Source organism: Rutidosis leptorrhynchoides, chromosome 3 (genome assembly GCF_046630445.1).
Source record: "Rutidosis leptorrhynchoides isolate AG116_Rl617_1_P2 chromosome 3, CSIRO_AGI_Rlap_v1, whole genome shotgun sequence".
NCBI lineage: Eukaryota > Viridiplantae > Streptophyta > Magnoliopsida > Asterales > Asteraceae > Rutidosis > Rutidosis leptorrhynchoides.
The window spans coordinates 98259239-98403417 of NC_092335.1; the positions used below are offsets into that span (position 1 = coordinate 98259239).

At 34.2% G+C, this 144179-nt stretch overlaps 2 protein-coding genes, 1 non-coding gene and 1 pseudogene across 3 annotated transcripts; 2 read left to right on the forward strand and 2 right to left on the reverse strand.

Moving 5' to 3' along the window:
• Positions 1 to 34699: 34699 nt before the first annotated feature.
• Positions 34700 to 37816, forward strand: LOC139896550 (folate transporter 1, chloroplastic-like). The gene is made up of 11 exons (XM_071879199.1): positions 34700 to 34854; positions 34947 to 35023; positions 35733 to 35809; positions 35924 to 36014; positions 36129 to 36222; positions 36356 to 36429; positions 36721 to 36828; positions 36990 to 37061; positions 37164 to 37184; positions 37298 to 37365; positions 37474 to 37816. Exons 1-11 carry the CDS (start codon positions 34722 to 34724, stop codon positions 37604 to 37606), a joined length of 948 nt encoding a protein of 315 aa, XP_071735300.1. The 5' UTR covers positions 34700 to 34721; the 3' UTR covers positions 37607 to 37816.
• On the reverse strand, positions 37771 to 39299 carry LOC139896551 (probable ubiquitin-conjugating enzyme E2 16). Its single transcript, XM_071879200.1, has 6 exons — positions 39247 to 39299; positions 38877 to 38980; positions 38457 to 38559; positions 38310 to 38373; positions 38125 to 38213; positions 37771 to 38014 (listed from the first exon to the last, which is right to left on the reverse strand). The coding sequence occupies exons 1-6, from the start codon at positions 39274 to 39276 to the stop codon at positions 37919 to 37921; spliced, it is 486 nt and encodes a 161-aa protein (XP_071735301.1). The 5' UTR covers positions 39277 to 39299; the 3' UTR covers positions 37771 to 37918.
• Positions 39300 to 43450: 4151 nt separating this feature from the next.
• On the forward strand, positions 43451 to 101923 carry LOC139900230 (purple acid phosphatase 5-like; annotated as a pseudogene).
• A 19450-nt stretch (positions 101924 to 121373) lies between these two features.
• On the reverse strand, positions 121374 to 121480 carry LOC139903517 (small nucleolar RNA R71). The gene has a single exon (XR_011778331.1). It is a non-coding gene; the product is annotated as a small nucleolar RNA R71 (small nucleolar RNA).
• Between the last annotated feature and the right edge of the window lie 22699 nt (positions 121481 to 144179).

Consider the following 144179-nt stretch of genomic DNA (forward strand, 5'->3'; position numbering starts at 1 on the left):
TTCATCTATGCTCAAATAGTGCACCATGTAAGCTCTTTATATGTTAATTATAAGAGTTCAGTTGCTCTTTTCTCTCTGAAGATGGTTTTATTTTTGGAAGTTATAGTTTTTCTATATCAAAATAATTGAAACGGATTGCTGGATGTTGCTGCTCGAGTTATGCTCTAGATTTGAACAATATGATCATAGTTTCTTGCCTGAAGAGTTGAGACTCAAATGATCTTCTGAACCTTGTTTTTACTGTTATTCTGAATCAGTATGTTTGAGTATGTAGAGTTTTAGAAGGACTAAATTGTATGCAGTTTTAAATAAAATCCGAGGTGCGCTGTAGCATAGCACTTTAATTTATGTTTTTGTGCAATATTTAGTTTGTTCACTTAAGTTCTAAAACAAACCTAACAAGGCAATGACAACCCGAAACCAGCCTTAACTAAAACAAGCCCGCTACAATTAACTAACCGAGCAAAGAAAACACAACAGAGCAATCAATGAGGGGATTATGGCCAATTTACACTTTATTCAAAGCTATGGGACAAAATACACTTTTTACGTGAAAATTGTAAAATTGTGAATGTGAATATACACCATAAGTTCAAACAAACCTATGTTCGTACCTAGTGAACGGGTCGAAAAAACTTCACTACCCGATAAATGTCGAACTACGCTCCCGTGCACCAGGTTCGAACACGACCTTGTTTGAACTTAAGTGTTGTTCGAACTCAACTTAACAATACACGAAATTCGAACGAGAACAGGTTCAAACATGTTCAAACTGCTTATTTTAACAGTGTTTTTTCGCACAGGTACGAATCTTCGAACATGCTCGAACACGTATGTTTTTGAACTCTGTGTATTTAAGATTTGAGTTCGAAAATCAACATTAGGTTCGAACCTTAAAATTTTTTCCAAAGTTTTCATTGATCCTAACATTAGGTTCGAACCAAGTCCTGTTTGAACCTTGTTCGAATGTAACGACCCGTCAAAATCGCTATTGACGCGGCACGTTAATCATTGATTCCATAGTGAGGTTTTGACCTCTATATGATACGTTTTGATAAACTATTGCATTCATTAAAATAAGTGACTTTCTAAACATAGAAAGTTATAAACATGTGGGCGAGTGCTTAGGTATAAGCAAAACCCCAAAATACATAAGTCTTTAATTTACAGGTTGACATCATAGTCCAATTATTTATTACACAACGCAGTTTTATTTTGAATGCAATAAACTTTGTACAAAGCATGAGAGACTCCATGCAGGCAACAAGCACATCACAGCGGAAGCAGTCTAAGGACCTGAGAATAAAACATGCTAAAAAGTCAACACGAATGTTGGTGAGTTATAGGTTTAATTGCTCGAGTCATAAACATATATAAAGATAGACCACAAGATTTCATCAAAAGTTTATCAATAGATTCTACGTAACAGAGCACCCTGGTAATTAAACTTAACGCTATAGTGATAATTACCCCATTCGTTTTAATACACGCAAACCAACATGTCTTAAACTCAAATAACATACGTCCGTTAAAAGGCTAGCGCTCTAGCTCGGACGAGGATGTCAAGCCCTATGGATCCATATACAATTATTCGCGCCCACCAGTCCATATCCTATGTACTGGCAGCTACTAGTTACCAAAGCTAAGGGATTTTCGGTTTAACTCAGTGTAGAATTTAGTATGTACTTGTGTCTTATTGCGTTTAAGATAAATTGCATGTATTCTCAGCCCAAAAATATTTAAAGTATTTAAAAAGGGAGACTATAAACTCGCGGTTCAATATTGAGACTCAATATTGTAGGCAAATTGCGTAGACATAATGATGGTAGACGACTGTATGGTTGGCCTTGGATTCAAGAACAATACCCAATATTTCCTTATTTTAAAACGGTTTGAAACCCGAATTAAAAACACCCTCGTATATAGCTTATTATTATTAAACTTAAATTTAAAATTATAATTATAATATAAATATAAATTTTGAGAGAAGAAAAAAAATTAAGTAAATACTTCGTCGAGTAAACTGCCTTTTATAGGCATGTTTCCTGATTTTGGTCCCCATGCGATCACATGGGTTTTCAGTGCTTTTGCCATGCGATCGCATGGCGTTTTGTTTGCTAGTTCGTCGACATAATATTTACTGTAGCAAATAGTGTTTTTGGTCCCCATGCGATCGCATGGGTTTTCAGTGCTTTTGCCATGCGATCGCATGGCTAGGCTGAACAGCTCATTTCTGCTTGTTTTCTAGTTCGTCGACATCAAATAGTGTTTACTGTAGCAAATAGTGTACTGTAGCAAATAGTGTTTTACTGTAGCACTGTAGCAAAATACGGTTTCATTGTAGCAAATAGTGTTTTACTGTAGCAAATAGTGTTTTACTGTAGCAAAGTCGTTTTTACAGTAGCAATTAGTGTTTTACTTGTACATCTTATAATATATATATATATATATATATATATATATATATATATATATATATATATATATATATATATATATATATATATATATGTATGTATGTATGTATATTTACATAATATTAAATCATATAGAGAATTGGTTTAAATAAGTCGAAATTTTCCGGGTCATGTGACAACCCGGAAATTTTTGACCAAATTTAAACTTTATCTTTAAATGATTTAACGTTTTCGACACGATAAGCAAAGTCTATGAAGTTGAATCTCAAAATTTTAGAACTGTTTCATTACATTTGACTGCTCTCGACGATTCATGAACAATTATATATATGTATATATATATATACAAGTAAAATGACTTTGCTACAGTAAACACTATATGCTACAGTAAACACTATTTGCTACAGTAAACACTATTTGATGTCGATGAACTAGCAAACAAAAACAGGATAAGGCGGCCATGCGATCGCATGGCAAAAACACTGAAAACTCATGCGATCGCATGAGGTACTGTAGCAGGTCACATACTATAAAAGCTCGATTCATTCCTCCGTATCATTATTATTATTATTATTATTATTATTATTATTATTATTATTATTATTATTATTATTATTATTATTATTATTATTATTATTATTATTATTATTATTATTATTATTATTATTATTATTATAATAATAAACTTAAAAGTTTTAAAACTTACAAAAAATTAGTGGGAAGCCTAGAGACAATCTGGGCCCCCACACCTCTAGCAATAGCAAAACCTATCCTAGTAAAAATATGAGCAGCAGCACCGGCACCAATATCTTGCGCCATCGAACTCTTCTGAACCCGCTTTAGCAAAGAAACAGCCTCCTTCTCTAATTCCCCAAGGGAATAAAATGAGAAAGGAATGAAACCATAACCAATCGCCAGACAACTAGATTCGTACTTGACCCGCTTCCGACGAGCCGCATTAATCACAGCACGTCCAGGGACAAAGTCAGAAAGCCCAGACTGTGTCAAAGGAGAAGACCCTGTCAAGTCAACACAAACATCGCAACCACAATCCCAGGAATAAAGTAACACATCTGCAGGTCTGAGGGCCCTGTCGTTCCCTCCAGACAACCCAATGTCAACCTCCTTTCTCGCTGAAATCCCAGATCGATAACAAACATCAACAAGGGAATCCCGGACAATATTATGTCGATGTTTAATACCCACCATACCAGCACATAAAACCGCGTGATCCCCGAAAATATCCCCAGTAAAAACCCTTGAACAGGCAGAGCATGCCGTCGAGATAGAGAACAATGGAACACCTAACCGGTAGCACAACACACATCGGTAAGTCTTTGCGTTCATTGTCTGACCCAACCCCAAAATAGGGACTGCCCTTAGCCAAGCAGAGGTGTGATCACTCTGCTGTGATTTCCATAAGGCCGATTGTCGGGGAGATAACGAAAAAGTGGATTCTGCAGAAGCGGTAACCTTTGTGAAATAAACATCTGCCAATTTCTTCATGAGTATTGGGGCAGCGACCTCACTCGGATTACCTAAAATATCAAACCCAACCGTTTTATTAAACAGACCCAATGCATCTTCAAAAGCACGACCAAGACCAACAATACCCGCATGACGTAGGAGCTTGGTCTGCAATCCAGCAGACTGTAATCGAGAAGCCAGAAAAGCATAATGACGAACATCTCCCGCAGAATAAACACCAAGCCCTCCAAATGCAAATGGCAAGGTGGCAAGCCGCCACTGCCAATCACCAAACCCAGTCCCTGAAGCAGTAACAATACGCTCCAAGGAAGATCGAAGGGCTCCATCGAAAGCGCGTTGAGCCGCCTCAAATATACTAGGAGGACAAGTACGCAAGGAAAAGTAGAGTTTAGAAACTCCCGTACATGCCCTAAGCAACAACAACTCACACTGAGGATCATCAAGCTTAGCAACCTTATCCATAAGCGCAATGGACTTGGTCACCCTTTGCATCACCAGTTCACTACTAAAACCAGGATCGGAACTTGCGGGGGCCCCAAGCAACTTAACAACATTAAAAGGCCGAGCAATATTAGGAGGAAAGACACCTACTTGCCTGCTGCGAGGGTCCTCCGTAGGCCAGAAAATTTCTGTTTTTTCAACGTTGAGATGCAGCCCAAAACGAGGCCCATCCTCCATAATCAAATGCAAAACCTTCCCCACCACCAAAGTGTCCCCAATAATAGTACCATCATCCAAATACCACGCCTGAAGACAAACTTCAAAATTATCTCTGATTTTAGAAACCAAGAGTTGTAGGACCAAAGCAAAAAGCAGCGGACCAAGGGGATCACCCTATTGCACCCCCTGAGAAGACCATAATGTGTGGTTCCCATAATACAATCTGGCTGGATTAGAGTAGCAAAATTCAACCCACCGAGAAATGCTCGGACAAAGGCGGCTATTATTATTATTATTATTATTATTATTATTATTAAGATTAATATTATTATTATTAATCTTATTATAATATTATTATTAGTAGTATATATACCTAAAATACTACGACGAGGTCATGAGCGTGTCACCTTCAAAATGGGTTTTTGAGCGGGATAGAGCTAAGGAAATTATGGGTTATTGCCAAGGAGGTTATAGGTAATGTTCGAGGGTATATTTGTGAATCAAATCTAGTGTTTATCATCTCTGTTGCGTCTACGTACTTTCCTACAATATTGAATCTCAATATTGATACGTAAGCACTCATATTTTATCTTTTATACATTAATTATGTATCCATGTCTAGTGCTCGAGTATATATATTTATGCATGCTTGTATGCTAAATTTTGTCGTTAAACAGTTATGATGAATCATGAAGTAAATACATATATTACTGATAAAAGGTATATGATATGCATGTTTTTGGAAAGCTGGCGAAAAATCAATAACTTTTCATTTAGAAATCGCGTAATTTCGGTGAACGAATTAAAAGATATGATCAACTGAATTATGATTGACATTGATTGAAATTGCTTTTGAAACTTGTTTGTAAGAATGATAAATTGGATTTTTGAATATTACCAGCCAAGTAAATGAATCCATATATAAGGCACGTCTCGTTTTGTTGAATTATTGTCAAAATTGACTTTTTGAAACGACTTTGGATAACTTTTGTATGTCGATCTCGAGCATTAGGATTGTTATACACTATGACCTGACCTAGCTTGATAGACATTTATTGACCAACATATGTTCTCTAGGTTGAGATCTACGGTTATTTGGTAATCCGAGTTTCGATCACATTTTGGTGAACGACTTTATATGCTGCTAAAATGAGTTTCATATGATCCCTTTTACTCAATATATTTTTGGGCTGAGAATACATGCGACTGTTTATAAATACTGAAAATACTAGATTTATATGCGTGAGTTTCATTTGCTCCCTTTCTAATTGCTTTTGCAATCTATATTTTTGGGCTGAGAATACATGCACTTTATTTTAAACGAAATGGATACAAGTACATACTAAATTCTACACTGAGTTTGAACCGAAAATCCCTTAGTTTTGGTAACTGTTAACTGCCAGTTATAAGAACTGGTGGGCGCGAGTAGTAGTATATGGATCCATAGGGCTTGATATCCTCGTCCGAGCTAGAGCACTAGCCTTTTAATGGACGTATGTATGACGATCGCTCTAAATCCATATGGACGAACACGTCATTCATTGATTTCATTGCGAGGTATTTGACCTCTATATGATATGTTTTGTAAACATTGCATTCTTTTCAAAAGGTACACAATAAATGAATATCAATTCCTAAGGTTTTCAACGTTTGATGATTTCTACATATAGACAATGACCATAAATAATAGTTTACCATAATGCATCCGTTGACAATGAAGTCAAAATAAGATACACGGTGATGATTTTGTGAATGCAAAGTTTTCTTGAATAAAGCATGTATGACTCCATGCACATAGCTTGTATCACATATAAGCAAACAGCGGAAGACTTCTAGAAACCTGAGAATAAACATGCTTAAAAGTGTCAACACAAAGGTTGGTGAGTTCATAGTTTTAATGTATCGTATAATCTGTATATAAAGGTGGATCACAAGATTTCAGTTGTTTCATCCAGAAACGTTTATCAAAATATTCTACAAGATTGAGCACCCTGGTAACTAAACTTAACGAATATATAATTTATACCCTTTGTATAATCATCTTAATAATACACGCAAACCAACGTGTACGCTTCTCAAATAGCATACGTCCGTTAAAAGGCTAGTGCTCTAGCTCGGACGGGGATATCAAGCCCTATGGATCCATATACTACTACTCGCGCCCACCAGTTCTTATAACCGACAGTTACTAGTTACCAAAGCTAAGGGATTTTCGGTTCAAACTCAGTATAGAATTTAGTATGTACTTGTATCCATTGCGTTTAAAATAAAGTGCATGTATTCTCAGCCCAAAAAATATAGATTGTAAAAGCAATTAAAAAGGGAGCAATGAAACTCACCTTAGCAGCATATAAAGTTGTTCACCAAAATGTGACCGAAACTCGGATTACCAATTAATCGTAGATCTCAACCTAGAGAACATATGTTGGTCAATAAATGTCTATCAAGCTAGGTCAAATCATAGTGTATCACAATCCTAATGCTCGAGATCGACATATAATAGTTATCCAAAGTCGTTTCAAAAAGTCAATTTTGACAATAGTTCAACAAAACGAGACGTGCCTTATATAAGGATTCATTTACTCGGTTGGTAATATTTAAAAGTTCACTTTATCAATCTCGTAAACAAGTTGTTTAAATCTTAATTGCAGATTCAAAAGCAATTTCAATTAATGTCAATCATAATTCAGTTGATCATATCTTTTAATCCGTTCATCGAAACTATTCGATATCTAAATGAAAAGTTATTGATTTTTCGCTAGCTTTCCAAAAACATGTATATCATATACCTTTTACCAGTAATATATGTATTTAATTAGTGATTCATTATAAACTATTTAATGACGAAATTTAGCATACAAGCATATATAAATATATATACTCGAGCACTAGACATGGATACATAATTAATATATAAAAGATAAGATATGAGTGCTTACGTATCAGTATTGAGATTCAATATTGTAGGAAAGTACGTAGATGTAACGGAGATGATAAACACTAGGTTTGATTCACAAATATACCCCCGAACATTACCCATAACCTCCTTGGCAATAACCCATAATTTCCTTAGCTCTATCCCGCTTGAAAACCATTTTGAAAGTGACACGCTCATAACCTCGTCGTAGTATTTTATGTATAATACTAATTAATAATATTAATAATAATAAGATTAATAATAATATTAATCTTAATAATAATAATAATAATAATAATAATAATAATAATAATAATAATAATAATAATAATAATAATAATAATAATAATAATAATAATAATAATAAATAAAATAATAATAATAATAATAAATAAAATAAATACGGAGTAATATATGATTAGAGAAACTGAGCTAAAAGTTGAGCAATTTATAGAACCTTTTCTGAAAAAGTACCCCATGCGATCGCATGGGATTTGTGCTTCAAGGCCATGCGATCGCATGGCCCTCTGATCCAGCTCACAAACTTTTAACTTTTTGTTTGTCGACATAATTTTATATAATATATTTAATTTATATAATTAATTATATATTATATTAAATTCACATGCATAGTTGACTTGTAATTTTTGTTCCGATAAGTCGTACGTCATCACTTGACTTATGTCCCGGTTCTGGTTTTTCAAATGTCCTTTCGTACGCTGAGAAAACTTGCATTTTACGTTTCGTGACACGTACCATTGTCAAAATATAGCCTTAAATTATCCCTAAACTATACCACTCAAAGTATATCTTAAACTTTCGAGTATTTTGGTCATTTACTTCTATAAATCATCGTCTCACTATTTGTTAATATGTGTATATATATATATATATATATATATATAATAATAATAATTTGTTTTTATGACCAAGTAAATATTATATTTTATCGTATTGTTAAATATATATTTTCAATTTTAATAAACACATTTTAAAATACATATCACAAGTTATCATATATCTAATTCCAACTGTTAATATTCCTTATTATTGTATGTGTCCAAATTACATTATTTAAACAAACACTTTACCATTTATTCCGAATACCGTTAAGAATGAATGATTTCCCAAATCAACGTGGACCTCACAACAGAGACCCGTAATAATATCATAATCCTTAAGGGACTCATTAAATATCTTTTAATTCAATCGTTTGGCATAATCTTTTAATTCCGTAGTTGAATATATCAATCAGCTAATCAAACCAATAAGTTTAATGCACAGTATCATTTACTTAACATTTTGTTATGTTTTCAAGTTATAGCATATGTACCTATTTACATATAATTGTTCGCGAATCTTTGAGAACAATCGAAGGGTAATTGAATAATTCAAAATTTTGAGATTCAACTTCATAGACTTTGCTCATCGTGTCGGAAACGTTAAATCATTTAAAGATAAAGTTTAAATTTGGTCAAAAATTTCCGGGTTGTCACAGTACCTACCCGTTAAAGAAATTTCGTCCCGAAATTTGAGTGAGGTCGTCATGGCTAATAATAAAAATGTTTTCATGACGAATATGAGTTGGTAAATAGAATTTTTATCACCATTGAATAATACGGATACAACAATCCGATTACTCGAAGCGTATGAGAGAAGTTATCGTAGTAGAGTGAAATGGAGAATAGAGATTCGTCTTATCTCTTGATGTATTAACGATTGATTTCCAGAATTTAAGGAATAGAAAATCTTCATAATTTAAATAAGATTTGATTCTTCGGAATTTAAGGAAATTAGGATTTCCTTTGATTAAATGCGTAATCTGCCTCGATTGCTATGTCTGATATTTTGCTATAAATTGACCTCTTCCGTTTCATTTATTTTCACCATTCCTATAATCTTCTTTCTTAATTCATACTTACAAAAGATTTGTGAAAATGCTTCATCCAGTTCTGATTCTTGATATTTTCTTGGCTATCATATCATTCATTCTTCTTTTTCATCTGCCACCAGAGGAGGTTATTTTCTTCTACTATTACCTTGGGGTTATATTGTTTTTCATTCTCCCGTGTCTTTATATTGCTATACGCATTGATATACACGGTTTGTAATTTCGGGGTTGTTTTCGGGCTTTATATTTTCCATTATATTTCAGAGCTTCATGCTTTCGTTTTCTCTTCCTGATTTTAAGTCAAGCGAATAATGGTCCAAAATTCGTAGGTATGGATTTTGAAATGAACATAGTTAATATTCTAAGAAAGAAATGGTAATGGCACAATCTGACTTGTCAAATTACCAGAATATTCGAAAAAGACCGAATCATCAAGAAAAATATTTTCTTGATATGTTTAGAGGTTAAATAGAATGAAAGAGTTATGTAACATGGTTCATGATGAGGGTATGATCTGTGAACCTTTATCACGTTCCATTAGGAACTCAGCATGACTTACTGTAATATAATCACGTTGATCAAGTGTCATTATATTATACTAACTCATGCTTCAATTCCCAACACTACTTCAAAAACATTCATTTTTCGAAATTTTCAGAAATTAGAAATTAAAATAGTTTCTTTTATGATGTAACACAGATAGCGTGAAGAGATAAATGATTTCAGATAAGAATAGTTATGAAAATATCTTCAGAAATATTGAGGATATTTATAATGGAAGATACGATGATATCTTAGAATTTCTAATATCAGAGGATGATGCGGAAAATCTGTCTGTGAAGGTTTAGAATAAGAAGTAAGGTTCTTACTAATGGTTTCAGCAGACACTGAATCATTTGGATTCTTTGAAGGTAGATTTCGTCCTTGTGATTTGTCCACAGCCTCTTTCATGGTCTGCTCAATCTGTTTTCCAGTTCCAAATCTTCTCTTTTTCTCAGCTTTACCACCTTACCATTCTTTATCATCAAACTTTTGACTGTTAAGGTCGTTTACAGTTTTTACTGCTTCATCAGCATTGTTCCAATTTCAGAGAACTAGTTCATAGTTTGGGATGTTTTTTCAGAAACTTCACATTCGAAGTATGTAAGTCTAGAAGATAATGTTATCTATATATAACTGTTGTAGTAGAAAATGCTGCGAGATTCAAAATACTGATTGCTAATTCCCGGTGGTTGGTATGGAAATTATTGTTACAAGATATGGATGAGTACATGATAGGGTTTCAATGAGTATAAGGATTTTTCGAAAGGTCAAGGATTAATAAAGTTGTTTGGTAAATTTACTGCTAATGCGGTGGAACATGAAAGGTTCCCCAGTAACAAAACGTATATATCAAGGTTACAATAAGGCTTAATCTGAAAAGTTGAAGTTGACTGGTTGAAAGTGTGATAAAACTGGATACTTTGAAAAGAAATTGCAAGATTATTTTCGGTAATAACAATGCTAAAGTATCTTTCACTGTTTTGAAGTCAAAGTATAGCTTTGAAAGATGTAGAGATCTAAGAATGATGTTACTTGTTAAATCTTGACTTGGATTCAGCTCTGTCAATATCAGAATATGTAATTGAATTTGTATGGAAATGATTGTATATTGCTGTGAGCATAGTTAATAATTTTTGAATCAAAGTTGAAGAATGTACAGTATAACATATTAATTGTGAACTTATATATTTCCCGGGTATTACCTACTCGTTAAAGATTTCACAACTAATACTTTGTACAAAAGAATTTTTATTACCGTCTTTATGAAAATATATGTATGTATATTTTCTTCAGATGTAACACAGATTTAATGAGTTAATATCATATTAAGCTCATTTAATTTTTGGCTGGATTAGAAATGAATAATCTCTAAAACATTAAAGATTTCATAATCTTCGTGGAGTATTTTACTAATGTAATCAATACTTCATTATTCATTCTTATTGATATTCCTTGGTGAAGGGTGTGGTGCTCATGGAATTTTTGTGAACCTTACAAGGCACAAATGATGTTTTCTGGAAAGTTTCGAGTACATTGAAAATGAAAATGTAAAATCAATTATGTAATTGAATAATACACTTGGTTTATTATGAAATAGAATTCATTAAGTTGGAACAAAGACTGTAGTTAACAATGGTTAAGTTGTTAAGGAAGGATGTACATCATTGCATATTAGTAATATGAACTAACCGAGTAGTACCTACCAGTTAAGATTCACACGTAATAGCTTAGTACGAAAAAATTTATTTTGATTTCAAAATTCATATATATAAAATATACATAAAATTTCTTCGGGGAAAAATGAGTTAATACTTCATCGGTTATTGTTGCTGGTATTTCTTGGTAACTATGGTGCGTATGACGTTGATGCTCGTGGAACAGATTGTGAAGTTGAGGTTTGCGATGCGGATGTTGTTGGTGGTGGTAATGGTACTGTTGGTGTTGTTGTCGGTGGTACTGTTGATGCCGGTGATGCTGCTGGTACTTGTAACCTTTGCACCATATTCTCCAAAGCCACTACCCGAGCGTGAAGCTCGTTGACTTCTTCTACTACACCGGGATGATTGGCGGTTCGGACGAGCGGATGAATAAGATCCAGAATTTGAGATAGTATATTATCGTGACGAGATACTCTGGAAATGAGAGAGAAAATGGTGTCTCGAACAGGTTCGCCGGTAAGTGCTTCAGGTTCTTCGCCAAGAGGGCAATGTGGTGGATGGAAGGGATCACCTTCTTCTTGTCTCCAATGATTAAGTAGACTACGAACCCATCCCCAATTCATCCAGAATAGATGAAGGCTAATTGGTTGATCCATTCCGGTTACACTGTCTTCGGAATTCAGGTGAATATCCATATCGGAATAGCTGTCGTAGTTTAAGGAATTTGAACTAGATACGGGATCCATCTTGTATAATTAGGGAGATGATTTTTGATATGAATTAGATTATAGAATTTAGTTTGGTATTCTTCAATACATATTTTACATTTGTATATATAATACCAAATTCCATAAATCACGGAGAAATTTTCGAAAAATGTCAGGAAAAGTTTACAGTAACAGATACGCTAAGATATGAATTTTTGTCTATACACTATTTATGCAATAAATGCAGGAAAACGTGTCTAGACTTAAGAATGATAAGCAGGTGATTTCCGACAAGAAATGATAAGTAAAACTTTTAACATGCAGACATGGTCGAATTCCAGACTTACTAATGCATCCTAACAACTATCAGTTAGACACACTCATGCAAGACCTGGTTCACTAGGACCAACGCTCTGATACCAACTGTGACGATCGCTCTAAATCCATATGGACGAACACGTCATTCATTGATTTCATTGCGAGGTATTTGACCTCTATATGATACGTTTTGTAAACATTGCATTCTTTTCAAAAGGTACACAATAAATGAATATCAATTCCTAAGGTTTTCAACGTTTGATGATTTCTACATATAGACAATCACCATAAATAATAGTTTACCATAATGCATCCATTGACAATGAAGTCAAAATAAGATACACGGTGATGATTTTGTGAATGCAAAGTTTTCTTGAATAAAGCATGTATGACTCCATGCACATAGCTTGTATCACATATAAGCAAACAGCGGAAGACTTCTAGAAACCTGAGAATAAACATACTTAAAAGTGTCAACACAAAGGTTGGTGAGTTCATAGTTTTAATGTATCGTATAATCTGTATATAAAGGTGGATCACAAGATTTCAGTTGTTTCATCCAGAAACGTTTATCAAAATATTCTACAAGATTGAGCACCCTGGTAACTAAACTTAACGAATATATAATTTATACCCTTTGTATAATCATCTTAATAATACACGCAAACCAACGTGTACGCTTCTCAAATAGCATACGTCCGTTAAAAGGCTAGTGCTCTAGCTCGGACGGGGATATCAAGCCCTATGGATCCATATACTACTACTCGCGCCCACCAGTTCTTATAACCGACAGTTACTAGTTACCAAAGCTAAGGGATTTTTGGTTCAAACTCAGTATAGAATTTAGTATGTACTTGTATCCATTGCGTTTAAAATAAAGTCCATGTATTCTCAGCCCAAAAAATATAGATTGCAAAAGCAATTAAAAAGGGAGCAATGAAACTCACCTTAGCAGCATATAAAGTTGTTCACCAAAATGTGACCGAAACTCGGATTACCAATTAATCGTAGATCTCAACCTAGAGAACATATGTTGGTCAATAAATGTCTATCAAGCTAGGTCAAATCATAGTGTATCACAATCCTAATGCTCGAGATCGACATATAATAGTTATCCAAAGTCGTTTCAAAAAGTCAATTTTGACAATAGTTCAACAAAACGAGACGTGCCTTATATAAGGATTCATTTACTCGGTTGGTAATATTTAAAAGTTCACTTTATCAATCTCGTAAACAAGTTGTTTAAATCTTAATTGCAGATTCAAAAGCAATTTCAATTAATGTCAATCATAATTCAGTTGATCATATCTTTTAATCCGTTCATCGAAACTATTCGATATCTAAATGAAAAGTTATTGATTTTTCGCCAGCTTTCCAAAAACATGTATATCATATACCTTTTACCAGTAATATATGTATTTAATTAGTGATTCATTAAAAACTATTTAATGACGAAATTTAGCATACAAGCATATATAAATATATATACTCGAGCACTAGACATGGATACATAATTAATATATAAAAGATAAGATATGAGTGCTTACGTATCAGTATTGAGATTCAATATTGTAGGAAAGTACGTAGACGTAACGAAGATGATAAACACTAGGTTTGATTCACAAATATACCCCCGAACATTACCCATAACCTCCTTGGCAATAACCCATAATTTCCTTAGCTCTATCCCGCTTGAAAACCATTTTGAAAGTGACACGCTCATAACCTCGTCGTAGTATTTTATGTATAATACTAATTAATAATATTAATAATAATAAGATTAATAATAATATTAATCTTAATAATAATAATAATAATAATAATAATAATAATAATAATAATAATAATAATAATAATAATAATAATAATAATAATAATAATAATAATAATAATAATAATAAATAAAATAATAATAATAATAAATAAAATAAATACGGAGTAATATATGATTAGAGAAACTGAGCCAAAAGTTGAGCAATTTATAGAACCTTTTTTGAAAAAGTACCCCATGCGATCGCATGTGAAATGTCCCGTTCTTATTGATTAAAAACGTTCCATATTAATTGATTTCGTTGCGAGGTTTTGACCTCTATATGAGACGTTTTTCAAAGACTGCATTCATTTTTAAACAAACCATAACCTTTATTTCATCAATAAAGGTTTAAAAAGCTTTACGTAGATTATCAAATAATGATAATCTAATATATCCTGTTTACACACGACCATTACATAATGGTTTACAATACAAATATGTTACAACAAAATAAGTTTCTTGAATGCAGTTTTTACACAATATCATACAAGCATGGACTCCAAATCTTGTCCTTATTTAAGTATGCGACAGCGGAAGCTCTTAATAATCACCTGAGAATAAACATGCTTAAAACGTCAACAAAAATGTTGGTGAGTTATAGGTTTAACCTATATATATCAAATCGTAACAATAGACCACAAGATTTCATATTTCAATACACATCCCATACATAGAGATAAAAATCATTCATATGGTGAACACCTGGTAACCGACAATAACAAGATGCATATATAAGAATATCCCCATCATTCCGGGACACCCTTCGGATATGATATAAATTTCGAAGTACTAAAGCATCCGGTACTTTGGATGGGGTTTGTTAGGCCCAATAGATCTATCTTTAGGATTCGCGTCAATTAGGGTGTCTGTTCCCTAATTCTTAGATTACCAGACTTAATAAAAAGGGGCATATTCGATTTCGATAATTCAACCATAGAATGTAGTTTCACGTACTTGTGTCTATTTTGTAAATCATTTATAAAACCTGCATGTATTCTCATCCCAAAAATATTAGATTTTAAAAGTGGGACTATAACTCACTTTCACAGATTTTTACTTCGTCGGGAAGTAAGACTTGGCCACTGGTTGATTCACGAACCTATAATAATATATACATATATATCAAAGTATGTTCAAAATATATTTACAACACTTTTAATATATTTTGATGTTTTAAGTTTATTAAGTCAGCTGTCCTCGTTAGTAACCTACAACTAGTTGTCCACAGTTAGATGTACAGAAATAAATCGATAAATATTATCTTGAATCAATCCACGACCCAGTGTATACGTATCTCAGTATTGATCACAACTCAAACTATATATATTTTGGAATCAACCTCAACCCTGTATAGCTAACTCCAACATTCACATATAGAGTGTCTATGGTTGTTCCGAAATATATATAGATGTGTCGACATGATAGGTCGAAACATTGTATACGTGTCTATGGTATCTCAAGATTACATAATATATAATACAAGTTGATTAAGTTATGGTTGGAATAGATTTTTTTACCAATTTTCACGTAGCTAAAATGAGAAAAATTATCCAATCTTGTTTTACCCATAACTTCTTCATTTTAAATCCGTTTTGAGTGAATCAAATTGCTATGGTTTCATATTGAACTCTATTTTATGAATCTAAACAAAAAAAGTATAGGTTTCTAGTCGGAAAAATAAGTTACAAGTCGTTTTTGTAAAGGTAGTCATTTCAGTCGAAAGAACGACGTCTAGATGACCATTTTAGAAAACATACTTCCACTTTGAGTTTAACCATAATTTTTGGATATAGTTTCATGTTCATAATAAAAATCATTTTCTCAGAATAACAACTTTTAAATCAAAGTTTATCATAGTTTTTAATTAACTAACCCAAAACAGCCCGCGGTGTTACTACGACGGCGTAAATCCGGTTTTACGGTGTTTTTCGTGTTTCCAGGTTTTAAATCATTAAGTTAGCATATCATATAGATATAGAACATGTGTTTAGTTGATTTTAAAAGTCAAGTTAGAAGGATTAACTTTTGTTTGCGAACAAGTTTAGAATTAACTAAACTATGTTCTAGTGATTACAAGTTTAAACCTTCGAATAAGATAGCTTTATATGTATGAATAGAATGATGTTATGAACATCATTACTACCTTAAGTTCCTTGGATGAACCTACTGGAAAAGAGAAAAATGGATCTAGCTTCAATGGATCCTTGGATGGCTCAAAGTTCTTGAAGCAAAATCATGACACGAAAACAAGTTCAAGTAAGATCATCACTTGAAATAAGATTGTTATAGTTATAGAAATTGAACCAAAGTTTGAATATGATTATTACCTTGTATTAGAATGATAACCTACTGTAAGAAACAAAGATTTCTTGAGGTTGGATGATCACCTTACAAGATTGGAAGTGAGCTAGCAAACTTGAAAGTATTCTTGATTTTATGAAACTAGAACTTTTGGAATTTATGAAGAACACTTAGAACTTGAAGATAGAACTTGAGAGAGTTCAATTAGATGAAGAAAATTGAAGAATGAAAGTGTTTGTAGGTGTTTTTGGTCGTTGGTGTATGGATTAGATATAAAGGATATGTAATTTTGTTTTCATGTAAATAAGTCATGAATGATTACTCATATTTTTGTAATCTTATGAGATATTTCATGCTAGTTGCCAAATGATGGTTCCCACATGTGTTAGGTGACTCACATGGGCTGCTAAGAGCTGATCATTGGAGTGTATATACCAATATTACATACATCTAAAAGCTGTGTATTGTACGAGTACGAATACGGGTGCATACGAGTAGAATTGTTGATGAAACTGAACGAGAATGTAATTGTAAGCATTTTTGTTAAGTAGAAGTATTTTGATAAGTGTATTGAAGTCTTTCAAAAGTGTATAAATACATATTAAAACACTACATGTATATACATTTTAACTGAGTCGTTAAGTCATCGTTAGTCGTTACATGTAAGTGTTGTTTTGAAACCTTTAGGTTAACGATCTTGTTAAATGTTGTTAACCCAATGTTTATAATAACAAAAGAGATTTTAAATTATTATATTATCATGATATTATGATGTACGAATATCTCTTAATATGATATATATACATTAAATGTCGTTACAACGATAAACGTTACATATATGTCTCGTTTCAAAATCATTAAGTTAGTAGTCTTGTTTTTACATATGTAGTTCATTTTTAATATAATTAATGATATGTTTACTTATCATAATATCATGTTAACTATATATATAACCATATATATGTCATCATATAGTTTTTTTACAAGTTTTAACGTTCGTGAATCACCGGTCAACTTGGGTGGTCAATTGTCTATATGAAACCTATTTCAATTAATCAAGTCTTAACAAGTTTGATTGCTTAACATGTTGGAAACATTTAATCATGTAAACATCAATCTCAATTAATATATATAAACATGGAAAAGTTCGGGTCACTACAGTACCTACCCGTTAAATAAATTTCGTCCCGAAATTTTAAGCTGTTGAAGGTGTTGACGAATCTTCTGGAAATAGATGCGGGTATTTCTTCTTCATCTGATCTTCACGCTCCCAGGTGAACTCGGGTCCTCTACGAGCATTCCATCGAACCTTAACAATTGGTATCTTGTTTTGCTTAAGTCTTTTAACCTCACGATCCATTATTTCGACGGGTTCTTCGATGAATTGGAGTTTTTCATTGATTTGGATTTCATCTAACGGAATAGTGAGATCTTCTTTAGCAAAACATTTCTTCAAATTCGAGACGTGGAAAGTGTTATGTACAGCCGCGAGTTGTTGAGGTAACTCAAGTCGGTAAGCTACTGGTCCGACACGATCAATAATCTTGAATGGTCCAATATACCTTGGATTTAATTTCCCTCGTTTACCAAATCGAACAACGCCTTTCCAAGGTGAAACTTTAAGCATGACCATCTCTCCAATTTCAAATTCTATATCTTTTCTTTTAATGTCAGCGTAGCTCTTTTGTCGACTTTGGGCGGTTTTCAACCGTTGTTGAATTTGGATTATCTTCTCGGTAGTTTCTTGTATAATCTCCGGACCCGTAATCTGTCTATCCCCCACCTCACTCCAACAAATCGGAGACCTGCACTTTCTACCATAAAGTGCTTCAAACGGCGCCATCTCAATGCTTGAATGGTAGCTGTTGTTGTAGGAAAATTCTGCTAACGGTAGATGTCGATCCCAACTGTTTCCGAAATCAATAACACATGCTCGTAGCATGTCTTCAAGCGTTTGTATCGTCCTTTCGCTCTGCCCATCAGTTTGTGGATGATAGGCAGTACTCATGTCTAGACGAGTTCCTAATGCTTGCTGTAATGTCTGCCAGAATCTTGAAATAAATCTGCCATCCCTATCAGAGATAATAGAGATTGGTATTCCATGTCTGGAGACGACTTCCTTCAAATACAGTCGTGCTAACTTCTCCATCTTGTCATCTTCTCTTATTGGTAGGAAGTGTGCTGATTTGGTGAGACGATCAACTATTACCCAAATAGTATCAAAACCACTTGCAGTCCTTGGCAATTTAGTGATGAAATCCATGGTAATGTTTTCCCATTTCCATTCCGGGATTTCGGGTTGTTGAAGTAGACCTGATGGTTTCTGATGCTCAGCTTTGACCTTAGAACACGTCAAACATTCTCCTACGTATTTAGCAACATCGGCTTTCATACCCGGCCACCAAAAATGTTTCTTGAGATCCTTGTACATCTTCCCCGTTCCAGGATGTATTGAGTATCTGGTTTTATGAGCTTCTCTAAGTACCATTTCTCTCATATCTCCAAATTTTGGTACCCAAATCCTTTCAGCCCTATACCGGGTTCCGTCTTCCCGAATATTAAGATGTTTCTCCGATCCTTTGGGTATTTCATCCTTTAAATTTCCCTCTTTTAAAACTCCTTGTTGCGCCTCCTTTATTTGAGTAGTAATGTTATTATGAATCATTATATTCATAGATTTTACTCGAATGGGTTCTCTATCCTTCCTGCTCAAGGCATCGGCTACCACATTTGCCTTCCCCGGGTGGTAACGAATCTCAAAATCGTAATCATTCAATAATTCAATCCACCTACGCTGCCTCATATTCAGTTGTTTCTGATTAAATATGTGTTGAAGACTTTTGTGGTCGGTATATATAATACTTTTGACCCCATATAAGTAGTGCCTCCAAGTCTTTAATGCAAAAACAACCGCGCCTAATTCCAAATCATGCGTCGTATAATTTTGTTCGTGAATCTTCAATTGTCTAGACGCATAAGCAATCACCTTCGTTCGCTGCATTAATACACAACCGAGACCTTGCTTTGATGCGTCACAATAAATCACAAAATCATCATTCCCTTCAGGCAATGACAATATAGGTGCCGTAGTTAGCTTTTTCTTCAATAACTGAAACGCTTTCTCTTGTTCATCATTCCATTCAAATTTCTTCCCTTTATACGTTAATGCAGTCAAGGGTTTTGCTATTCTGGAAAAGTCTTGGATGAACCTTCTGTAGTAACCAGCTAGTCCTAAAAACTGGCGTATGTGTTTCGGAGTTTTCGGGGTTTCCCACTTTTCAACAGTTTCTATCTTTGCCGGATCCACCTTAATACCTTCTTTGTTCACTATGTGACCGAGGAATTGAACTTCTTCCAACCAAAATGCACACTTTGAAAACTTAGCGTACAATTCTTCCTTCCTCAATACTTCTAACACCTTTCTCAAATGTTCACCGTGTTCTTGGTCATTCTTTGAGTAAATAAGTATGTCATCAATGAAAACAATGACAAACTTATCAAGGTATGGTCCACACACTCGGTTCATAAGGTCCATGAACACAGCTGGTGCATTAGTTAAACCAAACGGCATGACCATAAACTCGTAATGACCGTAACGTGTTCTGAAAGCAGTCTTTGGAATATCATCTTCTTTCACCCGCATTTGATGATACCCGGAACGTAAGTCAATCTTTGAATAAACAGACGAGCCTTGTAGTTGATCAAATAAGTCGTCGATTCTCGGTAGTGGGTAGCGGTTCTTGATGGTAAGTTTGTTCAACTCTCGGTAGTCGATACACAACCTGAATGTACCATCTTTCTTCTTGACAAACAAAACAGGAGCTCCCCACGGTGATGTGCTTGGTCGAATGAAACCACGCTCTAAAAGTTCTTGTAATTGGCTTTGCAGTTCTTTCATCTCGCTGGGTGCGAGTCTGTAAGGAGCACGAGCTATTGGTGCAGCTCCTGGTACAAGATCTATTTGAAATTCAACGGATCGATGTGGGGGTAATCCCGGTAATTCTTTCGGAAATACATCGGGAAATTCTTTTGCAATGGGAACATCATTGATGCTCTTTTCTTCAGTTTGTACTTTCTTGACGTGTGCTAGAACAGCATAGCAACCTTTTCTTATTAGTTTTTGTGCCTTCAAATTACTAATAAGATGTAGCTTCGTGTTGCCCTTTTCTCCGTACACCATTAAGGGTTTTCCTTTTTCTCGTATAATGCGAATTGCATTTTTGTAACAAACGATCTCCGCTTTCACTTCTTTCAACCAGTCCATACCGATTATCACATCAAAACTCCCTAACTCTACTGGTATCAAATCAATCTTAAATGTTTCGCTAACCAGTTTAATTTCTCGATTCCGACATATATTATCTGCTGAAATTAATTTACCATTTGCTAATTCGAGTAAAAATTTACTATCCAAAGGTGTCAATGGACAACTTAATTTAGCACAAAAATCTCTACTCATATAGCTTCTATCCGCACCCGAATCAAATAAAACGTAAGCAGATTTATTGTCAATAAGAAACGTACCCGTAACAAGCTCCGGGTCTTCCTGTGCCTCTACCGCATTAATATTGAAAACTCTTCCACGGCCTTGTCCATTCGTGTTCTCCTGGTTCGGGCAATTTCTAATAATGTGGCCTGGTTTTCCACATTTATAACAAACTACATTGGCATAACTTGCTCCGACACTACTTGCTCCTCCATTACTCGTTCCGACACCATTTGTTCCTTTCGATCTATTAACCCCTGGTCCGTAGACCTCACACTTCGCCGCGCTATGACCATTTCTTTTACACTTGTTGCAAAATTTGGTGCAGAACCCCGAGTGATTCTTTTCACACCTTTGGCATAGCTGCTTCTGATTGTTGTTGTTGCGGTTATTATTGTTGTTGGGATGATTGTTGTAGTTGCTGTTGTTGTTGTTGTTGTTGTTGTTGAGCCGTTTGTTGTAGTTGCGATTGATGTTGCGATTGTTGGGATAATTGTTGCGATTATTGTTGTAATTGCTGTTGTTGTTGTATTGGTGATTCTTATCACCGTTTTCCTCCCACTTTCTTTTGACTTGCTTCACATTGGCCTCTTCAGCAGTCTGTTCTTTAATTCTTTCTTTAATCTGGTTCACTAGTTTGTGAGCCATTCTACATGCCTGTTGTATGGAGGCGGGCTCGTGTGAACTTATATCTTCTTGGATTCTTTCCGGTAATCCTTTCACAAACGCGTCGATCTTCTCTTCCTCATCTTCGAATGCTCCCGGACACAATAAGCACAATTCTGTGAATCGTCTTTCGTACGTGGTAATATCAAATCCTTGGGTTCGTAACCCTCTAAGTTCTGTCTTGAGCTTATTGACCTCGGTTCTGGGACGGTACTTCTCGTTCATCAAGTGCTTGAACGCTGACCACGGTAGTGCGTACGCATCATCTTGTCCCACTTGCTCTAGATAGGTATTCCACCATGTTAACACAGAACCTGTGAAGGTATGCGTAGCGTACTTCACTTTGTCCTCTTCAGTACACTTACTTATGGCAAACACCGATTCAACCTTCTCGGTCCACCGTTTCAATCCGATCGGTCCTTCGGTTCCATCAAATTCCAAAGGTTTGCAGGCAGTGAATTCTTTGTAGGTGCATCCTACACGATTTCCTGTACTGCTAGATCCAAGGTTATTGTTGGTATGTAGCGCAGCCTGTACTGCGGCTATGTTTGAAGCTAGAAAAGTACGGAATTCCTCTTCATTCATATTCACGGTGTGTCGAGTAGTCGGTGCCATTTCCTTCAAAATAGTTAAATGGAACAAGTTAATCATACAGAATATTAAGAGTAGTTAATAGTATTTCGTAGCATAATATGAACTCATTTATAAAAGCTTTTTCTTCATATTAGCGTTTTATAAGTTTAAATTCGGGTAGTACCTACCCGTTAAGTTCATACTTAGTAGCTAATATACAATTCAACTACTACAATTCTATATGAAAAACTGATTATAATAATATTTCGCGTTCAAACTTTTATACAATATTTTACAAACTTACAATACCGCTTATTTTACATAAAGCATGAAATATAGCACACAATAACTTTGATACAAGATAGTTGTGAAGACAATTCTAGCTAGTACACAAGTCGTTCAGCAAAGGCAATAAAGACATGTAATTCATACGTCCAGAAACAAGTCATGCATTCTGGTTTTACTAGGACTACTTCCCATCCTTGGTCTTGTGCAACATAACCGTTATGGCCGTTGATAAGACAGCGTGTTGTAACGTCATCAAAGGGACGAGGGTTACGTAATGTCCAACAGTCCCGTAATAATCTAAAAACCTCATTTCTTACCCCAATTACCGACTCCGTCACTTGTGGAAACGTTTTGTTTAATAGTTGTAGCCCGATGTTCTTGTTCTCACTTTGGTGAGAAGCGAACATTACTAATCCGTAAGCATAACATGCTTCTTTATGTTGCATGTTAGCCGCTTTTTCTAAATCACAAAGTCCAATATTCGGATATATTGAGTCAAAATAATTTCTTAACCCGTTGCGTAAAATAGCATTTGGGTTCCCCGCAATATATGCGTCAAAGTAAACACATCGTAACTTATGGGTTTCCCAATGTGATATCCCCCATCTTTCAAACGAAAGTCTCTTATAAACCAAGACATTCTTGGAACGTTCTTCGAATGTCTTACAAACTGATCTCGCCTTAAATAGTTGTGCCGAAGAATTCTGGCCGACTCTAGACAAGATTTCATCAATCATGTCTCCGGGTAGGTCTCTTAAAATATTGGGTTGTCTATCCATTTTGTGTTTTTAAACTGTAAAATAGACAAGAGTTAGATTCATAAAAAAAAATACTTATTAATACAAGCAATTTTTACATATATCATAAAGCATAAGAACACTATATTCCATATATTACACCACACGAATACAACTATCTTATTCCGACTCGCTCGTTTCTTCTTCTTCGGTTTTGGTTCGTTTTGCCAAGTTTCTAGGGATATATGATGTTCCCCTAATACGAGCCGTCGTTGTCCACATTGGTTTAGAAAAACCTGGTGGTTTAGAGGTTCCCGGGTCATTGTTACAACTTAAGGACTTCGGGGGTTGACGATACATATAAAGTTCATCGGGGTTGGAATTAGATTTCTCTATTTTTATGCCCTTTCCCTTATTATTTTCTTTTGCCTTTTTAAATTCAGTTGGGGTAATTTCTATAACATCATCGGAATTCTCGTCGGAATCCGATTCATCGGAGAATTGGTAATCCTCCCAATATTTTGCTTCCTTGGCGGAAACACCATTGACCATAATTAACTTTGGTCGGTTGGTTGAGGATTTTCTTTTACTTAACCGTTTTATTATTTCCCCCACCGGTTCTATTTCTTCATCCGGTTCCGATTCTTCTTCCGGTTCCGATTCTTCTTCCGGTTCCGACTCTTCTTCCGGTTCCTCTTCGGGAACTTGTGAATCAGTCCACAAATTATTCCAATTTACATTTGACTCTTCATTATTATTAGGTGAGTCAATGGGACTTGTTCTAGAGGTAGACATCTATCACATAATATCAAACACTTTAAGAGATTAATATATCACATAATATTCATATGTTAAAAATATATAGTTTCCAACAAAAATGTTAAGCAATCATTTTTAAAGAAAACACGGTCGAAGTCCAGACTCACTAATGCATCCTAACAAACTCGATAAGACACACTAATGCAAATTTTCTGGTTCTCTAAGACCAACGCTCGGATACCAACTGAAATGTCCCGTTCTTATTGATTAAAAACGTTCCATATTAATTGATTTCGTTGCGAGGTTTTGACCTCTATATGAGATGTTTTTCAAAGACTGCATTCATTTTTAAACAAACCATAACCTTTATTTCATCAATAAAGGTTTAAAAAGCTTTACGTAGATTATCAAATAATGATAATCTAATATATCCTGTTTACACACGACCATTACATAATGGTTTACAATACAAATATGTTACAACAAAATAAGTTTCTTGAATGCAGTTTTTACACAATATCATACAAGCATGGACTCCAAATCTTGTCCTTATTTAAGTATGCGACAGCGGAAGCTCTTAATAATCACCTGAGAATAAACATGCTTAAAACGTCAACAAAAATGTTGGTGAGTTATAGGTTTAACCTATATATATCAAATCGTAACAATATACCACAAGATTTCATATTTCAATACACATCCCATACATAGAGATAAAAATCATTCATATGGTGAACACCTGGTAACCGACAATAACAAGATGCATATATAAGAATATCCCCATCATTCCGGGACACCCTTCGGATATGATATAAATTTCGAAGTACTAAAGCATCCGGTACTTTGGATGGGGTTTGTTAGGCCCAATAGATCTATCTTTAGGATTCACGTCAATTAGGGTGTCTGTTCCCTAATTCTTAGATTACCAGACTTAATAAAAAGGGGCATATTCGATTTCGATAATTCAACCATAGAATGTAGTTTCACGTACTTGTGTCTATTTTGTAAATCATTTATAAAACCTGCATGTATTCTCATCCCAAAAATATTAGATTTTAAAAGTGGGACTATAACTCACTTTCACAGATTTTTACTTCGTCGGGAAGTAAGACTTGGCCACTGGTTGATTCACGAACCTATAATAATATATACATATATATCAAAGTATGTTCAAAATATATTTACAACACTTTTAATATATTTTGATGTTTTAAGTTTATTAAGTCAGCTGTCCTCGTTAGTAACCTACAACTAGTTGTCCACAGTTAGATGTACAGAAATAAATCGATAAATATTATCTTGAATCAATCCACGACCCAGTGTATACGTATCTCAGTATTGATCACAACTCAAACTATATATATTTTGGAATCAACCTCAACCCTGTATAGCTAACTCCAACATTCACATATAGAGTGTCTATGGTTGTTCCGAAATATATATAGATGTGTCGACATGATAGGTCGAAACATTGTATACGTGTCTATGGTATCTCAAGATTACATAATATATAATACAAGTTGATTAAGTTATGGTTGGAATAGATTTTTTTACCAATTTTCACGTAGCTAAAATGAGAAAAATTATCCAATCTTGTTTTACCCATAACTTCTTCATTTTAAATCCGTTTTGAGTGAATCAAATTGCTATGGTTTCATATTGAACTCTATTTTATGAATCTAAACAAAAAAAGTATAGGTTTCTAGTCGGAAAAATAAGTTACAAGTCGTTTTTGTAAAGGTAGTCATTTCAGTCGAAAGAACGACGTCTAGATGACCATTTTAGAAAACATACTTCCACTTTGAGTTTAACCATAATTTTTGGATATAGTTTCATGTTCATAATAAAAATCATTTTCTCAGAATAACAACTTTTAAATCAAAGTTTATCATAGTTTTTAATTAACTAACCCAAAACAGCCCGCGGTGTTACTACGACGGCGTAAATCCGGTTTTACGGTGTTTTTCGTGTTTCCAGGTTTTAAATCATTAAGTTAGCATATCATATAGATATAGAACATGTGTTTAGTTGATTTTAAAAGTCAAGTTAGAAGGATTAACTTTTGTTTGCGAACAAGTTTAGAATTAACTAAACTATGTTCTAGTGATTACAAGTTTAAACCTTCGAATAAGATAGCTTTATATGTATGAATAGAATGATGTTATGAACATCATTACTACCTTAAGTTCCTTGGATGAACCTACTGGAAAAGAGAAAAATGGATCTAGCTTCAATGGATCCTTGGATGGCTCAAAGTTCTTGAAGCAAAATCATGACACGAAAACAAGTTCAAGTAAGATCATCACTTGAAATAAGATTGTTATAGTTATAGAAATTGAACCAAAGTTTGAATATGATTATTACCTTGTATTAGAATGATAACCTACTGTAAGAAACAAAGATTTCTTGAGGTTGGATGATCACCTTACAAGATTGGAAGTGAGCTAGCAAACTTGAAAGTATTCTTGATTTTATGAAACTAGAACTTTTGGAATTTATGAAGAACACTTAGAACTTGAAGATAGAACTTGAGAGAGTTCAATTAGATGAAGAAAATTGAAGAATGAAAGTGTTTGTAGGTGTTTTTGGTCGTTGGTGTATGGATTAGATATAAAGGATATGTAATTTTGTTTTCATGTAAATAAGTCATGAATGATTACTCATATTTTTGTAATCTTATGAGATATTTCATGCTAGTTGCCAAATGATGGTTCCCACATGTGTTAGGTGACTCACATGGGCTGCTAAGAGCTGATCATTGGAGTGTATATACCAATAGTACATACATCTAAAAGCTGTGTATTGTACGAGTACGAATACGGGTGCATACGAGTAGAATTGTTGATGAAACTGAACGAGAATGTAATTGTAAGCATTTTTGTTAAGTAGAAGTATTTTGATAAGTGTATTGAAGTCTTTCAAAAGTGTATAAATACATATTAAAACACTACATGTATATACATTTTAACTGAGTCGTTAAGTCATCGTTAGTCGTTACATGTAAGTGTTGTTTTGAAACCTTTAGGTTAACGATCTTGTTAAATGTTGTTAACCCAATGTTTATAATAACAAAAGAGATTTTAAATTATTATATTATCATGATATTATGATGTACGAATATCTCTTAATATGATATATATACATTAAATGTCGTTACAACGATAAACGTTACATATATGTCTCGTTTCAAAATCATTAAGTTAGTAGTCTTGTTTTTACATATGTAGTTCATTTTTAATATAATTAATGATATGTTTACTTATCATAATATCATGTTAACTATATATATAACCATATATATGTCATCATATAGTTTTTTTACAAGTTTTAACGTTCGTGAATCACCGGTCAACTTGGGTGGTCAATTGTCTATATGAAACCTATTTCAATTAATCAAGTCTTAACAAGTTTGATTGCTTAACATGTTGGAAACATTTAATCATGTAAACATCAATCTCAATTAATATATATAAACATGGAAAAGTTCGGGTCACTACAGCATGGGATTTGTGCTTCAAGGCCATGCGATCGCATGGCCCTCTGATCCAGCTCACAAACTTTTAACTTTTTGTTTGTCGACATAATTTTATATAATATATTTAATTTATATAATTAATTATATATTATATTAAATTCACATGCATAGTTGACTTGTAATTTTTGTTCCGATAAGTCGTACGTCATCACTTGACTTATGTCTCGGTTCTGGTTTTTCAAATGTCCTTTCGTACGCTGAGAAAACTTGCATTTTACGTTTCGTGACACGTACCATTGTCAAAATATAGCCTTAAATTATCCCTAAACTATACCACTCAAAGTATATCTTAAACTTTCGAGTATTTTGGTCATTTACTTCTATAAATCATCGTCTCACTATTTGTTAATATGTGTGTGTGTGTGTGTATATATATATATATATATATATATATAATAATAATAATAATAATAATAATAATAATAATAATAATAATAATAATTTATTTTTATGACCAAGTTAATATTATATTTTATCGTATTGTTAAATATATATTTTCAATTTTAATAAACACATTTTAAAATACATATCACAAGTTATTCATATATCTAATTCCAACTGTTAATATTCCTTATTATTGTATGTGTCCAAATTACATTATTTAAACAAACACTTTACCATTTATTCCGAATACCGTTAAGAATGAATGATTTCCCAAATCAACGTGGACCTCACAACTGAGACCCGTAATAATATCATAATCCTTAAGGGACTCATTAAATATCTTTTAATTCAATCGTTTGGCATAATCTTTTAATTCCGTAGTTGAATATATCAATCAGATAATCAAACCAATAAGTTTAATGCACAGTATCATTTACTTAACATTTTGTTATGTTTTCAAGTTATAGTATATGTACCTATTTACATATAATTGTTCACGAATCTTTGAGAACAATCGAAGGGTAATTGAATAATTCAAAATTTTGAGATTCAACTTCATAGACTTTGCTCATCGTGTCGGAAACGTTAAATCATTTAAAGATAAAGTTTAAATTTGGTCAAAAATTTCTGGGTTGTCACAGTATGCTATTTGAGAAGCGTACACGTTGGTTTGCGTGTATTATTAAGATGATTATACAAAGGGTATAAAATATATATACGTTAAGTTTAGTTACCAGGGTGCTCAATTTCGTAGAATATTTTGATAAACGTTTCTGGATGAAACAACTGAAAACTTGTGATTCACCTTTATATACAGATTATGCGCAACATTAAAACTATGAACTTACCAACCTTTGTGTTGACACTTTTAAGCATGTTTATTCTCAGGTTCCCTAGAAGTCTTCCGTTGTTTGCTTATATGTTAGACAAGCTATGTGCATGGAGTCATACATGACATATTTTTCAAGGAAACGTTGCATTCACCAAATCATCACCATGTATCTTATTTTGACTGCATTATCAACGGAAGTATTATTGTAAATTATTATATTACGGTGATTGTCTATATGTAGAAATCATCAGATGTCGAAAACCTTTGATTTAAATATTCATTTATGGTGTGCCTTTTCAAAAGAATGCAATGTTTACAAAACGTATCATATAGAGGTCAAATACCTCGCAATGAAATCGATGAATGACGTGTTCGTCCATATGGATTTGGAGCGATCATCACAGGTCATTACAGTACCTCCCCGTTAAAGAAAATTTCGTCCCGAAATTTTGAGTAGTACCTGTTTCATGAGCGATATCAGTGAACAAATGTGGATACTTTTGCTTCATTTGATCCTCATGTTCCCAAGTAAACTCGGGTCCTCGTCTAGCGTTCCAACGAACCCTAACTATCGGTATTTTGCTTTGTTTTAGTTGTTTGACCTCACGGTCCATGATTTCAACAGGTTCTTCGACAAAATGGAGTTTATCATTGATTCGTATTTCGTCAAGAGGAATTACGACATCCTCTTCAGCTAAACATTTCTTCAAATTTGACACGTGAAATGTGTCGTGAACACTACTAAGTTCTTGCGGTAGCTTTAATCGATAAGCAACTGCTCCAATTCTTTCGGTGATTTCAAAGGGTCCTACGTACCTAGGACTTAGTTTTCCTCGTTTACCGAATCGTACAACGCCTTTCCAGGGTGACACTTTCAACATGACTTTGTCGCCCACTTGAAATTCTAGCGGTTTTCTTCTTAAATCAGCATAACTCTTTTGACGACTCATCACCGTTTTCAATCGCTGTTGTATTTGAATGATCTTTTAAGTGGTTTCATGAATAATTTCTGGTCCATTAAGTTGTCTTTCTCCTACTTCACTCCAACAGATAGGAGATCTGCACTTTCTACCATAAAGTGCTTCAAATGGCGCTGCGTTGATGCTCGTATGATAGCTGTTATTATATGAAAATTCTGCCAACGGTAAGTGTCGATCCCAACTGGTTCTAAAGTCAATCACACATGCCCGTAACATGTCTTCCAATGTTTGTATTGTTCTTTCACTTTGACCATCTGTCTGTGGGTGATAAGCGGTGCTCATATCTAATCGAGTTCCCAATGCTTTTTGTAATGACTGCCAAAAACATGATGTGAATCGGGTGTCGCGATCAGATATGATAGAGATGGGTACACCATGTCTGGAAACTACTTCCTTCAAATATAGGTGTGCTAATTTCTCCATACTGTCTGTCTCCTTTATTGGTAGAAAGTGAGCTGATTTAGTTAGACGATCAACTATCACCCAAATAATATCATGACTACTTGCAGTCCTTGGCAATTTCGTAATGAAATCCATGGTTATTCTTTCCCATTTCCACTGCGGAATTTCTGGTTGTTGCAGTAATCCTGATGGCTTTTGGTGCTCAGCTTTGACCTTTGCACACGTCAAACATTTGCTAACATAAGTAGCAATTTCTGTCTTCATATTAGGACACCAATAGAACTTCTTGAGATCGTGGTACATTTTCCCGTTTCCTGGATGAATTGAGTACCTCGTTTTGTGTGCTTCATCCAGTACTAGTTGCTTTAGGTTACCATGTCTTGGTACCCATATCCTACCAGCTAAATACAGGGTTCTATCGGCTTTTACTTTAACTTGTTTTTCTAACCCTTTGCTCATTTCGCCTTTTTCGGTTTCTGCTTTTAAAGCCTCTAACTGTGCTGCTTGAATTTGCTTTGTGAGATCAGTACGAATTGTAATGTTCAAAGCTCGGACCCTAAGAGGTTTTACTCTTTCTTTCCGACTTAGGGCATCAGCTACAACATTAGTCTTTCCGGGGTGGTAACAGATTTCACAATCGTAATCGTTTAACAACTCTACCCAGCGACGTTGTCTCATATTGAGTTGTTTTTGATCAAAAATATGCTGAAGACTCTTATGGTCGGTGTACACTGTACACTTGGTGCCATATAGATAGTGTCTCCATATTTTGAGTGCAAAAACTACTGCTCCAAGTTCCAAATCGTGCGTCGTATAGTTCTTTTCATGAATTTTTAGTTGTCGTGAGGCATATGCGATAACTTTGGTGCGTTGCATTAATGCACATCCTAAACCTTGGCGCGAAGCGTCACAATAGATCACGAAATCATCATTTACTTCCGGTAATGACAAAATGGGTGCAGACGTTAACTTCTTCTTTAATAACTGAAATGAGGATTCCTGTTCCGTGGACCAATCATACTTCTTTCCCTTTTGGTTCTCTCTACCAATTGTTTGTGTGCACATGGTTCGACAGACATTCTGGCAGTGTATTTAATTTTTGATTGGGGTTTTGAGGTACCCGTTGCCTCAGTGGGTTTAATACAATAAGGGTGGTTACGGATCGAATGGTCCTCAGTGACTTCTTTTATTTCATTAGCGAAATCCTATTCCTCACTGATCTCGTCTGATGACGAACTGTCTGAGTCATGTGTAGGAGAATATGATGACGAACTATCTGCATCATGTGTACGAGAATATGTACCGGTGGTCATGAACCGAAATCTGCCAGGCAATATATTCACAACCCGCCCGTCGGCGGTGTATCTGGCCCAATGTCCATGTTCGTTTAGAAATGGACGACCCTCGCTTACTACAGGGATCATGGGTCCATGCCAACGATACTGTGGCTCCGGAAAACTAGAGTTGGGTGGAGCTGGGACCTCCTCTGGGTTTACCGGGATTTGAGATTCCCCGGCTAACACAATTTCTTCTTTAATAGGTATTGGAACGCCCTTTTCAGTTGTGGATAGAATAGATTCAGTGTCCGATTCTGAGTCGTACAAAATGATAGGATTAGAAGAAGTCATCTATCACATAATTGAAACAACAATTACGTTAGCATATAAATATATCACATATAATGTTTTTGATCAAATGATAAGCAAAAATCAGTAAAAACAGATATGGTCATAGCCCAGACTCACTAATGCATCCTAACAATTACCAGTTAAACACACTAATGTAATTTCTGGTTCCCTATGACCTCAAGCTCGGATACCAACTGTAACGACCCGTCAAAATCGCTATTGACGCGGCACGTTAATCATTGATTCCACAGTGAGGTTTTGACCTCTATATGATACGTTTTGATAAAATATTGCATTCATTAAAATAAGTGACTTTCTAAACATAGAAAGTTATAAACATGTGGGCGAGTGCTTAGGTATAAGCAAAACCCCAAAATACATAAGTCTTTAATTTACAGGTTGACATCACAGTCCAATTATTTATTACACAACGCAGTTTTATTTTGAATGCAATAAACTTTGTACAAAGCATGAGAGACTCCATGCAGGCAACAAACACATCACAGCGGAAGCAGTCTAAGGACCTGAGAATAAAACATGCTAAAAAGTCAACACGAATGTTGGTGAGTTATAGGTTTAATTGCTCGAGTCATAAACATATATAAAGATAGACCACAAGATTTCATCAAAAGTTTATCAATAGATTCTACGTAACAGAGCACCCTGGTAACTAAACTTAACGCTATAGTGATAATTACCCCATTCGTTTTAATACACGCAAACCAACGTGTCTTAAACTCAAATAACATACTTCCGTTAAAAGGCTAGCGCTCTAGCTCGGACGGGGATGTCAAGCCCTATGGATCCATATACAATTATTCTCGCCCACCAGTCCATATCCTATGTACTGGCAGCTACTAGTTACCAAAACTAAGGGATTTTTGTTTTAACTCAGTGTAGAATTTAGTATGTACTTGTGTCTTATTGCGTTTAAAATAAAGTGCATGTATTCTCAGCCCAAAAATATTTAAAGTATTTAAAAAGGGAGACTATAAACTCACGGTTCAATATTGAGACTCAATATTGTAGGCAAATTGCGTAGATGTAATGATAGTAGACGACTGTATGGTTGGTCTTGGATTCAAGAACAATACCCAATATTTCCTTATTTTAAAACGGTTTGAAACCCGAATTAAAAACACCCTCGTATATAGCTTATTATTATTAAACTTAAATTTAAAATTATAATTATAATATAAATATAAATTTTGAGAGAAGAAAAAAATTAAGTAAATACTTCGTCGAGTAAACTGCCTTTTATAGGCATGTTTCCTGATTTTGGTCCCCATGCGATCGCATGGGTTTTCAGTGCTTTTGCCATGCGATCGCATGGCGTTTTGTTTGCTAGTTCGTCGACATAATATTTACTGCAGCAAATAGTGTTTTTGGTCCCCATGCGATCGCATGGGTTTTCAGTGCTTTTGCCATGCGATCGCATGGCTAGGCTGAACAGCTCATTTCTGCTTGTTTTCTAGTCCGTAGCAAATAGTGTGTTACTGTAGCACTGTAGCAAAATACGTTTTCACTGTAGCAAATAGTGTTTTACTGTAGAAAATAGTGATTTACTGTAGCAAATAGTGTTTTACTGTAGCAAAGTCGTTTTTACAGTAGCAATTAGTGTTTTACTTGTACATCTTATAATATATATATATATATATATATATATATATATATATATAATATTAAATCATATAGAGAATTGGTTTAAATAAGTCGAAATTTTCCGGGTCATTATATCGAACCTGGTGCTCAAGAGCATAGTTCGACTTTTATCAAGCAGCGAAGTTTTTTTGAACATGGGTTTGTGCAAACCATGTTCGAACCTATGGTGTACATTCGCAATTTTCATGTAAAAGGTGTATTTTGTTCAAAAGCTTTGAAAATAAGTGTAAATTCGTCAGAATCCCAACCAATGACCCTTCCAAGCGAGAAAAGGCCAAAGAAAGTCCTTGAAGTTGAAAACGAATCACTTGGAGTCGGCAACTTCTTCAATGTTATCCGTGTTGAACTAACCTTTTCTTTTTACTCACTATGCACTATGCATGAGCAACGATGGCTATTTTAGTATTGTTGTGGTACAACGACCACAATGTGTCGTTATGGTGGTGATGGTTGTGATGTTGTAGGGGCGGACCACGAAGACAACGAAGAAAGCATTTATTTGATTTGCCGGATTTGTTGATTTTAATTTCTTCTCTTTATTTGATTTGGCGTGTTCATTAAAGACATTTGAGTTCTTGTTGATTTCATTTTCTTTTTGAAAGCGTCTTCGGTTATAAAAGTTATCGTTATTTCGCCAAAAAAAAAGAACTACCAATAATTTACCACATCACCTACAACAGAATATTTACTACTACGCATTTTTCATCTCATAACATTGTCACGTCAATATAAATTACTCCCACAACAATTACATTTATCATAGAGAATGGTCTTAGACTAAGATTTAATCAATTTACCTACTACCTCAGCAAACATACCACAATATCTTTGAAACGTGACTTGTGAAGATAATTAACTTGCATATTGGCCCGTTTGTATATCCTAACCGGGTCGGCAACCTATAGATGGATGACTCGATGGATACCGTTCAGCTAACGACTCAACTCGAATCAATAAAACGGATCTGATATTAAAAAACGGGTCAGCCCCCAAAAAATGGACGCGAATTTCTTTTTGTCAATTTGCATACATTTCTTCAAACTAACAACGCAACCTTCATTGCTACAGCATTTTAAATGACGACGACGACGGTTTCGGCGTCGCCGTGGACGGATTGGAAATGGGAAAACGCCGTCGCTGGTTCGATCGCTGGACTTGCTACCGTCGCCTTTACTCATCCCCTTGATGTTGTCCGTACCAGATTTCAGGGTAATTCTTATCATGTTCAATCACTAGTATAATTTTATTATTTCCAGCTTTGATTTATTTGTTTAAATCGACGATTAAATGAAATTGAACAGTTTATGATGGCCGGAACCCTAACCTTCCGTGCTATAAGAACACTCCTCATGCTCTCTTCACCATTGGACGATTAGAGGTCCGTTTTATCACTATTTATTGTTCTCTCTTAAACTATATACGTTTATCATTTGTTTTCTGATAAAAATTGCAGTTCATTATCTGCTCCGGTTCGTTTGAATCATGATTTCGATATTTATAGGATCATACATGTAATCATGTATGTATATGAATTGTTGTCACAGCTTCACATACATAAATTGACTGTAACATGAAATGCCACTATTAAAATAGATTTTTTTTCCGTTTCTCCTGTACATAACTGTTTTTTTCTTCCAAATTTTGCATTGATTGAAGAATGAAGATACACGTAATTCGAAATAAATGAGTAATCTTAACGCGTTATGTTTTCGTAATCTAAAGTTTCCTCATGTTAACTTGTACATGTTCAGTAAGAGGATGAAACACCAGGGCAAAAAAGAGAGAGATTCTAAGCTAAAAAAGCTTATTATTGATTTCAAAAAGTAAACTGACATCAAATGTCATACGTCATACGTGTATATCTAATCAATGTATCGACCAATGTAGCAATAGCTTAGTGGTATCCGGTACCTTAGAAGCTAGGACCCTCCATATGGAAGCTTGATCCTAATCAATGTATCGGTCGACGGTAGTTAACCAGAAGAGATTTATATTGCATTTCCTTCCATGCCTCTAGCATGCATATACACGTTTTATTTGTTATTGTCATTTTTGCTTGTATTTCAACGGCTACACATATTTTCCAGGGTCTCAGAGGGCTCTATTCTGGCTTTAGTCCTGCAGTGTTGGGCTCAACCGTCTCATGGGGTCTATACTTTTATTTGTATGTTATTCGAAACTTGATTATTCTAGAGTTTTATAATTTTCATGCATTAAACTCGGAACTCAATTTTCATGCGTAATTGACTTCTTGACATATCACGTTTTCTGTTTATAGTTATAACACTGCTAAACAACGATATATGAAGCGTCATGACAAGACAAGTGCATATATTCATCTTGCTTCAGCTGCGGAAGCAGGAGGGTTGGTTAGTTTGTTGTACTCGTCGCTTTATGTTGTTTGATTAATCACTTAACTAAACGCGTTTGATTTGTTTTTCGAATTTAATTTTGTCCTCACCACTGTAATATTACATTTGCAGGTATGTCTTATTACCAATCCTATTTGGGTTGTGAAAACAAGATTACAACTTCAGACTCCTCAGAATCAATATCGGGCATATTCTGGTTTTGGTGGTATGCTCAATCAGTCAATCTCTTATGTTAAGATGGACATATAATATGCTTTCTAAATCATCATTATTTATTTTCATGTAGCTCCTGATATGTATAAAAAGTTGGATCTTATTAACCTAATTATATTATGCAGATGCTTTGAAAACCATATTGAGAGATGAAGGATGGAGAGCGTTATACAAAGGGCTTTTACCTGGACTTTTTCTGGTTAGATTTGGTATCGTTATTTCTGTTCTAGATGCTATGAGATATGTTATGTTCTTTTGTTGTCATCCTCAATGTTCTTTTTATACTGGTCAATTTACCAACATAACTCCCTTGTTCTTTTGTTCATCTCAGCGTCGTTTTAAGCAAACTTTAAAAGGAATTATGATTTACAGCGGCCAAGCAAATATTTAATATAATATATATATGAAAACATGAAAATAGTTTTTCCTAATTTTCTTACTAATTATTTTTTTCAGAAAATGAACTACATACTGATATCTTATCCTGCAGGTTACTCATGGTGCCATTCAATTTGCAGCATATGAGGAGTTTCGTGATATTATAGTTGACTTCAGGGCTAAACGTAATCCGTCTAATGCTAAAAATTCAGAGTTACTGGTAAGCTTCTCTTCAAAATGATTTATCAAGGTTCAGACCCACTTTTACCCATTAGCATGTGCATATACTACAGTAGTACCTATTATTTTAGTATTTAATGAAATATATTTAGTACTTTACTTTTATGCATTATTGATTTCGTTTTCCCGGTTTTGCCTCAGACCACAGTTGATTATGCAACCTTAGGAGCCTCCTCTAAACTGGCTGCCATTCTTGCAACATACCCATTCCAGGTACAAACTATTATGATGTAAACCTTCGACAATTTTAAGTTTAAAATGACATTTTTTTTAACTTGGTCTATATGTCCACATGCCACACGGTAACATTCTCAGGTCATTCGTTCTCGTCTTCAGGTACAGCAATCTTTTTACCTTTTTTATTTATTTATTTATTTATTTATTTTAATGAAGATTCATCCTTTTGGTTTCTTCACTCTTTAATTTAAATTGATCATTACTAATTGCAGCAACGACCCATGTTAGACGGGGTTCCAAGATATGTGGATAGCGGGGATGCCATGACAAAAACTGCCAAGTGAGTGTTTTCAATTGTGAAATTCTAATTCTTGTAAATGAAATTATAATTCTTGTACATGGATTATATGAAGTGGAAAGTGATACTTTCTTCATATTTGGGTTGCAGGTTAGAGGGTCCTAAAGGTTTTTACAGAGGCATTACAGCAAACCTTTTGAAAAATCTTCCTGCAGCTTCCATAACTTTCATTGTGTATGAAAACGTTCTGCATTTGCTAAAACGGACCGGGAAGAACAACTAACATGTATTATAGTGAGTAACACTAGTCATTGTAACACAATGTTGAGAGTTAAGCTATTCTTTTTATTCATTGTACCACGATAGGGTGCAAACTTGCATAAAACTTCCTCGATCAGGGAAGGTAATTGTTTAAGTTCAGTTTTAACGCGTATATGTATAGAGGTATTTAACACAATTTTTTACTAAATAATGTAATGGAATTTTTCACGGTGCCAATTTGAAAGAAGCGGAACAAAAACTGTATAATATGCCAATTGAATTACACAATCAAAAAGATGATGAATTGAAAGAAACTAGACATGTATTCATTTGATTAAGCTTTATCGTCGTGAAACCCCCATCTAGTTTCCTTGGGAGATCTTCCGTTTCTACATTTCTTAACATAACGATCGTTACCTTCAGGTCGTTCCTGCAGACATAGTGACCATACTCTATAAATACTAAAGCAATATAGTGTACTTATAGGAAACATATTCAAGTAAGACTTTTTAAAATGTTTAAAAGAAGAAATAAACAGACCTTGACGGTTGAACTTGATAGCATGGAGAGAATGCTGATACAGACAGAGCTGACCGTCATGGCTGGAGACCATGAGTCGTATAATATATCTACATGAAAATAATCAAACCTTGAGATTGCGATTTATATATATAGCACGTATTAGTAAACGGTTGGTGCTTAAAATACAATGTATGTATACTTACCTAAACAAATATGGCCATTGCTATAAATATGTGGATGTAAAGGAGCTGGATGCAAAAATATCACCTGTAGTATCATATGATTAAACAAATTATAAGCAAAACAATTGAAAGAGTTAAACACTTCAAATAAGTAATAATCTATCAGACCTGAGGTGATTCCATAGGATAATGCTCAGGAAAATCAACTTGCAGCTGGTATTTTTCATTAGCATAAAGAGTCCCCTGAGCTCCATACACTTCAATCACCCACCTTCAAACACAAGCAGAAAATCAATAATAATTCACATATTTACGTATTGACATTACAAGAATTACTGCACTGCATCTAGCAGAATATTTTTTTTTTTTACTACTACTATTCTTTTGAATGTAAAAATTTTGAGCTTTTATTATGAGAAACTGGAGCCAAATTTTATACAATACTAGTAGAACATCTCAAAGTCAAAGTCAATGTCAGTAATAATAATGATACTATTATTACAATTGTTACTCCCTATTAATCAACATCAACAGTTATAGTCCAAAAAATCTGAGAAAAATCAAATAAATTTGAATAAATAAAAGAACCTTTGGAGATTGTCAGTGACTTTGTGATGAAATCCAGGAGGAGGATTGACCTGCCACTCAACCAACTCTTTTTGAAGTCGATTGCTAGCGATTTTACTCAATACCTAAATCAATCAATTACAGTATCAATCAACATCAAAAACATTAATCATAAATTCATAATCATAATCATAATTATAGTCAAATTGACCACTAACACGAATTTTAACTTTTAAGAAAACAAAGTCAGTGACACACATAATAATTCAACAAATACATACTGTATAACATAATGTAATAACTCTTGGATTATAAATAATGAATAATAACAAACAAATATGTAGAATAATTAGCTGAAAGATTAAAAAAAAAAATTAGCTGAAAGATCAACCTTGCGAGAAGAAGCTGAGGAGCCGGTCATGATGGTCGACGAGAGAAAAAGATATATTGCCGGTGTAGGTGTGACAGATACACCGAGTATTTATATTTATACTTATGATTTATGAAGAATGTACATAAATAGTCCCTTAACTATTGGATATTATCAATCTGTGTCTTTTGAGTTATTTATTAGGTAGTACTTTATTTCACACTACATTACAGTAAAATCTCTATAAATTAATAATGTTGGGGTTAGGATATTTTATTAATTTAGCGGGATATTATTATATCAATAATTTAATAAATTATTAATTTAAAAAATTGGCTTATATTTGTGAGCAAGTCTCAAACTAATGCATCGCCATTCGAAATTATCATGTCTGTTCAGTTTACCTATTTGAATAAAACATAAACAATGACGTTTAAAATTATCATGTATGTACATTCACACATTAATGAACTTGTCAAGTTCAATGTACATTGAAATTTCAAAAAAAATGTAGTAATTATTAATTTATAGTTTCACTGAGGCCAATATATTTATATTGATCTCAAAAAAAAAATTATTATCTTATTATTTTATCAATTGAGATACAATTTTGTACTTGTTCCAAATTTGGACCTAACAAATAATTAATTTTATCGAGGTTATTATTTTATCGAGTATTAAATTACATAATTTCTACTGTATTGTTCGTTTTTCTTGGGGAAAAACGAGCATAACGAATGTTTTACCTACTACTTAGAACTTCAAGCTCTGTTTTGCAAAATTAAGGTTTATTACAAAGCTTGAATGAAGTAGATTCTGTATAATAACAAATTAAAACTTTTGATATGTCAATTATTGTGGTGCTTTTATTGCATTTCCCTATTCCCTGTCACTAATTTTGGTATAATTCGGTGCACGATTATGTTCATACTTCTACGTGTAAGATTCTGTTAGATACTGTATAAATTATAAAAAGCAAGAGTCAATGCCATTTGCTGACATGGAATATACACTTTTGCAAGTGGACGGCTGATTAAGTGTACATGAACGAATGGGTGGAGAAGCAAATAGGTATTTTGGTTCCTTTTGACTAGTCCAAATGCCCTAATAAATTCCAATCGAAAGTTGACTTGTTGACAATGCATGTGATAATAGAACAAAAGTAACGTTGGTTAAATGAATTTTGTCGTATTATACCTTTTTTTTTTCAAGGTGAGCAATGGTGGTGATCACTTTATATCGTGACTAGGGGTGTAAATGAGCCGAGCTACTCGTGAGCTATTCGAGCTCGACTCGTTAAAATCTCGATTCGAGCCGAGCTTAAACGAGCTCGAGCCCGAGCTTGAACTAATTTTGAAGCTCGTTTAGTAAACGAGCCCGAGCTTGAGCTTCATATCTCGAGCTCGAACAGACTCGCGAGCCTAAACGAGCTTTTCATTTATATACTATAAATATGTCATTTTTTGTAATAATATTATACATATAGTTATAGTTATAGTTATTAATTACATATTACATGATATAATAATAATAATAATAATAATAATAATAATAATAATAATAATAATAATAATAATAATAATAATAATAATAATAATATTTTGGGCTGTAAATGACGAGCTACATGATACGTAAACTATATTCACAATCAAATTGGAATTTATGTTGATACACATATGAATTTACATACGTATCATATCGTTTTCTCATCTAACTATGAAATTTATGTTGATAGACACATGAATGCACATACGTACTGTATCATCATTTTCTTATTTAAATTTAAATACTGTTAGCACTTTTAAATGGGACTTTTATTTGATTGCTACTACTTTCCCCTTCCCACATCGTCTCAGAGATAATTTTACAATAGAAGAGAAGCATTATAAAATGGGTAGGAGAGTTAAGATTAGCTTATACTTCTATTTGAGTGAAGGCCTTAGCCGTTATCCTCTTATTAAACTTAACACTTAGTACACATGACAAGAAATAACTAATAAGTTGCAACACATAGTTTGAAGCTTGAGATTTGTTTAACGAATCGAGCTTTTATATTATGAGCCGAGCTTTTATATTATGAGCCGAGCTTTTATATTATTAGATAATAATTAACGAGCCTAAAATGATCCGAGCTCGAGCTTTTCAAATTAATCACGAGCTGAGCTCGAGCTCAAAATTTAAGGCTCGAATCGAGCCGAGCTCGAGCTTTCTGAAATCAAAACGAGCCGAGCTCGAACACTACCAAGCTCGGGCTCGGATCGGCTCGCTTACAGCCATTGGTGACAAAGTTTGAAAGTATTTTGGTAATATAATTGTGACGTGTCAAGTTTGTGAAAAAAATATATATAATAAGATTTGTGGAAGGGAGTGAGTTTTGAGAAGAGTTTGATGTGCGAAGTTATGATTAATAATTTGATAAAAAAAATTGAATGACATAATAATAAATTACTGAATACCCGAGGCTTCTTGCTTAGAGGAATTGAGGAGCCTCTTTGATCTAGAGATCATGAGAGGACATTATTCGTATAAAATTATGTATGATACGCGAGTTTGGTGTTCTAAAAAAAAAAAATTACCAAACTTTTCTTCATTCATTTGTTGTTTTTTGCCCATGTAGACGTTCTCAAACGTCAACCTTGCCTATGAATACTCGAATACTATCGTGTTTTTATTTGTTACTCGTTATATATTTAACTATTATGTTGATATTATACATACTTTCCAACATTTTTTATGTTTCATAATAGACCCCTTATTATTTATTTTTCTTAATTCAATCCCCCATTCTCATTCTTTTATTTTAAAATCTTTTTTTAATTTAACATTTCTTACAATATTTATATATGACTTCTTTTATTTTTTTCTTGAACACATTTTTTTATATATATTTTATTTAAAATCTTCTTTTCACTTCTTTTCCTCTTTTTCTTTGCAAATTTTTCCTACTCTCACATTTTACTAATAAATAACAAGAATATTTAATTTGTGTTCATTTTAATTATTGATTTAAAACATATTTTTCCTGTGATTTAGTTAGGGTTATTAGCGTTTAAGTATTAATTTAAAACATATGGTCTGTACAAGGGAAAACGAAAAACTGACTAAATATGTTTATATATAAAAAATAAGGGGTCCGCCGCTGCAACGCGCGGCTGACCTCAAAACTTGTTACTACCATTTTCAATAAATTCATCATAATTATACATTTATACATGAATGAGTTATATATATACATCATATATAATATACAATTTATTAATAAATAGCTATAATGAAATTATCAGTAAGTATCATTGAACTTTTAAAAGGTAAATTAGTCAAAAGTTAAAATCCTCAAAACAGGGGTTTGATGCTATCACATCTCATTTTCTTTCTCTCGAATGTATTGTCACTACAAATTTGGAGATCCACTTGAACAAATCTTAATACAAGAATATTAGACCACTCCCTATAGTTAGTTATCCGTTAGTTACCCGCTCATTACTCGTCATTACCCGTAACTAACCATAGGCACGAACTAGTTACCCGCTTTAGTTATCCGCTTTCACCATGGATTTAACGGATGTTGAAGTTTAGTTATAGAATTTGTGAGTCCCAATAGTTTTTTATTGTTTGGACTTGATGCTTTAATGCTTGTACGTTGTATATTAAGAAGTTTATTGTTTTAGCCATGATAGGGAGTGTTTTGTTTTTTTTTTTTTTTTTTGAACGGCAAGCTTGTATCAGTCCGGACCGAAGCCTAGTCATCATTTGCAGATACACACGCGTTCGGGCAGGAAACCCGAACCATATTACAGGGATCCGAACCTTAAACCATCCCGAGGGGCAGGCGGGTCGGATCTGGGTCCTGAATAGGTCGGTAAAACCTTCCGAGGGGCAACCCGGCTTATGGTAAGTAAGCCTACCACGGGTATTTTTAAAGAGTGAGATTCGAACTTGAATCCACTGCTACCCCTTGCCCTGGCCCCACCGAAGTGAAACCAAGGATACCACTCAGCCACCGCTGGAATGGTTAGGGAGTGTTTTGTTATGGGTTAGTTATAGAATATTGGTGTTGATGTGGCGCTGATGTGGAAGGTTAAAATGATGAATAGTTTAGTTACGATAGGGAGTGACCTTACTATATACGAGTAATATTCTAACAGAACTCAACATTTCTTGGAGCTTATAAATCTAACACCCTATTTCCAAAATTTCAACCCACCAACTTCAATTCATTGTTAGAATGTTGTGGCTTGTAACGTTCTTATCGTTCTTATTTAACGGAATATGTAACGCAGGTGTCATAAGTAGCTATGTTCGAGTCGCCGCGCCTTCCATTGAAATCCCGAAAAAAGATTTCCCTCCACCTAGTGGTTACAATGCTCCCGAACAGGTGTTTTTCGACCTATATGCTCATATTGAAACTCTATTAGCACGGGCGAAAAAATTTTGAATTTTTTGATTTTAGCTCCGGTGGATTTTTTTTTTCCCTCAAAGTCTTTGTATTTTGTCCCAAAATCTTCATATGTTGCCCCCAAAACCCCCATATTTTGTCGAAAATTAAAACTTTCACATTTTGCCCAAAAACCACATTATTTCACCTCAAAACATCCATATTTGCCCACAAAAAGTTTTGTTATGCTTTAAAAAAAAAAAAAAATCACCCCTGGTGAAAAAAATTTCTTTCTTTCCGCCACTGTCTTTTAGTACCTTTATTTATTTTTGGTTGTACAATGTTATAAGTTGATAAATTATGTAGGTTCATATAACACAAGGAGATCAAACTGGGAGAAGTGTTATAGTTTCATGGGTGACGCCATTAGAGAAGAACCCGGGCTACGTAATTTATTGGGAAGCCGATGAAAAAAATGGTATCAAACGTAATCGTGCTCATGCGAAAACTACTACTTATCGATATTATAACTATTCTTCCGGCTACATTCATCATGCTACAATCAATAGATTAAAGGTACATTATGAATAAATATAAATACTACCAATGTTGTGGTTTTTTTTTTTTTTTTTCTTTCTTTCTCTTGTGATTGTTTTATTTTATTGATTGGGTTGCACATATGTACAGTATAACACGAAGTACACTTATGAGTTGGAGTAGGCAACGGTACACGACAGTTTTGGTTCTTGACTCCTCAGGAAATAGGTCCCGATGTTCCGTACACATTTGGGATAATTGGTGAGTGTCACTTGTCTTTTTAAGGTATTTTTAAAATAACTGCTTGTTAAAAGACAAATACTTAAATCACAATGAACTTTAACATAGTGAAAAGATTGGTGTGTTGTTAGGTTTAAAAAAAAAAGGACTAATTGTGTAGTTATGAAAGGGAGAATTTGATGGTGTATCAAAAAATTTATCCTTGCACAACTAAATTAGGGGTGGGGAGGTCTCAAGTTCGAGTCTCTCCCCTTAAAAATATTCGTGAGATTTATTTCCTGAAAGCCGAATTGCCTCGGCCCTCGGGGAAGGTTTTACCGACCCGCATTCAGGATCCAGGTCCGACCGCCTGCCCCTCGGGATGGTATAAGGTTCGGATCCCTGTAATGCGGTTGTCTCCTGCCCAAAAGCGTGTGCGCGCGTGGCAAATGAGAGTGTTCGATGCAAACCACTTGTCTTTCAGAAGGAAAAAAAACATATAAATTTTAGTGGTGTATGGATAAATTTTACCCGTGTACAGATCATAACTTTAACGACCCGTCAAAGTACACTTGACGACCATCGTTATCTTGGTCCCACAGCTTGATCATAACTCTATATGAATTTAATAAATAACCTTGCATTCTTTATTTAAAAATGATTTCCTATAAAGAAAACCTATCAAAATATGTAAGTTTAGAAAACCAAACATTATTACTTAACCAAAAGTTGACCAAAACAAAGTCAACAGCATCCACTATTAAATGTATCAAAATAGAATGCAAGTTATTGTTTAACAAAAGCTGCCATCATAAATATGCAGACTCTCTAAGCACAGCGGAAGCAATCAATCATGAACCTGAGAATAAAACATGCGAGTAACTGTCAACAAAAATGTTGAGTGAATTATAGGTTTAATATTGCAAACAATATTTAATTTAAACCGTAAAAATTTATGTTTGAAACATAAAAACTCCTTTTTGGACCACAAAATTATATGCTAGAAAACATATAAAAACATTATTCCATTTACCGCGAGCCACCTGGTAACCACTTAACCATTTATTTACCCTTGCCAAACACAATAATTAATATACACCGAACAAGTGTATCTACAACAAATTACGAAGTACTAAACATTTCGATTATAAATTGCTAGCGCGACTAGCTCGAAATGGGGTTGTCAAACCCGATAGATCTATCCGTAGGATTCGCGTTCACCAGTAGAAACCAGTGATTACAATTACCAGATTAGGAAATATTTTTGTTCGACTCACAATGAATAATTTAAACCAACTTCTACCTGTGTCCAATGCGTAAAAATAAAATGCATGTATTCTCATCCCAAAAGATTTAAAATAGAATAATGGGACTATAACTCACCTTAATAGCAAACGAAGTAACCACACAAATAAGCGAACAGCAAATGAAGTAAAGTGATCAGGAATGATCACAACGCCGACCTATAAATAAAGCAGGTCGATATAAATAACTAACTTAGGTCAAGTCTTAGTATGATAGCTATTGTATATGTTGCAAGTAGACATAGAACAACACTCAACATGCATCGGTTTGATCGGAACAGCGTACGAACACACACTTTCTATTTTTAGCAAGTTTCCATTTTTGGAAAGTTTCTATTTTTGGAAAGTTTCTATTTTAGGAAAGTTTCTATTTTAGGAAAGTTTCTATTTTTGGAAAGTTTCTATTTTAGGAAAGTTTCTAAATTTAGAAAGTTTCCATATTTAGAAAGTTTCTATTTTTAGAAAGTTTTTAAGTTAGGGAAGTTTCCATAATTAGAAAGTCAACAAAAGTCAACTGAAAGTCAAAGTCAACCGAAAGTCAACTCAAAAGTCAACCTTGATCAAACATAGTCAACGTTAATTTTAAAAGTGTAAGTTATAATAATAATGTAAGCTATAACGTTTGTTAAAGTTAAATATGTCTAATTATGTCGTAACATAAGTTTAATTAAATTAAAATGAATTATTAAAGTTAATATAAGTTTAAATGATATAATTAATATAACATAAGTATTTAATTAATTAATTAAATATTAGTCATAATATAAGTATTATTAATTAATAATAAATTTTAATTCATATCATAAGTATTATTAATTAATAATGAATTATTACTCATATCATAAGTTTCTAATTATAATTATTAAATCATAAGTATTTAATAATTAAACTTATAATTAAATAATAACCAAGTCTTATAATAATTAAATAATTAATTAATCCTTATTATAAGTCTTATTATAGTAATCTCATAATATAAGTTTAATACTTATCATAATTATTTTTCATTAATAATAAAAGTATTATTAATCATAAGTTTAATTAATATGTTAATTAAATCATAAGTAATAATTAAATGATATAATAAATATATATCATAAGTCTTAAATTATAATAATTACTTTTTGTATCATAAGTAATTAAATGATAATGAAATCCATTATTTATATCATAAGTTTAATAATTAGTCATAAGTTTTAAATCAAAAGTTCATCGGGTCGCATCTTGAGCCCCGGGTGTCGGTTTTCGGCGACCCTTACATATATCTCCGCCTAATCAAACCACCCGACACTTTGGTACACTCAAGAACACCCCAAGAACAGTCCACAAGTCGTGATGTACAGCCATTACACTACTTGGAACTTTAATTCAATCAAAATCGTGTTTTTTCTATAACGGGTGATTCGTGGCTCGGATTTAGATGACCCGAACATGAAAGTTCATCCCACCATCAGTCCTAACACACTAACACACACTAAAGTCACCAAATATAGTCACAAATTCGGACCAAACCTGGTTCAATCAATATCACAATTCAATCTTAACAAAATACCATTTTGATCATATTTAGGGCTCCGGGAATCGAAACGACATGAATCCGGAGTCTAAAATTAATGTCTTGATGAGAGGAACTCATCTAGATACTTTATTTTAACTTTTATATCAGTCAAAATATCAGAAAAACACGAAATAGCTGCTGTCCCAATTATATCAAACCGAAAACATATGTATTCGAGTAATTCTATGCATACAAACACCATTACAACAACAAGTAATCATCATACTATTAATATATAATCAAAATACAGAAAAATAATGAAAAATCAAAAGTTCTAGGGTTAGGGTTTATACCCTAATCGAGAAACAAGAAGTATAATCGCGTAGAGAACGGAATGAGGAACGCGTTGATGTTGTTTAATCCTTGATCCAAGTAATAAAAATTGATGAAGATGATGATGTAGTGGTGGTGATAGGCGACGGTCAAGGGGGAGCAAAAAGGGAGAGAGAGCCAAAATTAGGTTTTTGATATTAGAAAGTGTAAATGGGAAAATGGAAAACAAAAATGCAAAGTGGAAGGGGTATACCCCCTTGGTTCAGCCGAAATTGATAGTGGGGTGGGCCCCACTTAGCCCAAAACTCTTAAATGTAAATTCCTTGTGGCCCGAACACCCGAACGAAACCCGAAACGCAAAAACACGCTTACGCGATTAAAAATTCGAAGATATAACAACTACGCGACGAAAAATAAATATAAATACCATATATAATTATATGATCTTAAAATATCATATTTAAAATAATTAGGATTTAAATATCCCAAAAACGCGACCGTTGGTTTGAAAACCGAAAAGATTCGCCGGATAGAAATCCACGACACGTAGAAACGTGCAATTTGAAATATGAATACAAATATTCATTTAACACATAATAATTAATATATTATTACAAAAATAGTAATATAGGTCATAGAAATGACGTGGCACGAATAATAGTTAACGGTCGTTAAATAATTAACGATAAAAGATAACGGAAAAAGTATGGTCGTTACAGTACCTTCCCGTTAAGGAAATTTCGTCCCGAAATTTAAGCAAGTGCAGGGGTTGACTCAGCATCTGAGAACAAATGCGGGTACTTCTGCTTCATCTGATCTTCACGCTCCCAAGTGAACTCGGGACCGCGTCTGGCGTTCCATCTAGCCCGAACAATAGGAATTCTGCTCTGCTTAAGAGTCTTAACCTCTCGATCCATAATTTCAACAGGTTCCTTAATAAAATGAAGTTGCTTATCAACATGAAGTTCCTCCAGAGGAATAGTTTCATCGGCCTCGGCTAAACACTTCTTCAAATTCGACACGTGAAAAACGTCGTGAACAGCACTGAGTTCTTGTGGCAATTTCAAACGATAAGCCACGGGTCCAACTCTCTCAATAATCTCAAACGGTCCAACAAAACGAGGATTCAACTTTTCTCTCTTACCAAATCGTACCACACCCTTCCAAGGTGATACTTTCAACATATCACGACCACCGACCTGAAACTCAATATATTTCCTTCTCCTTGTGGCATAGCTCTTTTGCTGACTTCTGGCAGTTCTCAATCTTTCTTTAATCTGTACGATTCTCTTGGTAGTCTCATGAATAATTTATGGACCTGTGCGTTGAGCATCCCCAACCTCATTCCAACAGACAGGAGACCTACACTTCCTGCCATACAGAGCTTCAAATGGTGCGGTCTTAATACTTGCATGATAACTGTTGTTATAAGAAAATTCAGCCAACAACAAGTATCTATCCCAACCATTACCAAAATCAATTAATCATGCCCTCAACATGTCTTCCAACGTTTGGATGGTCCTTTCACTCCGACCATCCGAATGTGGATGATAAGCGGTGCTCATACCCAATTTAGTTCCCAAAGCATCTTGTAAGGACTGCCAAAACTTCGATGTAAATCGACTGTCTTGGTCTGAAATAATCGATACAGGAACACCATGTCTCGAAACAATCTCCTTCAAATACAAACGAGTAAGCTTCTTCATTGAATCTATTTCCTTAATTGGCAAGAAATGAGTTGACTTAGTGAGTCGGTCAACAATCACCCAAATGGTATCATAACCACCCACAACTCTTGGTAACTTCGTAATAAAGTCCATCGTAATACCTTCCCACTTCCACTCGGGAATTTCAGGTTGCACCAGAAGTTCCGGACGGTTTTCGATGTTCAGCTTTAACCTTAGCATAGGTCAACCACTTAGCCACCTAAGTAGCCACATCAGCTTTCAAGTTAGGCCACCAATATAGCTCCTTAAGATTATGATACATCTTTCCTGAACCAGGATGTATATAGTACCTAGACTTATGAGCCTTATGCCCTCATCTAACACAAGTTGTCGCAAATCACCAAACTTTGGAACCTAAAAGATGTCCTGCAAAATACCGCGTGCCATCTGCTCGTACCTCAAATTTCTTACTCATGCCTCTGACCTTCCCGTTACGAAATTCTCCTCCTTCAAGGCTTCTTGTTGTGCCTCAAGAATCTGCCTAGCGAGGTTAGTTCGTATTGTCATATTCAAGGCTCTAAACCTACGAGGTTCAGCCCTCTCTTTACGACTTAACGCATCGGCCACCACATTGGCCTTCCCCGGATGATATAAAAGTTTGCAATCATAATCATTCAACGTCTCAACCCATCGTCGCTGCCTCATATTCAACTGTTTCTGATCAAGGATATGTTGAACACTTTTGTGATCAGTGTACACTGTACTTTTGACCTCATATATATAATGTCTCCATATCTTAAGCGCCAACACAACAGCTCCCAATTCTAAATCATGGGTCGTATAATTCTGCTCGTGAATCTTCAACTGACGTGAAGCGTAAGCAATGACTTTCTTTCGCTGCATCAAAACACAACCAAAGTCTTGACACGAAGCATCATAATAGATAACAAAATCATCATTACCCTCGGGTAGTGATAATATCGGTGCAGAAATTAACTTCTTCTTCAGAGTTTGGAAAGTAGACTCTTGTTCACTCTTCCACACGTACTTCTTCCCCTTATGCGTTAAAGCAGTCAGAGGTTTCTATAATAGCCTGCCAAACCTAGGAACTGACAAATCTGAGTAGGAGTTTTTGGAATTCCCCATTTTTCAATTGCCTCAATCTTGGCAGGATCAACTTGTATTCCCTGTTTACTAACAATATGTCCAAGGAATTGAACTTCTCTTAACCAGAAAGCACACTTAGAGAACTTACTTCAAATGTTCCTCAATAAATCAAGCACTAACTTCAAATGTTCCTCGTGCTCTTCATCACTCCTGGAATAAATAAGGATGTCGTCGATGAAAACAATAACGAATTTGTCCAGATAGTGTCTACACACACTGTTCATGAGGTCCATGAACACATCATAATTTGTCAATCCGAACGCCATAACAAGGAATTCGAAGTGACCATAACGGGTACGGAAAGCGGCTTTTGGAATATCAGTTCCTTTAACGCGCAATTGGTGATAACCAGAACGAAGACCAATCTTAGAATAAACGGAAGAACCTTGAAGTTGATCGAACAGATCGTCAATTCTCGAAAGAGGGTAACAGTTTTTAACAGTAAGCTTATTCAATTCACGATAATCAATGCACAAATGAAACGAACCATCTTTCATCTTAACAAACAAAACAGGTGTAACAGACTGAAACCCGGGCAGGTTGTAAGTGGACTATTTTGCCCTTAGGGTTTGTGTAAGTCTTAAGTGCTTTTTATTTAAATTATTTAATTAGTGTTTTATTATATTTGTGTTGTGTCCAGTTTGTGACAAGTGTAGTGACCCGAACTTTTCCATGTTTATATATATTAATTGAGATTGATATTTACATGATTAAATGTTTCCAACATGTTAAGCAATCAAACTTGTTAAGACTTGATTAATTGAAATAGGTTTCATATAGACAATTGACCACCCAAGTTGACCGGTGATTCACGAACGTTAAAACTTGTAAAAAAACTATATGATGACATATATATGGATATATATATAGTTAACATGATACTATGATAAGTAAACATATCATTAAGTATATTAACAATGAACTACATATGTAAAAACAAGACTACTAACTTAATGATTTTTAAACGAGACATATATGTAACGATTATCGTTGTAAAGACATTTAATGTATATATATCATATTAAGAGATATTCATACATGATAATATCATGATAATATAATAATTTAAAATCTCATTTGATATTATAAACATTGGGTTAACAACATTTAACAAGACCGTTAACCTAAAGGTTTAAAAACAACACTTACATGTAACGACTAACGATGACTTAACGACTCAGTTAAAATGTATATACATGTAGTGTTTTAATATGTATTTATACACTTTTGAAAGACTTCAATACACTTATCAAAATACTTCTACTTAACAAAAATGCTTACAATTACATCCTCGTTCAGTTTCATCAACAATTCTACTCGTATGCACCCGTATTCGTACTCGTACAATACACAGCTTTTAGATGTATGTACTATTGGTATATACACTCCAATGATCAGCTCTTAGCAGCCCATGTGAGTCACCTAACACATGTGGGAACCATCATTTGGCAACTAGCATGAAATATCTCATAAAATTACAAAAATATGAGTAATCATTCATGACTTATTTACATGAAAACAAAATTACATATCCTTTATATCTAATCCATACACCAACGACCAAAAACACCTACAAACACTTTCATTCTTCAATTTTCTTCATCTAATTGATCTCTCTCAAGTTCTATCTTCAAGTTCTAAGTGTTCTTCATAAATTCCAAAAGTTCTAGTTTCATAAAATCAAGAATACTTTCAAGTTTGCTAGCTCACTTCCAATCTTGTAAGGTGATCATCCAACCTCAAGAAATCTTTGTTTCTTACAGTAGGTTATCATTCTAATACAAGGTAATAATCATATTCAAACTCTGGTTCAATTTCTATAACTATAACAATCTTATTTCAAGTGATGATCTTACTTGAACTTGTTTTCGTGTCATGATTCTGCTTCAAGAACTTCGAGCCATCCAAGGATCCATTGAAGCTAGATCCATTTTTCTCTTTTCCAGTAGGTTTATCCAAGGAACTTAAGGTAGTAATGATGTTCATAACATCATTCAATTCATACATATAAAGCTATCTTATTCGAAGGTTTAAACTTGTAATCACTAGAACATAGTTTAGTTAATTCTAAACTTGTTCGCAAACAAAAATTAATCCTTCTAACTTGACTTTTAAAATCAACTAAACACATGTTCTATATCTATATGATATGCTAACTTAATGATTTAAAACCTGGAAACACGAAAAACACCGTAAAACCGGATTTACGCCGTCGTAGTAACACCGCGGGCTGTTTTGGGTTAGTTAATTAAAAACTATGATAAACTTTGATTTAAAAGTTGTTATTCTGAGAAAATTATTTTTATTATGAACATGAAACTATATCCAAAAATTATGGTTAAACTCAAAGTGGAAGTATGTTTTCTAAAATGGTCATCTAGACGTCGTTCTTTCGACTGAAATGACTACCTTTACAAAAACGACTTGTAACTTATTTTTCCGACTATAAACCTATACTTTTTCTGTTTATATTCATAAAATAGAGTTCAATATGAAACTATAGCAATTTGATTCATTCAAAACGGAATTAAAATGAAGAAGTTATGGGTAAAACAAGATTGGATAATTTTTCTCATTTTAGCTACGTGAAAATTGGTAACAAATCTATTCCAACCATAACTTAATCAACTTGTATTGTATATTATGTAATCTTGAGATACCATAGACACGTATACAATGTTTCGACCTATCATGTCGACACATCTATATATATTTCGGAACAACCATAGACACTCTATATGTGAATGTTGGAGTTAGCTATACAGGGTTGAGGTTGATTCCAAAATATATTTAGTTTGAGTTGTGATCAATACTGAGATACGTATACACTGGGTCGTGGATTGATTCAAGATAATATTTATCGATTTATTTCTGTACATCTAACTGTGGACAACTAGTTGTAGGTTACTAACGAGGACAGCTGACTTAATAAACTTAAAACATCAAAATATATTAAAAGTGTTGTAAATATATTTTGAACATACTTTGATATATATGTATATATTGTTATAGGTTCGTGAATCAACCAGTGGCCAAGTCTTACTTCCCGACAAAGTAAAAATCTGTGAAAGTGAGTTATAGTCCCACTTTTAAAATCTAATATTTTTGGGATGAGAATACATGCAGGTTTTATAAATGATTTACAAAATAGACACAAGTACGTGAAACTACATTCTATGGTTGAATTATCGAAATCGAATATGCCCCTTTTTATTAAGTCTGGTAATCTAAGAATTAGGGAACAGACACCCTAATTGACGCGAATCCTAAAGATAGATCTATTGGGCCTAACAAACCCCATCCAAAGTACCGGATGCTTTAGTACTTCGAAATTTATATCATATCCGAAGGGTGTCCCGGAATGATGGGGATATTCTTATATATGCATCTTGTTATTGTCGGTTACCAGGTGTTCACCATATGAATGATTTTTATCTCTATGTATGGGATGTGTATTGAAATATGAAATCTTGTGGTCTATTGTTACGATTTGATATATATAGGTTAAACCTATAACTCACCAACATTTTTGTTGACGTTTAAAGCATGTTTATTCTCAGGTGAATATTAAGAGCTTCCGCTGTTGCATACTAAAATAAGGACAAGATTTGGAGTCCATGTTTGTATGATATTGTGTAAAAACTGCATTCAAGAAACTGATTTCGATGTAACATATTTGTATTGTAAACCATTATGTAATGGTCGTGTGTAAACAGGATATTTTAGATTATCATTATTTGATAATCTACGTAAAGCTTTTTAAACCTTTATTTATGAAATAAAGGTTATGGTTTATTTTAAAAATGAATGCAGTCTTTGAAAAACGTCTCATATAGAGGTCAAAACCTCGCAACGAAATCAATTAATATGGAACGTTTTTAATCAATAAGAACGGGACATTTCAGTTGGTATCCGAGCGTTGGTCTTAGAGAACCAGAAAATTTGCATTAGTGTGTCTTATCGAGTTTGTTAGGATGCATTAGTGAGTCTGGACTTCGACCGTGTTTTCTTTAAAAATGATTGCTTAACATTTTTGTTGGAAACTATATATTTTTAACATATGAATATTATGTGATATATTAATCTCTTAACGTGTTTGATATTATGTGATAGATGTCTACCTCTAGAACAAGTCCCATTGACTCACCTAATAATAATGAAGAGTCAAATGTAAATTGGAATGATTCGTGGACTGATTCACAAGTTCCCGAAGAGGAACCGGAAGAAGAGTCGGAACCGGAAGAAGAATCGGAACCGGAAGAAGAATCGGAACCGGATGAAGAAATAGAACCGGTGGGGGAAATAATAAAATGGTTAAGTAAAAGAAAATCCTCAACCAACCGACCAAAGTTAATTATGGTCAATGGTGTTTCCGCCAAGGAAGCAAAATATTGGGAGGATTACCAATTCTCCGATGAATCGGATTCCGACGAGAATTCCGATGATGTTATAGAAATTACCCCAACTGAATTTAAAAAGGCAAAAGAAAATAATAAGGGAAAGGGCATAAAAATGGAGAAATCTAATTCCAACCCCGATGAACTTTATATGTATCGTCAACCCCCGAAGTCCTTAAGTTGTAACAATGACCCGGGAACCTCTAAACCACCAGGTTTTTCTAAACCAATGTGGACAACGACGGCTCGTATTAGGGGAACATCATATATCCCTAGAAACTTGGCAAAACGAACCAAAACCGAAGAAGAAGAAACGAGCGAGTCGGAATAAGATAGTTGTATTCGTGTGGTGTAATATATGTAATATAGTGTTCTTATGCTTTATGATATATGTAAAAATTGCTTGTATTAATAAGTATTTTTTTTATGAATCTAACTCTTGTCTATTTTACAGTTTAAAAACACAAAATGGATAGACAACCCAATATTTTAAGAGACCTACCCGGAGACATGATTGATGAAATCTTGTCTAGAGTCGGCCAGAATTCTTCGGCACAACTATTTAAGGCGAGATCAGTTTGTAAGACATTCGAAGAACGTTCCAAGAATGTCTTGGTTTATAAGAGACTTTCGTTTGAAAGATGGGGGATATCACATTGGGAAACCCATAAGTTACGATGTGTTTACTTTGACGCATATATTGCGGGGAACCCAAATGCTATTTTACGCAACGGGTTAAGAAATTATTTTGACTCAATATATCCGAATATTGGACTTCGTGATTTAGAAAAAGCGGCTAACATGCAACATAAAGAAGCATGTTATGCTTACGGATTAGTAATGTTCGCTTCTCACCAAAGTGAGAACAAGAACATCGGGCTACAACTATTAAACAAAACGTTTCCACAAGTGACGGAGTCGGTAATTGGGGTAAGAAATGAGGTTTTTAGATTATTACGGGACTGTTGGACATTACGTAACCCTCGTCCCTTTGATGACGTTACAACACGCTGTCTTATCAACGGCCATAACGGTTATGTTGCACAAGACCAAGGATGGGAAGTAGTCCTAGTAAAACCAGAATGCATGACTTGTTTCTGGACGTATGAATTACGTGTCTTTATTGCCTTTGCTGAACGACTTGTGTACTAGCTAGAATTGTCTTCACAACTATCTTGTATCAAAGTTATTGTGTGCTATATTTCATGCTTTATGTAAAATAAGCGGTATTGTAAGTTTGTAAAATATTGTATAAAAGTTTGAACGCGAAATATTATTATAATCAGTTTTTCATATAGAATTGTAGTAGTTGAATTGTATATTAGCTACTAAGTATGAACTTAACGGGTAGGTACTACCCGAATTTAAACTTATAAAACGCTAATATGAAGAAAAAGCTTTTATAAATGAGTTCATATTATGCTACGAAATACTATTAACTACTCTTAATATTCTGTATGATTAACTTGTTCCATTTAACTATTTTGAAGGAAATGGCACCGACTACTCGACACACCGTGAATATGAATGAAGAGGAATTCCGTACTTTTCTAGCTTCAAACATAGCCGCAGTACAGGCTGCGCTACATACCAACAATAACCTTGGATCTAGCAGTACAGGAAATCGTGTAGGATGCACCTACAAAGAATTCACTGCCTGCAAACCTTTGGAATTTGATGGAACCGAAGGACCGATCGGATTGAAACGGTGGACCGAGAAGGTTGAATCGGTGTTTGCCATAAGTAAGTGTACTGAAGAGGACAAAGTGAAGTACGCTACGCATACCTTCACAGGTTCTGCGTTAACATGGTGGAATACCTATCTAGAGCAAGTGGGACAAGACGATGCGTACGCACTACCGTGGTCAGCATTCAAGCACTTGATGAACGAGAAGTACCGTCCCAGAACCGAGGTCAATAAGCTCAAGACAGAACTTAGAGGGTTACGAACCCAAGGATTTGATATTACCACGTACGAAAGACGATTCACAGAATTGTGCCTATTGTGTCCGGGAGCATTCGAAGATGAGGAAGAGAAGATCGACGCGTTTGTGAAAGGATTACCGGAAAGAATCCAAGAAGATATAAGTTCACACGAGCCCGCCTCCATACAACAGGCATGTAGAATGGCTCACAAACTAGTGAACCAGATTGAAGAAAGAATTAAAGAACAGACTGCTGAAGAGGCCAATGTGAAGCAAGTCAAAAGAAAGTGGGAGGAAAACGGTGATAAGAATCACCAATACAACAACAACAGCAATTACAACAATAATCGCAACAATTATCCCAACAATCGCAACATCAATCGCAACTACAACAAACGGCCCAACAACAACAACAACAACAACAACAGCAACTACAACAATCATCCCAACAACAATAATAACCGCAACAACAACAACAATCAGAAGCAGCTATGCCAAAGGTGTGAAAAGAATCACTCGGGGTTCTGCACCAAATTTTGCAACAAGTGTAAAAGAAATGGTCATAGCGCAGCGAAGTGTGAGGTCTACGGACCAGGGGTTAATAGAACGAAAGGAACAAATGGTGTCGGAACGAGTAATGGTGGAGCAAGTAGTGTCGGAGCAAGTTATGCCAATGTAGTTTGTTATAAATGTGGAAAACCAGGCCACATTATTAGAAATTGCCCGAACCAGGAGAACACGAATGGACAAGGCCGTGGAAGAGTTTTCAATATTAATGCGGTAGAGGCACAGGAAGACCCGGAGCTTGTTACGGGTACGTTTCTTATTGACAATAAATCTGCTTACGTTTTATTTGATTCGGGTGCGGATAGAAGCTATATGAGTAGAGATTTTTGTGCTAAATTAAGTTGTCCATTGACGCCTTTGGATAGTAAATTTTTACTCGAATTAGCAAATGGTAAATTAATTTCAGCAGATAATATATGTCGGAATCGAGAAATTAAACTGGTTAGCGAAACATTTAAGATTGATTTGATACCAGTAGAATTAGGGAGTTTTGATGTGATAATCGGTATGGACTGGTTGAAAGAAGTGAAAGCGGAGATCGTTTGTTACAAAAATGCAATTCGCATTATACGAGAAAAAGGAAAACCCTTAATGGTGTACGGAGAAAAGGGCAACACGAAGCTACATCTTATTAGTAATTTGAAGGCACAAAAACTAATAAGAAAAGGTTGCTATGCTGTTCTAGCACACGTCGAGAAAGTACAAACTGAAGAAAAGAGCATCAATGATGTTCCCATTGCAAAAGAATTTCCCGATGTATTTCCGAAAGAATTACCGGGATTACCCCCACATCGATCCGTTGAATTTCAAATAGATCTTGTACCAGGAGCTGCACCAATAGCTCGTGCTCCTTACAGACTCGCACCCAGCGAGATGAAAGAACTGCAAAGCCAATTACAAGAACTTTTAGAGCGTGGTTTCATTCGACCAAGCACATCACCGTGGGGAGCTCCTGTTTTGTTTGTCAAGAAGAAAGATGGTACATTCAGGTTGTGTATCGACTACCGAGAGTTGAACAAACTTACCATCAAGAACCGCTACCCACTACCGAGAATCGACGACTTATTTGATCAACTACAAGGCTCGTCTGTTTATTCAAAGATTGACTTACGTTCCGGGTATCATCAAATGCGGGTGAAAGAAGATGATATTCCAAAGACTGCTTTCAGAACACGTTACGGTCATTATGAGTTTATGGTCATGCCGTTTGGTTTAACTAATGCACCAGCTGTGTTCATGGACCTTATGAACCGAGTGTGTGGACCATACCTTGACAAGTTTGTCATTGTTTTCATTGATGACATACTTATTTACTCAAAGAATGACCAAGAACACGGTGAACATTTGAGAAAGGTGTTAGAAGTATTGAGGAAGGAAAAATTGTACGCTAAGTTTTCAAAGTGTGCATTTTGGTTGGAAGAAGTTCAATTCCTCGGTCACATAGTGAACAAAGAAGGTATTAAGGTGGATCCGGCAAAGATAGAAACTGTTGAAAAGTGGGAAACCCCGAAAACTCCGAAACACATACGCCAGTTTTTAGGACTAGCTGGTTACTACAGAAGGTTCATCCAAGACTTTTCCAGAATAGCAAAACCCTTGACTGCATTAACGCATAAAGGGAAGAAATTTGAATGGAATGATGAACAAGAGAAAGCGTTTCAGTTATTGAAGAAAAAGCTAACTACGGCACCTATATTGTCATTGCCTGAAGGGAATGATGATTTTGTGATTTATTGTGATGCATCAAAGCAAGGTCTCGGTTGTGTATTAATGCAACGAACGAAGGTGATTGCTTATGCGTCTAGACAATTGAAGATTCACGAACAAAATTATACGACGCATGATTTGGAATTAGGCGCGGTTGTTTTTGCATTAAAGACTTGGAGGCACTACTTATATGGGGTCAAAAGTATTATATATACCGACCACAAAAGTCTTCAACACATATTTAATCAGAAACAACTGAATATGAGGCAGCGTAGGTGGATTGAATTATTGAATGATTACGACTTTGAGATTCGTTACCACCCGGGGAAGGCAAATGTGGTAGCCGATACCTTGAGCAGGAAGGACAGAGAACCCGTTCGAGTAAAATCTATGAATATAATGATTCATAATAACATTACTACTCAAATAAAGGAGGCGCAACAAGGAGTTTTAAAAGAGGGAAATTTAAAGGATGAAATACCCAAAGGATCGGAGAAGCATCTTAATATTCGGGAAGACGGAACCCGGTATAGGGCTGAAAGGATTTGGGTACCAAAATTTGGAGATATGAGAGAAATGGTACTTAGAGAAGCTCATAAAACCAGATACTCAATACATCCTGGAACGGGGAAGATGTACAAGGATCTCAAGAAACATTTTTGGTGGCCGGGTATGAAAGCCGATGTTGCTAAATACGTAGGAGAATGTTTGACGTGTTCTAAGGTCAAAGCTGAGCATCAGAAACCATCAGGTCTACTTCAACAACCCGAAATCCCGGAATGGAAATGGGAAAACATTACCATGGATTTCATCACTAAATTGCCAAGGACTGCAAGTGGTTTTGATACTATTTGGGTAATAGTTGATCGTCTCACCAAATCAGCACACTTCCTACCAATAAGAGAAGATGACAAGATGGAGAAGTTAGCACGACTGTATTTGAAGGAAGTCGTCTCTAGACATGGAATACCAATCTCTATTATCTCTGATAGGGATGGCAGATTTATTTCAAGATTCTGGCAGACATTACAGCAAGCATTAGGAACTCGTCTAGACATGAGTACTGCCTATCATCCACAAACTGATGGGCAGAGCGAAAAGGACGATACAAACGCTTGAAGACATGCTACGAGCATGTGTTATTGATTTCGGAAACAGTTGGGATCGACATCTACCGTTAGCAGAATTTTCCTACAACAACAGCTACCATTCAAGCATTGAGATGGCGCCGTTTGAAGCACTTTATGGTAGAAAGTGCAGGTCTCCGATTTGTTGGAGTGAGGTGGGGGATAGACAGATTACGGGTCCGGAGATTATACAAGAAACTACCGAGAAGATCATCCAAATTCAACAACGGTTGAAAACCGCCCAAAGTCGACAAAAGAGCTACGCTGACATTAAAAGAAAAGATATAGAATTTGAAATTGGAGAGATGGTCATGCTTAAAGTTGCACCTTGGAAAGGCGTTGTTCGATTTGGTAAACGAGGGAAATTAAATCCAAGGTATATTGGACCATTCAAGATTATTGATCGTGTCGGACCAGTAGCTTACCGACTAGAGTTACCTCAACAACTCGCGGCTGTACATAAAACTTTCCACGTCTCGAATTTAAAGAAATGTTTTGCTAAAGAAGATCTCACTATTCCGTTAGATGAAATCCAAATCAACGAAAAACTTCAATTCATCGAAGAACCCGTCGAAATAATGGATCGTGAGGTTAAAAGACTTAAGCAAAACAAGATACCAATTGTTAAGGTTCGATGGAATGCTCGTAGAGGACCTGAGTTCACCTGGGAGCGTGAAGATCAGATGAAGAAGAAATACCCGCATCTATTTCCAGAAGATTCGTCAACACCTTCAACAGCTTAAAATTTCGGGACGAAATTTATTTAACGGGTAGGTACTGTAGTGACCCGAACTTTTCCATGTTTATATATATTAATTGAGATTGATATTTACATGATTAAATGTTTCCAACATGTTAAGCAATCAAACTTGTTAAGACTTGATTAATTGAAATAGGTTTCATATAGACAATTGACCACCCAAGTTGACCGGTGATTCACGAACGTTAAAACTTGTAAAAAAACTATATGATGACATATATATGGATATATATATAGTTAACATGATACTATGATAAGTAAACATATCATTAAGTATATTAACAATGAACTACATATGTAAAAACAAGACTACTAACTTAATGATTTTTAAACGAGACATATATGTAACGATTATCGTTGTAAAGACATTTAATGTATATATATCATATTAAGAGATATTCATACATGATAATATCATGATAATATAATAATTTAAAATCTCATTTGATATTATAAACATTGGGTTAACAACATTTAACAAGACCGTTAACCTAAAGGTTTAAAAACAACACTTACATGTAACGACTAACGATGACTTAACGACTCAGTTAAAATGTATATACATGTAGTGTTTTAATATGTATTTATACACTTTTGAAAGACTTCAATACACTTATCAAAATACTTCTACTTAACAAAAATGCTTACAATTACATCCTCGTTCAGTTTCATCAACAATTCTACTCGTATGCACCCGTATTCGTACTCGTACAATACACAGCTTTTAGATGTATGTACTATTGGTATATACACTCCAATGATCAGCTCTTAGCAGCCCATGTGAGTCACCTAACACATGTGGGAACCATCATTTGGCAACTAGCATGAAATATCTCATAAAATTACAAAAATATGAGTAATCATTCATGACTTATTTACATGAAAACAAAATTACATATCCTTTATATCTAATCCATACACCAACGACCAAAAACACCTACAAACACTTTCATTCTTCAATTTTCTTCATCTAATTGATCTCTCTCAAGTTCTATCTTCAAGTTCTAAGTGTTCTTCATAAATTCCAAAAGTTCTAGTTTCATAAAATCAAGAATACTTTCAAGTTTGCTAGCTCACTTCCAATCTTGTAAGGTGATCATCCAACCTCAAGAAATCTTTGTTTCTTACAGTAGGTTATCATTCTAATACAAGGTAATAATCATATTCAAACTCTGGTTCAATTTCTATAACTATAACAATCTTATTTCAAGTGATGATCTTACTTGAACTTGTTTTCGTGTCATGATTCTGCTTCAAGAACTTCGAGCCATCCAAGGATCCATTGAAGCTAGATCCATTTTTCTCTTTTCCAGTAGGTTTATCCAAGGAACTTAAGGTAGTAATGATGTTCATAACATCATTCAATTCATACATATAAAGCTATCTTATTCGAAGGTTTAAACTTGTAATCACTAGAACATAGTTTAGTTAATTCTAAACTTGTTCGCAAACAAAAATTAATCCTTCTAACTTGACTTTTAAAATCAACTAAACACATGTTCTATATCTATATGATATGCTAACTTAATGATTTAAAACCTGGAAACACGAAAAACACCGTAAAACCGGATTTACGCCGTCGTAGTAACACCGCGGGCTGTTTTGGGTTAGTTAATTAAAAACTATGATAAACTTTGATTTAAAAGTTGTTATTCTGAGAAAATTATTTTTATTATGAACATGAAACTATATCCAAAAATTATGGTTAAACTCAAAGTGGAAGTATGTTTTCTAAAATGGTCATCTAGACGTCGTTCTTTCGACTGAAATGACTACCTTTACAAAAACGACTTGTAACTTATTTTTCCGACTATAAACCTATACTTTTTCTGTTTATATTCATAAAATAGAGTTCAATATGAAACTATAGCAATTTGATTCATTCAAAACGGAATTAAAATGAAGAAGTTATGGGTAAAACAAGATTGGATAATTTTTCTCATTTTAGCTACGTGAAAATTGGTAACAAATCTATTCCAACCATAACTTAATCAACTTGTATTGTATATTATGTAATCTTGAGATACCATAGACACGTATACAATGTTTCGACCTATCATGTCGACACATCTATATATATTTCGGAACAACCATAGACACTCTATATGTGAATGTTGGAGTTAGCTATACAGGGTTGAGGTTGATTCCAAAATATATTTAGTTTGAGTTGTGATCAATACTGAGATACGTATACACTGGGTCGTGGATTGATTCAAGATAATATTTATCGATTTATTTCTGTACATCTAACTGTGGACAACTAGTTGTAGGTTACTAACGAGGACAGCTGACTTAATAAACTTAAAACATCAAAATATATTAAAAGTGTTGTAAATATATTTTGAACATACTTTGATATATATGTATATATTGTTATAGGTTCGTGAATCAACCAGTGGCCAAGTCTTACTTCCCGACAAAGTAAAAATCTGTGAAAGTGAGTTATAGTCCCACTTTTAAAATCTAATATTTTTGGGATGAGAATACATGCAGGTTTTATAAATGATTTACAAAATAGACACAAGTACGTGAAACTACATTCTATGGTTGAATTATCGAAATCGAATATGCCCCTTTTTATTAAGTCTGGTAATCTAAGAATTAGGGAACAGACACCCTAATTGACGCGAATCCTAAAGATAGATCTATTGGGCCTAACAAACCCCATCCAAAGTACCGGATGCTTTAGTACTTCGAAATTTATATCATATCCGAAGGGTGTCCCGGAATGATGGGGATATTCTTATATATGCATCTTGTTATTGTCGGTTACCAGGTGTTCACCATATGAATGATTTTTATCTCTATGTATGGGATGTGTATTGAAATATGAAATCTTGTGGTCTATTGTTACGATTTGATATATATAGGTTAAACCTATAACTCACCAACATTTTTGTTGACGTTTAAAGCATGTTTATTCTCAGGTGAATATTAAGAGCTTCCGCTGTTGCATACTAAAATAAGGACAAGATTTGGAGTCCATGTTTGTATGATATTGTGTAAAAACTGCATTCAAGAAACTGATTTCGATGTAACATATTTGTATTGTAAACCATTATGTAATGGTCGTGTGTAAACAGGATATTTTAGATTATCATTATTTGATAATCTACGTAAAGCTTTTTAAACCTTTATTTATGAAATAAAGGTTATGGTTTATTTTAAAAATGAATGCAGTCTTTGAAAAACGTCTCATATAGAGGTCAAAACCTCGCAACGAAATCAATTAATATGGAACGTTTTTAATCAATAAGAACGGGACATTTCAACAAGGGTCCCAGAACAGGTTTGTTTATTTTATTTGGACCTCGTTTGGGTTACCTAATCTTGTGCGAAAGATATCAGATAACTGGTAAATACCCGTGTGTTGCTCAGTGTGGGAATTAAACCCAACTAAGAGACTAGTGTACTGTATTTCCTTCCCATTTCTAGAAAATTCATTCTTCACTCCCGTACCTAACTTCCACCTCTTCAAACCCTAATTCCTAAATTGTGTTCTAGAGCTCAAATTGTTCATACCATCTTGTTTCTTACAGATTACTGGGTCTATCAAGGTAAGTAACATGTGTTTTTGTGTTCAATTCGTTGTTAAATTCTTGGTTTTGTGTGAGTTTTGTAAAAAGCTTGAATTTGTGTCAAAACAAGTGATTTAAGTGTTGTTATGGTCAAATTGTTGTGGGTTTTGAGTCTATAACAAGTAGTGAACAAGTGGTAGTCGATTTTGGTGTTTAAAACGAGCTCTAGATCGAGTTTTGGTGAATTTAGCTTGAAGTCTGTAGGTTGTGTTCAGAATCTGCAGATGATGAACACAGTCGGCCGACTGTCGGTCGACAGTCGACCGACTGGCTAGTGAACCGACCGACTGAGTTTGACTTTCGGCCGATTGTGGTGATACCAAATAAGTCGACCGATTGGGAAAGTCAGTCGACCGGTTGTGTCAAAAGTCGACCGACTGTCTATGACAGTCGACCGATTGAGGAGACAGTCGACCGACTGTGTGTACAGGGCAGAATTTTTTACCAAAGTGCCTTTTTTCTAGCCGTTATGCTGCCCGTTTATATTTTGGTGTTCAGGATGTAAATTTTGAAAGTGCATAAGTGTTAAGCATGAAAATTTTAGCGGACGCATTTTTTTATGAATTTGCTATAATTCGCTGTCAGTGTGTCTAATCTTGATGGGAACACTATTCTAACTTGATTTTTGCTGTTCTCAGGAGATAAGGACAAGGAAGAAGCTCAGAAATAATAACTGAGCAGTTGCTGGTAATTGGTGAGTGGGTCTATCTACGGATAGAGTTTAAGTAGCATATCATGCTACTGTGGTTGACTCTTTTACCATGCATAGTGTAGAAATTCTCATGTTAGAATAATATAGTATGCCTGATGTTGTATGTGAATTATGTGTACACTGTGTGAATGGCACCAGTCGGGCCTAGGGAGACTGGGGACTCGAGACCGTGCCTAGGAGAGGTTAGAGTCCGTATGAGGTCAACCGTGCCTAGGGGAGGTTGGGTCCATAGGCTACTGATTGTAGAGTATAGTGTGAATGATGCATCCCCTGCATCTGGATAACTATACTATGAATTGAGTAGCAGGGACTATCAGTAGACTCAAGTCCGATCAGCTAGGAGTCGTGTGCTCGTACAAGCCGCCGATCCTTGTATTGTCTTATTGTATGCTAGTTGATAGTTAGCATGTGTTGTTGTTGGTATATAGCTTGTGTGTGACTTAAGCTATATCTGTTAGATAGATTCCATTCACTTAGCGGTGCGCTAATCCCCCACATATTCTCCCCTTGCAGGTTTAGGTACTGCTAGTCGGGAAGGGTGCTATTGCAGAAGACATGTTTGACAACCCAACTCTGATGTGGACTTTTGTATAAATAATGTTTTGTGATAACGTAACACCGTTGTGTAAACTTAAACGTAATGACGTGACTTATATTGTGTTTGTTAATAAAGTCTTCCGCTGTGTATTTAAAAAAAAAAATGGCCGGTGTTACAAGTTGGTATCAGAGCATGGTTTGGCAGCAAATACGTGAGCGTACTTTGTTCCCAAACCCTGAGGCAAGTCAAACATGTCTGTGGGAGTGGGGGCTAAGTGAAAATAGGATATACGTGTGTTAGTTGTGATTGAACTAACTGTTATCCACTAAGCTTTTGTGTAAGCTGTTTTGTAGCACAGGTATGGCTGATAGAAATGCAACTGGCCCATCCAACCCCGGAACATTCAGAGCACCAGAAGAGGGTGTTGAGTCTGATGATGATCAGAGTAGTTACATCCTTCAATTAGAAAGTAAGCTAAAAGAGGCTGAGGACAAAATTAATGAGCTTGAATTGGCAAGGCATTCTGGAAATGATGATACACCACCTGGATTCCCAACCGCGCAATCCCAAACGATACCTAATGTGCACCAGAACCAGTTTCAGAATCAAATACCTAACCAATATTATATGCCACCGCAAAACACTTTTACTTACCAAAATCCCATGATGATGAACCCGTACCAAATGCAAATGTTCCAACAACCTTACATGCAACCACCCAAAAGATGTACTTATAAGAACTTCCGTGATTGCAAACCCTCTGAGTTTTCTGGAAGTACTGATCCGACTGTAACTCTCAATTGGTTGCGAGAAATTGAAAGGGTATTTGAAGCGTGCCAGTGTGAACCCGAGCTGAAAGTGACATATGCTAGTCGAATGTTGAAAGGTAGGGCTATGATTTGGTGGGATTCCTTGATTTCTAGTATACCAAAAGAGCAAGTGAGTATGATCACATGGGAGCAGTTTCATGGGAAGGTGTGTGAACAATATTGTAATCCATTTGATATGAACCGAATCAAGACTGAGTTTCTTGAAATGAAGATGACACCTCAAATGATGATCAATGAGGTAGTAGAGAAGTATATGGATAAACTAAGGTTTGTACAACAGTGGGTGCCAGACGAAGCGTCTCGTATACAACATTTTGTCAATATCATTTTGCCAGAGTACCGAACTTTTGTTAGAACGGCTACGTCGTTGTCTCAAGCGGTTGTGATGGCTAAGATGGTAGAAAGTGATGTTCAGGCAGCCAGAAACAGAATGTAAAGTAATGTGCTACAACAATGTGGACAAGTATCTGGTCAATCAGGATCTAAATTTAAGAAGTCTAGTGGGTTTAAATCGAAGGGTAAAAGTGGTCAGAGTAGTACTGGATCTGGATCAGGTAAAGGGAATTGGTGTCACACGTGTCGATCTTCTCACAGTGGTCAGTGTTCTGAGGCTACAAGAAGATGCTTAAAGTGTGGTGTTGTTGGGCATGAGTCTTCAGCATGCCCGTATCCGAATAGTGTGTGTTGGAGTTGTCACAAACCAGGGCATCGTGCAATTAGTTGTCCGTCGAAGAGTGGTAGTTCCGGGGCAGGGTCAGGGGCACGTTTAGCATCAGCCGTAGGGTCAACTGCCTTGAGTGGGCAGAAGAGGAAGAACCCTCCAACAGCAGAGGCTAGAGCTTTTCAGATGTCAGTTGAGAATGCTGTGGCAACCGACGAAGTGATCACCAGTATGTTTCTAATCAACTCAATACCTGCTCGTGTATTGTTTGATTGTGGTGCCAATAGGTGTTTTATGTCCCTAGATTTCTATGCTAAGTTGAATTTACCAGCTAATGTGTTACCCAAGCCGGTTAGTGTAGAAGTAGCCGATGGTAAGATCACACCAGTCACAACATATGTGTCTGGGGTTTGTATAGAGATTGAAGGGAAGTCTTTCCCGGTGACTTATTTAGTGTTACCTATTCCTAGCTTTGATGTAGTATTAGGAATGGATTGGTTGAGCTCGCTTAGGGCTAATATTAAGAGTGATAGGAAAATGATTACCTTTCGTTTGACCGATGGAACCCGTGTTGTGGCTGATGATGTAGCGTGAGGGTACGAAATAGTATTATTTTTAATACAAAATACTACAAAATATGACACAAGTTTTATTAATTTACGGATGGGATATACCTAAACCTTGCTACAACACTATAGACAGTGTACCTAATCGTAGAGTAGTGTAGTTTTTAGTAAGTCCGGTTCGTTCCACAGGGAGCTGGTGATACTTACTATATTTTTAACTATATTTATACAAAATATATATAATTATATAAGTAGTAATATTATTATAAAAGGGGGGTTTTACCGTTTAATGACCGGTTTGTCGATTCTATATTTTAAGCGTAAAGATAAATGACGATAATTAAAGTGCGTAAAATAATGACAATAAATAAAATGACAGTAAATAAAATTGCGAGTAATAAAATGACAGTAAATAAAGATACGATGAGAAATATAATAAAAGAATTATGCTTATTTAAACTTCCGTAATCATGATGTTTGACGTGTTGATTTTAATTTATTACCATGGGTTAATTGTCCTTTGTCCTGGTTTATTTGATACGTCTATCTGGTTTTTGTCCATAATAGTCCATCGGTCATAAAAATAAAGTGCGAGTATCCTCGTCAAATTACCCTTATACCCGAAGTCAAATATTCCAACTGATTAAGGATTTAAACTGTGACGCAGTTATCACTTCTGTCAACAATTACACCAGTTATCACTGTATGTAATCCACCCCTGTTTTAATTAGTTTATGAATATTAATTCATCCACTTGATCAGAATGAATAATCAATTACCCAACCCAATTGATTAATTAAATGATTATAACAGATTCCATATGAACATCACTAAATAGGACAACCATAATCATTATTAATTATTAGGTTAATTAATTTGAAGATAGGTTCGACAGACTCCAATGAGTTGTCACTCAATTAGACAATACCCCCCATCTATTAATAGTCAATAGTTCAATTTCCACAAGTGTCGGTCTTTTGCCCAAACCTTAATTATGGTCCAAAGTTCAATAACCCCTTCTTAATATTTTAGCCCAACATCACGATTACTTCGGCTCAAATAAGCATAATAATAACTTAGTTACGATACATTAATGTAAAAAGGTTGAACATAACTTACAATGATTAAAAATAGCGTAGCGTTACACGGACAGAATTTCGACTTACACACTCAAACGATCTCTATCATAAATCTTATTATTATCATAATTTAAAATTAAAATTAAGATTATTGTTATATCTTATTAAGTTAACATTATAATAGAGATATAGAATATAGATATTGATAATTGATATTGATAAATAAGAAAAAGATAGAAAAAGGTATAGAAAAAATGATCGAAAAAGGTTCTCCTTCAATTACGTTTACATAGCCTTTTATAGGCGAATTTATAAATTGAATTTTCACTTATGACCCCTGAACTATGCTCAATTAACAACTTTTTATTATTTAATATTATTCTTATTATGAATTATTTAAATATTATATTTTATTCTTGTGCATAGTTGACTCATAATTTTTACACCGTTGCGTCGAGCGTTGAGAGTTGGTTCATGTCCCGGTTCCGGATTTTCGAACGTCCTTGCGTACTATTTTATATCGTGTACTTTGCGTTTTGTAACTTGTACTCTTGTCATTTTTAGACGTTCTTCATCAATAAATTGAACCTTTTGAATTGTATCTTGTACATTTGAGCTTTTTGGACGTTTTGGTCTTTCAAATCTTCGTTTTCGCCTTTTGTCTTCGCACTTATTTAAAATAAACGAATATTTCTTGAAAATGGAACAATTGCAACTAAAATCTTGTCTTTCTTGGGGGATTTTGCTATGAAATATATGTTTCTTTTTAGCCTTATCAATATCCCCACACTTGAGCGTTGCTTGTCCTCAAGCAATACAGTCTTGAAATAATATAATACATCACACGAATCACTTCTTTATTCTTCACACTTTGTACATCAGTGATTTTGATATAGCGGTATAAACAATGATAGTAACGATATGGTTAAAGGTGGGTGTGTCATCCACAGTTGCCTTGGGTTTAGGACAACGACACTTGCAATCAAATAGCCGATTTACTTTCGGTTTCCAAAGCAAAGTGCACATTTGAAAGGCGGTTTACAGTCCCACATGACTATAAAAATTTAGATCCTTTAGGAAATAGGATCTTTATGAAAACATTTGATCTTTTGAAAATTCAATCTAGCTTTTACCCTAGATAAGTTTTCTGATTTGATCCACCATTGGTGTTGCAAAATATATTTGTGGATCAATATTTTGGCTAAAAACATTTAGGTTCGTGTAATCCACTGCTATCCCGGTATCGGAAAGCACACATCCAGTTTACGTGTTCCGTATATTACCTTTCGGCAAACTACCGTCCGGTTGTAAAGGAAAGCGATGAACAAGAAACTGTTAAGGCAATGTCCCGTGACATGCAGATGATTATGGTCTTTTAACGTGTCAGATGCTAGAACTATCCTTGGTAGGAGCGATAGTAAAGATCATCCTATAATTTTTCGGTCTGGCACAAGGTCCTGTCTCCGACCATGCTATGCAACCACCGTTCTTACGGTTGACACCCGTTTTGGTTCAGGTGACCTAATGAATTCCAGGTGAATTTCTTAGGATTTTACGTTCAATGGTAATGAACGCATTGAAAATGGGTTTTCAGAAAACAAATCGGTTTGTATTTTTGATCAAAATATTTTCTCGTTCAAGCTCGAGTTTAGATATCATTGAATTCCATGAGTTTGAATTCTCAATCTTTAAGGTCAATCTCAAGGATTGAGTAATATCAGTCTTAAAAGCTGATTTTTAATCTTTAAGGAGATTATCCTTTCTGGGGATCTGATTCATTAGTCTTATCAAGCTAATTTGCACGGTGCCTCCCCATTGTACGAGATAAATCCTTCTCATGGTTAGGATAAATATGACCACTTGGCGACCCTGTTTGATGCTGAGGTCCGTGGATTTCCTGCTGATTTTAGAGATGACTTTTCTAGATTTTTCGTCAACCTACAGCTGGTCTGGACGACAACTTCTTGACCTAAATCAAGAAGCGCGTGTCTTTTTCGGAAGACTTTACTTCCTTTTAATGATGGAATTGATTCATCGTGTAGATCCATCTTTCTTTCAAATATATTACAGTAAACCGGGTAAAACTGATTAGTATCATCCAAAACAAAAGTACCTGCAATAATCTTGTACAAAGATATGTGATAGATAATTTTTAATTGAATAACTTGGTACATTCTCCCCACACTTAGTTTCTTTCTTTGCCTTTTTATTCTCCTTTATTCCATTTTAAATGAATTCAAGCATTTTAGGTTGTTTCTCAATTTATGTCCTTTCCGAGGTAACGATAATTTCGGCATTAACACCTAGTTTTATCGTTCATAAATATGTATAAACATGATTTTGAATTCATTTAGTTAAAAAATTTTAAAATTTTCATAATATTTAGAAAATAAGCCAAGTATAAACCCGAGAGAATTTATAACCCTTCCCCACACTTGAGATCATGCAATGCCCTCATTTGCATGAAATCAGACTATAATTATTAATTCATGAGGGTGATTAGTGTAGAAAAGTGATTAAAAATACACAGTTTGTAATTACAAAGCTCGTCGAATGATAGATGGCGCGCCTCATCGTTCATTCCTTCATTTATTATATCATATTTGTTGTTTTGCGTCTTGTCGTCAAAATTAGTACCTTTTGCTTAACTTTAATGACAGTCTTTGAAAGTGCATTGTTTTACCCTGTTTTGTACATAAGATAAAATACAAACATATATACATATTTTTAAAGTTGGGTATATTACCCCACGTTCAAAAATTTATAAAATCAAATATATTTTTTTTGGCATACTTTAAATCAATAAAATTAAAAATAATGATGAAAAAATTTTTCGCCCCGCCCTCGGGTAAAGTAATTTCGGCTCAACGGCCTAGTCTTCAACTCACGACGAATTTTAAAAATCATTTTTTTTCAACTTAATGAAATAAAGTAAATTTTTGTTTTTAAATTCACACAAAACTTAAAAAGAAAACATATTAATTTCATATAAAACCTAAAAAACAAAAAAAATTCAGAATGGGGGGAGAAAACTAGTTCTTTAGTGTCTGCTAGCGGAAAAGACCAATCGAATTCCATTCTCGGAACTACACGAGAACAGAACAACTAACTCCAAACAGCATTTTCTTTTTAGAATATTTGAATCTCCTCACACTTAGGTAGATGTGGTGTCGAAATTGTGATTAACTTCATCGTCAATTTCTCTTGGACCATAATCAACTTGCATATCTGTGACTTTTGCTTTAAGCCAGTGACCAGCTTTTTCCGTAATATCCACAAATTCAACTAGCTTCGCCTTTTCTTTAGGCGACAGATTGGATACTAACCGGTTATATAACCTAAAGTTTCCCTTACTTTTAGCATCAATAACCCGTTTAAAAAGTTTCTTCATTGAACTGTTAATAACGGGGTTATTTAATTTCGTATCAACTATGGGGTTCTTTATTATCAAGTCATCATTAGGTGTTACTTCATTTTCCCCACACTTAGGTGTTCTATTATTGTTAAGCATTACCGTTGGAGTTGGTAAAACAACATGGTTCTTACCAATCGTTTTTGTCGGTTCAACGGTTTTGGTTTGTGGATATTTAGACTTTCGAATCATAAAGGTGATCGATTTCTCATCATTACTAAGTGTCATTCTACCCTTTCTTACATCAAATAACGCCCCGGTGGACGCTAAGAATGGTCGACCTAAAATTAGAGGAACGTTTGAGTCCTCTTCTATGTCAATGACAATGAATTCGACTAGAAAGGTTAAATTACCTACTTGAACGGGTAGGTTGTCAGCAATTCCAACTGGGTGCTTAATGGTTTGATCAAGGATTCGAACACTCATATCCGTTGGAGTTAACTCACCTACACCTAATCTCTTATATAATGAAAGAGGCATAACACTCACACTTGAACCTAAATCTGCTAGTGCATCATACATGACACAGTCACTAAGTAGACAAGGAACAATAAATTCACCCGGATCACCTACCCTAGGTGGAGGATTTGGTGGAACTGTCTTCACCGGGTTTACTTCTACTGTTTTTGTTTCTTGCATTTTTTTATTCTTCTTCTTCTTCTTTCCAGAGGTATCACAAACTTTATTACCTATTACTTGCTCATACTCAACTCCTTTTCTTGGAAACGGGATGGGTGGTCTGTATGGTGCCACCACTGGCTTTACATACTCGGGTGGTGGTGGTGGTGTAACTTCTTCATTGTTACTTACATCTAAAACTTTCCCATCTTCTGGTATTGGTTTTTCAGAATTTGTTGATATCATGTTAACATTTTCATTCCGAGGATTTACTTCATTATTACTCGGTAGCTTTCCTTGTTCCCTTTCACTCATCAATCTAACAAGAGTACCTACTTGTTTTTCTAGATTCAAAATGGAAGCTTGTTGAGTTCTAAATGACTGCTCAAACCTCTCATTCGTTTGGGTTTGAGTTTCAATAAATTGTGTTTGAGATTCAACTAGTTTAAATACCACTTCTTCTAGATTTGACTTCTTCTCGTCGGTTTGTTGTGGTGGTTTATACAAGCCAGGTCTTTGTTGATTGAAAGTGTTGTTTTGAGTTGGTTGGTTATTCGGACCTTGTTGGTTATACGAGTTATTGTCGGGTCCTTTTGGATTGTAAAGAATGTTTTGATTTCGATTGAAGTTTGGCCTTGGCGGTTGATAATTATTCTGATAACTATTTTCCAGCCTTTGGTTCATGTAGACAACATTCTCACGTTGTTCCATCGTTTGTTCAATGTGACAGTCTTTCATTAAGTGTGGTCCACCGCATTGCTCACAACTGATTCGTATTGCGTGAATATCTTTATTCATCTTTTCCATTCGTCTTTCGAAAGCATCTATTTTTGCGGAAACGGAATCAAAGTCATGGCTAGAATCGGCTCTAGCCGCTTTAGATGAACGAAAAATATCTTTTTCTTGATGCCACTCATGAGAGTGGGAGGCTGTGTTATCAATAATTTTGTAAGCTTCAGTTGCGGTTTTCTTCATAATGGAACCACCAGCTGTTATGTCGATGTCTTTTCGTGTAGCAACGTTGACACCTTGGTAGAATATTTGTACTATTTGATAAGTGTCTAAACCGTGTTGAGGACATCCTCTCAACAACTTTCCAAATCTTGTCCACGCCTCATATAGAGTTTCATTTGGCTTTTGCGCGAACGTAACAATTTCTCCTTGAAGTCTCACGGCTTTGGATGCCGGAAAGAATTGTTTAAGAAATTTTTCAACTAAAACATCCCATGTGTCAATCGCCCCTTCAGGTAACGATTCTAACCAATCTTTGGCTTCTCCCTTTAAAGTCTAGGGAAACAACATGAGATAGATCTGCTCATCTTCCACTTCTCGGATTTTGAATAGTGTACAAATTCTTTTAAACGTACGAAGGTGTTCGTTAGGATCTTCATTCGGTGCACCACTGAATTGGCATTGGTTAGTTACCATGTGTAGAATTTGTCCTTTGATTTCATAATCTGGCGCATTAACTTCTGGCTTAATAATGGCGTGACCTTGGCCCGTGCGTTTAGCCCTCATTCGATCTTCCATACTTAGAGGTTCTAGATTTTCTATGATTGGATTTGTTGTATCCGAATCACTAGAGGATTCTGATTTAACGGTTTGGGGTTCAGGATCTTGGAATTGTCCTTGAATATCTTCCGGGTTCTTAGTTGTGAAGTCGGGTTCAAAAGATGGATTATCGGAAATTTGAGTTGGAGTTCTTGTTCGACTAGATGACGATTCTAAAGAAAAATCAACGGCGACAATATTTGCTAGATGTCTTGATCGAGTTACAGGTGGTGAACGTATGAAAGGTGGTGAACGTTTTGCTCGGTGCATTCACAGAATATCCTATTAGTTATAAAAATAGGAAAAACTTATATAAGTTGTCCAATCAATAGACTTTTCTGATTTTGCCCACGTTTCGAATAGCCAAAAGATGCAGCAGCGGCGCCAAAAACTTGATGTGTGCAGCGGGGTAGGATTCGTTTGGTCTCAATATAATTGAGTACTGTTTGGCTCCAATAACCCGGTCCACGTACAAATCCAACTATTACTACGAACCAGAAAATTTTGATGTCTATCAATTTAACCACTTAAAATAAATTTTCGTAATTTTAAGAAATTTAGAGAAGAAGTAGAAAAAAATCTAAGTCCTAAAAACTAGAATGGCGAGAAATAAGAAAGAAAAAGATTGCGCGTCGAAAAAGGTCGAAAAATAAAAAGGTCGAAAAATAGGCGTCGAAAAATAAAAATAAGAAAGTAGTGCGAAATACGGCGTCGTAAAATTTTAAAGCACCTAAAACTTAGTCTAAGGAATAAGCACTTAAGGGATTTTACGGCAAAGCCTAAAAATCTAAAAATGAAAATAACTATGGCAAAACTAAACTTAATACTAAAAGTTGCGACTATAATCTAAAAATCTAAAGGTAATAAAACTAAAAAAAACAATTTTTTTTATAGACAATCTTAAAAAATATATATATTTTTTTTAATAATTTTTTTTTTTTTTTTTTTTTTACGTTTTTTTTTTTTTTTTTTTTACGATTTTTTTTTTTTTACGATTTTTTTTTTTTTTAAAAATGATTTTTTTTACAAATTAATACTTTTTTTTATAATTATTATTTTTTTTTCAAAACTTTTTTTTAATTCATTTACTATTCATGAATAGTACATGAAAAGAAATTAATTAATTTACTATTCACATGAAAGCGACATGATAGAAATTATTAATTACAATTTACATAATATACCCCTGAAGTATTTAATAAATACGACTTTTTAAAACTTTTACGATTCAAAATATATTCTAAAATATTATTATATTATTATATTCTATTTCAATATTATTATATTATTATATTCTATTTCAATATTATTATATTATTATATTTTATTTCAATATTATTATAATTAAAAATATAGCGTTTTAGCGCTCCCCGGCAGCGGCGCCAAAAACTTGATGATGTAGCGTGAGGGTACGAAATAGTATTATTTTTAATACAAAATACTACAAAATATGACACAAGTTTTATTAATTTACGGATGGGATATACCTAAACCTTGCTACAACACTATAGGCAGTGTACCTAATCGTAGAGTAGTGTAGTTTTTAGTAAGTCCGGTTCGTTCCACAGGGAGCTGGTGATACTTACTATATTTTTAACTATATTTATACAAAATATATATAATTATATAAGTAGTAATATTATTATAAAAGGGGGGTTTTACCGTTTAATGACCGGTTTGTCGATTCTATATTTTAAGCGTAAAGATAAATGACGATAATTAAAGTGCGTAAAATAATGACAATAAATAAAATGACAGTAAATAAAATTGCGAGTAATAAAATGACAGTAAATAAAGATACGATGAGAAATATAATAAAAGAATTATGCTTATTTAAACTTCCGTAATCATGATGTTTGACGTGTTGATTTTAATTTATTACCATGGGTTAATTGTCCTTTGTCCTGGTTTATTTGATACGTCTATCTGGTTTTTGTCCATAATAGTCCATCGGTCATAAAAATAAAGTGCGAGTATCCTCGTCAAATTACCCTTATACCCGAAGTCAAATATTCCAACTGATTAAGGATTTAAACTGTGACGCAGTTATCACTTCTGTCAACAATTACACCAGTTATCACTGTATGTAATCCACCCCTGTTTTAATTAGTTTATGAATATTAATTCATCCACTTGATCAGAATGAATAATCAATTACCCAACCCAATTGATTAATTAAATGATTATAACAGATTCCATATGAACATCACTAAATAGGACAACCATAATCATTATTAATTATTAGGTTAATTAATTTGAAGATAGGTTCGACAGACTCCAATGAGTTGTCACTCAATTAGAAAATACCCCCCATCTATTAATAGTCAATAGTTCAATTTCCACAAGTGTCGGTCTTTTGCCCAAACCTTAATTATGGTCCAAAGTTCAATAACCCCTTCTTAATATTTTAGCCCAACATCACGATTACTTCGGCTCAAATAAGCATAATAATAACTTAGTTACGATACATTAATGTAAAAAGGTTGAACATAACTTACAATGATTAAAAATAGCGTAGCGTTACACGGACAGAATTTCGACTTACACACTCAAACGATCTCTATCATAAATCTTATTATTATCATAATTTAAAATTAAAATTAAGATTATTGTTATATCTTATTAAGTTAACATTATGATAGAGATATAGAATATAGATATTGATAATTGATATTGATAAATAAGAAAAAGATAGAAAAAGGTATAGAAAAAATGATCGAAAAAGGTTCTCCTTCAATTACGTTTACATAGCCTTTTATAGGCGAATTTATAAATTGAATTTTCACTTATGACCCCTGAACTATGCTCAATTAACAACTTTTTATTATTTAATATTATTCTTATTATGAATTATTTAAATATTATATTTTATTCTTGTGCATAGTTGACTCATAATTTTTACACCGTTGCGTCGAGCGTTGAGAGTTGGTTCATGTCCCGGTTCCGGATTTTCGAACGTCCTTGCGTACTATTTTATATCGTGTACTTTGCATTTTGTAACTTGTACTCTTGTCATTTTTAGACGTTCTTCATCAATAAATTGAACCTTTTGAATTGTATCTTGTACATTTGAGCTTTTTGGACGTTTTGGTCTTTCAAATCTTCGTTTTCGCCTTTTGTCTTCGCACTTATTTAAAATAAACGAATATTACTTGAAAATGGAACAATTGCAACTAAAATCTTGTCTTTCTTGGGGGATTTTGCTATGAAATATATGTTCCTTTTTAGCCTTATCAGTGGCCCGAGGGGAGCGGGGCGGGTATAATTTTCCGTTGATAACCATGATGAAAGCGAAAAAGTCGATGGAAAAGGGTTGTGATTCGTTTCTTGCGTATGTGATTGATGCGAAGAAAGAAAAGAGAACAGTGGCCGATATTCCAGTAGTATCAGAATTTCCCGAAGTGTTCCCAGATGAGTTACCAGGTCTGCCGCCGGTAAGGGAAGTCGAATATAAGATTGAGTTGGTTCCTGGAACAACTCCAGTTGCAAAAGCTCCATACCGATTAGCGCCGTCTGAAATCCGTGAAATGATGTCACAGATTCAAGAGTTATTAGATCGTGGGTTTATCCGACCGAGTTCTTCACCGTAGGGTGCTCCGGTATTGTTTGTTAAAAAGAAAGATGGGTCAATGCGTATGTGTATTGATTATAGTGAATTGAACAAAAGAACAGTGAAGAATAAGTATCTGTTACCTCGAATAGACGATTTGTTCGACCAGTTACAGGGTGCTTCATTCTTTTCTAAGATAGACTTATGATCCGGATATCATCAGGTTCGTGTTGCTGAATCAGATATACCGAAAACAGCGTTCAGAACAAGGTATGGTCATTATGAATTTCTTGTCATGCCGTTTGGGTTGACGAATGCGCCAGCAGTCTTCATGGATCTAATAAATAGAGTGTGTCGTCCATTCTTAGATAAGTTTGTGATTGTGTTTATTGATGATATATTGGTGTATTCGAAAACAGAGAGTGAACATGCTGAACATCTGAGATTGGTTTTGAACTTGTTAAAACGTGAGCAACTATTTGCAAAATTTTCAAAGTGTGAATTTTGGTTACGTGAAGTGCAGTTTTTGGGTCATGTGATTTGTACCGAGGGTATAAAAGTTGATCCGACAAAGATAGAAGCGGTAATGAATTGGAATTCTCCGAGGACTCCGACTGAGATTAAGAGTTTTCTGGGATTAGCTGGTTATTATCGCAGGTTTATCAAAGATTTCTCTAAAATAGCGGGTCCATTGACTAAGTTGACTCGTAAAGATATAGCCTTTCGATGGACTGATGAACAGGAAAAGGCTTTTCAGATATTGAAACGGCTACTGTGTCAGGCACCAGTGTTAGCTTTACCAGAAGGTTCAGACGACTTCGTGGTATACTGTGATGCATCATATGCTGGGTTGGGTTGTGTCTTAATGCAGAGAGATAAAGTAATCGCCTACGCCTCGCGACAGTTGAAAGTTCATGAGAAGAATTATCCAGTGCATGATCTTGAAATGGCTGCAGTAGTGTTTGCTTTGAAACTACGGAGACATTATTTGTATGGAACTCATTGTGTTATTTGTACAGATCATAAGAGTTTGCAATATATCTTCTCACAGAAAGAATTGAATATGCGTCAGAGATGGTGGCAAGAGTTGATCAAAGATTATGATTGTGAAATTAAATATCATCCGGGTAAGGCAAATGTGGTTGCAGATGCGCTAAGTCGTAAAAAGTCAAGTGAAAATGTGAAATTTCTTCGTTTGAATATAACTCCAGATTTGATTAACAGCTTAAGAACCGTTCAGGCCTGTGCTTTAGAGGACGAACATATTAAATCTGAACAAATGACCAAACGAAAAGTGGACTTAATTGATGACTCACGTGGACTAAAGACCTTAAACAATCGAGTTTGGGTGCCTAAGCTTGGAGATTTGAGGGATTTAATCATGATAGAAGCTCACAAATCAAGATTGACAGTACATCCGGGTAGTAATAAGATGTATCATGATTTGAAAGCAGTGTATTGGTGGCCGACAATGAAAACAGATATCGCTCGATATGTTGAAAAGTGTCATATATGTGCTCAAGTGAAGGCAGAACATCAGAAACCTTATGGTTCGCTACGTCAGTTACAGATTCCAGAGTGGAAATGGGAACATATAACGATGGATTTTGTGACCAAACTACCAAGAACTCAGAAACGACATGATATGATTTGGGTAATAGTGGATCGTCTAACTAAAAGTGCTCATTTTCTTGCTACTCGTGAGACAGCTTCGTTAAGTGAGTTAGCCGATTTGTATGTGAAAGAAATAGTTAGTCGACATGGTGTGCCGTTATCGATCGTTTCAGACAGAGATTCCAGATTTGTGTCGAATTTTTGGAACCGTCTTCAACAAAATTTGGGTACACGTGTGAATTTAAGTACAGCTTATCATCCTCAGACAGACGGTCAGAGTGAAAGAACGATACAGACTTTGGAGGATATGTTAAGGGCTTGTGTGTTAGAATACGGTGGTTCGTGGGATACACATTTGCCGTTGATCGAATTTGCGTATAATAAATCATATCATTCGAGTATAGGGATGCCGCCCTATGAAATGTTATACGGTCGTCGTTGCAGAACTCCGACTTGTTGGTTAGAAGCCGGGGAGAAACAGTTTGCAGGTCCCGAAATTGTTCAAATGACAGCCGAAAAAAGTTGCAATTGCGAGAGAAAAGTTGAAAGCCGCTAGAGATAGGCAGAAAATGTATGCTGATCCACGTAGATGTCCGGTAACCTTTAATGTGGGTGAACGAGTGTATCTGAAAGTTTCGCCGTGGAAAGGGGTTATCAGATTCGGTAAACGTGGTAAGTTAGCACCGAGATTTATTGGTCCGTTTCCGATCAGTGAAGTGTTGAATGATCAGACTGTGGTGTTAGATCTTCCGCCAGAGTTAGCCGGTATTCATAATACATTTAACGTGTGTTATCTTCGTAAGTGTAAAGTCGATGATGAAACGCAACTCCTTCCTTTAGAAGATTTAAGGGTCGATTTGAATAAGAAATTGGTGGAAGAGCCGGTCCGTGTGATTGACCAAAAGGTGACTAAGCTGAGAAAGAAAGAGATTCCGATGGTGTTGATTGAGTGGAAACACAGTTTGGGATCTAATCTTACGTGGGAAACGGAAGAGTTGATGAGAAAACGCTACCCTCATTTGTTTGACCAAGACCTGATTCCGAGGACGGAATCTCCTTAAGGGGGGTGGATTTGTAACAGACTGAAACCCGGGCTAGTTGTAAGTGGACTATTTTGCCCTTAGGGTTTGTGTAAGTCTTAAGTGCTTTTTATTTAAATTATTTAATTAGTGTTTTATTATATTTGTGTTGTGTCCAGTTTGTGACAAGGGTCCCAGAACAGGTTTGTTTATTTTATTTGGACCTCGTTTGGGTTACCTAATCTTGTGCGAAAGATATCAGATAACTGGTAAATACCCGTGTGTTGCTCAGTGTGGGAATTAAACCCAACTAAGAGACTAGTGTACTGTATTTCCTTCCCATTTCTAGAAAATTCATTCTTCACTCCCGTACCTAACTTCCACCTCTTCAAACCCTAATTCCTAAATTGTGTTCTAGAGCTCAAATTCTTCATACCATCTTGTTTCTTACAGATTACTGGGTCTATCAAGGTAAGTAACATGTGTTTTTGTGTTCAATTCGTTGTTAAATTCTTGGTTTTGTGTGAGTTTTGTAAAAAGCTTGAATTTGTGTCAAAACAAGTGATTTACGTGTTGTTATGGTCAAATTGTTGTGGGTTTTGAGTCTATAATAAGTAGTGAACAAGTGGTAGTCGATTTTGGTGTTTTGTAACAGACTCGTCCCACATCGGTGGAAGAGGAAAACAAAGCACTCCTTATAAGGGTGTGGATACCTCTTCTGGTATGACGCGTTTTGAGGGTGTTTACCCGAGAAGCAAATCCGTGAGGTAGAAGTGCGATCCGGGGTTGTACTCATGCGCGGGTAGCCCGTCGGTGATCGGCTTGTGTCCAAAGCGGACAATATCATACTACGGGCTGATGGTGATGTTACTTATGGTATCAGAGCTGGGGCCCGCATCGATGTGCACTGTGGGGACGCAGTGTCCGGAAGGGGGGGAGAGTTGTAACAGACTCATCCCACATCGGTGGAAGAGGAAAACAAAGCACTCCTTATAAGGGTGTGGATACCTCTTCTGGTATGACGCGTTTAAAGCCGTGCGGGTAGGTGCGATCCGGGGCAAGTTGGACTGTCGGTGATCGGCCTGTGGCCCAGAGCGGACAGTATCATACCAGTTGTGCTGCGCACTCTGTGATGACGCGTTTAAAGCCGTGCGGGTAGGTGCGATCCGGGGCAAGTTGGCCTGTCGGTGATCGGCCTGTGGCCCAGAGCGGACAGTATCATACCAGTTGTGCTGCGCACTCTGTGATGACACGTTTTGAGGGTGTTTACCCGAGAAGCAAATCCGTGAGGTAGAAGTGCGATCCGGGGTTGTACTCGTGCGCGGGTAGCCCGTCGGTGATCGGCTTGTGTCCAAAGCGGACAATATCAAACTACGGGCTGATGGTGATGTTACTTATGGTATCAGAGCTGGGGCCCGCATCGATGTGCACTGCGGGGACGCAGTGTCCCGAAGGGGGGAGAGTTGTAACAGACTCGTCCCACATCGGTGGAAGAGGAAAACAAAGCACTCCTTATAAGGGTGTGGATACCTCTTCTGGTATGACGCGTTTTGAGGGTGTTTACCCGAGAAGCAAATCCGTGAGGTAGAAGTGCGATCCGTGGTTGTACTCGTGCGCGGGTAGCCCGTCGGTGATCAGCTTGTGTCCAAAGCGGACAATATCATACTACGGGCGGATGGTGATGTTACTTATGGTATCAGAGCTGGGGCCCGCATCGATGTGCACTGCGGGGACGCAGTGTCCCGAAGGGGGGGAGAGTTGTAACAGACTCGTCCCACATCGGTGGAAGAGGAAAAAAAACCACTCCTTATAAGGGTGTGGATACCTCTTCTGGTATGACGCGTTTTGAGGGTGTTTACCCGAGAAGCAAATCCGTGAGGTAGAAGTGCGATCCGGGGTTGTACTCGTGCGCGGGTAGCCCGTCGGTGATCGGCTTGTGTCCAAAGCGGACAATATCATACTACGGGCTGATGGTGATGTTACTTGTTTAAAACGAGCTCTAGATCGAGTTTTGGTGAATTTAGCTTGAAGTCCGTAGGTTGTGTTCAGAATCTGCAGATGATGAACACAGTCGGCCGACTGTCGGTCGACAGTCGACCGACTGGCTAGTGAACCGACCGACTGAGTTTGACTTTCGGCCGATTGTGGTGATACCAAATAAGTCGACCGATTGGGAAAGTCAGTCGACCGGTTGTGTCAAAAGTCGACCGACTGTCTATGACAGTCGACCGATTGAGGAGACAGTCGACCGACTGTGTGTACAGGGCAGAATGTTTTACCAAAGTGCCTTTTTTCTAGCCGTTATGCTGCCCGTTTATATTTTGGTGTTCAGGATGTAAATTTTGAAAGTGCATAAGTGTTAAGCATGAAAATTTTAGCGGACGCATTTTTTTATGAATTTGCTATAATTCGCTGTCAGTGTGTCTAATCTTGATGGGAACACTATTCTAACTTGGTTTTTGCTGTTCTCAGGAGATAAGGACAAGGAAGAAGCTCAGAAATAATAACTGAGCAGTTGCTGGTAATTGGTGAGTGGGTCTATCTACGGATAGAGTTTAAGTAGCATATCATGCTACTGTGGTTGACTCTTTTACCATGCATAGTGTAGAAATTGTCATGTTAGAATAATATAGTATGCCTGATGTTGTATGTGAATTATGTGTACACTGTGTGAATGGCACCAGTCGGGCCTAGGGAGACTGGGGACTCGAGACCGTGCCTAGGAGAGGTTAGAGTCCGTATGAGGTCAACCGTGCCTAGGGGAGGTTGGGTCCATAGGCTACTGATTGTAGAGTATAGTGTGAATGATGCATCCCCTGCATCTGGATAACTATACTATGAATTGAGTAGCAGGGACTATCGGTAGACTCAAGTCCGATCAGCTAGGAGTCGTGTGCTCGTACATGCCGCTGATCCTCGTATTGTCTTATTGTATGCTAGTCGATAGTTAGCATGTGTTGTTGTTGGTATATAGCTTGTGTGTGACTTAAGCTATATCTGTTAGATAGATTCCATTCACTTAGCGGTGCGCTAATCCCCCACATATTCTCCCCTTGCAGGTTTAGGTACTGCTAGTCGGGAAGGGTGCTATTGCAGAAGACATGTTTGACAACCCAACTCTGATGTGGACTTTTGTATAAATAATGTTTTGTGATAACGTAACACCGTTGTGTAAACTTAAACGTAATGACGTGACTTATATTGTGTTTGTTAATAAAGTCTTCCGTTGTGTATTTAAAAAAAAAATGGCCGGTGTTACAACAGGAGCTCCCCAAGGGGACGAACTGGGACGAATGAAATATAGTTGCAACCAGGAGTAGTCACATCGGTGGCATAGATATTTAAGGCAATTCTCTCAAAGGAGATAACGAGGATCACGGACTTCAAAGTAGATTTTCATTACATTTCCGAAAGGAAGACGTACGAAAGGTGTGATATTTCAACGAGAGTGAACTTCCTTGTACAATGAGCGAGGAAATCTAAGATTCATCCATATTCTTAAATTTATGTTCGGATAAAAAGAACGCGAATCATGGGTTATAAAGAATGGCCGACTTCAGGTGAGATGAATCTCCAAAAAATAATTTCGTGCACCTCAAAGTATTGGATCATAGGATTGATGTTTTCGAGGGTGTTGCGGTTGACAGCGAATATTGAGAGTAGAAACTCCTCAAACGGTCTAGTGTAATATATATCCATGATACTCACTATAATAACAGTTGGGGTAGAAACCCACATAGCGCCTTTCCTACGATAGGGTGTCCACCGAGTGTACCCCAGAAAATTGATTTATCGGTCCGCGTTTCGGCCATGTCCAAACATAAGAGGGAAAATTTTACGAGCGCAAAGACTTTTCAACAAATTTTATAAAACCGGAATCCATAGTGGTGTAAGAGTTTCTATCAACGAACTTAATGGTAAGTTTCATCCTTAAACGGAGAATAAAAAGAACCGTGATCCAAACACTCTGTAGAGTAATACGAAAATTTGATAAGATCAATCAAAAGGGGTTTTGAAAAAGTTTTAAACGTTTAATGCGACATCATAAACGGAGCAAAGTTCTTAGTAATTTAGAAGTATGTACAACGTGTACCATTTTATATAAAATAATTTGACTTAATCAAATAGCTCAATAAATGAGTGGTTTAAAAATAATTTTGAGGGTATGATTTGGTATATACTAGCCAAAATAGGTAAGGTAAATTTATTCATTTGAATCCATACATACATATATGATTTTTTTTAAATTGTATACATGACAAACTGTTTAATTACTTCTATTTGCCCATAAATCTCGTGAGAACCGCCCAATTAAACAAATGTGTAAAACTCCCGATGATAAACAGAGTATCTGTATTTTCAGAGGTTACAAGTTGAAGTAAGATCGTGGAAGATCGAGTAAAGGAGTTGAATCGTTGTGCGACATTTGACCAACAAATGTTACGAGGTCATGAAAACCAATGAGTTAAAGTTTGTTTTGACTATTATCAGGACATAAGTCCTTGGGCCAAAACTGTTCCTGAACGAAGCTGTTGCTAACAAGCGAGTTATGAAGGATAGGGCATGAGATAGATAATCTGGTTAAAACGAGCTTCTCGTATATCAACAAATAGGATAATGAGTATTTTCCCTACCCATGTAATACATCGGAATTTCTAAATGAGTAGCGTAAAAATTTCCTTTGACTTGCTTTCTATTCTTCATGTCACAATATTGGGACTTCTTTATGAATTAACGTAATATAATCACGTTGGCCTGACGCCATTATATTTCACTAATTCATAGTTCCATTCCAATAGCACTACATGAGGTCAGGATACGCGATCAACCTCAGATTTTCACACAATTTCCCTAAAATGATTTCTTAAACAATGTGCTAAGAATAGCACAAGAGACATGAACATCAAAAGTAATGAATAGGAGTAACGATGGCATGAAAATGTCTTCGAAGTACCAAGAATCTCTACAAGTCAAGAATGACATTTTTCGATTCAAAAACCAAAGCACATAGGCACAACAACACAAAGGCACGTAATATAACAAGAATGTTATATACCTAAACATAATAGCTAACATTGAAATACCGAGCATTTAGAAGTCAAGAATGACATCTCGCGTAATATAACTCAAACGGTATATACATGACCATAATAGATGACATAAAAATGTCGAGAATTTCAGAAGTCAAGAATGACATCCCTCGGTTTCACTATCCGAGGTGTTCTTATAAGGATAAGTTCACATGAGTCGGAGAATACATTTAAATCAGAATGGGAGTTCCTCCCGGATTCATAACATAATAGAGATGTATGTATGATAACAATATACATACCAATATGATACAAATAATCACATATAATAATATATTATAGGTTGGGCTGTAGACTAGACTCACTAATGCACCCTATTGACCTATTGACTCGGGTAACGACATCAATGCAGCCTAATTCCCTACAACCAGAGCTCTGATACCAACTTTAACGACCCGTTAAAGTACACTTGACGACCATCGTTATCTTGGTCCCACAGCTTGATCATAACTCTATATGAATTTAATAAATAACCTTGCATTCTTTATTTAAAAATAATTTCCTATAAAGTAAACCTATCAAAATATGTAAGTTTAGAAAAACCAAACATTATTACTTAACCAAAAGTTGACCAAAACAAAGTCAACAGCATCCACTATTAAATGTATCAAAATAGAATGCAAGTTATTGTTTAACAAAAGCTGCCATCATAAATATGCAGACTCTCTAAGCACAGCGGAAGCAATCAATCATGAACCTGAGAATAAAACATGCGAGTAACTGTCAACAAAAATGTTGAGTGAATTATAGGTTTAATATTGCAAACAATATTTAATTTAAACCGTAAAAATTTATGTTTGAAACATAAAAACTCCTTTTTGGACCACAAAATTATATGCTAGAAAACATATAAAAACATTATTCCATTTACCGTGAGCCACCTGGTAACCACTTAACCATTTATTTACCCTTGCCAAACACAATAATTAATATACACCGAACAAGTGTATCTACAACAAATTACGAAGTACTAAACATTCCGATTATAAATTGCTAGCGCGACTAGCTCGAAATGGGGTTGTCAAACCCGATAGATCTATCCGTAGGATTCACGTTCACCAGTAGAAACCAGTGATTACAATTACCAGATTAGGAAATATTTTTGTTCGACTCACAATGAATAATTTAAACCAACTTCTACCTGTGTCCAATGCGTAAAAATAAAATGCATGTATTCTCATCCCGAAAGATTTAAAATAGAATAATGGGACTATAACTCACCTTAATAGCAAACGAAGTAACCACACAAATAAGCGAACAGCAAATGAAGTAAAGTGATCAGGAATGATCACAACGCCGACCTATAAATAAAGCAGGTCGATATAAATAACTAACTTAGGTCAAGTCTTAGTATGATAGCTATTGTATATGTTGCAAGTAGACATAGAACAACACTCAACATGCATCGATTTAATCGGAACAGCGTACGAACACACACTTTCTATTTTTAGCAAGTTTCCATTTTTGGAAAGTTTCTATTTTTGGAAAGTTTCTATTTTAGGAAAGTTTCTATTTTAGTAAAGTTTCCAAATTTAGAAAGTTTCCATATTTAGAAAGTTTCTATTTTTAGAAAGTTTTTAAGTTAGGGAAGTTTCCTTAATTAGAAAGTCAACAAAAGTCAACTGAAAGTCAAAGTCAACCGAAAGTCAACTCAAAAGTCAACCTTGGTCAAACATAGTCAACGTTAATTTTAAAAGTGTAAGTTATAATAATAATAATGTAAGTTATAACGTTTGTTAAAGTTAAATATGTCTAATTATGTCGTAACATAAGTTTAATTAAATTAAAATGAATTATTAAAGTTAATATAAGTTTAAATGATATAATTAATATAACATAAGTATTTAATTAATTAATTAAATGTTAGTCATAATATAAGTATTATTAATTAATAATAAATTTTAATTCATATCATAAGTATTATTAATTAATAATGAATTATTACTCATATCATAAGTTTCTAATTATAATTATTAAATCATAAGTATTTAATAATTAAACTTATAATTAAATAATAACCAAGTCTTATAATAATTAAATAATTAATTAATCCTTATTATAAGTCTTATTATAGTAATCTCATAATATAAGTTTAATACTTATCATAAGTATTTTCCATTAATAATAAAAGTATTATTAATCATAAGTTTAATTAATATGTTAATTAAATCATAAGTAATAATTAAATGATATAATAAATATATATCATAAGTCTTAAATTATAATAATTACTTTTTGTATCATAAGTAATTAAATGATAATGAAATCCATTATTTATATCATAAGTTTAATAATTAGTCATAAGTTTTAAATCAAAAGTTCATCGGGTCGCATCTTGAGCCCCGGGTGTCGGTTTTCGACGAGCCTTACATATATCTCCGCCTAATCAAACCACCCGACACTTTGGTACACTCAAGAACACCCCAAGAACAGTCCAAAAGTCGTGATGTACAGCCATTACACTACTTGGAACTTCAATTCAATCAAAATCATGTTTTAGCTATAACGGGTGATTCATGGCTCGGATTTAGATGACCCGAACATGAAAGTTCGTCCCACCATCAGTCCTAACACGCTAACACACCCTAAACTCACCAAATATGGTCACAAAGTCGGACCAAACCTGGTTCATATCAATATCACAATTCAATCTTAACAAAATACCATTTTGATCATATTTAGGGCTCCGGGAATCGAAACGACATGAATCCGGAGTCTAAAATTAATGTCTTGATGAGAGGAACTCATCTAGATACTTTATTTTAACTTTTATATCAGTCACAATATCAGAAAAACACGAAATAGCTGCTGTCCCAATTATATCAAACCGAAAACATATGTATTCGAGTAATTCTATGCATACAAACACCATTACAACAACAAGTAATCATCATACTATTAATATATAATCAAAATACAGAAAAATAATGAAAAATCAAAAGTTCTAGGGTTAGGGTTTATACCCTAATCGAGAAACAAGAAGTATAATCGCGTAGAGAACGGAATGAGGAACGCGTTGATGTTGTTTAATCCTTGATCCAAGTAATAAAAATTGATGAAGATGATGATGTAGTGGTGGTGCTAGGCGACGGTCAAGGGGGAGCAAAAAGGGAGAGAGAGCCAAAATTAGGTTTTTGATATTAGAAAGTGTAAATGGGAAAATGGAAAACAAAAATGCAAAGTGGAAGGGGTATACCCCCTTGGTTCAGCCGAAATTGATAGTGGGGTGGGCCCCACTTAGCCCAAAAATCTTAAATGTAAATTCCTTGTGGCCCGAACACCCGAACGAAACCCAAAACGCAAAAACACGCTTACGCGATTAAAAATTCGGAAAGATAACAACTACGCGACGAAAAATAAATATAAATACCATATATAATTATATGATCTTAAAATATCATATTTAAAATAATTAGGATTTAAATATCCCAAAAACGCGACCGTTGGTTTGAAAACCGAAAAGATTCGCCGGATAGAAATCCACGACACGTAGAAACGTGCAATTTGAAATATGAATACAAATATTCATTTAACACATAATAATTAATATATTATTACAAAAATAATAATATAGGTCATAGAAATGACGTGGCACGAATAATAGTTAACGGTCGTTAAATAATTAACGATAAAAGATAACGGAAAAAGTAGGGTCGTTACAATAACCCTTTTGCAATGCAATGTGTGTTAGGTGATTTGGGACAAACACAAGCATCGAATCAAACATTGGAGCATTATTGTAACGAACCAACCCTCGTTATACCGAAAACACGCCTAAAAAAAAAATTGGGTCAGTACATCTGGACGGCGTCCAGCATTCTGGACGGCGTCCAGCTCTGAAGGCCAGGACGGCGTCCAGCCTTTCGGGATGACGTCCCAATGAACTACCAGAAACTGATCCCCGTGCTCAACTTACATGAGCGAAAAACCCGCTTCCCGACACTTCCAAACGAAACCCTTTTTACAACATGTCAATATAAGTAAAATTAAAAGATTTCTACAACAAAACCACGTTTTACAACATCGGGCCCACATCGGCCGTTTTTACGAATTTAGTTCAAAATTACGAGTTTCGACCATAAGAGTTTAAGTTTCAAACTACACTAGAGCATGGTGTTTAGGGTTAAACTACTCAATTCTTGGCTGAACTTCCAAAAAACTAACACATCCAAAAGCGTCTCCTATCAAACAAGCGGGATCTCTAATCCAACCGAACGCCCTTACCCTTGTCAACGTTCGAGCCTATAAAAAGATAAACAACGAGAGAGTAAGCAAAGCTTAGTGAGTGCAACAATTATACATACACATATATAACCCATCTATTTGCGTTCGCACCCACCAAATTCCTCATACGGAAATACAACTCAAATAGAATGCCGTCATACTCATAATGCTAACAACTTGTACACTATCACAGCACCACATTAGCATATACTCAACACAATATATATATATATATATATATATATATATATATATATATATATATATATATATATATATATATATATATATATATATATATATATATATATATGTGTGTGTATATATATATATATGTGTATATATATATATGTGTATATATATATATATGTGTATATATATATATATGTGTATATATATATATATATATATATATATATATATATATATAGCATGCTAAACAATATCCAACAACATAATATGGTTAACCATAACGCTATGGTGCTACACGCTCGTGGTTCACACCATACGCATTTGAGTCTCACTCTTTTATAGTGCTACCGGCTCGTGGTTCACACTTTGTTTATAGTGCTACCGGCTCGTGGTTCACACTTTGTTTATAGTGCTATCGGCTCGTGGTTCACACTTTGTTTATAGTGCTACCGGCTCGTGGTTCACACTTGTTTATAGTGCTACCGGCTCGTGGTTCACACTTTGTTTATAGTGCTACCGGCTCATGGTTCACACTTGTTACTCGTCACATACATGCTATGATACTACCGGCTCGTGGTTCATACCATAACATTCACAAATAAATACGCCATATACATATACGCATAATTATTCCACTCACCTTAACGCCTTTGGTGAGTTAATCAAGCTCGCATCCTTCAACGCGACGTACCTATTACATTAAACATATAATCAATCACACAATCGAGTTGGTCAACCATCACAATCGAGTTGTGTGACGATCGCTCCAAATCCATATGGATGAACACGTCATTCATCGATTTCATTGCGAGGTATTTGACCTCTATATGATACGTTTTGTAAACATTGCATTCTTTTGAAAAGGCACACCATAAATGAATATTTAAATTAAAGGTTTTTGACATCTGATGATTTCTACATATAGACAATCACCGTAAATAATAGTTTATAATAGTAATTCCGTTGACAATGCAGTCAAAATAAGATACATGTTGATGATTTGGTGGATGCAACGTTTCCTTGATAAATATGCCATGTAAGACTCCATGCACATAGCTTGTCTAACATATAAGCAAACAGCGGAAGACTTCTAGGGAACCTGAGAATAAACATGCTAACAAATGTCAACACAAAGGTTGGTGAGTTCATAGTTTTAGTGTTTCGCATAATCTGTATATAAAGGTGGATCACAAGATTTCAGTTGTTTCATCCGAAACGTTTATCAAAATATTCTACGAAATTGAGCACCCTGGTAACTAAACTTAACGTATATATAATTTATACCCTTTGTATAATCATCTTAATAATACACGCAAACCAACGTGTACGCTTCTCAAATAGCATACGTCCGTTAAAAGGCTAGTGCTCTAGCTCAGACGGGGATATCAAGCCCTGTGGATCCATATACTACTACTCGCGCCCACCAGTTCTTATAACTGGCAGTTAACAGTTACCAAAGCTAAGGGATTTTCGGTTCAAACTCAGTGTAGAATTTAGTATGTACTTGTATTCATTGCTTTTAAAATAAAGTGCATGTATTTTCAGCCCAAAAATATATATTGCAAAAGCAATTAAAAAGGGATCAATGAAACTTACCTTAGCCGCATATAAAGTCGTTCACCAAAATGTGACCGAAACTCAGATTACCAAATAACTGTAGATCTCAACCTAGAGAACATATGTTGATCAATAATTGTTTATCAAGCTAGGTCGGGTCATAGTGTATCACAATCCTAATGCTCGAGATCAACATACAATAGTTATCAAAAGTCATTTCAAAAAGTCAATTTTGATAATTGTTCAACAAAACGAAACGTACCTTATATAAGGATTCATTTACTTTGCTAGTAGTATTTTATCAATCTCATAAACAGGTTGTTTAAATATTAATTGCAGATTCAAAAGCAATTCCAATTAACGTCAATTATAATTCAGTTGACCATATCTTTTGATTCGTTCATCGAAATTACGCGATTTCTAAATGAAAAGTTATTGATTTTTCGCCAGCTTTCCGAAAACATGTATATCATATACCTTTTACCAGTAATATATGTATTTAATTCGTGATTCATTATAAACTATTTAATGATGAAATTTAGCATACAAGCATGTATAAATATATACTCGAGCACTAGACATGTATACACTATTAATATATAAAAGATAAGATATGAATGCTCACGTATCAATATTGAGATTCAATATTGCAGGAAAGTACGTAGACGCAACAGAGATGATAAATACTAGGTTTGACTTGCGAACAATACCCATGAACATTACCCATAACCTCCATAGATATAACCCATAATTTCCTTAGTTCTATCCCGTTTGAAGCTTGTTTTGAAAGTGACACGCTCATGACCTCGTCGTAATATTTTATGTATAATATTACTAAAAATATTAAGATTAATAATAATAATAATCTTAATAATATAATAATAATAATAATAATAATAATAATAATAATAATAATAATAAATAAATACTTACATAGTAATAGGTGTAAAAAAATATGCGCAAGAAACCTGGTATTTATAGCCATAATTCCTGATTCTGATGCCCATGCGATCGCATGGGTTTATGCCTATTTCTCATGCGATCGCATGGCCGTCAGATCCAGCTCACATATTTTTGTTTTCTTGTTTGTCTACATAATTAAATATAATATATATAATTTAAATAATTAATTATATATTATATTAAATTTATGTGCATAGTTGACTTGTAATTTTCGTTCTGATGACTCGTACGTTGTCACTCGACTTATGTCCCGGTTCCGGTTTCTCGAACGCACTTTCGTACGCTTAGAAAACTCGCAATTTACGTTTTGTGACTCGTACTTTTGTCAAAATATAGTCTTAAATTATCAATAAACTATATCATTCAAAGTGTATCTTAAACTTTCGAGTGTTTTGGTCATTTACTTCTATAAATCATTGTCTCGCTATTTGTTAATATATATATATATATATATATATATATATATATATATATATATATATATATATAATAACAAATCGTTTTATGACCAAGTTAATATATATTTTCAACATTCATAAACACGTTTTAAATATACGTCGTAAGTTATTCATACAATTAATATTCCAACTTATCATATATATTCAAATAAATATTTAAACCAATAAGTTTAATGTACGGTATCAAAAAAATTAATACATTGTTACGTTTTCAAGTTATAGTATATATATGTATCTATATACATATAATTGTTCGCGAATCATCGAGAACAACCGAAAGGTATTTGAATATATGAAAATAGTTCAAAAATTTTGAGATTCAGTTTTACAGACTTTGTTTATCGTGTCGAAAATGTTACTCATACAAAGATTAAGTTTAAATTTGGTCAGAAATTTCTGGGTCATCACAGTACCTACCCGTTAAAGAAATTTCGTCCTGAAATTTGAGTGGGGTCGTCATGACTAACAATAAAAATGTTTTCATGCCGTATATATGTTGATTAATAGAGTTTTATCACCGTTGAATAATATGGATAAAACAATCTGATTATTCAAAGCGTATGAGAGAAGTTATCGTAAAAGAGTGAAATGGAGAATAGAGATTCGTCTTAACTCTTGACGTATTAACGATTGATTTTCGTAATTTAAGGAATAGAAAATCTTCATAATCTAAATAAGATTTGATTCTTCAGAATTTAAGGAAATTAAGATTTCTTTTGATTAAATGCGTAATTTGCCTCGATTGCTATGTTTGATATTTCGCTATAAATTGACCTCTTCCGTTTCATTATTTTCATCACTCTTACATCTTCTTCCTCATTTTCTATTTTCAAAAGATTGTAAAAATGCTTCATCCAGTTCTGATTCTTGATATACTCCTAACTTTCATATCTGTCATTCTTCTTTTTCATCTATCACCGGAGGAAGTTATTTTCTTCTACCATTACCTTGGGGTTATAGTGTTTTTCATTCTCCTGTGTCTTTATATTGCTATACGCATTGATATACACGGTTTGTAATTTTTGGGTGGTTGTTGGGTTTTATATCTTCCCTTATATTTCGATGTCTCTGCTTCTGTCTTTCCATAATCATTGACATCCACAGTTAATACTCTCTCCAATTTACCGTGATTTATATATACTCCCATTGATATTTTGAAGCTTCATGCTTTTGTTTTATCTTCCCGACTTTAAATCAAGCGAATAATGGTCCAGAATTCGTAGGTATGAATTTCAGAATGAACATAATTAATGTTTTTAAAAAAACGGTAATAGCACAATCTGACTTGTCAAATTACCAGAATACCTCGAAAAAGACTGAATCATTAAGAAAATATTTTCTTGATAGTTTAGAGGTTAAATAGAATGAAAGAGTTATGTAACATGGTTTATAATGAGGGTATGATCTGTGAACCTTTATCACGTTCCATTAGAAACTCAGCATGACTTACTGTAATATAATCACGTTGATCAAGTGTCATTATATTATAATAACTCATGCTTCAGTTCCCAACACCACTTCAAAAATATACATATTTTAAACTCGAAGGTTTCAGAATTTAGAAACTAAAATAGTTTCTTTTTATGATGTTACACAGATATCGCAAGGAGAAAATTGATTTCCGATGAGAATGATTATGGAATTATCTCCAGAAATATGGAGGATATTTATAATGAAAGATATGATGATATCTTAGAATTTCTAATATCAGAGGATGATGAAGAATATTGTCCACAAGGGTTTAGATTCGGAAGCAAGGTATTCGTTAATGGCTTCAGCAGATACTGAATAATTTGGATTCTTTGAAGGCAGGTTTAGTCTTTGTGATTTATCCACAGCCTCCTTCATACTTTGCTCAATCCGTTTTCCAGTTCCAAACCTTATCTTTTTCTGAGCTTTGTCAACACACTATTCTTTATCATCAAACCTTTGGCTGTTAAGGTCGTTTACAGTTTTTGCTGCTTCATCAGCATTCAAAGTTATCATAACTGAATAGTTGGTTATCAATCCGAGGTGTTTTCAAAAGTTTGAAGGGTTTGCATGAAGATTGTAATTGTCAAGATACATATGATGTTCTAGAATTTTGAACGATACATTTTTTTTTCTTTTTTTTTCTGGGTTTATGAATAGAAGTGATGTTCTAGCACAGTGTTGAAGTCAAAGTATAGCATTTGAAAGATGTAAGAATCTAAGAGTGATGTTTTCTGTTAAATCTTGGCTTGGATTCTGATTTTTCAAAATCAGAATATGTAATTGAATTTGTATGGAAACGATTGTATATCGCTGTGAGCATAGTTAATAATTTTTGAATCAAAGTTGAAGAATGTACAGTATAACATATTAATTGTGAACTTATATATTTCCCGAGTATTACCTACCCGTTAAATATTTCACAATTAATACTTTGTACAAAAGAATTTTTTTATTACCGTCTTTATGAAAATATATGTATGTATATTTTCTTCAGATGTAATACAGATTTGATGAGTTAATATCATATTAAGCTCATTTGATTTTTGAATTGAATGAATAATCTCTAAAACATTAAGGATTAAATAATCTTCGCGGACTATTTCACTAATGAAATCAATACTTCATTATTTATTCTTATTCCTCGGTGAAGGATGTTGATGCTCGAGGAATTCTTATGAACTTCATAAGATATAAATGATGTTTTCTAAAAAGTTTCGAGTACATCGAAGATAAAAGTGTAAAATCAAACATGTAATTGATTAATACACTAAGTTCATTATGAAATGGAATTCATTGAGTTGAAACAGATATTTGTAGTTAACGATGGTTAAGTTGTTAACGAAGGATGTACATCATAGCATATTAGTAATATGAATTAACCGAGTAGTATCTACCCCTTAAAATTCACACGTAATAGCTTAGTACGAAAAGATTCATGATGGTTTTAAAATTTATATATATAAGATATACATATAAATTCTTTAGATGAATTGAGTTATTACTTCATAACTCATTGATACAATATACTCGTTGTTGACTCGTAATGATGTCCACGGTGCTTTCTTGAACTGACGGAGCTTGTGATGTTAGAGGTGCTGCTGATTCTGACAATGTTGACAGCACTGACTGTGCTGGTGAGTCTAAGGGTACTGTTGATGCTGTTGGTAAAACAAGTCTAGCTTGTATCTTACACCATTCGGATAAGGGTTTCTACTCTATCTGATTTAGGGTTAAGGCTAGAATAGATAATCTCTAAACTTTAGAAATTACATAATTGCCGTAGAATGTTTCTCCGATGAAGTTATGAATCCATACTTCATCGTTTGTCGTTGCTGGTACTTCTTGGTACCTATGGTGCGTATGATGTTGATATCCGAGGTACAAATCGTGATGTTGAGGCATGTGATGCGGATGTGGTTGTTGGTGGTGGTAATGATCCTGTTGGTGTAGATGATGGTGGTACCGGTTATGCTGCGGGTGTTGCTGCTGGTGTTCGTAACCCTTGCACCATATTCTCCAAAGCCACTACCCGAGCACGAAGCTCGTTGAATTCTTCTATTATACCGGGATGATCGGTGGTTCGGACGATCGGATAAATAAGATTTATAATATGGGATAGTATATAATCATGATGAGATACTCTGGAAATGAGAGAGAAAATAGTATTACGAATAGGTTCACCGGTAAGTGCTTCAGGTTCTTCGCCAAGTGGTGAATGTGGTGGATGGAAGGGATCACCTTCTTCTTGTCTCCAATGATTAAGTAGGCTACGAACCCATCCCCAATTCATCCAGAATAGGTGATGGATGATTGGTTGATCCATTCCGGTTACACTTTCTTCAGAGTTCAGGTGAATATCCATAACGGAATAGCTATCGGAGTTTAAGGAATTTGAACTAGATACGGTATCCATATTGTATAATTAGAGAGATGATTTTTGATATAAAATAGATTATAGAATTTAGATTGGTACTCTTCAATACATAATTTACATATGTATGTATAATACCAAAATCCCGTAAATTACGGAGAAATTTTCGGAAGATGGCAGTCAAAGTTTACTGTAACAGATACGCTAAGATATGAATTTTGTCTATACACTATCTATGCAATCAATGCAATAAGACGCGTTTAGACTTAAGATGATAAACATGTAATTTCCGACAAGAAATGATAAGCAAAACTTTTAACATGCAGACACGGTCGAAGTCCAGACTTACTAATGCATCCTAACCACTATCAGTTAGATACACTCATGCAAGACCTGGTTCGCTAGGACCAACGCTCTGATACCAACTGTGACGATCGCTCCAAATCCATATGGATGAACACGTCATTCATCGATTTCATTGCGAGGTATTTGACCTCTATATGATACGTTTTGTAAACATTGCATTCTTTTGAAAAGGCACACCATAAATGAATATTTAAATTAAAGGTTTTTGACATCTGATGATTTCTACATATAGACAATCACCGTAAATAATAGTTTACAATAGTAATTCCGTTGACAATGCAGTCAAAATAAGATACATGGTGATGATTTGGTGGATGCAACGTTTCCTTGATAAATATGCCATGTAAGACTCCATGCACATAGCTTGTCTAACATATAAGCAAACAGCGGAAGACTTCTAGGGAACCTGAGAATAAACATGCTAACAAATGTCAACACAAAGGTTGGTGAGTTCATAGTTTTAGTGTTTCGCATAATCTGTATATAAAGGTGGATCACAAGATTTCAGTTGTTTCATCCGAAACGTTTATCAAAATATTCTACGAAATTGAGCACCCTGGTAACTAAACTTAACGTATATATAATTTATACCCTTTGTATAATCATCTTAATAATACACGCAAACCAACGTGTACGCTTCTCAAATAGCATACGTCCGTTAAAAGGCTAGTGCTCTAGCTCAGACGGGGATATCAAGCCCTATGGATCCATATACTACTACTCGCGCCCACCAGTTCTTATAACTGGCAGTTAACAGTTACCAAAGCTAAGGGATTTTCGGTTCAAACTCAGTGTAGAATTTAGTATGTACTTGTATTCATTGCTTTTAAAATAAAGTGCATGTATTTTCAGCCCAAAAATATATATTGCAAAAGCAATTAAAAAGGGATCAATGAAACTTACCTTAGCAGCATATAAAGTCGTTCACCAAAATGTGACCGAAACTCGGATTACCAAATAACTGTAGATCTCAACCTAGAGAACATATGTTGATCAATAATTTTTTATCAAGCTAGGTCGGGTCATAGTGTATCACAATCCTAATGCTCGAGATCAACATACAATAGTTATCAAAAGTCATTTCAAAAAGTCAATTTTGACAATTGTTCAACAAAACGAAACGTGCCTTATATAAGGATTCATTTACTTTGCTAGTATTATTTTATCAATCTCATAAACAGGTTGTTTAAATATTAATTGCAGATTCAAAAGCAATTCCAATTAACGTCAATTATAATTCAGTTGACCATATCTTTTGATTCGTTCATCGAAATTACGCGATTTCTAAATGAAAAGTTATTGATTTTTCGCCAGCTTTCCGAAAACATGTATATCATATACCTTTTACCAGTAATATATGTATTTAATTCGTAATTCATTATAAACTATTTAACGATGAAATTTAGCATACAAGCATGTATAAATATATACTCGAGCACTAGACATGTATACACTATTAATATATAAAAGATAAGATATGAATGCACACGTATCAATATTGAGATTCAATATTGCAGGAAAGTACGTAGACGCAACAGAGATGATAAATACTAGGTTTGACTTGCGAACAATACCCATGAACATTACCCATAACCTCCATAGATATAACCCATAATTTCCTTAGTTCTATCCCGTTTGAAGCTTGTTTTGAAAGTGACACGCTCATGACCTCGTCGTAATATTTTATGTATAATATTACTAAAAATATTAAGATTAATAATAATAATAATCTTAATAATATTATAATAATAATAATAATAATAATAATAATAATAATAATAATAATAATAATAATAATAATAATAATAATAATAATAATAATAATAATAATAATAATAAATAAATACTTACATAGTAATAGGTGTAAAAAAATATGCGCAAGAAACCTGGTATTTATAGCCATAATTCCTGATTCTGATGCCCATGCGATCGCATGGGTTTATGCCTATTTCTCATGCGATCGCATGTCCGTCAGATCCAGCTCACATATTTTTGTTTTCTTGTTTGTCGACATAATTAAATATAATATATATAATATATATAATTTAAATAATTAATTATATATTATATTAAATTTATGTGCATAGTTGACTTGTAATTTTCGTTCCGATGACTCGTACGTTGTCACTCGACTTATGTCCCGGTTCCGGTTTCTCGAACGCACTTTCGTACGCTTAGAAAACTCGCAATTTATGTTTTGTGACTCGTACTTTTGTCAAAATATAGTCTTAAATTATCAATAAACTATATCATTCAAAGTGTATCTTAAACTTTCGAGTGTTTTGGTCATTTACTTCTATAAATCATTGTCTCGCTATTTGTTAATATATATATATATATATATATATATATATATATATATATATATATATATATATATATATATATATATATATATATATATATATAGTAACAAATCGTTTTATGACCAAGTTAATATATATTTTCAACATTCATAAACACGTTTTAAATATACGTCGTAAGTTATTCATACAATTAATATTCCAACTTATCATATATATTCAAATAAATATTTAAACCAATAAGTTTAATGTACGGTATCAAAAAAATTAATACATTGTTACGTTTTCAAGTTATAGTATATATATGTATCTATATACATATAATTGTTCGCGAATCATCGAGAACAACCGAAAGGTATTTGAATATATGAAAATAGTTCAAAAATTTTGAGATTCAGTTTTACAGACTTTGTTTATCGTGTCGAAAATGTTACTCATACAAAGATTAAGTTTAAATTTGGTCAGAAATTTCCGGGTCATCACAAGTTGGTCAACCATCTCACTCGCCATCCTAGTATCATTTTGACCCATTTCAAGGTTCACACCCCCATTTGGGTCACCACATACCCATATAACACCCACTTACATAACATCTAGGTGTGCTAGTAGTTAACTAACCAACTTATGTCTCACCAACACCAATTTACACTTTGAACCCTATGTTGGTTACTATTGAGTCTTCATGACTCAATCTTACCCAAGAACACCCAAAATCACTTAATATGGATTTTATGTTCACCTATAACCGAAACCCTAACTCTTAGTCAACATAAAATAAAAAAATTAGGTTTAGAACTTACCACCACTATCACAACGTAGCTAGGAAGTAGATGAACAACTTTAAAACACGCACTTTGACCCGAAACGACCTTCTTCCTTCTCGATTTGAGATTTCTCACACAAGGAAATTCTCTCTCTCTCTCTAAACTTGAAGTGGAAGAGGATAAGGTAGGTAAAAGTGAAGTAAAAGCACCCACCAACTGACCCTTGGAGCCTTAAAGTCGTTCCCCAAGTGAATTTACCTATTTGCCCCTTAATATCATAAAGGAGACAGCTGGCCCGTCAGTTCATCTGGACGGCGTCCAGGAACTTGGACGGCGTCCAGTCTTTCACAAGTGGACGACGTCCTACATGTCTGGACGGCGTCCTACACAATTGTGAAAACAGGATCTTACAATTATCTGGCTACTGGGAAAGTTCGGACAGTGTTGTTCGTAGGTGACTTATCATACGCAGATGTTCATCCCTATCACGATAACGAGAAGTGGGATACATTTGGTCGGTTCATTGAGAAAAGTAGCGCATACGAGCCATGGATATATGTAGCTGGAAATCATGAATTGGACAATGCCCCTGAAATTGTAAGACTAACCCATTTTCTGTAATCTTCAAAAACTTCTTTAATTCAATTTGCTAAGGTGAAATAACCTTTTGTAGGGAGAAAATGTTCTTTTTAAGCCATACAAGCATAGATACCACGTACCTTTTCGAGCTTCTGAAAGTACATCGCCGCTTTGGTATTCTGTGAAGCGTGCATCTTCACATATCATCGTGCTTTCTTCTTACTCGGCATATGGTAATAATAGTTACACAATTGCGGTTTTGTAAGTTTTGTACTCTATCTAACATAAATATTTTTTATTTAAATTTTTATAGCGATCTACACTCCTCAATATATGTGGCTAAAACACGAACTTACAAAAGTTAACATGAGTGAAACACCATGGTTAATTGTTCCCATGCATTCACCGATGTACAACAGTAATAACTATCATTATAAGGAAGGAGAAACAATGAGAGTTATATTTGAGCCATGGTTTGTTAAGGACAAAGTTGATTTTGTAATTGCTGGTCATGTCCATTCATATGAACGCTCGGTACCGCACTAATCGATTCATAATCATGTGTCATTTAGACATATTTTCAAACTAAGTAGTTATATGTTTATACTATGTGTTACTTGTGTGCAGGAGAGAATATCAAATATTCAATACAACATAACCGAAGGAATAAGCAGTCCGGTTAAAGACCCTTCTGCTCCGGTATATCTAACTGTAGGTGATGGTGGAAATTGTGAAGGCATCGCAGATAGGTTAATTTTTTAATTTGTTATAGCTCTTTAACTTGATGTTTACCCTAAAGTTGAGAAGGTTTGATCCTTTTAACACTTTGAAATGGAAATTTGTTTTTACAGTTTTATAGAACATCAACCAAGTTACTCGGCTTTTAGAGAAGCTAGTTTCGGGCATGCGTTACTAGAGATAAAGAATAGAACACACGCGTATTACACTTGGCATCGTAACCAAGACAGTGTGGCTGTATCAGCTGATTCCTTGTGGTTCTATAATAGCTACTGGTATCCTGAAGATGAGAGTATCCAACACTCCTAGGGCCTAGTGTAATTTAAGCTTTAGTTAGTTTGTCATGGTCAAATAATGTGAAGTTTTTCATATTACAATTTAGCTAGCTAGCTGCTATTTTCTTTCATTGAATTGAAGATTAGCTTGGATAACTAATTTATTGACAAAAAATTCAATAGTTTAATTGTTATAGTAGGTAAGTATTCCCTCCATGTGTTATGTTTCTACTTCATAGACATGATTGAGTAGTGTTGTTGTGTTTAATGTTTCTACTTGAAGATTCAGTTTCACAATTGTTAACTTTTAACTTGGAGAATAGTTATTTTCGAAACAATATTATAATTGATCGACGAAACACACTCATTGGAGTATTCTTACTCAGGGCCGGCCCATAAGGGGTGCAACATGTGCATATGCTCAGGGCCCAGCAAATTTTAGGGCCCAAAATTTTTACTTAGACATAAAATTACCAAGCCCGGGTTGTATAAATTGGAATGAATAAGGCCCAACATTTTTTAACATTTGATAACAACTCAAGGCTTTTGAACTTAAAAGAGTATTTTTTTACACAAACTCACCGATGTGGGATGAAAAGAGTCAAACTTAACACATTGTTATAATGTTCAATACCAATCTTTTTTTACTATTTAGTGCTGCGTTTTAAATAAGTATTATTCCGTACTTTATTAAATTTAAATGTGTACTTATCACTATTTTGTTTAAATGTTCAATACCTATTTGTTACTGTTATTGTAAAAAATTAATAGTCTCGTGACACTTTATTTTGTGTATTTTTCAATCCTATATCTATTTCTATCTAGTTAAATTTTAAACATTCAAAAAGTTTGAATGTTCAATTTTTTTTTCAATCCTATTTCTATTTGAAACATAAGACTACAAAAATTTAGTGAATTATAATAGTATTAAGAGTTTAACTTCTACAAGTAGTACTATTATTATATTATATAATAATAAGCCTAAAAAAAATTAGTTTATATAATTACATTATAAGCTCTTAAAAATAGTATCTTGTTTTAAGCTCTTAAAAAAGTATGTTGTTTGTCGACAAGAACATAACAGGGGCCTTTTGAAATGACCCGTCAAAATCGCTATTGACGCGGCACGTTAATCATTGATTCCACAGTGAGGTTTTGACCTCTATATGATACGTTTTGATAAAATATTGCATTCATTAAAATAAGTGACTTTCTAAACATAGAAAGTTATAAACATGTGGGCGAGTGCTTAGGTATAAGCAAAACCCCAAAATACATAAGTCTTTAATTTACAGGTTGACATCACAGTCCAATTATTTATTACACAACGCAGTTTTATTTTGAATGCAATAAACTTTGTACAAAGCATGAGAGACTCCATGCAGGCAACAAGCACATCACAGCGGAAGCAGTCTAAGGACCTGAGAATAAAACATGTTAAAAAGTCAACACGAATGTTGGTGAGTTATAGGTTTAATTGCTCGAGTCATAAATATATAAAGATAGACCACAAGATTTCATCAAAACTTTATCAATAGATTCTACGTAACAGAGCACCCTGGTAACTAAACTTTAACGTTATAATGATAATTACCCCATTCGTTTTAATACACGCAAACCAACGTGTCATAAACTCAAATAACATACGTCCGTTAAAAGGCTAGCGCTCTAGCTCGGATGGGAATGTCAAGCCCTATGGATCCATATACAATTATTCGCGTCCACCAGTTCATATCCTATGTACTGGCAGCTACTAGTTACCAAAGCTAAGGGATTTTCAGTTTAACTCAGTGTAGAATTTAGTATGTACTTGTGTCTTATTGCGTTTAAAATAAATTGCATGTATTCTCAGCCCAAAAATATTTAAAGTATTTAAAAAGGGAGACTATAAACTCACGGTTCAATATTAAGATTCAATATTGAAGGAAAATTGCGTAGACGTAATGATGGTAAATGACTGTATGGTTGGCCTTGGATTCAAGAACAATACCCCGAACAATACCCAATATTTCCTTAGTTTGAAACGGTTTGAAACCCGAATTAAAAACACCCTCGTATATACCTTATTATTATTAAACTTAAATTTAAAATTATAATTATAATTTAAATATAAATATTGAGAGAAAGAAATATATTTGTGTGATTCTTCCAAACGAGCAAACTGGCGTATTTATAATACTTTTTCATTTCCTGTAGCTCATGCGATCGCATGAGTTTTCAGTGTTTTTGCCATGCGATCGCATGGCCGCCTTATCCGTTTTTGTTTGCTAGTTCGTCGGCATCAAATAGTGTTAGTGTAGCAAATAGTGTTTATTGTAGCAAAGTCGTTTTCACTGTAGCAAAGTCGTTTTCACTGTAGCTACTGTAGCAAAGTCATTTTCAATGTAGCAAATAGTGTTTTACTGTAGCAAGTCATTTTTACTGTAGCAAATAGTGTTTTACTGTAGCAAAGTCGTTTTTACGGTAGCAATTAGTGTTTTACTTGTACATCTTATAATATATATATATATATATATATATATATATATATATATATATATATATATATATATATATATATATATATACACCGGTTTACATAATATTAAATCATATAGAGAATTGGTTTAAATTAGTCGAAATTTTCCGGGTCATCACATAACCTCCCCGTTAAAGAAAATTTCGTCCCGAAATTTTGAGTAGTACCTGTTTTATGAGCGATATCAGTGAACAAATGTGGATAATTTTGCTTCATTTGATCCTCACGTTCCCAAGTAAACTCGGGTCCTCGTCTAGCGTTCCAACGAACTCTAACTATCGGTATTTTGCTTTGTTTTAATTGTTTGACCTCACGGTCCATGATTTCAACTGGTTCTTCGATAAAATGGAGTTTATCATTGATTCGTATTTCGTCAAGAGAAATTACGACATCCTCTTCAGTTAAACATTTCTTTAAATTTGACACGTGAAATGTGTCATGAACACTACTAAGTTCTTGCGGTAGCTTTAATCGATAAACAACTGCTCCAATTCTTTCAGTGATTTCAAAGGGTCCTACGTACCTAGGACTTAGATTTCCTCGTTTACCGAATCATACAACGCCTTTCCAGCGTGACACTTTCAACATGACTTTGTCGCCTACTTGAAATTCTAGCGGTTTTCTTCTTACATCAGCATAACTCTTTTGGCGACTCATGGCCGTTTTCAATCGCTGTTGTATTTGAATGATCTTTTCGGTAGTTTCATGAATAATTTCTGGTCCAGTAAGTTGTCTTTCTCCTACTTCACTCCAACAGATAGGAGATCTGCACTTTCTACCGTAAAGTGCTTCAAATGGCGCTGCATTGATGCTCGTATGATAGCTGTTATTGTATGAAAATTCTGCCAACGGTAAGTGTCGATTCCAACTGGTTCCAAAGTCAATCACGTATGCCCGTAACATGTCTTCCAATGTTTGTATTGTTCTTTCACTTTAACCATCTGTCTGTGGGTGATAAGCAGTGCTCATATCTAATCGAGTTCCCAATGCTTTTTGTAATGACTGCCAAAAATGTGATGTGAATCGGGTGTCGCGATTAGATATGATGGAGATAGGTACACCATGCCTGGAAACTACTTCCTTCAAATATAGGCATGCTAATCTCTCCATACTGTCTGTCTCCTTTATTGGTAGGAAGTGAGCTGATTTAGTTAGACGATCAACTATCACCCAAATAGTATCATGACTACTTGCAGTCCTTGGCAATTTCGTAATGAAATCCATGGTTATTCTTTCCCATTTCCACTGCGGAAATTCTGGTTGTTGCAGTAATCCTGACAGCTTTTGGTGCTCAGCTTTGACCTTCGCACATGTCAAACATTTGCTTACATAAGTAGCAATTTCTGTCTTCATATTAGGCCACCAATAGAACTTCTTGAGATCGTGGTACATTTTTCCGTTTCCTGGGTGAATTGAGTACCTCGTTTTATGTGCTTCATCCAGTACTAGTTGCCTTAGGTTACCATGTTTTGGTACCCATATCCTACCAGCAAAATACAGGGTTCCATCGGCTTTTACTTCAAGCTGTTTTTCTAATCCTTTGCTCATTTCGCCTTTTTCATTTTCTTCTTTTAAAGCTTCTAAATGTGCTGCTTGAATTTGTTTTGTGAGATCGGTACGAATTGTAATGTTCAAAGCTCGGACCCTAAGAGGTTTTACTCTTTCTTTCCGACTTAGGGCATCAGCTACAACATTAGCCTTTCCGGGGTGGTAACGGATTTCACAATCGTAATCGTTTAACAACTCTACCCAGAGACGTTGTCTCATATTGAGTTGTTTTTGATCAAAAATATGCTGAAGACTCTTATAGTCGGTGTACACTGTACACTTGGTGCCATATAGATAGTGTCTCCATATTTCAAGTGCAAAAACTACTGCTCCAAGTTCCAAATCGTGCGTCGTATAGTTCTTTTCATGAATTTTTAGTTGTCGTGAGGCATATGCGATAACTTTTATGCGTTGCATTAATACACATCCTAAACCTTGGCGCAAAGCGTCACAATAGATCACGAAATCATCATTTCCTTCTGGTAATGACAAAATGGGTGCAGACGTTAACTTTTTCTTTAATAACTGGAATGAGGATTCCTGTTCCGTGGACCAATCATACTTCTTTCCCTTTTAAGTCAATGCAGTTAAGGGTTTGGCGATTCTAGAGAAATCTTGAATGAATCTTCGGTAGTAACCAGCAAGACCTAAGAATTGGCGGATTTGTGTTGGAGTCTTCGGTGTTTCCCATTTACTAATGGCTTCGATCTTGGCAGGGTCAACTTTAATTCCATGTTTACTGACAACATGGCCTAAAAATTGTAATTCTTGTAACCAGAAATCACACGTCGAAAATTTTGCATACAATCCTCTTTCTTGAGTATCTCTAGTACCAGTCTTAAGTGTTGCTCATGTTCTTCCTTGTTCTTCGAGTAAATCAATATGTCGTCGATAAAAACAATGACAAATTTGTCTAAATACGGTCTACAGATGCGATTCATTAGATCCATAAATACTGCTGGAGCATTAGTCAATCCAAAAGGCATGACTAAAAATTCATAGTGACCGTAACGGGTTCTGAACGCGGTTTTAGGAACATCTTCTTCCTTCACTCTCAGCTGATGATATCCGGAGCGTAGATCAATCTTAGAATAAACACTTGATCCTTGCAATTTATCAAACAATTCATCAGTCCTCGGTAATGGGTACCGATTCTTGATCGTTAATTTGTTTAATTCTCGATAATCTATGCACATTCTCATAGATCCATGCTTCTTCTTGACGAACAGAATAGGAGCACCCCAAGGTGAAAAACTGGGACGAATAAATCTACGGTACGATAATTCTTGCAACTGGTCTTGTAATTCTTGCATTTCTGAAGGTGCAAGTCTATATGGGGATCGGGCTACTGGTGCGGCTCCTGGTACGAGATCAATCTGGAATTCTACACATCTGTGTGGAGGTAGCCCCGGTAATTCTTCTGGAAATACTCCGGGATATTCTCTTACAACCGGCATATCATCAATGCTTCTTTCTTTAGTATCGATCTTCTTTACGTGTTCCAGAATAGCATAACAACCTTTTCTTATAAGTTTCTGGGCCTTCATACAGCTGATAAGGTTCAGCTTCGAGTTGCTTTTCTCCCCATAAATCATTAATGACGTTTCATCCTTTCGAGGGATGCGGATTACTTTCTCGGTGCAAACAACTTCCGCTCTTGTTTTGGACATCCAGTCCATGCCAACGATTACGTCAAAACTTCCTAATTCTACGGGTATCAAATCGATTTTGAAGGTTTCACCAGCGAGATTTATTTCGCAACCATGATAAATTTTATCGGCTTTTATCAGTTTACCATTAGCTAATTCAATAGTATATTTATCGTCTAGAGGCAATGATGCACATTTTAGTTTAGAACTAAAGTCTTTACACATATAACTTCTATCAGCACCCGTATCAAACATAATAGAAGCTAGTTGATTATTAACGGTAAACGTACCCGTGACAAGATTAGGATCCTCACGTGCTTCACTGGTACTAACATTAAATGCCCTCCCATGTGCGGGTTCTTTGTTCTTCTCCTTATCAGGGCATTGATTTATAAAGTGACCAGACTTCCCGCATCCAAAACATTTCTTGACATCGGTCGGTTTTATCTTTACTTCAGAAACGGTGGCATAACAATCTTTCGCCACATGTCCTTTCTTGTTGCACTTATCACAGACCACTTGGCAATAACCTGCATGATGTGTGTAACTTCTTTTGCAGAACGGATGGGGTCCCTTATAGTTTGGACTAGCAGTTGCACCATCTTGTTTACCTTTAAAAGTTTCTTGCTTCTTCAGGTGAGTACTTTTGCCCTTATAGTCTTCCCATTTCCTCTTTCCTTCAGTTGTCTTGACTTCGGTAATTGGTGCCTTAATCGAACTCTCTGTGATCTGGTCCATGAGTTGGTGTGCCATTGTCATGGCTTCCTGTATTGTATTCGGTTTGGACGATGTAACATTTCCTTTGATATTGATCGATAAACCGTCAATATACATTTCTATATTTCGTTTCTCGTTTGGCACCAATTCGGGACACAACAAGGCTAGTTCCATGAAACGCTTTTCATAGTTATTGAGATTCGCGCCGATAACCTTCAGATTACGTAACTCAGATTCCATTTTTCTGATCTCGTTTCGAGGACAGTACTCCTCGATTAGCATCTTTTTCAGTTCTTCCCAAGAGATATCATATGCTGTATCAACTCCTTCTGCTTTAGCAAAATTGTTCCACCAAGTAAGTGCACCGTCTTGCAACGTGCACGAAGCATACTTTGACTTGTATCCGTCTGCACAATTACTGATTTTGAAAACGGATTCCATCTTTTCAAACCATCGGGTTAGACCGACTGGTCCCTCGGTTCCACTAAACGTCTGTGGTTTGCATCCTTGAAAAGTTTTGTATGAGCATCCGTTTCGTGAGTTTGTGTTTACGGCTGCTGCTTTGGCTGCTGCTTCGGCTGTTGCTTTTGCTGCCTCAGCTGCAGCAATTCTTTCATTCACACGTTTCTCGACTAGTTCCTCAAACTCAGCATCCGACATTTGAGATATGTTTCTTCAATAAATACAACACAGATAATTTAATAATATAGAATATTATAGGTAAAATGAGTTATCAATAGTTAATCGTAGCATATTAATAATATGAACTGATGTTAAAGCGAAGGGGTATAAAATACTATTAATTTTTACAAGGAAATACTATTAAATACGATACAATTTTACACAAGTTATTTATTTATTTATAGAGTGGATATACCTAAACCTTGCTACAACACTTATAGGCAGTGTACCTAATCGTACAGTAGTGTAGTTTTTAGTAAGTCCGGTTCGTTCCACAGGGAAAAATCTTTAAACAAAGCTTAACGCTATATTAGTTTAATTTATAAAAATACAAATATATATATATAAGTAATATTATTATTATAAAAAAGGGGTTTTTACCGTTTAATGACCGGTTTGTCGATTTTAAAACTTAAGTCGCAGTTAAAACCTAATGTAAAATATTAAAAATAAATATAACTTAATTTAAAGCGTAAAGTAAATAACGATAATGAAATTGCGATAAATAAAAGTGCGATAAAATAAAATTGCGATAATTAAAGAGTACGATAATTAAAAGTGCAATTAAATAAAATGACAATAAATAAAAGTACGATAATTAAAAGTTCAATTAAATATGAAATAAATAAATTATGCTTATTTAAACTTCCGTAATCATGATGTTCGACGTGTTGTTTTTAGTTTATTCCCATGGGTTAATTGTCCTTTGTCCTGGATTATTCGATATGTCCATACGGATTTGTCCATAATAGTCCATCAGTCATAATCATAAAGTGCGAAAGTCTTAGTCAAATTATTCTTATTCTCGAAGTCAAATATTCCAACTAATTGGGGATTCGAATTGTAACAAGGTCTTAATACTTTGTTTAATGAATACACCAGGTTATCGACTGCGTGTAGTCCAAGATTTTACTACTTTGTTAACAATTACACCAATTACCCTTGAATGTAATCCACCCATTTTTCAACAAGTCTATTAACTATTAATCCAATCTCGTGTCCGGTAAAATGAACAATTATTGGTATTTATAGATATCCCGTCCACCGTACCCAGTCAAGCGTATGTGGTTATATATAAATACGTCAAATTATAAGTCTATATATTAAATCAACGAGGTATCATTTAGTTAATATAAAGCCCATTAATAGCTCATAGTCTAATTTCCACAAGTGTCGTTCTTTTATCCAAACCCCAATTATGGTACAAAGCCCAATTACCCAATTTTAATATTTAGCCCAACATCACGATTACTTCGGCATTAAATAAGCATAATAATAATTTAGCTACGAGACATTAAATTAAAAATGTTGAACATAACTTACAATGATTAAAAATAGCGTGGCGTTACACGGACAGAATTTCGACGTACACCCTTACAATATTTGCTAACATACCCTTATTATTAGAATTTAAAATTAAAATTAAAATTATAATATATATATATATATATATATTATACGTTGAATGATGGAAGAGAAAAAGATATATGGATATATGATCACCAAACTGCGAAATTTATAGGCATGTGGCCAGCCACCTACTGCCATGCGATCGCATGGAAAATGCTCTTCCAGGCCATGCAATCGCATGGCCCCTTTTTCCAGCTCACATGAACTTGTTTCCTAGCTTGCCGACGGTTTTAAATATAATATATAATATATAAATAATTTTAAGAATTATTTAAATATTATATTATATTTATGTGCATAGTTGACTCGTAATTTTTAGTCCGTTGCGTCGAGCGTTGAGAGTTGACTCTGGTCCCGGTTCCGGATTTTCGAACGTCCTTGCGTACAATTTAATATCTTATATTTTGCGTTTTGCGTCTTGTACTCTTGTAATTTTGAGACGTTTCTCATCAATAATTTGAACCACTTTGATTGTACTTTGTACTTTTTAGCTTTTTGGTTGTTTGCGTCTTCAATTCTTCGAATCTGTCTTTTGTCTTCACCTTTTATTATTTAAACGAATATTGCTTGTAAATAGAACAATTGCAACTAAAAGCTTGTCTTTCTTGAGGGATAATGCTATGAAATATATGTTCATTTTTAGCATTATCAAATATTCCCACACTTGAGCGTTGCTTGTCCTCAAGTAATATAGTCTTGAAATAAAAATACTAGAACCACTTCTTTATTCTTCACACTTTGTACATCAGTGATTTTATACGGTGGTATGAACAATGGTAGTAACGATGTGGTTTACAGTCCCACATGACTATGAAAATTTAGATCCTTTAGGAAATTGGATCTTTATGAAAACATTTGATCTTTTGAAAATTCCATCTAGCTTTTACCCTAGATAAGTTTTCCGGAATAACCCTTCACCGGTGTTTGCGAAATGTTTTTGTGGGTTTGGTGGGTTTCAGATTTGAAAATTTTAGCTTAAAACTTGCGGTTTTGTGTCACCTACTTGCTAACCTTGTATTAGGAAAGCAACACGTCCAGTATACTTGCTCCGTATATTATCTTTCGGTAAACTACCGTCCGGTTGTAAAGGAAAGCGTTGAACAAGCAACTGTTAAGGCAATGTCCCCTGACATACTTTTAATTATGGTCTATAACGTGTCGGATGCAATTACTATCCTTTGTAGGAGCAATAGTAAAGCTCACCCTTATAATTTTACGAAATGAAGACTTTCTGTGAATTAAACCATGGTCTAATGCTACACGCTTTGATCATTAAATGTAATAATGACACACTTCCAAGTGAAATAGTATCATTAATCAGAGGTAAATTGGACGGAGTAAGAAAAGAATCCAGATGCGAAGATAATAAGTTACAATTTGGTAAAGGAAAATCAAAATCCGCAGCGAAAAGGAGAGCACGACACCTTGAAAAATGTCAAATGCGGAAAATGGTCACACGAAGGTAAATGTTCAAATAATCAAACCTATTCAAACACCGAATTTGTTACTTTATGCAGAGATGGACCGTTCATATGTTTAGAAGAAAAAACATTAAATGCTCGAGGTTACGCCTATGTAGCCATGGAAAATCAATTAGTCCGACTATCTTATGAGTGGGCTAGAGCATATCACTAAGAAATATATTTCACAGGTAAGTTTGTACAGTTTTTATTTTTATTTTTATTTTTAACCTTTTGATAATAAACGCTAATTTGTTCGCTATAAAGTATTAAATTGGTATTCGATAAAATTAGCTCTTGCGACCGAAATTATTGATATCATACAAAAATTTATTACATCACTGCGAAATTTAACGTTTATTCTTAAGGTATAAATATCTTTAATCAATCAACCCAAAATATTTCAAAAATTCATCATGAGTTAAATTAGGTCATGGAACCGAAATTACTTTACCGAAAAGAGGGGCGCATGTTTTTGATAATATTTGATTGATTAAAGTGGGATAAAAGCCAAAAAGATTTTTAATTTTATTTTTACCATGTTTTTAAAATTAATATATAAATCTTAAATTGATATTGTAAATTTTTAAATCAATAAATTTAAAATTGTAAATATTTGGAAAATTAATATTTTTAATATAAGTTTGTATGTAAAAAAATATATAATATAAGTTTGGTGTGAATTTTTAATTTTAATAATATGAATTTTTAATTTTATGCATTTTAAATTTAAGTTTGGTGTGAATTTAAAAACAAAAATTTACTTTATTTCGCTAAGTTAAAAATATGATTTTTAAAATTCGTTGTGAGTTGAAGACTAGGTCTTTGAACCGAAATTGCTTTACCCGAGAGAGGGACGAGAACTTTTATTATCATTATTTTTAATCTTATTGAATTAAAGTATGCCAAAAACATTAAAAAACCCAAAAATCTTTGCTTTTAAAACCGCGCTTTAAATTGACAAATTTTAAAATTTTGTCGAGGGACGGACTAGGACATCGTTCCGAAACGACCTCGTCCTAAATAACAAGGGAAACAAAATTTTAAAATTAATTAATTAATTATTTTATAAGTAAACCTTTAAAAAAAAAAAGTCAAACTCCGCGAATCGCGGAGTTTGTAGTACAAAAATACCGCGACTAGCGGAGCATTAAAAATCCAGAAAAATAATAATAAGGGACCGAACAGATCGGTTTACCCACACCAAACCCAAAATACTTCGAAAATACACACACAAACACATCACAAATTCGCAATTTTTCACCATTTTTCATCAAATCTTTCACAAAATCATGTTGAGAAGGATGCTATCAAGGAATTACTCAAGGAAAACGGTAAATTTCTACATCAAAACACCCTTTAATCCGAAAATTAGTGTTCTTGAACAATTTTATACCAATTCGATTTTGATGCTTTTTAGTGTAATTATACTTAAATTGTTTGTGTATTATGCTTGTATAACCTAGAGTGATGCTATTTAACATGATTAGAAGCCTTAAACTTCAAATTTTGAGTAATCTAGGGTTTGTGTTCTTGAGCAATTTTGGGCTTTTTGATATAAACAGGTTATGGCCGATTTTTGTCATGAATTATTGCTAAATTAAGTAGTGTAACATGTTTAGGTTGTTAAATGATCCAAACTTTGAGCCTAAACATGATTTTTGAGAATTAAAGTGGACTTTTTCAAGTCTAAAATTCATGAACTTGATTTTTGAGAGATAATGCCATTTGAAACTTGTTTAATTACTAATAATGATTATTTTGACATGTTATTTGAGTTGAATGCTTATGAACTTAGAGAACATTTTCGTATATGCTTATTTGAAAAAGTGTAGATTTGATAAAAATATGAAAATGAGCATAAGTTTGATATAAATTGAACATGTCATTGTAATTATTTTGATTGATGATTTTGCTGACACTAATGCATATTTGGATGCACAAAAATTGTGTTTGATGTGTTTTGCAGACTGAAAGGGGTGAATCTTCATCCCAAGCTCGCATTGCTCCTCCTGAGAATGCGGAACAACAGGATGTTGATAACTATTACAAATAAGATATACCTCATCCAGTTATGACATTTTCAGATATGCACGTGGAAAATTTGCACCCGAACTTGAGATTAGACAGACGTTGGATAGATTATCCAAAATACCAAAGGGGCTTGCATACTCTTCATTCTAAAGCTGTTGAAGTACCTAGGGTAATAGAATGGGAACCGTTAGAAGCCGTAGAATTGGCCGAGCCAATTAGAGAATTACTTACACAGAGGTATGGTAATTCTACTTTTAACGATTGGGTACGATTATTCAACATGCGAAGACCTGTATATAAAGTATGGTGTGAAGAATTATTGTGTAGTATAGAAATAAATGATCGGGTAACTAGTTTAACCGATCGAACTTTTATTAGATTTTTGTTAGGAGGTTCGATGCGCCACATGTCTCTACTAGACATGGCTCAGGCCTTACGTATATATACGCCTGAGGAGCTAGCATCTGCCGATTGTCGAGGGTTGATATTAAATGGTAGAAAGATTGATGAAAATTTTGATACGCATGGTGTATGGAGTCAAATGACTAGCCATCACCGATTTAAAGGGGGAAATTACTCTTATTTGGATATAGATAGAGCTGAGTTAAGAGTAATTCACAGGTTTCTAGTGAACTCGGTTACACAGCGAGGTAAAAATAAGGAAAAGGTAAATGAGCAAGATTTATTTTACCACATGTGTATTCGAGACCCACAAAGCGCTGTAAGTATACCTTATTGTGTGGGTTATTATTTATCAGCTATGGTTAGGGGGATGAGACCGCACAGTATAATAGGAGGTGGTATATTTATTACATTAATTGCTGAGTATCTCGATGTGGATATAAGTCGGGGGATTATTAATCGAAGAACCAGAACCCCACGATACAATTGGTTTAAATGTATATCATGGTGCTAAGGTTTTGAAGAGGCAAAATAACGTCGCAGTAAGATATAATGGAAGACATCCACAGGTTGAGAGAAATCAACAGCCAGGTAATGTGGGAGGGGGAAATGAAATGACAGAAATGCAAAGGTTTATAGCATCACAAGAGTATGAAAATGCTAGACATCGATCATTTGAAGATTGGCAAGTTCATCAAAACCAAATCATAGCTCATTGCCAACATATAGGTAGAAACTATATTCCTACTCCAACGCCCGTATTTCCTCCCTGGTCTATAGAGATGCAACCACCGTATCCTACTTATAACCCAGCTGAAGCATTTTATAACACATACGGTTATGCATGGAACCCCTACTGGTATCAGTAACAACCCTAGTTTATTTAGTTTTATTTATTTTATTTTTGTAATGTTACTACATTATACACTTATGTTGATATTGTAATAGTTTTTTATAATTTTCTAACTTTTATTATTAGATTTTAATAATTTTTGAATGTGGGGTAATATACCAAACTTCAAAAATATGTATATATGTTTGCAGTTTATCTTATGTACACAACAGGGTAAAACAACGCATTTTCAAAGACTGGCATTAAGTTCAGCAAAAGCTACTAATTTTGACGACAAGATGAAAAATAAATGTGATGTAACAACAAGACAGAATGAACAAATGATGTGCACCATTTATCATTCAGCAAACAAACGCCAATATGTTTGGAAACTTTGGTAAAATTTAATCATTTTTCTACGCTAATCACCCTCAATAATTTAAATTGTTACTGATTTCTTGCAAATGAGGGCATTGCAAGATCTTAAGTGTGGGAAGGGGTTAAATTCTTTCGGATTTTAAAATTTTTACTTTATACACTTGGTTACCATTAGAAATACTAGTAAAGCAGTAGTTGTATTAGAATCTAGTGCTCTCTGATAATAAAGAACATCCCTAGTCTTATATACTGACAACCCAATTCTAGTAAAAATTTTCAAAATTTTCAATTAAATGAACTCAAAATCATGTTTATACATATTTATGAACGATAAAACTAGGTGTTAACACCGAAATTATTGTTACCTTGGAAAGGACATAAATTGAGAAACAAACCAAAATGTTAGAATTCATTTAAAATGGAATAGAGGAGAACAAAAAGGAAAAATAAAAGCCAAGTGTGGGAAATTTTTACCAAGTTATTCAAAACATATATCACATATTTTTGTACAAATAATTAAAAATACTTTTGTTTTGGACGATAATTAACTGTTTTACCCAATGAAAGAAAAGAAGAGATGGATCTACACGATGAATCAATTCCATCATTTAAAGGAAGTAAAGTCTTTCGAAAAAGAAACGCGCTTCTTGATTTAGGTCATGAAGTTGTCGTCCAGACCAGCTGTAGGTTGACGAAAAATCTAGAAAAGTCATCACTAAAATCAGCAGGAAATCCACGGACCTCAGCATCAAACAGGGTCGCCAAGTGGTCAGACTTATCCCAACCATGAGAGGATCTGTCTTGTAAAATGGGGAGGACGCCGTGCAAATTAGCTTGATAAGACTAATGAATCAGATCCTCAGAAAGGATAATCTCCTTAAAGATCAAAAATCAGCTTTTTAAGACTGATATTACTCAATCCTAGAGATTGACCTTAAAGATTGAGAATTACAAACTCATGGAATTCAATGATATCTAAACTCGAGCTTGAACGAGAAAATATTTTGATCAAAATTCCAAACCGATTTGTTTTCTGAAAACCCATTTTCAATGCGTTCATTACCTTTGAACGTAAAATCCTAGGAATTCACCTGGAATTCATTAGGTCACCTGAACTAAATCGGGTGTCAACCGTAAGAACGGTGGTTGCATAGCATGGTCAAAGACAGGACCTTGTGCCAGACCTAAAAATTATAAGGGTGAGCTTTACTATTGCTCCTACAAAGGATAGTAATTGCGTCCGACACGTTATAGACCATAATTAAAAGCATGTCAGGGGACATTGCCTTAACAGTTGCTTGTTCAACGCTTTCCTTTACAACCGGACGGTAGTTTACCGAAAGGTAATATACGGAGCAAGTATACTGGACGTGTTGCTTTCCTAATACAAGGTTAGAAAGTGGGTGACACAAAACCGCAAGTTTTGAGCTAAAATTTTCAAATCTGAAACCCACCAAACCCACAAAAACAATTTGCAAACACCGGTGAAGGGTTATTCTGGAAAACGTATCTAGGGTAAAAGCTAGAATGAAATTTTCAAAAGATCAAATGTTTTCATAAAGATCCAATTTCCTTAAAGGATCTAAATTTTATAGTCATGTGGAACTGTAAAACACATCGTTACTACCATTGTTCATACCGCCGTATAGAAATCACTGATGAACAAAGTGTGAAGAATAAAGAAGTGATTCTAGTATTTCAAGACTATATTGCTTGAGGACAAGCAACGCTCAAGTGTGGGAATATTTGATAATGTTAAAAACGAACATATATTTCATAGCATTATTCCTCAAGAAAGACAAGCTTTTAGTTGCAATTGTTCTATTTACAAGTGATATTCGTTTAAATAATAAAAGGTGAAGACAAAAGACAGATTCGACGAATTGAAGACGCAAATGACCAAAAAGCTCAAAAGTACAAAATACAATCAAAGAGGTTCCAATTATTGATAAGAAACGTCTCGAAATTACAAAAGTACAAGATTCAAAACGCAAAGTACAAAATATTAAATTGTACGCAAGGACGTTCGAAAATCCGGAACCGGGACCTGAGCCAACTCTCAACGCTCGACGCAACGGACTAAAAATTACAAGTCAACTATGCACATAAATATAATATAATATTTAAATAATTCTTATAATTATTTATATATTATATAATATATTATAAACCATCGGCAAGCTAGGAGCCAAACCTTTGTGAGCTGGATTTACGAACTCCGCGAGTTGCGGAGTTTGAAGAAGAGAAGTGCCGCGACTCGCGGAGCCCCCAATTATGAAACTGCCTATAAAAGCTCGCGCATTCTGATCGTAAAAAATATCCATATATCCATCCTCTCTATATATGTATACGTAAATATTTATATTTTAATTTTAATTTTAATTTTAATTTCTAATAATAAGGGTATGTTAGTGAATGTTGTAACGGTGTAAGTTGAATTTCTGTCCGTGTAACGCTACGCTATTTTTAATCATTGTAAGTTATGATCAACCTTTTTAATTTAATGTCTCGTAGCTAAATTATTATTATGCTTATTTAATACCGAAGTAATCATGATGTTGGGCTAAAAAAATATTAAAATTGGGTAATTGGGCTTTGTACCATAATTGGGGTTTGAATAAAAGAACGACACTTGTGGAAATTAGACTATGGGCTATTAATGGGTTTTATATTAACTAAACAATACCTTGTTAATTTAATATACAAACTTATAATTTGACGTATTTATATATAACCACATACGCTTGACTGGGTACGGTGGGCGGGATATCTATAAATACCAATAATTATTCATTTTACCGGACACGGAACTGGATTAATAGTTAATAGACTTGTTGAAACAGGGGTGAATTACATTCAAGGGTAATTGGTGTAATTGTTAACAAAGTAGTAAAACCTTGGTTTACACGCAGTCGATAACCTGGTGTATTCATTAAACAAAGTATTAAAACCTTGTTACAATTCGAATCCCCAATTAGTTGGAATATTTGACTTCGGGAATAAGAATAATTTGACGAAGGCTTTCGCTCTTTATATTTATGACTGATGGACTATTATGGACAAATCCGTATGGACATATTTAATAATCCAGGACAAAGAACAATTAACCCATGGGAATAAACTAAAATCAACACGTCAAACATCATAAATACGGAAGTTTAAATAAGCATAATTCCTTTATTTTTATATTTAATTGCACTTCTAATTATCGCACTTTTATTTATTGTAATTGTATTTAATTGCACTTTTAATTATCGCATTTTTTAATTATCGCAAGTTTATTTTATCGCACTTTTATTTATTGCAATTTCATTATCGTTATTTATTTTACGCTTTAAATTAAGTTGTATTTATTTTTAATATTTTACATTAGGTTTTAACTGCGACTAAGTTTTAAAATCGACAAACCGGTCATTAAACGGTAAAAACCCCTTTTATAATAATAATATTACTTATATAATATATATATATATATATATATATATATTTGTATTTTTATAAATTAAACTAATATAGCGTTAAGCTTTGTTTAAAGATTTTTCCCTGTGGAACGAACCGGACTTACTAAAAACTACACTACTGTACAATTAGGTACACTACCTATAAGTGTTGTAGCAAGGTTTAAGTATATCCATTCTATAAATAAATAAATATCTTGTGTAAAATTGTATCGTATTTAATAGTATTCCCTTGTAAAATTTAATAGTATTTTATACCCCTTAGCTTTAATATCAAGTATTTTTGGCGCCGCTGCCGGGGTGTTTTAATCTAGCTTAAAAGCTGGAAGCGCAACGCTATATATAAAAAAAAAATTATTTTTAGTTTACTTTTATAAAAATACGTTTTTGTAAAAATACGTTTTAAATATTCGAAAATATAAAAAGAAAAACAAAAATATAAATATTTTTAAGAGTTTGTTAAATATTTAAGTTTTATAAAGTTTCTTTATTTTTATTTTATAAAAATATAAGTTTTATTTATATTTTAATTAAATTAAAAACAGAAAAACAAAAAAAATATAATAAAAACTGAAACCTGTCGAACGAAACCCACACCTGAGTTGAATTTTCATCCACCGTGACTCGCGGGGTTTGCTGGTACGTGGCACCGCAACTCGCGGAGCCACCCTGACACGCGTGTCCCAGAACCCTAATCTGCATTTAATACGGAGTAATTAATTATTATTATTATTTAATTAAAAACCCTAATTAGGTTTTGTTATTTAATTTATTTAGTTTAGTTATTTATTTAATTTATATAATTAGTTTAATTAGTTTAATTAATTTACAAAATTAATAGTTTTATTAAATAAATAATATAAAAATAATATTTTTATAAAAATTGTAATTTTTACAACTTTTAGTATATTTTTATATTTTGTCCCTTTTTAATTATTTTAGCGTATTTTTTGTATTTTTCGCTCGTAGCTAGTTTTAAGTCTAGTATTTTGCCGTAGCTTATTTTTATTTATAGATTTTTAGGATTTGCCGTAAAATCCCTTAAGTGCTTTTTCTTTAGACTAAGATTTAGGTGCTTTAGAATTTTGCGACGCCAATTTTATATTTTAGTACCTTTTTAAGATATTGTCATTTGGGATATAGTTTTTCTTTTAAGCTTTAATATTTTTAGACGCCTTTTACCTATGTATCAATTATCACTCCAATTAGTAATCTCAATTTGCAATTTTAATTTTAAGTTAGTAATTGTAATAAGGTTGGGTTAGTCGAGTGTTTTAAAGTTTCATAAGTCATTTTTTTTTCTTTCTTATTTTTCGACGCCTTTTATTTTTCAACCCTTTTCTTTTTCGACCTTTTTCGACGCGCTATTTTTCTTTCTTATTTCTCGCCATTCTAGTTTTAGGACATAGATTTTTATTCTACTTCTTCTCTATATTTCTTTAAATTACGAAAATTTATTTTAAGTGGTTAAATTGATAGACATCAAAATTTTCTGGTTCGTAGTAATAGTTGGATTTGTACGTGGACCCGGTTATTGGAGCCAAACAGTACTCAATTATATTGAGATCAAACGAATCCTGCCCCTCTGCTGCATCTTTTGGCTATTCGAAACGTGGGCAAAATCAGAAAAGTCTATTAATTGGATAACTTATATAATTTTTCTTTCCTTTTAAAAACTAATAGGATATTCAGTGAATGCACCGAGCAAGACGTTCACCACCTTTTATACGTTCACCACCTGTAACTAGATCAAGACATCTAGCTAATATTACCGCCGTTGATTTTTCTTTAGAATCGTCATCCAGTCGACCAAGTACTCCTATTCAAATTTCCGATAATCCATTTTTTGAACCCGACCTCACAATTGAAAATCCGGAGAATATTCAGGGACGATTCATAGATCCTGAACCATTAATTTTTCCTCCGGAACCACCAATCATTCAAACAGAGATTGTTGAGGAACGAACCATTAAATCAGAAACCTCTAGTGATTCCGATTCAATAAATTCAATCATGGAGAATCTGGAACCTTTAAGTATGGAAGACCGAATGCGAGCTAAACGCACTGGCCAAGGTCACGCAATTACTCATCCAGACATTAATGCTCCAGATTATGAAATCAAAGGACAAATTCTACATATGGTGACTAATCAATGCCAATTTAGTGGTGCGCCGAAGGAAGATCCAAATGAACATCTTCGTACCTTTAATAGGATCTGCACACTATTTAAAATCCGAGAAGTTGAGGATAAACAGATATATCTCATGTTATTTCCCTGGACTTTAAAGGGAGAAGCCAAAGATTGGTTGGAATCGTTACCTGAAGGGGCGATTGATACATGGGATGTTTTAGTTGAAAAATTTCTTAAACAATTCTTTCAGGCATCTAAAGCCGTAAGACTTCAAGGAGAAATTGTTACGTTCACACAGAAACCAAATGAAACTCTATATGAGGCGTGGACAAGATTTGAAAAGTTATTAAGAGGATGTCCGCAACATGGTTTAGACACCTGTCAAATAGTACAAATATTCTACCAAGGATGCGACATCACTACAAGAAAAGACATCGATATAGCAGCTGGTGGTTCTATTATGAAGAAAACCGAAACTGATGCTTATAAAATTATTGATAACACTGCTTTCCACTCACATGAGTGGCACCAAGAAAAAGATATTGTTAGATCATCTAAAGCAGCTAGAGCCGATTCTAGCCATGACTTAGATTCCATTTCCGCAAAGATAGATGCTGTCGAGAGACGAATGGAAAAGATGACTAAAGATATACACTCAATACGAATTAGTTGTGAGCAGTGTGGAGGACCACATTTGACAAAGGTTGTCTCAGTATTGAACTAACAATGGAACAAAGAGAGAATATTTCATATCTAAACCAAAGGCCTGGAAATAATTATCAGAATAATTATCCACCGCCTAGACCGAATTACAATCAAAACCAGAATTATAACCGAAATGTTCCATACAACAACCAACAAGGTCCTAGCAATCAATAAGTATCCAATAATACTTACAACCAGCAAAGACCTAATTTTCAAAACAAACCACAAACCGATGATAAAAAGCCAAATTTAGAAGATATGATGACGAAGCTAGTTGAAACTCAAACACAGTTTTTCACATCTCAGAAACAAACTAATGAACAAAATGCTCAAGCATTTAGAAATCAACAAGCTTCTATTCAAAATTTGGAAAAAGAAGTAAGTAACCTAGCAAGGTTAATAGGTGAAAGAAAACCGGGAAGTTTACCTAGTGATACAAATGCTAACCCCCGGAATGAAACAGCTAAAGCCATTACCACAAGAAGTGGTATTACACTTAAACCACCTGAAATACCTGTAACTTCTGATGAAGCTATTCCTACTCCACAAGAACCACAACCTGAACAAGATAATGAAAAAGAACCGGTAGTTGAAAAGGTTAATGAAGATAACACAGTTAAGGCTAAACCTTATGTTAAACCATACCAACCACCACTTCCTTACCCGAGTAAAATGAAGAAAGAGAAACTTGAAGCCGAGCAATCCAAATTCTTGGATATGTTTAAACAGATAAATGTAAATCTTCCTTTCATTGATGTGATTTCAGGAATGCCTAGATATGCTAAATTTCTGAAAGATCTAATCTCAAATAGAAAGAAAATGGAAGAACTCTCGGCCGTTACTATGAATGCTAATTGTTCAGCAGTGCTGTTGAATAAGATACCATAAAACTATCTGATCCAGGAAGTTTCACAATTCCATGTTTTCTGGGTAGTCTTAGTTCAATAGAAGCATTGGCAGACTTAGGTGCTAGTATAAATTTAATGTCGTTTTCACTATACACTAAACTAGACCTTGGAGAATTGAAACCAACACGAATAAGCATACAACTAGCCGATCGATCAATAAAATATCCTAGAGGGATAATGGAGAACATGCTAGTTAAAGTTGGTACTTTAGTATTTCCAGTAGATTTTGTTGTTCTGGACATGGAAGAAGATTCTCAAGTTCCTCTCATATTAGGAAGACCATTCTTAAACACGGCTAAAGCAATGATAGACGTGTTTGGTAAGAAACAGACCCTAAGTATAGAGGATGAGAGTGTTACCTTTTCAGTTGATAGAGCAATGCAACAACCGCAATCTGCAGACGATACATGTTATTATATTCAAACTATAGATTCACATGCAGAATTGTTAGAAGAATTTCCAGAATTACAAGGAACAGGAGAATGTTCTTTAGGAGAAGGAACTGAACCAATTGATGAAACCGAAATGTTAGCTACACTAATAGCTAATGGATATGAACCAACAACAGAAGAAATTCAAATGCTAAAAGAAGAAGACAGATATCGATATAAATCATCGATAGAAGAACCTCCGACATTAGAGTTAAAGCCACTTCCAAACCATTTGGAATACGCTTATTTACATGGTGAATCTGAATTACCTGTAATAATATCGTCTTCTCTTACTGAAAATGAGAAATCACAACTCATTTCTGTGTTGAAAGCTCATAAACCAGCCATTGCATGGAAAATTCATGATATTAAAGGAATAAGTCCTTCGTATTGCACACATAAAATCCTTATGGAAGAAGGTCATAAAACGTATGTGCAACGCTAACGAAGACTAAATCCTAATATGCAAGATGTAGTTAAAAAAGAAATTATTAAACTGCTAGATGCAGGTTTAATTTATCCAATTTCTGATAGTCCATGGGTAAGCCCAGTTCAATGCGTGCCTAAGAAGGGTGGCATGACTGTCATTACAAATGAGAAAAATGAGCTTATTCTGACTAGGACTGTAACAGGATGGCGTGTATGTATTGATTATAGAAAATTAAATGACGCCACCAGAAAAGATCACTTTCCCTTACCTTTTATTGATCAAATGTTGGAAAGATTTGCCGGAAATAGTTATTATTGTTTTCTTGATGGTTTTTCCGGATACTTTCAAATTTCAATAGCACCCGAGGACCAAGAAAAAACCACATTCACGTGCCCTTATGGTACTTTTGCTTACAAACGCATGCCATTTGGACTTTGTAACGCCCCTGCAACCTTTCAAAGGTGCATGATGGCAATTTTTCACGACATGATAGAAGAATGCATGGAAGTTTTCATGTATGACTTTTCAGTCTTCGGTGATACATTTGAAACATGTCTAGTTAATCTTGAACGAATGCTTATTAGATGCGAACAATCAAATCTAGTACTTAATTGGGAGAAATGCCATTTCATGGTTAAAGAAGGCATCGTTCTTGGTCATAAAATCTCAAAGGAAGGAATTGAAGTGGATAGAGCTAAAGTAGATGTAATTGCTAAACTTCCACATCCCACCAATGTTAGAGGAGTTAGGAGTTTTCTAGGGCATGCCGGTTTTTACCGACGCTTCATAAAAGATTTTTCTAAAATTGCCACTCCTATGAATAAACTCCTAGAAAAGGATGCACCATTCATCTTTTCAGATGAATGTATCAAATCTTTTAATATTCTTAAAGAGAAACTCACTAATGCGCCGATCATGATAACACCAAATTGGAATCTACCGTTTGAACTTATGTGCGATGCAAGTGATTTTGCAATGGGAGCCATTTTAGGACAAAGGATTGAAAAACAATTTCAACCTATATATTATGCTAGTAAGATGTTACAAGGAGCACAAACAAATTACACAACTACTGAAAAAGAACTCCTTGCTATTGTATTTGCTTTTGACAAATTTCGATCATATCTCGTTCTAGCAAAAACGGTGGTCTATACTGACCATTCTGCTCTTAGATACCTATTTTCAAAACAAGATGCCAAAACACGATTAATCCGTTGGATCTTACTATTACAAGAGTTTGATATTGAAATCCGAGATAAAAGAGGAGCAGAAAATCTCGCCGCTGATCATCTTTCTCGTCTTGAAAATCCCGAATTAGAAGTTCTAAATGAATCGGCCATACAAGACAACTTTCCTGATGAATATCTATTGAAGATAGATTATAATGAAATTCCATGGTTTGCAGACTATGTAAACTACTTAGTATGTGGATTCCTTGAGAAAGGATTATCGTACCAAAAACGAAAGAAATTCTTCAGTGATATAAAACACTATTTCTGGGAAGATCCACATTTGTTTAAAAGTTGTCCCGATGGAATAATACGCTGATGTGTATTCGGAGATGAAACTAGTAAAATCTTAAACCATTGTCACACAGGACCAACAGGAGGGCATTATGGGCCTCAACTTATAGCAAGAAAAGTTTATGATGTTGGATTCTATTGGCCTACAATTTACAAAGACGCACACCTTCTTTGCAAATCCTGTGATGCATGTCAAAGGGCCGGAAAAATAAGTCAGCGTGATGAAATTCCACAAAATGTCATTCAAGTATGTGAAGTATTTGACATTTGGGGTATTGACTTTATGGGTCCATTTCCAAAATCTCATAATAATCTATACATTCTCGTAGCCATTGATTATGTATCTAAATGGGCGGAAGCACAAGCTCTCCCAACTAACGATGCACGAGTTGTAGTCAATTTTTTAAGAGGTCTTTTTGCAAGGTTTGGAACACCGAAAGCTTTAATAAGTGATCGGGGTACTCATTTCTGTAATAATCAACTTGAGAAAGTTCTCAAAAGATATGGAGTAACTCATAAAATCTCCACTGCATATCATCCATAAACAAGTGGACAAGTTGAAAATACCAACCGAGCATTAAAACGTAATCTAGAGAAAACCGTAGGATCAAATCCGAAGGAATGGTCCATAAAATTGGAGGATGCACTCTGGGCTTTTAGAACAGCCTACAAAACTCCAATTGGAACCACACCTTTTTAACTCGTTTACGGAAAAGCATGTCATCTTCCAGTAGAAATTGAACACAAAGCATTTTGGGCTTTGAAGACATGTAATCTTGATTTACATGAAGCTGGACGTCTACGGTTAAGTCAATTAAACGAATTAGAAGAATTAAGACATGAAGCATACGAAAATTCGTTAATCTATAAATAAAGAACGAAGAAATGGCATGATAAAAGAATCAGAAGTTCAAAAGAATTTAAAGAAGGCGGCAGAGTTCTTCTTTTCAATTCACGATTCAAGCTATTTCCTGGAAAATTGAAATCAAGATGGTCTGGACTATTCATAGTCAAAAGAGTTTTCCCATACGGAACTGTAGAATTAATAAATTCAAATGGGATTGAATTTAAAGTTAATGGTCACAGAGTTAAATAATTCATACATGGTCCGATGGAAGTTGACAATGAAGTTAATCATAATTTCACCACCCAAGAAAACCTTCAAAATGAAAACATAAATATGTTATCAACAACATATGAAAAATCAAAATTGGAATATAGGGAGGAGTCAAATTTGAGTGATGAAGAAGAATTCTTATACGAACCTCCCATTCCAAGAAACGAAGAAAAATGTGAACAAGAAGTTCAAATAGAAGTGAAAGAACCAAGAAAAGAACACTCGAAAAAGGTTTACAAACCAACTCGACTTACTAAAGCAGGAGACCCGGGTGAATTTATCATTTCTTGCTTGCTTATTGATGGTGCTGTATATAATGGACTCGCAGATTTAGGAGCAAGTGCAAATATTATGCCTCTTTCCTTATACAAAAGATTAGGCATGGGTAAATTAAAACCAACCAAAATAGGTGTTCAATCATTTGACCAAACCATTAAACACCCGGTTAGAATAGCAAATAATTTACTTGTTAACGTGGGAAGTTTGACCTTTGTTGCAAACTTCATAGTGATTAATATGGAGGAAAACCTTGATATTCCTCTAATTCTAGGTCGCCCATTTTTAGCAACCACCGAGGCATTCATTGATGTAAGAGAAGGTAGAATGACACTTAGGGATGGTGATACATCGATCACCTTTGTGAACCGAAAGTTTAGATCTCCACCAACCAAAACTGTTAGACCAATAAAAATGCATAAATGTGGGGAAGATGAAGAAACACTTAATGATGATCCAATTACAAAGAATGTCGTTGATGATACGAAATTAGATGAACCCATTTTTAACAGTTCAATGAAGAAACTTTATAAATGGATTCACGATGCTAAGATTAAAGGAAACTTTAAGTTATGTAACCGATTAGTATCCAATTTATCACCAAAAGAAAAGGCGATGTTAGTTGAATTTGTGAAAGTTACGGAGGAAATCAACAAATGGATTGAAGTAAAAGTCAAAGATATACAAGTTGTTGATGATTCAATTGAAAATAATGTTAATCACAATTTCAACTAAGTGTAGGGAGGTTTATGTATTTCTGTTTGAGTTAGATTTTCTGTTTTCGTGTAGTTCTCAAAAATGGAACCCGAATGGTCTTTCCCTAGCAGACCCTAAAGAACTAGTCTTCTCCCCCCATTCTGAATTTTTATTTTTTTTTAGGTTTTTACGAAATGAAGACTTCCTGTGAATTAAACCATGGTCTAATGCTACACGCTTTGATCACTAAACGTAATAATGACACACTTCCAAGTGAAATAGTATCATTAATCAGAGGTAAATTGGACGAAGTAAGAAAAGAATCCAGATGCGAAGATAATAAGTTACAATTTGGTAAAGAAAAATCAAAATCCGCAGTGAAAAGGAGAGCACGACACCTTGAAAAATGTCACAAATGCGGAAAATGGTCACACGAAGGTAAATGTTCAAATAATCAAACCTATTCAAACACCGAATTTGTTACTTTATGCAGAGATGGACCGTTCATATGTTTAGAAGAAAAAACATTAAATGCTCGAGGTTACGCCTATGTAGCCATGGAAAATCAATTAGTCCGACTATCTTATGAGTGGGCTAGAGCATATCACTAAGAAATATATTTCACAGGTAAGTTTGTACAGTTTTCATTTTTATTTTTATTTTTATTTTTAACCTTTTGATAATAAACGCTAATTTATTCGCTATAAAGTATTAAATTGGTATTCGATAAAATTAGGTCTTGCAACCAAAATTATTGATATCATACAAAAATTTATTATATCACTGCGAAATTTAACGTTTATTCTTAATGTATAAATATCTTTAATCAATCAACCCAAAATATTTCAAAAATTCGTCATGAGTTAAATTAGGTCATGGAACCGAAATTACTTTACCGAAAAGAGGGGCGCATGTTTTTGATAATATTTGATTGATTAAAGTGGGATAAAAGCTAAAAAGATTTTTAATTTTATTTTTACCATGTTTTTAAAATTAATATATAAATCTTAAATTGATATTGTAAATTTTTAAATCAATAAATTTAAAATTGTAAATATTTGGAAAATTAATATTTTTAATATAAGTTTGTATGTAAAAAATATATAATATAAGTTTGGTGTGAATTTTTAATTTTAATAATATGAATTTTTAATTTTATGCATTTTAAATTTAAGTTTGGTGTGAATTTAAAAACAAAAATTTACTTTATTTCGCTAAGTTAAAAATATGATTTTTAAAATTCGTTGTGAGTTGAAGACTAGGTCTTTGAACCGAAATTGCTTTACCCGAGGGAGGGACGAGAACTTTTATTATCATTATTTTTAATCTTATTGAATTAAAGTATGCCAAAAACATTAAAAAACCCAAAAATCTTTGCTTTTAAAACCGCGCTTTAAATTGACAAATTTTAAAATTTTGTCGAGGGACGGACTAGGACATCGTTCCGAAACGACCTCGTCCTAAATAACAAGGGAAACAAAATTTTAAAATTAATTAATTAATTATTTTATAAGTAAACCTTTTTTAAAAAAAAAAAGTCAAACTCCGCGACTCGCGAAGTTTGTAGTACAAAAATACCGCGACTCGCGGAGCATTAAAAATCCAGAAAAATAATAATAAGGGACCGAACAGATCGGTTTACCCACACCAAACCCAAAATACTTCGAAAATACACACACAAACACATCACAAATTCGCAATTTTTCACCATTTTTCATCAAATCTTTCACAAAATCATGTTGAGAAGGATGCTATCAAGGAATTACTCAAGGAAAACGGTAAATTTCTACATCAAAACACCCTTTAATCCGAAAATTAGTGTTCTTGAACAATTTTATACCAATTCGATTTTGATGCTTTTTAGTGTAATTATACTTAAATTGTTTGTGTATTATGCTTGTATAACCTAGAGTGATGCTATTTAACATGATTAGAAGCCTTAAACTTCAAATTTTGAGTAATCTAGGGTTTGTGTTCTTGAGCAATTTTGGGCTTTTTGATATAAACAGGTTATGGCCGATTTTTGTCATGAATTATTGCTAAATTAAGTAGTGTAACATGTTTAGGTAGTTAAATGATCCAAAATTTGAGGCTAAACATGATTTTTGAGAATTAAAGTGGACTTTTTCAAGTCTAAAATTCATGAACTTGATTTTTGAGAGATAATGCCATTTGAAACTTGTTTAATTACTAATAATGATTATTTTGACATGTTATTTCAGTTGAATGCTTATGAACTTAGCGAACATTTTCGTATATGCTTATTTGAAAAAGTGTAGATTTGATAAAAATATGAAAATGAGCATAAGTTTGATATAAATTGAACATGTCATTGTAATTATTTTGATTGATGATTTTGCTGACACTAATGCATATTTGGATGCACAAAAATTGTGTTTGATGTGTTTTGCATACTGAAAGGGGTGAATCTTCATCCCAAGCTCGCATTGCTCCTCCTGAGAATGCGGAACAACAGGATGTTGATAACTATTACAAATAAGATATACCTCATCCAGTTATGACATTTTCAGATATGCACGTGGAAAATTTGCACCCGAACTTGAGATTAGACAGACGTTGGATAGATTATCCAAAATACCAAAGGAGCTTGCATACTCTTCATTCTAAAGCTGTTGAAGTACCTAGGGTAATAGAATGGGAACCGTTAGAAGCCGTAGAATTGGCCGAGCCAATTAGAGAATTACTTACACAGAGGTATGGTAATTCTACTTTTAACGATTGGGTACGATTATTCAACATGCGAAGACCTGTATATAAAGTATGGTGTGAAGAATTATTGTGTAGTATAGAAATAAATGATCGGGTAACTAGTTTAACCGATCGAACTTTTATTAGATTTTTGTTAGGAGGTTCGATGCGCCACATGTCTCTACTAGACATGGCTCAGGCCTTACGTATATATACGCCTGAGGAGCTAGCATCTGCCGATTGTCGAGGGTTGATATTAAATGGTAGAAAGATTGATGAAAATTTTGATACGCATGGTGTATGGAGTCAAATGACTAGCCATCACCGATTTAAAGGGGGAAATTACTCTTATTTGGATATAGATAGAGCTGAGTTAAGAGTAATTCACAGGTTTCTAGTGAACTCGGTTACACAGCGAGGTAAAAATAAGGAAAAGGTAAATGAGCAAGATTTATTTTACCACATGTGTATTCGAGACCCACAAAGCGCTGTAAGTATACCTTATTGTGTGGGTTATTATTTATCAGCTATGGTTAGGGGGATGAGACCGCACAGTATAATAGGAGGTGGTATATTTATTACATTAATTGCTGAGTATCTCGATGTGGATATAAGTCGGGGGGATTATTAATCGAAGAACCAGAACCCCACGATACAATTGGTTTAAATGTATATCATGGTGCTAAGGTTTTGAAGAGGAAAAATAACGCCGCAGTAAGATATAATGGAAGACATCCACAGGTTGAGAGAAATCAACAGCCAGGTAATGTGGGAGGGGGAACTGAAATGACAGAAATGCAAAGGTTTATAGCTTCACAAGAGTATGAAAATGCTAGACATCGAGCATTTGAAGATTGGCAAGTTCATCAAAACCAAATCATAGCTCATTGCCAACATATAGGTAGAAACTATATTCCTACTCCAACGCCCGTATTTCCTCCCTGGTCTATAGAGATGCAACCACCGTATCCTACTTATAACCCAGCTGAAGCATTTTATAACACATACGGTTATGCATGGAACCCCTACTGGTATCAGTAACAACCCTAGTTTATTTAGTTTTATTTATTTTATTTTTGTAATGTTACTACATTATACACTTATGTTGATATTGTAATAGTTTTTTATAATTTTCTAACTTTTATTATTAGATTTTAATAATTTTTGAATGTGGGGTAATATACCAAACTTCAAAAATATGTATATATGCTTGCAGTTTATCTTATGTACACAACAGGGTAAAACAACGCATTTTCAAAGACTGACATTAAGTTCAGCAAAAGCTACTAATTTTGACGACAAGATAAAAAATAAATGTGATGTAACAACAAGACGGAATGAACAAATGATGTGCACCATTTATCATTCAGCAAACAAACGCCAATATGTTTGGAAACTTTGGTAAAATTTAATCATTTTTCTACGCTAATCACCCTCAATAATTTAAATTGTTACTGATTTCTTGCAAATGAGGGCATTGCAAGATCTTAAGTGTGGGAAGGGGTTAAATTCTTTCGGATTTTAAAATTTTTACTTTATACACTTGGTTACCATTAGAAATACTAGTAAAGCAGTAGTTGTATTAGAATCTAGTGCTCTCTGATAATAAAGAACAGCCCTAGTCTTATATACTGACAACCCAATTCTAGTAAAAATTTTCAAAATTTTCAATTAAATGAACTCAAAATCATGTTTATACATATTTATGAACGATAAAACTAGGTGTTAACACCGAAATTATTGTTACCTTGAAAAGGACATAAATTGAGAAACAAACCAAAATGTTAGAATTCATTTAAAATTGAATAGAGGAGAACAAAAAGGAAAAATAAAAGCCAAGTGTGGGAAATTTTTACCAAGTTATTCAAAACATATATCACATATTTTTGTACAAATAATTGAAAATACTTTTGTTTTGGACGATAATTAACTGTTTTACCCAATGAAAGAAAAGAAGAGATGGATCTACACGATGAATCAATTCCATCATTTAAAGGAAGTAAAGTCTTTCGAAAAAGAAACGCGCTTCTTGATTTAGGTCATGAAGTTGTCGTCCAGACCAGCTGTAGGTTGACGAAAAATCTAGAAAAGTCATCACTAAAATCAGCAGGAAAACCACGGACCTCAGCATCAAACAGGGTCGCCAAGTGGTCAGACTTATCCTAACCATGAGAGGATCTGTCTTGTAAAATGGGGAGGACACCGTGCAAATTAGCTTGATAAGACTAATGAATCAGATCCCCAGAAAGGATAATCTCCTTAAAGATCAAAAATCAGCTTTTAAGACTGATATTACTCAATCCTAGAGATTGACCTTAAAGATTGAGAATTACAAACTCATGGAATTCAATGATATATAAACTCGAGCTTGAACGAGAAAATATTTTGATCAAAATTCCAAACCGATTTGTTTTCTGAAAACCCATTTTCAATGCGTTCGTTAACTTTGAACGTAAAATCCTAGGAATTCACCTGGAATTCATCAGGTCACCTGAACTAAATCGGGTGTCAACCGTAAGAACGGTGGTTGCATAGCATGGTCAAAGACAGGACCTTGTGTCAGACTGAAAAATTATAAGGGTGAGCTTTTCTATTGCTCCTACAAAGGATAGTAATTGCGTCCAACACGTTATAGACCATAATTAAAAGCATGTCAGGGGACATTGCCTTAACAGTTTCTTGTTCAACGCTTTCCTTTACAACCGGACGGTAGTTTACCGAAAGGTAATATACGGAGCAAGTATACTGGACGTGTTGCTTTCCAAATACAAGGTTAGCAAGTGGGTGACACAAAACCGCAAGTTTTGAGCTAAAATTTTCAAATCTGAAACCCACCAAACCCACAAAAACAATTTGCAAACACCGGTGAAGGGTTATTCCGGAAAACTTATCTAGGGTAAAAGCTAGAATGAAATTTTCAAAAGATCAAATGTTTTCATAAAGATCCAATTTCCTTGAAGGATCTAAATTTTATAGTCATGTGGAACTGTAAAACACATCGTTACTACCATTGTTCATACCGCCGTATAGAAATCACTGATGTACAAAGTGTGAAGAATAAAGAAGTGATTCTAGTAATTCAAGACTATATTGCTTGAGGACAAGCAACGCTCAAGTGTGGGAATATTTGATAATGTTAAAAACGAACATATATTTCATAGCATTATTCCTCAAGAAAGACAAGCTTTTAGTTGCAATTGTTCTATTTACAAGTGATATTCGTTTAAATAATAAAAGGTGAAGACAAAAGACAGATTCGACGAATTGAAGACGCAAACGACCAAAAAGCTCAAAAGTACAAAATACAATCAAAGAGGTTCCAATTATTGATAAAAAAACGTCTCGAAATTACAAAAGTACAAGATTCAAAACGCAAAGTACAAAATATTAAATTGTACACAAGGACGTTCGAAAATCCGGAACCGGGACCTGAGCCAACTCTCAACGCTCGACGCAACGGACTAAAAATTACAAGTCAACTATGCACATAAATATAATATAATATTTAAATAATTCTTATAATTATTTATATATTATATAATATATTATAAACCGTCGGCAAGCTAGGAGCCAAACCTTTGTGAGCTGGATTTACGAACTCCGCGAGTTGAGGAGTTTGAAGAAGAGAAGTGCCGCGACTCGCGGAGCCCCCAATTATGAAACTGCCTATAAAAGCTCGCGCATTCTGATCGTAAAAAATATCCATATATCCATCCTCTCTATATATGTATACGTAAATATTTATATTTTAATTTTAATTTTAATTTTAATTTCTAATAATAAGGGTATGTTAGCGAATGTTGTAAGGGTGTAAGTCGAATTTTTGTCCGTGTAACGCTACGCTATTTTTAATCATTGTAAGTTATGATCAACCTTTTTAATTTAATGTCTCGTAGCTAAATTATTATTATGCTTATTTAATACCGAAGTAATCATGATGTTGGGCTAAAAAAATATTAAAATTGGGTAATTGGGCTTTGTACCATAATTGGGGTTTGAATAAAAGAACGACACTTGTGGAAATTAGACTATGGGCTATTAATGGGTTTTATATTAACTAAACAATACCTTGTTAATTTAATATACAAACTTATAATTTGACGTATTTATATATAACCACATACGCTTGACTGGGTACGGTGGGCGGGATATCTATAAATACCAATAATTATTCATTTTACCGGACACAGAACTGGATTAATAGTTAATAGACTTGTTGAAACAGGGGTGAATTACATTCAAGGGTAATTGGTGTAATTGTTAACAAAGTAGTAAAACATTGGTTTACACGCAGTCGATAACCTGGTGTATTCATTAAACAAAGTATTAAAACCTTGTTACAATTCGAATCCCCAATTAGTTGGAATATTTGACTTCGGGAACAAGAATAATTTGACGAAGGCTTTCGCTCTTTATATTTATGACTGATGGACTATTATGGACAAATCCGTATGGACATATTAAATAATCCAGGATAAAGAACAATTAACCCATGGGAATAAACTAAAATCAACACGTCAAACATCATGAATACGGAAGTTTAAATAAGCATAATTCCTTTATTTTTATATTTAATTGCACTTCTAATTATCGCACTTTTATTTATTGTTATTGTATTTAATTGTACTTTTAATTATCACATTTTTTAATTATCGCAAGTTTATTTTATCGCACTTTTATTTATTGCAATTTCATTATCGTTATTTATTTTACGCTTTAAATTAAGTTGTATTTATTTTTAATATTTTACATTAGGTTTTAACTGCGACTAAGTTTTAAAATCGACAAACCGGTCATTAAACGGTAAAAACCCCCTTTTATAATAATAATATTACTTATATATATATATATATATATTTGTATTTTTATAAATTAAACTAATATAGCGTTAAGCTTTGTTTAAAGATTTTTCCCTGTGGAACGAACCGGACTTACTAAAAACTACACTACTGTACGATTAGGTACAGTGCCTATAAGTGTTGTAGCAAGGTTTAAGTATATCCATTCTATAAATAAATAAATATCTTGTGTAAAATTGTATCGTATTTAATAGTATTCATTTGTAAAACATAAGCTATTTTTGGGTCTTGGGTCTCAAATACAGTAGGGGATATTAACAAAGCTTCTTGAGTCTCAAATACACTTTAGGTAAAATAAATCATGTAAGGTCATTTTCTCCTTGTTGTGACCTCTCTGTGTAATCGAGTTAGCTAGAAATCTATGAATTATACAAAGCCGACGAGTTAGCTAGAAATCTATGAATTATACGAAGCTCGGCTTTGTTAATATGTAAGTAGGAGTGTTTTCCTCCCAGCGTAAAAACATTATAGTTTGACATACGCCTCCAGACGGCGTTCGCGTCAAAATTCCTATCTACCCTTTCACCACGATAAATCACATTCATACAATCGGGTAGTAGTAATTCACCAGGAGTATATATCTGCAATGCCCTGGCCATGTCCAGCATGGACATCCTGTACATCCTACGGCCAAGTATAAATCTAAGAAAACTTCTATCATCTAATCTATCTACATATACATTTAATGCTATAGTACTCATCAGCTCAACACACCATTCCTTATATACAGGTCTACGAATGGTGAATAGACGTTCCCAATCGGTAAAAGAAGAACTGTCATACCTTTGGATCAGATGCTCCCTAACTGAGTTAGCTAGTTGGACCCTTTCCAAAGGATCCCAATCGATTACCCTTGGCACTTCTACATTTTTCGGTATCACTGCCTATAAGTGTTCTAACTTTTATTATTAGATTTTAATAATTTTTGAATGTGGGGTAATATACCAAACTTCAAAAATATGTATATATGTTTGCAGTTTATCTTATGTACACAACAGGGTAAAACAACGCATTTTCAAAGACTGGCATTAAGTTCAGCAAAAGCTACTAATTTTGATGACAAGATGAAAAATAAATGTGATGTAACAACAAGATGGAATGAACAAATGATGTGCACCATTTATCATTCAGCAAAAAAACGCCAATATGTTTGGAAACTTTGGTAAAATTTAATCATTTTTCTACGCTAATCACCCTCAATAATTTAAATTGTTACTGATTTCTTGCAAATGAGGGCATTGCAAGATCTTAAGTGTGGGAAGGGGTTAAATTCTTTCGGATTTTAAAATTTTTACTTTATACACTTGGTTACCATTAGAAATACTAGTAAAGCAGTAGTTGTATTAGAATCTAGTACTCTCTGATAATAAAGAACAGCCCTAGTCTTATATACTGACAACCCAATTCTAGTAAAAATTTTCAAAATTTTCAATTAAATGAACTCAAAATCATGTTTATACATATTTATGAACGATAAAACTAGATGTTAACACCGAAATTATTGTTACCTTGGAAAGGACATAAATTGAGAAACAAACCAAAATGTTAGAATTCATTTAAAATGGAATAGAGGAGAACAAAAAGGAAAAATAAAAGCCAAGTGTGGGAAATTTTTACCAAGTTATTCAAAACATATATCACATATTTTTGTACAAATAATTGAAAATACTTTTGTTTTGGACGATAATTAACTGTTTTACCCAATGAAAGAAAAGAAGAGATGGATCTACACGATGAATCAATTCCATCATTTAAAGGAAGTAAAGTCTTTCGAAAAAGAAACGCGCTTCTTAATTTAGGTCATGAAGTTGTCGTCCAGACCAGCTGTAGGTTGACGAAAAATCTAGAAAAGTCATCACTAAAATCAGCAGGAAATCCACGGACCTCAGCATCAAACAGGGTCGCCAAGTGGTCAGACTTATCCTAACCATGAGAGGATCTGTCTTGTAAAATGGGGAGGACACCGTGCAAATTAGCTTGATAAGACTAATGAATCAGATTCCCAGAAAGGATAATCTCCTTAAAGATCAAAAATCAGCTTTTAAGACTGATATTACTCAATCCTAGAGATTGACCTTAAAGATTGAGAATTACAAACTCATGGAATTCAATGATATCTAAACTGGAGCTTGAACGAGAAAATATTTTGATCAAAATTCCAAACCGATTTGTTTTCTGAAAACCCATTTTCAATGCGTTCGTTACCTTTGAACGTAAAATTCTAGGAATTCACCTGGAATCCATTAGGTCACCTGAACTAAATCGGGTGTCAACCGTAAGAACGGTGGTTTCATAGCATGGTCAAAGACAGGACCTTGTGCCAGACCGAAAAATTATAAGGGTGAGCTTTACTATTGCTCCTACAAAGGATAGTAATTGCGTCCGACATGTTATAGACCATAATTAAAAGCATGTCAGGGGACATTGCCTTAACAGTTGCTTGTTCAACGCTTTCCTTTACAACCGGACGGTAGTTTACCGAAAGGTAATATACGGAGCAAGTATACTGGACGTGTTGCTTTCCTAATACAAGGTTAGAAAGTGGGTGACACAAAACCGCAAGTTTTGAGCTAAAATTTTCAAATCTGAAACCCACCAAACCCACAAAAACAATTTGCAAACACCGGTGAAGGGTTATTCTGGAAAACGTATCTAGGGTAAAAGCTAGAATGAAATTTTCAAAAGATCAAATGTTTTCATAAAGATCCAATTTCCTTAAAGGATCTAAATTTTATAGTCATGTGGAACTGTAAAACACATCGTTACTACCATTGTTCATACCGCCGTATAGAAATCACTGATGAACAAAGTGTGAAGAATAAAGAAGTGATTCTAGTATTTCAAGACTATATTGCTTGAGGACAAGCAACGCTCAAGTGTGGGAATATTTGATAATGTTAAAAACGAACATATATTTCATAGCATTATTCCTCAAGAAAGACAAGCTTTTAGTTGCAATTGTTCTATTTACAAGTGATATTCGTTTAAATAATAAAAGGTGAAGACAAAAGACAGATTCGACGAATTGAAGACGCAAACGACCAAAAAGCTCAAAAGTACAAAATACAATCAAAGAGGTTCCAATTATTGATAAAAAACGTCTCGAAATTACAAAAGTACAAGATTCAAAACGCAAAGTACAAAATATTAAATTGTACGCAAGGACGTTCGAAAATCCGGAACCGGGACCTGAGCCAACTCTCAACGCTCGACGCAACGGACTAAAAATTACAAGTCAACTATGCACATAAATATAATATAATATTTAAATAATTCTTATAATTATTTATATATTATATAATATATTATAAACCGTCGGCAAGCTAGGAGCCAAACCTTTGTGAGCTGGATTTACGAACTCCGCGAGTTGAGGAGTTTGAAGAAGAGAAGTGCCGCGACTCGCGGAGCCCCCAATTATGAAACTGCCTATAAAAGCTCGCGCATTCTGATCGTAAAAAATATCCATATATCCATCCTCTCTATATATGTATACGTAAATATTTATATTTTAATTTTAATTTTAATTTTAATTTCTAATAATAAGGGTATGTTAGCGAATGTTGTAAGGGTGTAAGTCGAATTTTTGTCCGTGTAACGCTACGCTATTTTTAATCATTGTAAGTTATGATCAACCTTTTTAATTTAATGTCTCGTAGCTAAATTATTATTATGCTTATTTAATACCGAAGTAATCATGATGTTGGGCTAAAAAAATATTAAAATTGGGTAATTGGGCTTTGTACCATAATTGGGGTTTGAATAAAAGAACGACACTTGTGGAAATTAGACTATGGGCTATTAATGGGTTTTATATTAACTAAACAATACCTTGTTAATTTAATATACAAACTTATAATTTGACGTATTTATATATAACCACATACGCTTGACTGGGTACGGTGGGCTGGATATCTATAAATACCAATAATTATTCATTTTACCGGACACAGAACTGGATTAATAGTTAATAGACTTGTTGAAACAGGGGTGAATTACATTCAAGGGTAATTGGTGTAATTGTTAACAAAGTAGTAAAACATTGGTTTACACGCAGTCGATAACCTGGTGTATTCATTAAACAAAGTATTAAAACCTTGTTACAATTCGAATCCCCAATTAGTTGGAATATTTGACTTCGGGAACAAGAATAATTTGACGAAGGCTTTCGCTCTTTATATTTATGACTGATGGACTATTATGGACAAATCCGTATGGACATATTAAATAATCCAGGATAAAGAACAATTAACCCATGGGAATAAACTAAAATCAACACGTCAAACATCATGAATACGGAAGTTTAAATAAGCATAATTCCTTTATTTTTATATTTAATTGCACTTCTAATTATCGCACTTTTATTTATTGTTATTGTATTTAATTGTACTTTTAATTATCACATTTTTTAATTATCGCAAGTTTATTTTATCGCACTTTTATTTATTGCAATTTCATTATCGTTATTTATTTTACGCTTTAAATTAAGTTGTATTTATTTTTAATATTTTACATTAGGTTTTAACTGCGACTAAGTTTTAAAATCGACAAACCGGTCATTAAACGGTAAAAACCCCCTTTTATAATAATAATATTACTTATATATATATATATATATATATATTTGTATTTTTATAAATTAAACTAATATAGCGTTAAGCTTTGTTTAAAGATTTTTCCCTGTGGAACGAACCGGACTTACTAAAAACTACACTACTGTACGATTAGGTACAGTGCCTATAAGTGTTGTAGCAAGGTTTAAGTATATCCATTCTATAAATAAATAAATATCTTGTGTAAAATTGTATCGTATTTAATAGTATTCATTTGTAAAACATAAGCTATTTTTGGGTCTTGGGTCTCAAATACAGTAGGGGATATTAACAAAGCTTCTTGAGTCTCAAATACACTTTAGGTAAAATAAATCATGTAAGGTCATTTTCTCCTTGTTGTGACCTCTCTGTGTAATCGAGTTAGCTAGAAATCTATGAATTATACAAAGCCGACGAGTTAGCTAGAAATCTATGAATTATACGAAGCTCGGCTTTGTTAATATGTAAGTAGGAGTGTTTTCCTCCCAGCGTAAAAACATTATAGTTTGACATACGCCTCCAGACGGCGTTCGCGTCAAAATTCCTATCTACCCTTTCACCACGATAAATCACATTCATACAATCGGGTAGTAGTAATTCACCAGGAGTATATATCTGCAATGCCCTGGCCATGTCCAGCATGGACATCCTGTACATCCTACGGCCAAGTATAAATCTAAGAAAACTTCTATCATCTAATCTATCTACATATACATTTAATGCTATAGTACTCATCAGCTCAACACACCATTCCTTATATACAGGTCTACGAATGGTGAATAGACGTTCCCAATCGGTAAAAGAAGAACTGTCATACCTTTGGATCAGATGCTCCCTAACTGAGTTAGCTAGTTGGACCCTTTCCAAAGGATCCCAATCGATTACCCTTGGCACTTCTACATTTTTCGGTATCACTGCCTATAAGTGTTCTAACTTTTATTATTAGATTTTAATAATTTTTGAATGTGGGGTAATATACCAAACTTCAAAAATATGTATATATGTTTGCAGTTTATCTTATGTACACAACAGGGTAAAACAACGCATTTTCAAAGACTGGCATTAAGTTCAGCAAAAGCTACTAATTTTGATGACAAGATGAAAAATAAATGTGATGTAACAACAAGATGGAATGAACAAATGATGTGCACCATTTATCATTCAGCAAAAAAACGCCAATATGTTTGGAAACTTTGGTAAAATTTAATCATTTTTCTACGCTAATCACCCTCAATAATTTAAATTGTTACTAATTTCTTGCAAATGAGGGCATTGCAAGATCTTAAGTGTGGGAAGGGGTTAAATTCTTTCGGATTTTAAAATTTTTACTTTATACACTTGGTTACCATTAGAAATACTAGTAAAGCAGTAGTTGTATTAGAATCTAGTACTCTCTGATAATAAAGAACAGCCCTAGTCTTATATACTGACAACCCAATTCTAGTAAAAATTTTCAAAATTTTCAATTAAATGAACTCAAAATCATGTTTATACATATTTATGAACGATAAAACTAGATGTTAACACCGAAATTATTGTTACCTTGGAAAGGACATAAATTGAGAAACAAACCAAAATGTTAGAATTCATTTAAAATGGAATAGAGGAGAACAAAAAGGAAAAATAAAAGCCAAGTGTGGGAAATTTTTACCAAGTTATTCAAAACATATATCACATATTTTTGTACAAATAATTGAAAATACTTTTGTTTTGGACGATAATTAACTGTTTTACCCAATGAAAGAAAAGAAGAGATGGATCTACACGATGAATCAATTCCATCATTTAAAGGAAGTAAAGTCTTTCGAAAAAGAAACGCGCTTCTTAATTTAGGTCATGAAGTTGTCGTCCAGACCAGCTGTAGGTTGACGAAAAATCTAGAAAAGTCATCACTAAAATCAGCAGGAAATCCACGGACCTCAGCATCAAACAGGGTCGCCAAGTGGTCAGACTTATCCTAACCATGAGAGGATCTGTCTTGTAAAATGGGGAGGACACCGTGCAAATTAGCTTGATAAGACTAATGAATCAGATTCCCAGAAAGGATAATCTCCTTAAAGATCAAAAATCAGCTTTTAAGACTGATATTACTCAATCCTAGAGATTGACCTTAAAGATTGAGAATTACAAACTCATGGAATTCAATGATATCTAAACTGGAGCTTGAACGAGAAAATATTTTGATCAAAATTCCAAACCGATTTGTTTTCTGAAAACCCATTTTCAATGCGTTCGTTACCTTTGAACGTAAAATTCTAGGAATTCACCTGGAGTCCATTAGGTCACCTGAACTAAATCGGGTGTCAACCGTAAGAACGGTGGTTTCATAGCATGGTCAAAGACAGGACCTTGTGCCAGACCGAAAAATTATAAGGGTGAGCTTTACTATTGCTCCTACAAAGGATAGTAATTGCATCCGACATGTTATAGACCATAATTAAAAGCATGTCAGGGGACATTGCCTTAACAGTTGCTTGTTCAACGCTTTCCTTTACAACCGGACGGTAGTTTACCGAAAGGTAATATACGGAGCAAGTATACTGGACGTGTTGCTTTCCTAATACAAGGTTAGAAAGTGGGTGACACAAAACCGCAAGTTTTGAGCTAAAATTTTCAAATCTGAAACCCACCAAACCCACAAAAACAATTTGCAAACACCGGTGAAGGGTTATTCTGGAAAACGTATCTAGGGTAAAAGCTAGAATGAAATTTTCAAAAGATCAAATGTTTTCATAAAGATCCAATTTCCTTAAAGGATCTAAATTTTATAGTCATGTGGAACTGTAAAACACATCGTTACTACCATTGTTCATACCGCCGTATAGAAATCACTGATGAACAAAGTGTGAAGAATAAAGAAGTGATTCTAGTATTTCAAGACTATATTGCTTGAGGACAAGCAACGCTCAAGTGTGGGAATATTTGATAATGTTAAAAACGAACATATATTTCATAGCATTATTCCTCAAGAAAGACAAGCTTTTAGTTGCAATTGTTCTATTTACAAGTGATATTCGTTTAAATAATAAAAGGTGAAGACAAAAGACAGATTCGACGAATTGAAGATGCAAACGACCAAAAAGCTCAAAAGTACAAAATACAATCAAAGAGGTTTCAATTATTGATAAGAAACGTCTCGAAATTACAAAAGTACAAGATTCAAAACGCAAAGTACAAAATATTAAATTGTACGCAAGGACGTTCGAAATCCGGAACCGGGACCTGAGCCAACTCTCAACGTTCGACGCAACGGACTAAAAATTACAAGTCAACTATGCACATAAATATAATATAATATTTAAATAATTCTTATAATTATTTATATATTATATAATATATTATAAACCGTCGGCAAGCTAGGAGCCAAACCTTTGTGAGCTGGATTTACGAACTTCGCGAGTTGCGGAGTTTGAAGAAGAGAAGTGTCGCGACTCGCGGAGCCCCCAATTATGAAACTGCCTATAAAAGCTCGCGCATTCTGATCGTAAAAAATATCCATATATCCATCCTCTCTATATATGTATACGTAAATATTTATATTTATATTTTAATTTTAATTTTAATTTTAATTTCTAATAATAAGGGTATGTTAGCGAATGTTGTAAGGGTGTAAGTCGAATTTCTGTCCGTGTAACGCTACGCTATTTTTAATCATTGTAAGTTATGTTCAACCTTTTTAATTTAATGTCTCGTAGCTAAATTATTATTATGCTTATTTAATACCGAAGTAATCATGATGTTGGGCTAAAAAAATATTAAAATTGGGTAATTGGGCTTTGTACCATAATTGGGGTTTGAATAAAAGAACGACACTTGTGGAAATTAGACTATGGGCTATTAATGAGTTTTATATTAACTAAACAATACCTTGTTAATTTAATATACAAACTTATAATTTGACGTATTTATATATAACCACATACGCTTGACTGGGTACGGTGGGCGGGATATCTATAAATACCAATAATTATTCATTTTACCGGACATGGAACTGGATTAATAGTTAATAGACTTGTTGAAACAGGGGTGAATTACATTCAAGGGTAATTGGTGTAATTGTTAACAAAGTAGTAAAACCTTGGTTTACACGCAGTTGATAACCTGGTGTATTCATTAAACAAAGTATTAAAACCTTGTTACAATTCGAATCCCCAATTAGTTGGAATATTTGACTTCGGGAATAAGAATAATTTGACGAAGGATTTCGCTCTTTATATTTATGACTGATGGACTATTATGGACAAATCCGTATGGACATATTAAATAATCCAGGATAAAGAACAATTAACCCATGGGAATAAACTAAAATCAACACGTCAAACATCATGAATACGGAAGTTTAAATAAGCATAATTCCTTTATTTTTATATTTAATTGCACTTCTAATTATCGCACTTTTATTTATTGTTATTGTATTTAATTGTACTTTTAATTATCGCATTTTTTAATTATCGCAAGTTTATTTTATCGCACTTTTATTTATTGCAATTTCATTATCGTTATTTATTTTACGCTTTAAATTAAGTTGTATTTATTTTTAATATTTTACATTAGGTTTTAACTGCGACTAAGTTTTAAAATCGACAAACCGGTCATTAAATGGTAAAAACTCCCTTTTATAATAATAATATTACTTATATATATATATATATATATATTTGTATTTTTATAAATTAAACTAATATAGCGTTAAGCTTTGTTTAAAGATTTTACCCTGTGGAACGAACCGGACTTACTAAAAACTACACTACTGTACGATTAGGTACACTGCCTATAAGTGTTGTAGCAAGGTTTAAGTATATCCATTCTATAAATAAATAAATATCTT

Coding starts and splice junctions, on each gene's coding strand:
- LOC139896550 (XM_071879199.1), top strand. CDS start 34,722: ATGACGACGACGACGGTTTCGGCGTCGCCGTGGACGGATTGGAAATGG. Junction 37,062..37,163: donor TTGCAACATACCCATTCCAG/GTACAAACTATT, acceptor TAACATTCTCAG/GTCATTCGTTCTCGTCTTCA. Junction 37,185..37,297: donor TCATTCGTTCTCGTCTTCAG/GTACAGCAATCT, acceptor TACTAATTGCAG/CAACGACCCATGTTAGACGG.
- LOC139896551 (XM_071879200.1), bottom strand. CDS start 39,276: ATGACCGGCTCCTCAGCTTCTTCTCGCAAG. Junction 38,560..38,876: donor GTCACTGACAATCTCCAAAG/GTTCTTTTATTT, acceptor TTGTGTTTGAAG/GTGGGTGATTGAAGTGTATG. Junction 38,214..38,309: donor CAATGGCCATATTTGTTTAG/GTAAGTATACAT, acceptor ATTTTCATGTAG/ATATATTATACGACTCATGG.